The sequence below is a fragment of the Calonectris borealis genome, chromosome 3 (genome assembly GCF_964195595.1).
Source record: "Calonectris borealis chromosome 3, bCalBor7.hap1.2, whole genome shotgun sequence".
NCBI classification, from domain to species: Eukaryota; Metazoa; Chordata; class Aves; order Procellariiformes; family Procellariidae; genus Calonectris; species Calonectris borealis.
Window position 1 is genome coordinate 72,366,285 of NC_134314.1, and position 123,894 is coordinate 72,490,178.

Genomic DNA, 123,894 nt, shown 5'->3' on the forward strand with positions numbered 1-123,894 from the left:
TTTCATTTCAATATCTATAATTGCAACATTTTAATTTGTTGAGTTTTGCCATTTTTTAATACTGCCAGTTGGAAATAATGAAGTTGTCTTCATTGGAGTTTGTTCAGCTATTATTTGGAGAAAAAAAATCTAGCCCTGTAACTGTACCATTCTGTGATTTCACTCATATTACTTTTTTTTTTAATATGTATTCTGTTGATAAATTAAGAATCCTTTACCACAATAAAAGAGTAAGTATGAACCAATAGCAAACTCCTAATCCCACACCTTTTATTAATACAAACATACCTAGTACAAATAATCTACTAAAAGAGGGGTGTCTGCTGACACAGCCTTAACACACGCTTTCAGGTTTCTATCAGATCTGTCTTGTGCTGAATACATCTTGGTTTAAAAAAGAAGAAAACATTTGAAACAAATGTTGAAAACATTCACAAGCCTGTTTTAATATTTTTTTTTCCTAAAAGGAAGACTAAGTTCAATGCTGTATGAAACAAACCTTAAAAAAACATTTCAAATCAGTTTAAACTTTGTTCAGGGGTTAATTAAATTACATGGGTCAAAAATCACCTGAACTTTGTTCATCTCAAATTACTTCTTTACTTTTTTTTTTAGGTATTTGCTTTGGCTAAATGAACAAAGGTGTCAGTACTCTTCCAAAAGTAAAGCAAATACAGGGAACATTAATAGTCAGCTAAGAGGTCATACTCCTTGCTGAACATTAGCATAAATATTTCAAAAAATACAGATCCACTGTGGGGGGAAAAAAAAAGAAAGAAAGAGGCATTAGAAAACCCTTATTCTACTTTCTGTTGACTTAACACACAAGACAGTAATCAAGCTTTGCTATCAACGTCATGTGAAAACCTGCCTCCTCTGAAGTAATTCAGAGAACTTTGCTGCTGGCTTCAGTGGGGGTGGAACTTCACTGCTGGTGCCACGGCCGGTCACGGGGCCGCAGGATACAGGACTGCTGAGCATGGCAGGAGATTTTAAGATTCCTGGCAGACATTGGGAAATCATCTCACAACCATAAAATATGGCCAAATATGCATACTTACTTTATGACTGGCACTCTCTGAGACTATTTCTTAAAGTTATGAATATATTATCTGGGCTAATTTTGTAATGCAGTTTCTTTAACTTGCAAAATATGGTAAAATATGCTTTGTATAATATTTATTAATGTGGATGAAGAAAACAGGTTTTGTTGTTCAGTAATAACCCAAGCAGAAGAGAAGTGCCTACAGAACCAGCAAAACACAAGCTGAAACTACTTGTATTCTCTCACAAAAAATTAGGAAATTATTACATCCTTTTCCACCCTCTAAATTCCCAGCCAACATATCATGCCTAAAAATATTTACTTTTCAATCTTTTATTTTACTTTGAAATTGTGGTGCTTTCCTAAGTTTAAGTCTATATCATTTAATATTAACTTTTTCCTTTACTCCATTTATTAAACTTTACCTGAAAAACAATGTTACATTATAAAACAAGAAAGGAAATTGATTTTAATCCAGGTAGCCACAGGACCATAAGAATATATGATTTACCGTATCTCCTCAAATGACTGATTTCGCAAAAGCTTGGGTGTTTTTTGTTTTTTTTACTAACAAGTCACTGAGAAATTATTCTTGCAAGTCAAATAAAAGCAACCTATAATGCTTTAAGTCCCTAGCCAGATACTAAAATTACCACACTTCCTTGAAAAATTCTCATTTTTCTTAAAATAGTGTGCTCAGTTTTAGTGAGTGGGTTATCATTTGCTGAGATACTGTAAAAAGTCCACAACGGTCAGATATAAATAGGTAAGTCTTCTTTACTGTTCTACACATCCATATAAAACATATAATGGGAAGAGACAACTAAAAAACATAGAATCATGTTTAAGTGTGCTATTAAAACAGATTTATTGTCCAAATTTCCTTAAAAAAAATCATGAAGTTTAACAACACTCAGAAAGGGTGATAGACAAGCAGATTTTATGATTAAGAGGTGATTCTGGACACCTCGTCATTGCTTTTCTGAAAATAGACTTTAGTAATTCAACTATTTTCTGTACTGGATAAGGATTTAAAATAACTTTTTATTAACTCAGAAGAACTGCCACTTATTTGGCCTATGGATTAATTGCCCAAGGAATACAGCCCCTAGAAGAAAAATTTTCAAGGCACTGTGACCAAGGGCAACATGCAATTTTACCAAATATATCTACACCAGGCATATGACTGGACCCTGTGAAAAAGCCTTTGCCTAAAAAGTGTAACTTTTTGTTTGGGCACAAGAGCAGACTAAGGAAAACAACAGAAGAAAAAAATCCCTTGTTCCAAAATTGTGATAGTCCTCTAACTTCCAGCTAACGGTCTTGAAGCTAAAGTCCTTACGCATAAAAACGCAGAGAGAAGTCCCATTTTGCAAGAGGAACAGCAGTGGGACAACCTTCACTTTATTTCATCCCTGTCACCCAGAGGTAAAGCACAAAGAATGTCACTGAAGCTGACATTCATTAGCAAGTACTTCCCAAAACTGTGAACTGATCTTCAAGCATGCCTTCAGTGCTTCTGCAATGAAACTGGAGGGCTATACATTGTTCATATATTGCCTATCATTTTCATAACTGAAGTATTATGCTGCCCAGGGATTTTCTGTTTGCTATCTCTAGGCTGCTGGCTTTACTCTATCCATTCAGCTCCGTCTCCCTATCTCCCTACTGAAACACTAAAAATCAGCCCAAGTCGGTGTCTGTAGAGTAGGGAACAGAAATAAGTATCTGTTTTCTATGCATGTCTAGCAGGTAGGGAAGCACAAAAGAAAATTTTACTTTGCTCTGTCTCCTTACAAAACATGTGTTTCAGTGAAGAAGCTGTATGTTTCCTTGCGAGTGTTCCTCTGGTGCCCTTGCCACATCTTTGAGGCAGACACAGGGGAAGTAGTGGTGCTGATGAGAGTGAATTAACCCTTCAAGACGTGTAATGATTTCGTAGTCAGGAAGAGCCAGGCTGGCAATGTTGAGGCCCAGCATCCGTGAGACCACCTCTCGGAAGTCTGCCAGCTGCAAGAGCAAACAGAAAGGAATTACTAATAGATTAAATACCAAGCAAAGGAGATGCCTGGAAAAATGTATACATATATGCACACATACAAAAACAAGCATTTGTCTTAGCAGTGCAAAATATAGGAATTTCTGCTGTTGCTCAATACAGAGAGCTGAAGAGGATGGAAACAGCCTTTTGGGGCGTACCTCAAACAACAAAACAAGTAAACAGCTGAGATGCTAAGGATCTTGAACAACACAAAACACAGTTTCAAGTATTCTTTAGTATCCTTCACAGGCATATCTTCCCTGCTGACTCATCAATGAAAACTGAGGAAAAGACAGGAAGAAGAGTTGTACTTGACCTAGATGACTGCAAACTATGCAAACAACTGGAAACTCCGGTGGACGCATCCCACAGCATAGGCTAAGGTGCTCGTCCTGACCTCAGGCTCCTGACCACTGCTTGCCACCGCTCCCCTCCACCCTGCACTTTCTTGTGGAAACCACAGCAGAAAGGAGGAAGTTAGAAGAAAGGTGGAAGTTTGGCACATCCTTCAGTCTGACTTTGACTTGGAATCAGGATGCAGCCAAAATTCAAGATGCAGCCTGGGAAATGCTCATTTTCCTTCTGTGCATAGCTGCTGAAAATATATCATAGGAAGGGCATTTGGCAAAGTAATTAAAGAAACCAGCTTTCTCTCTGCAGTTCCAAATGGACAGACATCCACAAATAATTGTCATCACTAGTGACCCTGCCAACAACTAGATTAAACACTTAAGATCAGATGAACATGAATGCTGATTTACTCTTCTCAACTCACAATATGGATCATTATAAGCCAAACTTCAATGCCTCTTCAATGGACAATGCATTACACAGCCCAAATGACCAACGCCTTAATAGCCCTTATCATCAACGCACAGTTAAGAGAGGAAAATGTTCCTATTTGAGGAAATATGCTTGGCTTGCTATCTATTTGAACATCAAGATCTGCATTCCCAAGTGTGACGGAGACTCAAAATGTCAGAAACATCGAAACCATCAAGAAGCCAGTGTGGCAGCACCCTCACTTCACCAATCTTGCTGGCGGCTAATGGTAAGGAGGAGATAAACACTCTCCTAAAATGGAGATAAAAGCACTCCTGAAGTACGTGTCCATCCCCAAGAATACTGTGCAGAATTCTAAAGCAGTTATAACATCTCTGAGGTAAACTGCAAAAACCCTGAAAACAAAGTCTCACTTCCAAGACTTTGGCAAAGACAGTTTGTTTCATCCCAGTACAAACCCTAAGGAGCTGCCATGAGTTCAGAAAAAATAATATGGAAACCAAGACAGTATAGGGCAGAAGGATTTGAGAATTCAATTCCACCTACCTGTCTTACCAAGGCAGTGCAATGTCTTGGATGAAACGTTGGAACAATGTAACACCAAAAACCCCCAAGTTCCCATATATACTCTTCAACACCAAGTTGGGAGATCACTGATGTGGGGCTTTGGCAGCATGCTAGGCAGGAACAATTTAGCAGAAGCTAAAGATTTTTTTAAACATCTGGATCACAGACAGAACGAGCAGGCAGCGGAGCTGGAATTTGTTTCCATACAGACTTTATGTTAAAAGATCAAGGCAGCCCTCTGCAAAGATCCAGTTTTTGAATGAATTAAACCCCCACAAGACATCTGTACATCAAACCCAACTGATCCCCTGGGAGAACATTAGGGTCTGCGTGCGCTTTGCATCAAATTTCTTGCTCTCATATCTTTGCTGTTGCAAGCTGTTCAACTTAATTACGGCAACTGTGAGTAAATCAAATTGCACTACAACCATGTATCAAATGCAATCAAATTAAATTTGCTTCACTGACACAGATTATTGATCCAGCAGGATTTTGCCAGAGGGAATAGATACAAATTAAAAGGTATACTCAATCATCTCACTCTTTATTTCTGATGGGAAAAGCAGGTCATATCTATACAGAATGGACAATAAAGATGTTAAGAATTCAATAACTTTTGTCAGCAAATAACCTAAACTGGAAAGCACACAGAGCCCTTAAAGAAAGCCTTTAAGCCATTTACTTATGTGCATTTTAAATTGAGGATTTTTTTTCCACTTTAATGGAATAACACCCAAAAAACAACTTTTCTAACTACTATATTGTACACTGCAGTGTACACTAAAGTACACTGCAGACAAAGCTGTAGTTCAGTGAAAATGCAGAAAAAGGGTTGACTACAAAGCAAAATTCTCCACATACACTGACAAAGAGAACCATCATCACACTTGGATACAAAAATGCCCCACCAGGGAATATCAATCTGAATTTTAAAAACTCCAAACAAAAGCAACAGTCGATACACGCTGGACAAACTTTAGAATGCTATCTCATGTCTCACATGGAGCAAGATGCTGTTTACACTCTTAAGTGGATACAGTGCTGAACAACTGCTGATACAGTGCTGAACACATCGTGAACAGCTTTTTAAAATCTTGCACTAAAACATACAAGACCTAGAAAAAAAAATTACGAGAGATGTATTTCAGGTTTAAAACCAATGCAACAGAGGTATTAAGAACACAACAGTTCTGCTGAAATACTATGAGCTAATAGAAGTACCACCCAACTCTCTATTTAAGGCTTTCTTCAATAGCAGTTAATATTTCTAAGATAGTCACAATTTGAAGTAAAGGGAAGAAATAATAAAAGATAAACATCACTAAAGACTCAGAACCAAAGGTTTGCTACAGCAGTAAGCATTCATGATAAATTTTCTTTGCACCTTCCATCCAGAGAGTAAAATTATCTGAAGTAAAAGACAGGAAATGAATGCAATTTAGAGTATTAACCCAAGATATTAGGAGGAGGGAGCAGAAGTAAAAACCAGACACTAAATTTTGTTTTCACCCTGTACCTAGAGGAAGGTAGAAGGGGTCTTATTCCAACAGGAAAAAAAAAAAAAAAAGGAAACCAAGACTGGAAAAAATCCTTATAACAAAACCATCAAAAACTCAGCCAAAACACTGACATTTATATTCTTACTCCAAGTACTCCAAATAAGGACTTGAGTAAAATTGATATAAAAATAAAATATATTCAGATTTTAATCTGTAGTTGATTGCAGTGGTCACATACTGATGTTATCAGTCCCTGTGAACATCCTTTTGTCATCAGTCGTTATGCATACCCTTTATCTAGTCTTATTAAAACAAATGTCGGCTATACTGATATTTATTTATATCCAGAAATATGCAATAATGATATATGAAGTCAGAAAGCTTTTCTGTTCACCTCACAGGCAGAGCAAATCCAGTATGGATATCTGTAAACTTACACTTACTCTTGTAAAATTTAAATATATCCAACTAATTCCCCACTATATATCCATTCTAGTAATCTCTACTTTTCTGAGTAGAGTATAGCTTCACCTCTCTACTCTGCAGTATGATTTAATAATGCTTTGAACACCATTTTTTTTAATGGTTTTATATGTCTACCCAAGAATATGCATGCTTTGCTGTTATTCGCTACAGTCACCAGAGCTGACTGTTAATCCTAAAGCAGATTTGCAGTGTTATTACACCCTTCTTACAGGGCTTCACTTCTAACAATCTGGATGCTTTGATTCCGTGCATTCTCTAAAAAAAAAAAAAAAAAGAAAAAAGAAAAAAAAAGGAACAAAACACAGAAATGCAAAAGCTAATTTTTCCTCTTAAACCTGGTAGGAATTACTAGTCTAATGAGCAAAGAACAATCAGAAACACTATGTTAAATCCGAATTATGAGTTAATTTTAAATTATTTCAATCTGATCTTAATTTTTTATTTCACTTGGGTATGTTCTGCCTTTCTTTATGATCATAAGATAAATCAATGTCTTAACCAGTTGGCAGTAGTTCAATTCTGCATACTTTTAATTTTGACAGCATGGGAAATAGCCATGCGATATTACGATATTTTTTAACATTACACATAGTGATATCCATGGAAAGCAGAGTACACCTGAAAAAAACATGCAAATGCATGCCCAAGTGGTCAACCTGGCCACATCAACAACTCCATCAGGTAATGGCAATTTCAGTTTCTAGTAGTTTTCTTAACATGCATCCACACACAGATGACATGGCTGTGCTTATATTCAGATTAAATATATACACACGTGCTCAGAGAAGTATTTAACATCTACATTTGCTACCTTTTACAGAGAGTGGGAGAAGTCTGGTCTTGTTTAGTTTTCCCAAGAAGGAAGAATGAGTGAGTCCAAAGCAGGTGAAGAACTACACAGGGTTGGGGATAAGGAAGGAATTCTCCTCGGGTAATGGTTTGGGAGAAGTCAGAAAAAAATATCACGAGTTGATTAGTGAGAGAGAGAGTTTAGAACGAATTCTCTGATTTAGCAACAGTAGCTTTATTTTAAGGACAGATTTTAGCTAAGTAAACTGTTAACATACAGGACAGTATGCTATGAATATTACTGGCAATTCTCATATTCTTAAAATGCCATTACTGCTAATCAGCAGTGCACAAATACCAGGCATTGGTTTTGCAAACAGCTTTGCTCCCAGTTTAGCAGTATAGTTCCACCTGCAGGTATTTGAAATGTTCCTGTGATGCAGATGATTGTGAGTTATAAGTTGACGTTTTTCTTTCACTAACCTAGAAAGCTTGAAAACTAGTGTTATGCTGTGCTTGAGCATTCTGCACTTTGTAGCCCACTGACCTCACTTTTCCCATGTTCTTCAAATTTGGCCAAAGAACACTGCAACAGTATTCAAGTGGCTTGAAATGCCTTGGGTTCAGTCAGTAAAAATTCAACATTTGTGTGTTTTCAGCAAGTACTCAATGTATGACTCCATGGAATAATTTCCTGAATATAATTCATACCTCCTTCTGTGTGCAGGATGCTTTGTTTCCTCATGAGACATATGAAGAAATTAAATTTTCCTGCTGAATTTCTAACCTTCATTATAAAACAAAACAGCGCTAAAGCTGTCCAGGAAAAAAGATCCCCAGGTTATTGGGTTTTTTTCTCCATGTGAGCAAAACAATACTTTTCTAGACTCATTTTTTGAAATAGCGTTCTTAAATTTCATCCAGATTCATTGCTAAGGCCAACATATAGCATAAAAATTTAGCTGGAAAAACTAACAAAGTTCTAAGCAGTTGGAATAAGGAATTTAAAATTATACATTTTTTACTTTAAAGAAAGTATCCCATTGGCTTTCAACAATTATGCCGTCTATAATGTCGCTACAAAACACAATATGCAGGGCAATTACATACATACTTCACAATTTTTTGAAATTAGAATGGAACACATTTACTAACGTGTTTCCCACAAACTCCTTATACCCTCCCCAAAGTGAGTTACCACAAAAATTGTTCCTACCTAAACTTCAGCAAAGTTATATGTCACAAATCAATCCAAAATAGTTACATTCAATATTAAGTCTGGTTTGTTTCGTTGTTTTGTTTTTTTATTTTCTGATCTTTTCCAACATTCATTGAATTTATGGCCTATACATGGTAACATTCAAGTAAGTTTTATACCTAAGATACATGAAAAAAACATACCTTAAAAAGATACTAGGATTTTAAAGTATTTTTATACTTTTCCAAAAGGTAATATAATATTTTGCAGTGAACAAAGAAAACAATGCCTGTATTTATTATTCATTCTGTTGCATATATAACTTGAAGAATAGCTTTGCCTCTCAGAATCACAACTGCCACTCTGGCTTACAAGTGTGAGCTAAAATTTCTTTGTTTAATAATGTTCACAAAAGTTTTCAGCACAGCTAGGTAGCTGGTCCACCTATACCACATTCTTGTATTCTAAGTGACAGCTAGCACTTGTCAAATACCTATACACCTACCTGTCTCTCTCTGTTTGCTAATTCTGCAAGGGTTGTTTTAAGCACCTTCATCTCACTTGTAACTGCTTCTAACATACTTTTGTTTTTTTCTTTATCTTCAGTAGCTTTACGCTCCTTTAAAAGAAGTTCTGATTTGACAGAGGTAAGTTGTTTCTCAGCCTTTTCTTTCATTCTTTCCAATTTGCCTCGAGACTTATTGAGTTCTTCTATTGTTCTGTTCTGCTCCAAAGTTTTGATCTGCAATAACACAAACTAATGTTAAATTTGTCACACTTTTTCATCTAACATGAAAAAATAATAAAGATAATCAGGAGTAATCATGAGTAAGCTTTATGTGGTTTCTTATGGGTTCTTGAAATCACATGTACGTGTGAACTGAAAAGTTATTAAAGGAGACTGGCCAATTTCAACTCAATTAACAAAAAGATTTTTGTTTCAAAGACAGTTAATTCTGTACAGGTTTTGTGAAAAGAGATAACTGGACAGACAAAAACCCACAGTGAGAGTTCACTCTCTGCTAACCCCTGGAAAAATAGTATGAAATGCTTGTAAAAATCCTTCAGTTGGAATATGCACCTACTTATCTCTTTCACTCCATCAGCCACAAGACACAAACTCACATAAAATCAATCTTCCTTTCTTCCAGTGGTGGCAAGCTATCAATGATTGCAAACACTTGTTTTCACCTGAGTTAAAGCAGGTAACTTATTACTGCTGCAATGTAATAAAACACAGGAACAATGAAAATTTAGCATCTTGCCCGCTTTATGCAGAAAAAAAACCTTTTTCCCCCCCCATACCTATCAGAACAGATCTTCTGTGAGCAATGTATGGGAAAATATAAGATTACAGCCATATCGACAGGAAAGAAAGGGATGCACATATCGTATTTTTCTTACACTAGCCTGAAAATTTACATTGTGCTTTACAGATGCTACTTAGTATATCACGAGAAATTGCAAAAGACCCAAAACATTGTAATATTATATTTGCTTTCCCCACCTAGATGGATTTGAGCAGTTCTCCATGAACACATTTATTGTAAATGAACTCCAGCTATATCCAACTGGAACAGAAAAATGGATAGAGGCACAAATGTAACCTTTTAACTCACCTTAAGTTCATTGGCTTCAGACAGCTTGGCTTTGAGATCAGTATTCGTTTCTCTTGCCAGATCAAGCTGCTTCTGTAACCTCTCTATCATCTTATGTAACTTTCTGACAGCGAGATTGGCCTCATCCCTCTCCACAGCTAAGGCGGTCCTTACTTGCTTCTCTTCTTCCAGCTGGGTTATTTTCTTCCGCAGAAGGTTCATGTGCAGCTCTTTGCTTTCAAGTTGTTCTTTCTGAGACTTCAACTAGTTTTCCAAACACAAGGATATTTGAAAAAAATATGTGAAAGACAATGGTACTACACAGATTGTTTTGCAAATTTAATCCCCATGTTGCATATTTAACCTGAACTCCTACTCCTTTCTTGAAAACTCTGTAAAGCAGTATGAACATATATACACTAACTTGATACCTCTTATATTACCAATTCATTGTGCTTCCCCATCCCTGAATTTGTGCACTACCTTTTAGAATGATTTTACATACAGACTGCACCCTATTTGAACATAAACACTTGTGCATCATTCATAACATCTGAGATTGTCTGAAGTATAAGACACTAGTCAAATGCAAGAGGTAAGAGAAATTCATTAAAGAGACAGTGGTTTCAGTGGTGGTAGTTTAAGATATTTCCATCTTCAATCACTTAATTAAGGCTAGTGTGCAAGAAGGAGAATCAACATACAGAAATAAGAAAACTTTCATCCACTGCTCCAATACAAGGTCCAGCAGCTTAGTTTTATAATTTTGGTGCTCAGGGAGCTACCTGTTTTCAGTTTACCTCAGCTGAGCTGCCAGGCTTTACTCTGGAACATCTGAGGACTATTAACATACATACTATACTCCCTGCTAGAGAGATAGTTGCTTCCCGAAAAAATACAGTGTTGTTTTAAACCTTAAACAGACCTAATTCTAAGCTCTAAACCATTCTGATAAGCCTAAAACCAGAAGATTTCACCCTGTCATACCAGGATGACGGATGGGTGTCTGACCAAATTTGAACAGATTTGCTCCAAAAGGAGCACAGTTCTTGTTGGAAATGTTGAAATTCTTGGTGAAGTACACCAACATCCTACTAGTTTCTAGACAAGTTTGTATAAGATGCCCCCCTTCTCAGCAGATCCTTTTAGATTTAAATATTGACAGTAGTTGTTTACAGAAGTATATTATAAATGTGTATTAAAAAGTAGACATATATACACATAAACATGCATAACTTTATACATTTATTTAAGAAGTTGTGAAAAGCAGTGTCATGTATTTAACTGACTGGTGGGTTTAATTGTTTTAATATGCAGTCTGTTTGCACAGTTTGCAAATGTTTGCCACCTTCTTTTTATGTAATGGACATCTTTGAAATTCCTTGTACATATATGAAGGTCCAATCTGCTGCCAATAGAAAGCCACTATAGAAATATAGCCATAACAATGTTTATCTTTGAAACCAACAGTAACAGTATGTCTTTTTTGCCTACCTTCCTTCTTAGGCTATATGCCATAGTCTTGTTTTCAATCACTGCATCACCTTCCAGTTTCACTAACTGCTCTACCCGGGCTAGAATCGCATCCACATTCATATCAAATCCAACCTCTGCTGCTAGGCTATCCAGCTTCATCTTCTCATTAAGTTGCTCCAGAAATTTCAGATACTAATATAAGATGCGGAAAAGCAGGTAAAAGAATAATAAAACTTCGTTAAAAGTCCTGAAGTACCATTTAAAAGCAATTCCCGCTATACCGGCAACCAACTATATATAGCCAAGTCCAGTATCCACAAGAAAGAACATACTGAAAGGGTATGTTTATAGTACATACTCCTGACACAATTGCAAATTCTCCATTTGTCCTTTTTTAGTCAACATTTATTTTGTTCATAAATCTCTGGACCTAATGTATTTATCTTCTTAGCAAGACCAGATTGTTTTTTGCTCCTCTGCAGTAAGAGCACTAGGTGTGTGTGCCTGCTTCTGAGTCCAGTTCCTGTCTGTGACTTTGCTGCTTTACACAACCATGCATTGGCAGGGAGAAGTAAGTTAAAAAGCACCGCTACATCCCAACTAATTGCAAGTGCTGTGCTTGCCCACTGCTGTGATCTCTAGAACAGATATAACTGGTACCAGGTATGCCATGGGTGAGATCCAATGTGGTCTGAGGAGACCATGTTAACATAGTCAGTCTTTTGCCCTTCTTTGGAACAGCAGGTTTTAGAGATAACAGTTATTGGTTTACAAATTGCTTTAAAGATTATTTTAATTGCATCTCCATCTGGCTTACTGACGTAAACACATACAGATATTAAGTACGATTTAATCTGGTTTCTCCTTCTTTTGTCCTGTCCTGCAAGCTCTTTAAAAATTGCATTAGTTCCCTGGTCTCAATTAGCCTCTCTTGCAAAATCCAAAGCTCTCCTTCTCACTAAGAATTACGTCTGCCTTTGTTTTCTCTTATTTCTGTTGCAGGTCATAATCTTTGCAAAGAAACAACAAAGAAAAAAAACCAACAAACCAGTTCCATAACTGTTGCTTGAGCCCAAGACAATAAAACATAGCAAGAAAACAGCAGCAGCAGCAGAAAGCATTGAAGTTGTTCATTAACAGAAAAAAAATCACAACAAAAATCTCTTTATTGCAGCAAAAACTAGAGATAAATCAAGAAACTAGGGCCACATGTTCTTCACAGAGGTAGCAGAGGAGAAGGAACAGCTCCATTTTCTGGTTTGCTCCCAATGTGGTGGATGCTTCATTCATAAAAGTTATTGTATCATAGACTAATGCAAAACAGACAGCACCAAATTCTTGATTCTTTGCAAATTTAACTTTCTAAGCATTGATCTTGGCCTGGACACATGCTACAACTTTGTCTTTCTTAGCTGTATTGGATGGCTGGTTTAGCTTTCCAAGTACTATGTCATTTTTCAAACTCTCAGTATGCAGATGTGTTATAGGCTAACAGTGTGTTCATTCATACAATTAATAAAAAAATCCTGGTAGCCTTGATGGTCAAAAGATATAAAAGAATCAAGGACTGCAAGATCTTAAGAGACTGCAGACCAGATGATATATTAGAGAAAGACAGAGAGACGAGAGAATCCTTGAAGGACTTCTGATGTATTTAGAGAGACTTCTTTTGATCTGGTTTTCTTTCACATTAAATGGACTTTGAACTCAAAAGCTTAGCTACTTTTTCCAACTAAAATTGTTGGTCAAAGAAAAGATATTACTACTCCCTACATGATGCCTGACTTTGCTAATTCGCATTACTTGCAGTACTGTGAGTAATACTCCAGCTGATCAATGCAATACAACTAGATGTATCTGTCTTTAGTGACTTTTATGCAAAAGAAAATAATGCATGCAACTACTTTTTGTCTCTCAAGCTTCAAACCATCTTGCATCAGATCTACAGATAGTAATTCCTCTTCCAAGTGTTTCAGTTGATCCTGGAAAGTCTCAGAACATTTTTCAGCTTTCCTGCTCCTCTCCAGAGCTGCTTGGTACAATCTGATCTGATTTTCCAAAGCTTCAGTCAATTTAGCTATTTGGCTTTCAAGCTGAGATATCATCTAGGGAGCAAGCAAACCAACAAAACATATGGGGTTAGGTGGGTGTGGAAATGTTAGAAAGATATGCAAGATGCATTCTCAAATTATTAAAAAGAGGGTAAAATATCTATCTTTAAAATACATACATTTAAAAAAACTAAAAGAGAAAAATCTCCTGTAACCACCAGGAGAAAATGGCAGAAGTGGTGACATTTAGTGAGACACCCAAAAATCAACAGCAGAAACTGTATTTAAGATGAGTCAACCAACTAAGAGGGGTAATATCTATAAAAAATTAATATGAACTATTTTAGACACAAGCTTTCCAAAGATGTTAGCAAACCAGCAATACCTGGCAGTCAAATAACGTTCTTTAAGATAAGCCCATAAAATCACTAGTCTATCGAGGAGCCGAGAGTGATTTAGAAAATACATGCAGCATGTAGGTGAGAATGTAGATATGGATAGCTAAGTCTCAAAGGAGTGCTTCACAATTGTTAACTGTTAAAGTGTGTTTAACTAAAAGATTTTGCTGAAAAAAAAAAAGAAAAAAAATCTGTAATCTAGCCAAAGCCCAAGGCTAAAAGGATAAAATCTCATAACAAGAAACTAGTCTAACAGTTCTGAAAACACTTTGAGCTCTACACTGTTAACTTTGCAACACCTACTTATAATGTAATGGATTTTAAGTTGTAAACTATTTATAAATTAAATGCTTGAAAGCGTCTGATTACACTACTGCCAAATACTAAACGACAGTTCTATCCAAAAAGTTGCTTGCTTCCCTCTTGCCCTCTCTCCTCTTCTTACTGTCATATAATTATTTGGTTACGTAATTAATTACATTGCATTTGTAACTCAGTGTTCAGACACTCATCTCCAAGCAGTCTCTTCATTTTAAGCATCTGTTTGCCTCCTGTTAATAAAATGAACAATAAGCACACAAAATTCCCATTAATTTTAATGGCACAGACAGGTTTCCAACTTAGACTGCAATTAAATACAAACAATAGTTTGCACCCAAACAATATAAAAAACACTGAGAAATTACTGCTGCTCGTACAATGGTAGAAAACACTAAACAATAATAAAACCGCAAGAACTATCACACACATTTTATGCTTTTCTGCATCACATATCACTCCCCAAGAAAGTAAAAAAAGCTTTCAGTAACTCGTGCCCCCAGAGATGTGCTGCTTCTGGAGAACCCAGAGCCCTTTATCAGGATGCAGAGCGGCTCTGGGCGCAACCCAGCCATGTGGGGCTTTTACAGGCTTCGAAGGTCCATAAACATGAGAAGGTGAGGGATCATATCACAGAAGGGGAGACCACAAAACCACCAAGCTGTCGGCTTATCTTCCAGAGCATCCTGGAGTAACCTTCACCCTTGGCTTAGGGACAATCAACAACTTAGGGATTTCCTAAAACAGAGTTGCACCCTTATCACCCACCCATGCCTGTATCCAGCGACTTACAAAGGCTGCATTTTTGGTCCTGCAGTTCTGACCTCCACAATTTCCTGTGCCAATAACTTATGCAGCTTGATCAGCCAGCCTGCTTTTTGTTTTAATGTGGCTACCAGATAATTTCAAACGAAAACCTTTTATTTCTTGTGTTACAAGAAGTTGCAAATACTCAGTTCCAGAGGAAGCTCCTACCTTGAGGACAGCAGGGTTCATCCCTGCTGCAACTAAATAGCCCTCAGTAAAATCTTCCTGAACTTTATTTTTCTCTTGTGCTAAGCTTTCATTTTCTCTTGGGCTAAGAAGAGGCATGTGCAAGCACCAGGCCCAGCCCCACAGCACACCAGAACAGAAAGTTGGCTACAGCTATGCAGTCAGCCTCAAAAGCCCAGAAGTCACAGAGACAGGCACATGGTGGACTTAGGATGAATGCAAAAAAGCAGCATGTAGAATGAAGTTACAACGTCCTTCACATCACAGTGGCAATTTTTTTCCCTCTTTTCCGACATAACAACTAAATATTCTCATCTTCTTAGTATTATCTTGACAATCAATAAGCTATACTGTTCTGGTTTCCTAAGATGTTATCTTAAACTTCCACTGTTTCATATGTACCCATATATGCACACACATGTGTGCACCTAGTACAAATTTTTTTTTAAGATCCCTGCCAGCTGAAAAGCATTAGAGCTGCCACATCATGTAAGTATCGTGGTACTTACAACTTGTATTTTGCTTTACTGCATTGCACTCACCATCCCAAGCTGAAAACTTCTTGTCTGTTGAATCTTTCCTTGCATGAAAGCCTCTAGACACTTTCACGGCCTTTCGCAGTACTTTTTGAAGGCCCTTTTTTTGAATTAAATTATCATAACTGTGTGTGCTACTCAGAATGCAGCAGCCATGGATTTATATAGTGGCATAATTATGGTTTTCATTTTCTTCTTTTTTCCTAATAATTCCTCACATTCTAGTTGGTTGGGGTTTTCTTGGTCAGCCCTAAGTCAGTACATATATTACTCTGCTTTTATCAATGTTTAATTTTATTTCCCAAATTATTTTCCACTCAATTCTTTTGTTGGGAAGGGTAAAGTGGATAAATCTCTAAAACTAAATATGCATTTATTACATAAAAATCATTAAGAAATGAGAACAACAAGAGATTTTAATGGGAGCAATAGTAGAGCCTAATCAATTTTGGCATTTAAGAGTCTGTATATCAATATGCAATGACAAAAATTGATAAAATTAAGACAATCTACAATCAGATCAGCTGTTCCTATTTCAGATCAGATGGGAGAGAAACAGTTTTGGCTGTATGAATTTTTAATTTTTTAATTTGCTGCAACAGATCTGCAACAAAACTTGTCAAACAGAAAGGACCTGAACCCAGAGACCTCATACCAGGGCTGAGCTCAGTGCTTGCCTTGGACTCCAGGTGCCCATGAACCCTTCTGGTATGTTACAACTAATAAATGACAAAAACACCCAAGAGCTGTCCAAACATATTCAGATTATACACATCTTACTATAACTGCTGAAAAGATCATTAGCACACTGATTCAAAGCAGTTTCTTAATCCTGCAGCAGAATACCTATCACTGGACATTGTCAAAGTATATGCGGATTTTTTTCAAACGAAATTACAATTTTTGCTAAGGGCTAGTATACAGACTATGACTCAGATGCCCTTCAGATACCAAAACCACCATAATTAGGAGACGTAATCTTCAAGAGCATTTCAGATTTCACAGAAAATCTGACTATAGCAGTTTACAAATGGAACCTTAAAAAATGTTTTTTTAATTCTGATTTGCAGAAGGAAAACCAGTTCACTGTAAAACAACTTTTTGATAACAAAGTCTATGTTCTATTAGAAACAGATTCATAGGTGCATAATATTAGCATTTTAGCTTAGTTATTTCAAAGCCCCTAATTTTAATGTATAAACTCTTCCGAGAATAGATGCCAGCACTGCTATAGTAACACAGTGCACTTCGGGGCAATGCAAATAAATTTTTCCAAATCACACATAGCAATAAAACATTAAAGCTTCATCACTTAACATACTTGGCAAATACAATGATCCACAAAACTTCATCATTCAGCTACAATGACCAAATTCACCAAGCAATATTAAATTTAAAGCTAATATTTATGGTTCAGGAAACTGAGCCACAATTTTTTTTTTAGAAAGGACTAGCATTTTGAGGGAGTATTGCTAGAAGTATAGCAGGCTGTTTTTATATTTGCTAGCAGAGGCAGAATGCTACGCTAGACATACCTGACATAGCTGCTATACTATTTAAAAAAATAAACCAACAAAAGCTGGCAACTGTAAGACCAGCATCTTAGTTCCAAAGCACAGATTTAGGCAGCAGCAGTTTGGAGCTGATACCTGCTCTGTCTTAGCAACAAAGGCTTTCTTTTAGCACATATATTTAATTTTGATAGCAATAATACTGAAAAACAAATCCACCTCCATCATCAGACCCCCCCCAAAAAAAGGGAGTTATTTTCCATTGCAAAAGTCAACAGGTCGGGGCGGGGAGGGAGAGAGTGAGAGAGGGAGAGAAAGGTTAAAGCATAGCACTCAAATAAATGAATTTTAACACTGTTATGGAAAACTACCTGTTTTTCTGGACATCAGTTTCTTTACCTCTAAAATAAGAATAAGCACAGCTGTTTAGAAAAAGAATAGTTGATTATTGTATATTTTACTGTAGTTCTCTGTAACAGAACATGACTTCTCCAAGCAATGCTGTTACTTGGAGAACCAGTCACATTCCTTTCAAGCAGCTGGAAAAGCTCGTATCTGCAACAAAATAAAGACGGTATTTGAATCTTCCCCAATACTATCAGTCTGCAGGATGATCAAGTGGCCAACCCAGCATGTAAAGCTAATATTAAGGAATAAAATCAGGAACAATAAGAACTGAAATAAGTAGCACGCACTATGCATGTACTGTAGTATATCCACAAAGAGACTAACAGCTGCTCAATGTAGTACCCAAACGGACTTAGCCACAACTAAATCTTACAAAAGCAGCAGGTCACCTCAAACCATTCCCAGGAGCAAAACCTTTTTACTCAATAGCTACCAGTCAACTTAAATTTCCCCTTCTCAGCAGTTTTCAAAATAATCAACATCTCAACAGAGTGTACTGTATGCCAAAACACCAAATAGTACAAACACACATGCACATAAAATTCACATTAGATTTCAGTTTGAAAGCATTTTGCTTATGGACACAACACTCCATGACATATAGCAAAACTGTAAAGAGCCTCTATATTAAAAAGTTGCTGCTACACTTCCACTTCAGTGGATCAATTTCAAATGTTAATAATTTTCACAAAGCTTGTTTTCATTGAAATTTGGCATACTGACTCTCAAACTAAGGTATAGGGGAGCTGTTTTGTATTTTTTAACAAAATATTTAATCAAAATGCACAGGGATATTTTCAAGAGATATTTCCAATCTTGGACAGAACACAAAAACATTTGCTAACATAAAAAACTATCACATCAGCAGGAGATGCTAAAATATTAAAATCTGGCAAGGACACAGAAGTTGGTTTTCAGTGGCTCAGTGAAAACAGGTTTTGATTTAGTGTGTGACTTTAATTAAATAATAGTCCTCACTGACAAAATTAATATAGGCCCATGAAAGCAATTGAGAAACTTCAGTGCAGTGTCGGGATACTGACATTGGTCAGACTGTGTTCTCGCTCACCTTCCTGCTGAGCTGTCCCTCCTCTACCTGTACGTGCAAACACACCTTTGCAAACACTACCAGCCAAAACCCCTTGAGCCAGAGCATTAGAACACCCAGCTGCTTTCCTGTGGCCTTTCTCCTGGATGGTGAACTGTTACAGTTTCAGCAATGTTTAACTGTAAGTGTAAAAATACTTTTTTCTTTTTAGATGCGAGTTTTGAGGATTGGAGGGAAAGAAGTTGCCCGGGACAACTTATTAATTATGTCTGCTTTGAGAAACAGGTCGGTCCTTGAAGTCACTATTGTAGCAGCAAATCCACACTTGTTCACATGTTCCACTAAATCATAGTGACCACATAGCCACTTTTGGTGTCCGCTAAGTGGCCCTGAAATCAAATTTCAATGTCTTAAATGAAAGACCATTCCATGTCTTTTCTTGTTAACAGCATCTATTATTAATTTCATTTCTGACCTCTTCCTACTTAATAAAACATAGATGCTTTTCACCTATTACCTCTAATCAACAGACAACAAAATTAAAGGTTTCTGTAATTTCAAAACCTAAGCAGAAGGAAACAACACTCTAACAGATGAATAAAATGAAAAAGGATCCAAAGAGAATACACACATTGGGCAAGTGCAGTAGTTGCTGACTTACCATTTCTTTACTCTCCTCTTTGCAATTTACTTCTTGGATCCTCTCCAAAATGGCCTTCTCAGAAGGTTTAACTATTGCAGATCCACCGCTGAGTAGGGTAGCGATTTGCTCTTTAAAAGCCACTAAAGAGCTCTGAGCAGTCCTGGCCTCTTCTCTGCTGCTCTTCAAGCTCCCATCCAGCTCACTGGAAGATTTCTTCAGATGGTGCAGTTCCTGCTTTGATGCATCCAAAGCTTTCTGGTTAGCAGTCAGTTTATCTTGGAGGTTTCTGATCTCCATCTCCAAACTCTGTCTTCCTGTTATAGCACTGTCAAGATCCTAAAATACATGAAAGACTAAACCAGGCTTTTAAAATTTTTAAAACTCCTCCCCTTCACACACAAAGCAGGGAAAAACTCAGAAGCAGGTACTGCAGATAGAGAAATTAGGACCCATGTTGCTCATACGGGCTCAACATCGGGGCTTCATAGGAGAACTCCCACTGAAATTGATGAAAGCCCAAAGCCTGCTGTAATCACACTATAAACTAACCTCTTGCAGTGGACTGCAAGAAGTAATACATGAATAAAATATTCAGGTAAACAAAAAACAATTTTTTATTGTAAAACTATTGCTATCTTATTTTTTCATTCAGATAGTATGACTTAGAAAACAAATGGTGAACAAGGTGTAACACAAGTAAAGCCAAAGTACTACACCTCGGAGGGGAAAGCATGGAATAGAATAGAAAAGAATAGAAAAGAATAGAAAAGAATAGAAAAGAAAAGAATATTTCAGTTGGAAGGGACCTACAATGATCAACTAGTCCAACTGCCTGACCAATTCAGGGCTGACCAAAAGAGTACACACAAACTCTTCGAATATATTGTTAAGAGCAGAATTAGAGGTGATCTCTGAGATCAGCTTACCTGCATGTGACAAAAAATTCTGAGATTATTTATACACAGAGATGGGGAGTGAGGGTCAAACAAAATAAAAATGACATTAAGATAGCGTAAAAGAAGGTGCAAATGCTCAAATACCAATTTCACCTCAAAGAAGAAACCCTTAGCTTGTGAAACACTCAGAAAAATTTTCAGAAAGGGAATAAATCTGAGCTATGTCATTTTCTGAAGAAAGCAAAATCCCTATTATCATAAGGTCAAATTTGCCTGAGGAATAGAAGAAAGTTAATGAAGAGCTATGTGTCCTTCCACAGAGCCTACAACTGCCCCCATCTGCTGCTCAGTCAGTGTGCAGCAGCATGACTGGGAAAGGACTTATGGGATGTCAGTTCTATCTAGTATCCTTGTAACTTTTTTTTTTTTTAAGAAGTCAGTCCCTTGCATTTCAGAAGTAATACACTCAAAGACAATGTTGTCTTCAGTAGGGAGACAGGGCACTGTAAGATGAGGCTACCTGGTGAATAGCCCATAGGATTTACTGTTCAGGGACATCCTCAGATCTTTGGCATCTTACGATGGTTCTCATTCAGCCCCTGACACTCATGATCCTTTCCTTCTAAGCCCAGAGCTTTTAAAAGTTATTTTCCCTTTACCTTCCGAAGAATCAAGACTCAGTTTGAAAAGAAGAAAAAAAAAAGCCAGTACATATATATCTATATCAGTTGTATATAAAATATTGACCCAACAGGGCAGAGCAGACAGACAGAACTGCGTATCCTGACCCATGACACAACAGCAAATGATGATAGAAAAATGAAAGAAAAATAACCCATGTAAACATAAAGAAAAAAAATCACCTCTCTCATTTAGGCAGCTTGTGAATTTCTTTCCTTTCCCCACAATACCAATATTAAGAGTGCTTATACATTCATATACAAGAATAAAATTTGCAATGAAACCAACTAAAGTATAGCAAAGACTAAGTCTTCATTCCTCAGGGTATTATCTGATTGATAGGAACAAATGGGAAAGAATATTACTTCACACAAGACACAAAATTATGCCAGAGGATGGCATATTAATAGAGAGTGATTGAATTTCTCTGGAAGTTTCAGTTGTGTAGTAGAGGCTCAGTTTGATACGAACTAAGATTGTGTACATTGGAGTTAAAGAATTGTTCCTGGAGCAGCTGTGAATATGGCGAGCACTTAGGAGTCTCTCAGGGTCTACGTGTGCTTGCTGTGCAGCACAGTAAGTCATTTGTATTAATGGAATACATGCCAATCAAGTAGTAAATCTGGGAGTATTAATGTAGAGCAGCAGTGAGGATGGACAAAAAAGGAGTTTGGGAGGCACCCTTGGAAATAAAATACGATACTAAAAATACTAAAATTTTTAAATAGCTTCAAAAAGGCAAACATGCAAACACATAAATGAAAACAAACCAAAACAAACCCTGCCATTTAGGAAATTATTTGTTACTGCCCCTTGCTAAAGTAATTGTAGAACTCTCTTGGAAACAAATGCTGGCATCATTCCTTGCCATTTTCTCTTTTTTATTCTAAACAAGTCCTATTAATAGAAAATTCCCACCTGTGCTCAGAATTGCATTATGGTAATTACAGCAAAGAATAAAGAGTGGTTTATTTCAATTACAGTTTTCAGCACTGTGTATTTTTCCTTTCAGAAAGGCAGTGCAAAAGTAGTTTGCCAGTACCAGGGAGCTTACCTAATTACAATCTTGTTTCAAATTGTGAACATCTGCAAACAAACGCAGTTGAATCAAAAGATCAAGGTATAAAATAAGGAAGTGCAAGCCTGTTGATGCCTAAACATTAAAAAAAAACCCACAACCAAGCAATTTACAGAATGAAAAGCCGTAAAACTCAAAACATTAACATTCTGAACAATTCTCCTTGAAAACTCTCTTGAATGGAGAGCATTTACACTGGCTAGCTTCAGTAAGGTCAGCCTGAACGTTGAACAGTATCCAGAAATTTAGGGACTGTGACATGTAAAGGTGGTATCCCAACTAGAAGCAAACCCCTAAGAGCCTAAGTGATCAGTGCAGGCAGATAAAACAATTTCCACCCCAGAAGACTGAAAGGATGAAACCACAACCGCTTGTGATTTCTCTTTGGCTCCTCAACATTTTTGGCTAATGTCATGGCTCTGAATTATATGAAGGTTTCAGTATGCAGCTTGTAGGGTCAAAAAAGCTACCCAACACTGACACACAACAAATTTTGAAAACATGAATAATCATGGAAATTGATATTCAAAGAAAACAGAATTAGACATTAGGTGGATTTAGCCAGGGTAGACCGTGTCAATGACTGGTTGTTAGACACAAGAGATGTGGCAGATCCACCATGGACGTGCTCACCTGCAGAAGCAGAAAGGAGCACCAAAGGTTCTTCAACTATCCGAGACCGGAGCAAAAGGGCTTATACGGCACAGTGCTGTACTTAAGTTACCCACTCAGGCTGGGACACAGTTACCCACACTCACCCGCTGGCACGCTACCTGCACTAGACTAGAGAAGATGTTAGAGTACCCAGACCATTGCACAAGACACTGGCAAGGCCTCCCTCATGAGAAATCATGTGTTCAATATTAGGTCAGCTGCATTCACAGAAAATGCGTTCAAGATGTAACAGGTGGGGGAAATTACTTCTGCCTTTTAAGCAGAGAAAGACAGGGACTCTTTGATAAGGAACGGCTAAAAGAGCTCTATTTAACACTCCAAAACAAAATGAGGGCGATATGATCACATTAAAGAGGCAGAAAAATGAAAGAGAGGAAACAAGAAGGGATATGATCTTTTAAGTAATAATACATATTAATACATACCCTCACTCTGTTGATCTCAACATCTATGATGCATTTTTTTAAAGCTGTGATAACTCTTCCTTAATATTCTGTATTCTTTCATATTTCTCAAGATTTCAACTAGTTTGCCCTATACACATATAAGGTCTTTTGGACTGCCATTTCATCCAATAATCATTTTTTAAAAAGTGGATACTAGTCAACTTAGTCACTATTTCTGAGGCAGCTTTAAGTGTCAGATTACATACTATAACTAATAATTAATCTATTTCAACTGAATTTCTTTAGAACGTTTGAGTGAACACTACCTACTCCAAAGTGATTCAGGTGTTCAAACTCAATTTTCCAGAGCTTTGAATTACCTCCTCTAGTTCTCCCTTCCTAAAGAAAAAAAAAAAAAAACAAACAAAAAAAAACCAAAAAAACCCAAACAAAACCAAAAAAAACCAAACAAAAAACCCAACAGCACTACTGAAGCAGATTCAGAGAAAACACAACAGGTCCACATCTCAAAAGCGCTGTAGCATTTTATTATGGTTGTAAGCAAGCACAAATTTAATTGCTCATTTATCTAACCATACACTGCAAAAATGAAAATCTTTACTTTCATCTAATGCATTAGATTAAAACAGGCTGTGAAAATGTTTTTTCTCTAATTATTTTGTATGTATGACATTACAGAAGTATGCCACACCCTATTAAAAAGGCCACTATTGTGACTTTGCAGATGAGGTTATGATAATACTGATTTTTATCTCCAGCACCAGCTTTCATCTTAACTTCTAAAGAAAAAAAACATAGCAAAGAAGGTATAAAAACTCTCTTTTTGTATTGAAATTTTTGGCCCTAGGAATGGGTTTGTTCAATTTTAAACTGCTGAGCAAATTTATTTTTATTTACATGAATTTTTACAATCTGTGGGCTTCCAATACTAAAATGTATCCAACCACATTTTCTTATCCATTTACATGTTGGAATCAAGCTCAGGTGCTTGCAACTTTGGCAGTGTTTAGTTTCAGAAGTTCTGCACGAAGGTCTTCCCACAAAACACCTGCAGAAGAGAGCATGGCATGAAGGCTTCCCTTTCCACTGAGTCCTCTGAAGAGCTGTGAAGCTTTAATTAACAATTTTTCAGGAACCAACAGCATTGAAATTTCTCACTGGAAGGGAAACTGAATCATCATTTGCTATTCAGGTTAAAATGGAGAGGTTTCCCCACAGACTGCACATAGACCACGGCCACCTAATCACACAGTCTGTATTACCCAGCAGCCCTGTGGACAAACTACATGGACATACTCCTCCTGAACCCCATTAATTACCTCAGCCATGGCTAAAGCAACGGGCAGCTGCACCAAAGATGTTAGAGGATCTCATTCTCTCCTGATTCCATGTAAACTGTTGTAAAATTTTTCTTAGAAGAGGTTATCAACAAGGCAAGCCTCTATAGCTCTTCTTTAATTAGTTATCCATCAAAATTACAATGATATTTAAGTTCTGTTATTAAAATACATTGTATCAATTGTGTGCACTGCATGCAATTTTTTAAATGTCAGAGAAAATTATAATTTTCACAGAAAAAATTACTTTTCTGAAAGCTATTTTTGTACTTCATATCAGCTTTGCACCTAACACATTCTAGGGGAAATCCCAAGCCCACTTAAACTGGTGACAAAAGTTTCACTGACTTCTGCGGAGTCAAAATCCTACTGTTTGTTTATAGAACAAAAGAAAAGAAATTCAAAGGCACTTTCAGTAACAGTGCCATTGTTATGCTTAGTGTAAAGACACTGGCTCTTTTCTCAGATTTAAAAATAATTATAACTTTAAAATATAGTAAGTTCAATCCGGAATTTATGGAAACATGAAACAGAAGATTTGCTACAGGAAAAACAAAAAAATTAGCAGAGAAATGAAATGCAAGTTTTTCACTTCCAATGAGATAAAGAGAAATACAACACTGCAAGAAGGTGGATACAGACTTGAAAGCTCAGGAGACAGCTGAGGCTCTGCCCAGAGAGTTCAAACCTTTAACAGCGATAGACACACAGAGACAATATCCAAGAGCCTTTCCTGGACGTTGGCAATATAGCTGTCCCACGTACAGAACTGGAGGAATTACTGATTATTTTTGGTCAAAATTCACTAATAATGACAGGGCCATTTTCTAAAGGGCTTTCATGAGATTTTATGTGAAACATTCATACTGCATCATATAGTAGCAGCATCAGCTGTTAACATAGAGATGCAACCTTTGGATCAGGAAGTCCCAGACTGATGGCAGCTCAGAGGATATATGGCCAAAAGTATTTCTGTATGCTTGCCCGCACACAAGCTACTGGCCACTCTCACAGCTTAGACAACAGTTACTTGGCCTGATGTAGCAGATTCCTACATAATTGCTGTCCTTCTCCAGCATCTATCACTCTACAACCTCTGCCAGAACCACAAGTCAATCTCCTCCGTTTTATTTCTTGGAGCAGCCATTAACTGATACCCTTGTTACCCTTCAGAGGAAACATTGGGCTTTTGGGCTTTCATCTATTTTGAAGAGCAGAGTATTTACGTTAAATAATTTGAGAGGGGTTTTAGACTAGAGAAGGATATTTGAACTTATATCGTTATTATGAATACTGGCACCTCAATCAGCATCAGGGTTTCAACATACTAAGTCAATTACACATACACACACAAAAAAAAACCCCATATTACATAAACAGTAATAATAAGGTATAAAATAGAATGCAGGCATCTTCCAGATGAATTCTTGCACCAGCCGTGTCTCCAGTTACCACTGTTATACCACAAGGACTCTAAACTAGCTTGCTCTTATTTCCCATCTTCTCTGATGATTTAACCTGGAAATATTTGCTGAAACCTGTCCCTAATATGTATTTTCTTAATGAGATCTTATAAACAAAAAAATCCAGGTTCTAACTGAGAAACTCATTACTTTATTTATCTATTTGGACAAAAAAAAAAAATAATCATTTGGTTGTGCCTCTTACAATCAAAGTGTTTGGGTATGTTCAAAATGTGGGCATGTTTCTCAAGTTTACTCAATTTCCTTAAATAATAAGTTTATATTTTAATTAACTATGTTTTTGTAAAATCAATTGATTTGGATAAATTTATACTGATTAGATGCTGCTTAGATAAATTTTATTCATTAATAACATAATTTAATGCAAGTCAGTATTGAATACTGAAGAGCATTTTCATGGTTAATTTTGCATCACTAGTACATGCAGATATAGTTGTATTAATTAAAATTGCTTGATTATATTTCAAATATGTTCTTTAAAGACATTGTGTGGTGCACATCTTTGCAAAACAGATGTTTAAATTAACACTTCAGAGGGAAACACAAATATTTCCAGGTTGAATCATCAGCAAAGATGTGAAACTGAACAAGCCAGTTTACTAGTTCTTGTGATAAATCAATGGCAATGCTGTGTGAAAGGCGAATTCATCTGGAAGAATATATGCATCTTCTTCTATACCTTCAATAAATACCGTATGGGAATTTATTAAATACTAGAAAGAAACTTGGTTAGAGAAAATAAGACATTTTATAAAGACCTACAGACATTCTCAAAGAATGTCATAATTCTGTAATTATGATTACCATAATCAATAATCACTGTCTGGGCATATAGAAAGAAAGAACAGGTATTCTGATTCTCAGTCTAGAAATCTGGGCAGCATTTAAAAGTTATTATCCATCAAATGCAAATTTGATATCCAGCACTGCCAGCATAAAGGCATGCACAATATTTACAGAATTCCAGAAGTAAGCTCTTGCAATATTCAGTCAGAAATGTGAGAAGTTCAGAATTCTAAAAGAAGAGCAGCACATTACAAAAAAACAGCCTGATGGCTTGCTCTTCTTATTTAGATTCGTTTCAAGATTATATTAGTTTCTGTTGTTTGCTGTTTGATATTGTGATGCAGTGAGGCTAAGGAGGGGAATAGATAAAATCATCATTCACTTGCTAATGTTGCTCAAATGAAAACCAGCTAACTGCAACAAAGACTCGAGCATCAAATATACTAAAGAACATTCTGAATTACTCTCACATATTAACCTTATAACCTGCTAAAATATTGCTTGAATGTAACCAACTTGGCTTACATTTTCTTCATCAAGAATTTCAGAATCTACAATCTGTTTAATTGATCATTAGATAGCTGCCTCCTCCTGGGACATCAAGAAAGGCACCTGGTCAAGAGAGGGAGTTCAGAGAAATCCCGAGGAGCAGGACTGAAGAACTACCTAGCAAGAAAAACTGGCAATGATTCAAAGAGGTGGCAGGGAACAGTGCTGTGGCTGAGGCTTGCTGGAGAAGGCTGACAGAACAGTGTGATGGCCTCTATACACTTAGGAAGAATTTTGAGAGAAAACTGGGGGAAACGGGCCACCATCTCAACCTGTAATACAGAAGATGGCCAATATGTTTGGCCCTGGGAGCTTCAGGTGAACACAGGCAAGAGTCACTTGTACTCAGTCTGTGCCAGGTAAACTCTGCTACAGGCAATTCCATTAATTAAAACTCAGACAACAGTCCAGGAACACGCTGCCGTGTGTGTGTGTGTCTTCTGGCACAGGAACAGTATGGATTTCTGCTTTTCGCCTTCACAGGGAAACACATCACAGCATGTGCAACTCTGCTCATGTGCTTATTTAAACTGCACAGCAAAGTATATGACAAAGTCAAACCAACTTTATACCACTGATGCCCTTTCTGTAACCTAATAAGACACCCATCAGGGGAACAGGGGATGCCATACATCCTCTTTTAGATATGTGGATTTAAAGGATTTTTGGATTTTTACTTATTTTTTCAATACTGGATTTCTTAATACGCTTTTGTGAACACAAAACCTTCCCAACAGATTTACTCAGTATCTGCAAATTTAAGTAGCTAAACTGAAACAACACTGGAGGAACCTGCAGCCTCTAGATAAGCCCTGATAGCACATGTTTCATTTGAAAGGCAATGCTAATAATTTAGCAAGACATTTCTGTAAAATGGGTTAAATGAATTATGTATTTGGCATATGCACAATAATGATAGGAAAATATTTTTCATACAACTACTTCAACTTTGGAAATGTTTTGGCAGTCAGAGCAAACTTGCAAAACAAGTCACAAATGAAGCCCTCATCTTGGTTTAAAACATCTCCTGCTTACCTAGTGAGCAACCTACACTCTGCCCTTACTCACACTCCTGTGTTTGAAGTGAAGTACGAGAACAAAATGTTCTCAAAAAGGACCTGTTGAAGTTTTTGGTACAGGTTCTCTCTCAGTCCCATTTGAGTCTTCGAAAATTGTACACAGCTTGGTAAGAATTATTTTCAGCAGTAAGTAAAATTTATGACCCTTGTGGTGCTTAACATTTATCTTCCCTACAAATTCTTTCTTCTCCAGAGCACAGTGTCAGCTATTTCTCATCTCCTAAGTATTTTGCCTGCAACCAAATCAGAACATTTTATCCTTTAAAGTGTATGGTGGTGGTCTTCTGTTCAGGAAAAAAGTAATGCCAGAGGGGTGGGGAAAATGTTGTATTACATTTGAAAACTTACTTGCACAAGGTTGCCTTTATGTTAAAAATTTCTACAAATTCAGTCACACACAGATCAGTTACATATTTGGCAGTCTAAGTTTCTTCTTTTTTTTTCTTAAGTTCTGGCCATCAGCTTTAACCACACTGCTCTAGTACCTGCGGGAAATTTTTATTATGGTTTTAGTAAACTGCTCCCTTTCCACAGTTATCGCTCAAAGTACAAAGTAATAAGGAAAACTGCTACAGAAGCTCACTTTGTTCATCCATTCTTTGCAATGCACAAAAACTCTTAATGGTGAGTTCTCCTGCAGCAATTAAATCCTTAAATCACATCCTTTTCCTTTCCAAATCATACTAGGTGAATTTGGTGAATACTTGACTTACAACTTAACTTACCTTTCTCATTTCAGCATCATTCCTGCTGCACAGATCTCCTGAGTGGGTTCCCCACAGCAAAACAGTGCTTTCCTGCAAGAGCCATCCTACTGCCTACAACTTTTTGGGTATGAGTCGACTGAATATTTACAGTTATGAAATACAAGTTTATAACAGAGTGAAACAAGATAATCTGTGGTGTCTGGAAGCCAAGACACTTTACTTCCAGTTCCTTAAGAGAAAGAGAAAGAATAAAATAGTATCCTATCAATTCATTTCAATGTCTCATTAGAATTTTTAAAGAAACTGAGTAGAAGAATCCTCAGAAAACTTGCAATATCACAGAAATATTATTTAAAAGAGTATTTTTTCATTGTTCCATGCTGGTGCCTCAGATATACTCATTAACTCTATATGTTTACACTGCTTTAAAAAACATCTGTTTACTTACCTGTTTGGGCAAGCACAGCAAAGGCTACAACAGTATGAAGGAAGCAAAAATATTAATTTGCAAGCATCGTTGGAAGACATCAAATCTAAATTAGACCTATTTTACACAATATTATTGTTTAAACTCCATATATTTTCAAGCTTTCAAAAAGTTGAGAATAACCTTAGAAAAATGTCCTTTTTAGGAAAGACCCTAATCACCGGAAGTCTTTCAGAAGCAATTTTTCCTCATACAGCTCTTATTGAAAATTAATTTGAAATATCGAGAAAACATTTGAAAACTAGACAAACATATACATCATGCAATTATGTACCTTACTAAGTTTTTCTATGTCTTGATAGCATCCTGCTGCCTTTTTCTGTTCCTTGGTCACTTCTGAAACAAGCCTCATGATAGTTTCTCTACTAGCTTTGGACTCCATCTCATGGGCATTGATAGCTTCTTGAAGAGCAGCAACCTGGTCTTTTAGTGTCAGATTTTCTTTACATATTTCAGAGACCTAGAGAAATAATTCAAATATTAGTAGCTTTTAAAAAGCACTTAGCAATGACATATATTCATCCCAGTACACCTGCTCCTTATCATCCCAATAAAGACATGGTGTTTCTAGTGACCCCTAGGTCAGATTTATAATTGCACTCTACTATTCCTTTCTAAAAAGAGTAGAAAGACAATTAAAATGACAACCATATTCCCACGAGAAACCCACATCTTAGTGTAATGTGGTTCAGATTTACTCCCACACAATCTTCATAATCTATTAAACAGGTGGAGAGCTACTGTCGCTGCATATCTGCACTTGATATGAAGCAGGTCAGAAAATGAAAATAGATCATGTAACTAACTTCATGCAAAAAGCAGACCATTTCAGTTTGGCTTGTTAAGATTTATGTGTCACATTTGGAACAAGAAACTGAAAGCTGCATTTTATGCTTGAAACTTTTTAGGCACATGGGGAGATCTGAGTTAGTAACAGCTATTTCATAAACATATTCAAGGGCAGGGCCAAATACCTGGTGGGCTGCTGTTCTGAGCAGCCGACACCTTGGAAAAAGGAGTCATTTCCAGGAGGATTCTAGGGCTGTTTTGGTATGTTACGCTATTTCCAAGAAAGTGGAATAGATGAGTGTGGGCACTTCAAAGAGCGCATAAGGTAAAAAAAAACGTACCCTGACTCCTACTGCCAAGATGTTTATTAAGATTAAGCCAGATCAATTCTGTCTTAAATAAAGCCATAATGTGGAAAAGAAGCTAAATAGACATGCATGACCCCAAACAGAAAAACGAGTTGCTAAGTCTTCCTAATGCACACAGTTCTCAGCACAAATTAGATTTCCCAACTAGATTCATTACTACATTGTTAAAACGAGACATTAACATACACTTTTTTTTTTAAACTCCAGCTATTTCCTTAACTTAAAGCATGTAAGAGTTACAGCTTAATACAAACATCTTTGCCTCTAATGACAACTAGCCAAGTTTTGTTAGAGTATCTATTACAATTTCAATGTGCTTGCAATATTATGAGGTCAAGGACTGTTAGAAATCACTGTGATAGATGTCTAGATAATCTCAATTTATTAAGTATTCCTTATAGCCAGAACTCTTACAATAATATGAATATAATGAAACAAAATTTCCCAAAATACCTAGTATGCTCCCAAGTGAAGAAAAATAGGGATAGCAAAGACAAGACAGAATGTGAGAAAAATGCATAAAATTAGGATAAATTGCCCTTCAGCAGCATCAATACAGGTTAAAAAAGCCTACGAACAATTTTCTTTTCCTAAATGGAACCTTAGCTTTTGGAACTTCAGAAATATTCTGAAGAGAAATAATAAAGTTTTATGATAGGTTTCAAAAACACCACACAGTGATTTACAGCATTTTGTTACAGGGCATAATTAAGGTTGTTCTAGGGTATGCCATTTCAGATGTTTCTACTTAATGGTATGTCAGCCCAAGATACGTGTTAAGATCTAGTTTACATGTCACCTAGTGACTCCCAGTGTTAACGTTTTCAGGAAAGCTTTCAACCAAGTATCTAATCAGGGTTGTATTTAGGAACTACAGGTTGATAAAATATTTATGCAAGTAAGACCAGACTGAGTTCACTGAGGTCTATTAGTGTTCAGCACCTTTGAAAATCAAGCAAATATGAAAATAAATCTGTCTTAAATGAGAGCACTATCTGCAAATCATTACTTAACACAAAGATTCCTGTCTTCATCAGTTGCTTTATTTCTTTAACAACCAAATATTATTCTATTAAATCTCTATACAGAAACCCTTGGCTACACATAATCACCTTCAACATTAAATGTTCCTGTGGTTTCTCTTTTTCTCTGATGTCTGTGTCCAAGAATCCAGAAAGCTGTGTAAGGAGCTCTTCATATTTTCTGCTGATTTTAGAAGCTTGAGTCATGTTTTCTTCACACTCATTCACATATTTACTAATCAGACAGGAAAAAAAAATATTACACATATCAGGATGAATGTTCTCTGAAACAGAATTCTAGGCAAAAGACATTATCCCAAGATTATTGCTAGCTTCTGCATACCACAAAATGAATTTTTAAAGTTACATATAATTCTCTATACCTGTTATTTAATACATATAACTTTTGTTGTTGCCTTACGTGTAAACGTAAATCTTTGCTTTTGATTAGCACTTTAAAGAATCCTCTACGATCCCAACCTCATTCTCGGCACAAGATTTCAATCAAGAACCAGGTAACGTCAATAAACAGTGCCCTCAAGATACTAGAAATGGAGACTGCAAGCAAAAGCTTAGAAAAAGTAAGGGGGAAGAGAGTGATCAAATTATAGTAAAAATATGCTAAAAGCACTTCACATCCCCTCTCTCTCTAATGAAGCTGATGGTGCTGATCAACAAACTCCAGGGAAAGAGAAGCCCCTCCGGACTAATGGAAGTGTAGGACATCCAGAGTACCTGCAAAGGGCAGTTTACCAGCAGAAGCAAACGGAGATGGGAGACACTACTTTGCTGTACATACAGTCTTCTGCAGCATAACACAACCCATGAACACAGGACATGGAGGCAAAGAGGGGAAAAAAGGCACAGACTAGATTCATGCTAAAGGGATCCATTAAAAAAGAAAATATCAAGGAACTACCACAAAAGTATGAAGAAAAGGCAGCTTTTTGTCATCAATTTCATCACTCTCAAAAGGTGCCCATCATACAGATACATATCCCACATGAAACATCTGTTATCAGCCTTAACAGCAGGTATTGGTTTGTAAATGCTCTATAAGAACAAATAACCAAATAACACAGCAGTCAGTTTAACTCATTGGCATAAATGTGGTTACGTCCCACCCATTGCCAGGGACAAAGACAAATCCAGAAAACAAGCATTGCCACAGTCTGCATAGGTAGCAAACATATAGATCTAAATCTTGCTCACGATGCTACAACACTGAGCATCACTCCTGAAAAACTACAAAGAAACAGCTTAACAAAAATAGCCAATCACACAAAGCTCAAAATGACCATTAGTGTAATCCAAATATCAACTCCAATAGCTCTCGGATAACACCCATGAAAGAGGTACTCAGTGGTAAAAATACAGTGCAAGAGACAAAACAACTGAGCTTCCATTTGAGAAACAAGGTACTTTCTAAAGCAAGTTCTTCACAAAGATTTGAACACTAGAATAAAACAAGATGTAAGATGTCATCAAACAGCTGTCTAGAGCAAATATTTTATTGAAAGTCATTTGCTTATCAGAGCATAGGCCTATTCTCAGTTTTCAAGGTGGGCATGCTAGCTATTTCTGGACTTATTCTTCTCCATTTCTGATTTCTTCCTCGCATCACTCCATAATCAAAAAGCAGCATGAGACTCCTATAGGAAACACACAGTGAGTGCGAACACAGTACCTTAAATAGTTATAAATCACCAAGCAAAAGAGATGGTCCATGAAAAAATTTAAGATGTTGCCTTAGGAGAGAGATCAGCACGGTTGTTGCCAATACTGCAAAGTGAGTGGAAAAATAAGAGAGGAATGTAAAACATCAATTACTGTTCCGGACAGGACGAGGATAGTTCCATGCAGTACTGCACAGCACACACCGTGAGCCAAAAGAGCTCTGCCTTCTGCAGCAGGCACAGGCCCTCAGAAAACAAGTGCCTTGCAGCTTTCTGACCTCTGGGTGCTTTCCTCTCCTCTATAGCCCCAGCAAAACTAAGCTGTGAGATGGTCACTAAGCTGCTGTCCTGGGGCGGGGGGGCGGGGGGGTATGTCAGAAGTGAAAAGGTATGAGACTCCAGACATGCCATACATGCAGGTCTGTATGTTAGAATATTGTATGAGATTGACTGCTAACCCTGCAAACTGTTCTGTGGCTCTGAAAAATCGAGGCACATCACACACAGAACCATGCCTGCTTCTAAAAATAAATGATCTGAAGTACAAAGCACATACTTGACAACTCTACGAATAACCTAATTACATCCAGTAGGGCCAGAAAGGTGTGAGCACCTAGAAAATAGGCAATTGGGTACAAAAAAGTAGAATGCAGCTCTTTCACAGTTTTGCTAGCTCTTCAAAACTAATGAGCAAAGTGAAGGAGAAGAAAAAGGAAAAAAAAAAGGAAAAAGATTTTCACAGTTCACATTCTAAAAATACCTTGGCAATAGACCTATTGAGTAGAAAAGCACCATTTTCAATAGGAGAGGTCTACATCTTGGAAACCAATCACAGAATTCATTAAACATTTTTTACTATATCCCTAGGTATAGAATGTAAATGTGCATTTCATGCCTACTGGCTTGCTCTTCCCTTTTATTAGCAGTTTTCAGTGAAAATCTTTCTTGAATACCTATTGAGGACTAGTCACGTGCCATGCGCTACTAAGATGGCCAGACTAAGTGACCAAAGTTCAGTAAGTCAATACATTCGCTAGTATTGTAGCACATGTAACCATCAGCTGAGGATGAGAAAAAGCTTTGAAAGCATATGCTGTAGATTCATGACCAATCCAAAATCCTTCCAAAAAGAGCAGACTCACTCTCCATTTGTCCCTTCCCTTTTGCCAGCACTCCAGTGGTACACTACAGGTGCACAACAAACCAGACCTGAGATTGGTAGAGCTGGAAATTAAGCTTTTTATTTTGCTCACTTCTCTCTTGGAGCAGTTCCCTGGTCCCGATCACCATGCAGCAACACAAATGGAAGTGCTGACACAAGTGTCATGGGCAAAACAGAGCAACCAGGATGCACTGGGAGTGACAGTACGGATTTATGCCACATAAAATTGATCATATCACTGTAACTATAGGCTAGTATGATACACAGTATTTTGGCAGTTTTCTCCCAGTGAGTCAGGCAAACAAGATAGGAGGTTTTTCTTCCCTTTTTCTTCTTTTTTTTCCCCCAGAAATAGCATTTTAAAGAATCTTAAACAACCATTATTCTCAGAGACTGTGATGTTTTCTATGTTGCTAGGATGCATAACGCACTTCTTGGCTTAACTATCTCCTCACTTATATTGGGATCATATCTAAAAACTTTGGCAATCAACATCAGCACTCTCCAGGCAGGGCTTTTGGTACATCAGCTGGTAGTAGACAAGTGCACTGCAATGGATTTCTCTAGATTTTAAATAACTTAATTATCCACTTCTAACGCACAAAGCCTGGAAGAGCTGTGCAAAATACTCATTTGGGAAATACAGACATCTGGTGAACACTCACCTTGCTCTTAATTAGACAATATTGACAGAGACATGGATACTAGCCTTGTAATGATGGGAAAAAAATCCATTATAAAAGTCTATAAGGTGTCTATTAATATACTATGACTGACACTGATATTGGAATTTTAGAGTTCAGAATATTTTCACACCAATTTTATTTGTGATCAACATTGCTACCAGTCTCCATTCCACAGACCTGAAATATTAGCAGTTATGCAGAACTGACAGATCAGTGCTCTGACACACTATCCTAAGAACAGTAGTTAAGGATACTATCTTTTATTAAAAGTTTTATGCAAACAGTATGAACGTTAAGAAAAAAAAAACAACCCACACAGCAATGACCAGAAGAAAGCAGAAGAAAAGTCAGACAAAGCTAACATTACTGAAAGCTGAACAAACATTAACCAAACATTAACATGCTCCCTTCAGGATCCTACTAACTATGAACTATACCGTATTTTCTTTATTACACTGCTCCTAACAGACAGCTTTACACTAAGGAAGAAATTCACTTGACGCTGTTCCGGTTCCAGCTGTGACACAGAGGATGGTAAAAGAGACCGAAGTGGTGCAGCAGCACAGTCACTCACCACTGCACAGCCCATGCAGCACGTCAAGGGACATCTTGTCTGTTACAAATGTTCCGCAAAAGATGCCACGTGATAAGGACAGACCAGGGCACTAGGCCATAGTTGCGGGTACTGCCCATCACAAGCGTGCTATGAAAGGCACAATGTTTGCCTCAGTGCCATATGTGGAAATACCTGAATGAGGAAACCATATGTATTGTTTCTACCGCATTCAGAAAAACAGCCCTCTGTGCTCAGTTTTTGTAAACAATGAGGTTACACCAAGCTGACTGATAACATCATTTCTCCTCCAAAGGACAAAATTCTCAAAACCCAATTTATGGGCTGACAACTCAAACCAAAATTCAAATTTCAATACCTTCCAGACACTCAGGTACAATGGTTGTGCAAGGCATTGTACAGAATTCAGACCTGCAATAAAATTTGTTCACCAGCGTATTTTTCTGTGTTGAGGACTGCACTATTCTGTCATCCCAAACAAAAATTTTTTCTCATGTCACAGAAATCTTACTTAAGTTTGGCATTTTGCTCATGAAGCTCCTCCTTCAGCTCCCAGTTTTCCTTGAGTGCCGCCTGAGCTGTCAGCTCAGCCTGGTTTTTAGAAGTGGAGAGCGCACATGCCTCTTCCTCCATCTCCTGAATTCGGGTTTGCAAAGACAGGAAGCGAGACATCTGTCTAGCGTTGTTTTCCTTGTATCTTTCAGCTTCAGCTTTCAGCTCTTGAAATGAGGCTTCTTTAGAAGTCATTCTGGACCTGAGTTCAAGAAGCTATAGACAGAAAAGGAGAAAACTCATTTAAAAAGGAAGAATAATTTTGCCCAGGCTGAAACATGTGACTGCACTACAAGTTTAGTAATGTGATAAAAAACACATTTTGGAACAAAAGACTCAGAGCCTTCTATCACTACAAGACTGAGTGGAGGGGCACAACTTTATTTTCATATAAGTAGGAAAAAGCAATGGAAGAAAGGGGTTTGTAAAACCAAAAGCTGCTATTGTGTAATACAATACAACTTTTCAAGATAATCTCTTACAGGAAGATATATTTACAAACTCAAAATTTAGGAAAAGCCCACCTTAAGTTCTGCTGCACATCCTTAACTCGCCTCTCTTATGCATCTGCATTACAATACAGTCATTAACACCACTATTCCCTCTTTTTTGCCTGCCTTTTCCCTGCTCCCAATTCTGATGCGCAATTCCACAGATAATCTATAGCTGTGGGAAGTTGTAACAGCAAAGTATCCTCTTGTATGAGGGTGGAGCCTTTTGCTGATTTGCAGCATATTCAGAGGCAAAGAAATTTTGGGGGAGTTGTGGTGTAGGCAACTTCTCAGCTTATGCAAATAGTTATTTTATGGTCTGATAATCCAATCAAACGTAGCTGGATTTAAACAGAAATAGCAAGGGAGCCTTTTAAGGAAGGGTGGAAGGAGGGACATCACCACCAAAGTCAAGGACCTGTTCCAGAGATGATGCTAGAGCTTCCCAACTGTTCATGGAGTTTGGTTGTTTTTCTTTACTTTCCCCTCTCTCTTTTCATTAAAAATACCATTTTCCATTGTACTATTTCTGCTACAGCCTTCTCTAGAGGCTGAGCTTGAGGGAGGCGCATCAGGCACATAAATTTCAGTGTGTTTTATGCTGTTAAAAGGAACAAGTAATTTAAAGTGGACTTTTTGTCACAAGAAGTGTTAAGGCATGTTTCGGTTTTCCTGACAATTCCAATTATAAGCAGCAAGCTACAATCATAGAATCATAGAATCATTAAGGTTGGAAAAGACCTCTAAGATCATCGAGTCCAACCATCAACCCAACACCACCATGCCCACTAAACCATGTCCCTAAGCACCACATCTACACGTCTTTTAAATACTTCCAGGGATGGTGACTCCACCACTTCCCTGGGCAGCCTGTTCCAAGGCCTGACCACTCTTTCAGTAAAGAAATTTCTCCCAATGTCCAATCTAAACCTCTCTTGGCGCAACTTGAGGCCATTTCCTCTCGTCCTATCGCCAGTTATTTGGGAGAAGAGACCAACACCCACCTCGCTACAACCTCCTTTCAGGGAGTTGTAGAGCGTGATGAGGTCTCCCCTCAGCCTCCTCTTCTCCAGACTAAACAACCCCGGTTCCCTCAGCCGCTCCTCACAAGACTTGTGCTCCAGACCCTTCACCAGCTTCGTTGCCCTTCTCTGGACACGCTCCAGCACCTCCATGTCCTTCTTGTAGTGAGGGGCCCAAAACTGAACACAGGATTCGAGGTGCGGCCTCACCAGTGCTGAGTACAGGGGCACGATCACCTCCCTACTCCTGCTGGTCACGCTATTTCTAATACAGGCCAGGATGCCATTGGCCTTCTTGGCCACCTGGGCACACTGCCGGCTCATGTTCAGCCGGCTGTCAATCAGCACCCCCAGGTCCTTCTCCTCTGGGCAGCTTTCCAGCCACTCTCTGAAGCATTTATCTCCTAGTACGTAAAATTAACAGGCAAATAATTAAGCCACATTAACTGTTCTTTAGGACATGTGCTAGGGCTTTTAACTTGTGGCAAACATTTTAAGGCAATAAATATTTAAGATATTAAGCTGCAATTCAGGACATCAGGAAATTCACAGCTCTGCCAGAGGCTTCCAGTGTGACCAAACCCAGGACACTCAGAGAAATTCCAGAAGGCCAGTGAGCCAATTGAACAGCAACTGCCTTGAAAAAGAGAGGTCCTGCTTCTCCTGCTCCCAGCCACGCACGTCTGTCCTCTCCCTCGCACCAGCTCTGGTATGTGTCCAACTCCTCCACAAACAACTTAACTAACGCAGCTGACAGAAAATAATTCACTTTCTACAGAGGAGGAGAGGGAAGGGGAGTTGGCCACGTCACAGAGAAAAGGCTAACACTGAGGAGTCAGGTAGGAGGATCACTTGCAGCAGCAGCAGCATAGTCTCTGATGAGCTTATGCTTCACCTGCAAGCACTGGTTTATCAGACACTTTGCAGCTGACATAAAGCAGCACTGATTTTGAGAAAAGCAGCTCGGCCTTTTCCCAGGCTCACGGGCTTCATTTCCATACCTCGCCCTCTTCTTTGTGCTAGCAGAAGCACTTACATGGCTACGAGGTGAAATAAGATTGATTCCAACTGATCCAGCTAAAAAAACAACCCAGAAGGAGAGGCTTTGTTTTCCAATTGCATCAGTTCCCCAACAACACAGTGCACTGTAAAACTACATATACATCTGTGCCAACACAAGGGATGGGGCAGTGTGGGGAAGGAAATGAGCAGCTGAAGGAACAATTGGATTGCTTTGCTTGGCAGCTGGACCAAGCTATGGTAGCTTAAAGTGTTCACAACTTTAAAATTTCTCTGTGGTTCAACTCCCCATCTGCAAAATGCGATATTTTTTCCTCTGTCCATTGTCTTTGTGGTCAGTTCCAATAGCAGAAACAGCAAGAATAATCCCATATCATGAGTTTTACAGAGCACTCAGCAGAACAGGGCTCTGACCTCAGCTGGGTCATGAAGGTCTTTATTAACAAGAGCACGAACAGCTGCTTTCTTGACTATTCCTTTGCTTTTGCAAGCACAGTGCTGAAAGAATCTATAAATCAGTCAGTCATGCTGGCAATAAAGCCATTCAACATTTCCAGTAATAAATTCTTTCTATGAGAACATGAAATTCTGTATGGGTTTTTAGAATTGAAATTTAAGGTACTGATCTTGGATAGCCATTAAATGTAGGGGTCCTCTGCAGTAATACCAGGATCAACTGGTCAAATTCAAGCTTAGACGATGGACACTCACCCCTGTAGTTCTGACAGGGATACTGTATTAAGAATTCATTCTCACACAATATTACATGTTCTTGCTGTTTCCTATATTCAGCTATCCACAATTAAAGAAATTTTATTTCATTGATAGACCCTTTTTTAATGCTCATGTGCTATGCAAGTATATTGCAAAGTACAATGTGCAACAGAAATACACATTTGTAAAATGTACAGATGTTTAAAGTACTAGTTGGATGAATGTTCACAAGTTTCTGTCGACCTTTATGTACCTATGAATATTTATGAATGTATACACCTTAATCTGTGTATGTAAATAAATGTAAGCATTTCATGTCTCCTAAAGGCAAATTTGACTCCATTTTAAAACTGACCACTGCCCACATGGCTGAATTGGATCAAATCAATCTTATTGTTAAAAAAAAAATTAAGTGTGAAAATACAGAAACTCTAAAAATTATCCTCTAATAAATCCTCTCTCCTAAGAACCACCATTCCCACAGCAGGGACAGCAGAAAAGGATGCGTTTGTGTTCTTCAGCCTCTCTAGTTACAACGAACCTAATTAGCTCAATCACAACTTCACTGGTGATGAAAGCAAAGCAAATTTGGGGAGCTGTAACTTGAATAAAGTGGAGGAACAGGTGAGGATGGGCAGTTATATCTTAACTCGCCAGCAACAGGAGGACATCTATCAGAACTGTCATACAACCACAATTTAGAAATATTAACTTTCAGGTTTAATTACAAAATATTGCATTTAGATGATGATAAAAAGCTGCTTCAAATCTTTCAAATATAAGCTCATAATCAGTTCTTGAACACAGAAGCAAGCAGAGTAAAAATCGCATGGAAATTCTACATTACGAGAAACAAAAGTTCTGTATCAAAAGCAAGACGTCTTGGACTTTCTGCAAAAACTCTGCAGAAAGTGACTGTAGAGAATCCTCAGGCTTAGAGAAGGATTCAGAAGTATTTTTAAATGTACCTCTGACTGGGCACAATCATACTTCACCGAAAGTGCCGCAAGTTCACTTTGAGCAGTTTCAGCTGCAGCTCGATAGTGATTCATCTGCTCTCTAGTGACAGGAAAATCCAAAAGAATGTGATCATGAGATTCCTAGGAAGACAGCATGAAAATAAAACCATTAGACATCACGTTTTTTGAGCATTTTTGCTTCAGTGCTTTTTTGTTTGATTAAGCTGCTCAAGGGCATCTATTGCAAATATGCTATTCCCAGAGTAACTGACCCTTACTGGAAAATAGGATAAACAGTCACTTTTCTACCAGTCACCACTTTCATCTGCAAGTTCAGCCATCAACATCAGTGCTAAAGCATATTGGCCTGTAAGATATTCCCCCTCAAAAATCCCATGGCCTCCCACTATTTTCAGCTAAGGTGGTTTCCTGCAGTTTCAATGTATTTAGCAACATTCAAAAGGTCCGTCTTCTACAAACTTACCCAGTCACTCCTTCAACCCATGTAAGCTTTAACCCAAAGGAAATCCTCAGGTGTCTCTTACTCAAAGAGCTACTTTGGGTTTTAGAACTTCAGTTACGTTGCACGCCCCCTCATTTTTATGTTGGAAGAAATGGTGGAAAAAAGCGCAATGGCTATCAATCCTCTCCGTGCCACTCACGATTTTGCAGATTTCTATCATATCTCACCTCCACAGTCTCTGTACCAGGTTGAAGAGTCCATACCTACTCAGACACTCCTACTTGCTCCTCAAAGTCACTTTTTGGCTTGCCCATTTGTGCTTTTACTTCTAATCTGCCAAGGCCAAAAGTCCTTTTGAACTCCGTCACTTGGACATAACTTCAGTTTTCTGAATGATGCTTTCTCATCCCCAGCAATCACCATACTGACTTCCTTTCACCCTTTTTCAAGCCCTTCTGATAGATGGCAAGCACTGGCTCTGTGCTTCTAGCACAGTCTCCTTCATACCACTTGTATAACTCTTTTAGCTGTGCCTTTTAGACTCTTTATAGTAAGCATTCTCATTCTTGTGCGGTTCTGCTCTTCCACAGTAGAGCAGAAATGCATTGGATTTCTTGGCCTTTGTTATTTAAATCTTTCAATATGAAAATTCAGACCTGAGGTCTTGATAGGATTTTCATTAAACAGAACATTTTTTTTCAATTGACAGTGACTACAAAATTAAGACATTTAACATCTTCATTACAAGATTGTGTCTAGGTGATGCTGGGAGCACACACGGCAGAGGACAGAACACGAGACTTTTATTCCATCAGCTCCCACACAGGACAAACAAAACTGCAATCCTAGTGCATTTAGGCGTACGTTACAAAATGCAAATCTCCCCCAGTTAATCACTGCTGTTGAAACAAGGTATTCCAATGGAGACAGAGACAAGATGTCTTCACTTCATGCTCTTCTACATCAGCATTGGTTCCAGGTCAAGAGAACTTACGAGTTCAGCTCCTACCCATTCTAAATAGAAAAAAAATGAACAGCTTTCTAAATAGGTGAACATCTAGTAAAATAAACTCTACCAAGAAACGCACACAGAAATCCCTGGGGAATAAGGCAAAACTACTAGTTTGGACTGTAGCAGAAGATAAATTACCTCAGATTAGTTTCTCTAATATTGTTAACTGTTTTCTTTAATCTTTCTTCAATGCACTAGTACACACTGGATTAGATCCATCAAGTTTAATCACATTCATCTCCCTCAAAGACACTCAGCTGTGCTCTTTCACAAAGGAGTTGCCACTCTCATCAGGACAGACTGATACATGTAGTACAGCTCATGGCCATGTACAACATAGCACACAATCTCTGAGATAAAAGGGCTGCTAATTTTCTCAACATTTTATCACCAGTCTGAGGGAGCGAGCAAAGGCATGTGCTGTCTCTTTGCTACTTTGTCTTCCTTTTTGCTTCACTCCACTTGTTTCACACTGTACAACCACATGAAATTCTTTGATGTGGAGAGGGTTTTTTTTCATTCTGTAATACACCAGGGCTCCAAAACCAGGCTGGAGCTTGCAAACAGTAACACTGTGTATGTTATTTATATATGTTATTATATTTATATTACTTTATTAATGTATGTTTTCTTTTTCTTCCCTAAACAGACACAACCACTTACAGAAAGAAGGAATACATCTCAAAACTGATGAAATAAAAAAATTTCAGAGGATAGCTGAAGAAAGAAGTCCCGTGTTCAGCAGCAATAACCAACATAAGAAGACCCTTTACAGATGGACCTTCCAACACCTACATTTGTCATACAAACCTATTTTAAAATGATCAGCACTTTAAAGATGTAGATACACATCCAGAAGGATGAATTACCATTTCACTCATTTACAGTCTTAGTGAGATCTACAGAAGCAGATCTCTGCATCCTCCAATGCCTTAGTAAATCCGAAGCTAATCATATACATGGTGACACCACGCTAGGAAAGTTGGTATGATTACCATAGTTTTGGCAGGGAACGTGCATGCTTTAATATTTAAGTAAATAGTTTTCTATGTTTTGCCAGCAGCCATTCACAAGTCTGATCATTAATCATCCCTATAACAATGCAATTAATTTGGCATGACTCTACTATAGGGGTAAAATTTGTAATGCAGATGTGGCACTTTTGTATCTCTGGAAAAATTCAGATTTGTAATGTTTCATGAGTACTATGTAGTTTATACTGATTACTGTTAAGAAAATAGAATTAATAAAGTGTGAAAAGAATTAGAGGCAGTAGACAGGAGAAGCCTTAACGTATTATCATTCAATCAGCTCTAAATAATCTAGGTTTTGGGTGTTTCTCCCATTCATGTTATTAACTTTTTTGATCCCTTTCCACTTACCTGCAAGAAAATGAGGTTTTCATTTCACTTCAAATGCTAAACAGAAGTTAAACCTATGTTTACAATACTTAAGAGTAATATCTACTTGGACCTTTGGCTTTATTAGCAATAGGCGTTCTTTAGAAGATCAACAACATCAAGTCATTGTTGTTATTGCGGGTTTTTTTGTTTTCAGTTTTTACCAAATAACTGGAATCCGGCCTGTAGTTGGCAAACTTCACCTGATTCAAAAACAACAGAACTTCAACAACATTCAGTAGTTTTATACCTCACCATATACTTTGAAATCAGCCAACTGTTCAAGTCACTCACTCCATGCTGCTTTTGTCAGCTTTTCTTTTATTTCCTGCTACATTTCTTATTTCAACCCTGGCAAATGCTGCTACCACTGCCACTGCCCCCCTTTTCCCAAAATATATATTAAAAAAATCTCTGTTGAAACAGAAAGCCCTCAGTCAGCATTTAAGCACTGACCACCACCCTGAGTGACTTGCCAATGCATTGCCTCTTTCCCACAGCAGATGGACACTACTCAGGGCAGGGATTTCTTCTTCCTGTTTCCAAAGCACCTAAGCACATTGGGGTTGGCATACCAAAAATAATGACTCACGAACCTTTGTCAGCTCTGTCCTTCCTTTGCTTCTACAGAACAAATAGGGGGAGGGGGGGAAAAGGGGGCAAGAGAGGTTGAAAATTAAATAGATTGTCAATATGATGACATGTGACATTAATTTTTCACAGACCGCTTTACTAAACTATGTCGTAGGTTACGACCAGCAAAGTAGGGCATAAAAGCAGAACACCATAAGAAATCTTCCCTAGTATCCTACGAGCTTTGATGGACTCCACAATCTTCAAACCCACATCTAACTAAAACAGACATCTCAACTTTGACTTCTCTGGGTTACGTTCACTGGTTCGGCTGCAGTCAGGCTTTGTGCAGTTATTCGCTTCCTTTTGCCACTGCTTTTCATGTGCTCCAAGTTTTTATTTTACCCCTCCTTTTACCCTGCATCTCTTCTACACTGATAAATTTAAAAAAAAAAAAAAAATCTGAGCAATAAGCACATGGTCTATCTTAACGGAACTACATCTTTTTTTCTCCTCAGATGTTAAGGTAACTAGTGGGCCCTTTTTACCTACATATTTATACAGGACTTAGTACACTGGTTGGACTCAGTGGGCTATTCAATAATTTCTATAAATCCCAGTGTCATAACAGTTCATATTCTGAAAACAAACAAAATTAGATATCCTGAATCCGTAATATTTCTTCCTAAGACAAGTTAATATTCATGGGTGTATATCTGCATAAAAATTGTTCTAATTTCTGAAAATACGATGCAGCAGCACAGTTTATTATTATTATTTGCTGCAACCAGAATGAAGATGACATCCAACATGAAGTACTGGGAAGAATGTGCAGCTGAAAAATTTCCATGCAGAATTTATCTCCCTAAGAAATCACAAGGAAATGTTAGTCCCCAAATCTGCTATTAGATCCGTGGGAGGCTAAGGTGTGCTTCAAGACAACGGGGATGAAGAGGAATTCATTTTGTATGGGCTGAACTGCTGGAAAACGGATCTTAAACATTATGTTTTGATTGTAACTATTCTAATTACAGCTAGAAACTTAATATTAAAAGTTTGTTGCCATCCAGAAACTAACTAGCTTAATTTTCTGATTAAACAATCAAAACATGTTCTAAAAAGGCCATTTTCAAAACAGTCTTGTATAAATTGATCTAAAAAGAAAAGAAAATTCTACATCAGTGTGCAGGGAATATTCAATTGTTATTTTATTTTGCAAAATAATCTATCCTAGATTAAAGAAAGACAAGTTTTAGAATATCATTTTTTTTCTTAAGAACTGCAGGATGAAAAGCAATTCTTTATATAAATAAATACAAGTTACATGACAATCAGGCACCGGACAGTTTTTAGAGATTCATTTCTGAGTCAAATGGAGGGAAGGCAGGTAGCACTTGACTATTGCACATTTTGTTTGGTAGCAGCAGCTAGCCAGCCAGGCAGCACGCACATGGCTTCAGAATAGCCACAGCAGCTACACACAATACAGCTACAGCTACACAATGAGTGTGAGAAGGGGAAGCAACTGTTACATAGTAAGTCAGATTTTGTTAACTCATGTGAAAACAGACTAACATGAATTGGAGTAATTTAGGAAAAAAAAAAACAAACAACCAACAAAAACCCAACTGTTCACAAATTAACCATCTTGTATGTATATTTTGGGTAAGGTTGACTTCTTTCTGGAGAATACTTTGCCCAATTTGCCTATCAGAGATCTCAAAATGTTTGTACTGATAATGCTTTATTAACATCAATTTCAAAATTTGCAAGTAACATTTCAAAACCATTTCAGCTCTGTCAGTTTCTCTTTCACATTATAAAACGCCAGAAATATCCAATTACTTTTGAACACTTCCTACTTGGTGAAGCCCTCTTTCCCCTCTCTGATTTCTGCCTGTAACTAGGCCCGACTCATTGCTTGCAGTTTTCGTGTGTGCAATTCTGAAAAGTTCTTTTTTTGTTGTTATATGCCTGTGGAGTTTTTATGCATTAGTATACTGTTCCAGAAACACGTAAAACTAAGTAAAATATTCCCAACAGCTCAAATAAAAGAGATTTTCTAAATTCCTTTCAGAAGGGTACTGCTTAGCTCTACCGTCCTCCCTCTGCAGTAATCATTGTAAGGTATTACTGAAAGATAAAAATCACTCCCTGGTGTTGTTCATCTACTGAAGAGGCCAATTTCAAGCTTGATTAATGGGCCCAAATTAAAGTTTCATGACAATCAAAATTTTAGTCTTACCCTCTACTATTATAAGCAGCAGTTAAAACGTTTTCATCTTTCATTTTCCTCTCTGTTAGGATGAGGTGACTTTGCATCTAAATATAATAAATGCTTTTAATATGATGAAAGACAGCAGTTGTCTCAAGGCAATTACAGAGACGCATTACCTACTGCAAATATTACTTAACATGTTTTTTGGTTTACTTCATCCTTTGCCTGTATGACTAAATTAAGGAATTTGGATCTCCCCTGACACTTTTCCAAAATGTCTCACAGCTTTTCCAAAATGAATAACAAGAAGGAGCTGCTATGTTCAGTCTCAAAATAATAAAAAGGGTAATTGCTAAGACAAAATTCAGGAGAAAAATGTGACAAAATTAAGTGCTTATGCAGGGATTTTTGCAAACCACTTGTTGTTCTACTGTTTTTACTTTATCAGTGCTGAATAGAGTTAAATAACTTTTGTAAGAGAATAGCTTAAATGAAGAGATTTAAAAAACAGACCATCATGCAATGCCAACACTTTTGCAATTTTCCCTCAATGCCTACTATACTTTCCTACAGTCAATGAAAGGCAAATATTGTAGATACGTTTAAGTGTGTTGGTATATACACAACTAAGAATGATTAGTGCTGTAGTTTGATTTGCCTTTTGTAACCCACATTTCGTAAATACATAGTTTCTAATGTGTTGCTGAGTCATGAAAGTAACATTCACAAACTGTTTGACGTCAGGTCGATAGGATGTGGAGCAGGTTACTGTCAACTCTGTAACTAAGTAGTGCTAACAAAAACTTTGTAATCGGGTCAAAACAGTCATATTTAATATAATGGCAGTTGATTTTGTCATGATAAACTACCAAAATTCTGTATATTTTGTCTCAGAACAATATAGTATAATTACAAAATTTATTTTCAACTATTAAGGAGATACTGAGCGGTTCACATGCTAATAAATTGTTATTCCTTTGGAATATGAAACCGTTACAAGTTTTCTACTATATCTTTAGTACAGAAGAGTTTGATCCTTCTAAGCAATATCCTCAAGCGTCTCCTTTAAATTCACATCAAAGCCAGCAAACCAGTTTCAAAGGAAGAAGAAAAGCAAAGAAGAAATTCTTAGATAACTATAAATTCCTACTCCATGAAAGATACTCCCTTCTGCAACGCTTAATAAGAAAAAACTTTTGTCCTTGAATTTGTAAAGATAAGCTATAACGATCAGCTGAAGTTCATTGAGCTGCAGCTGAAGCACCCACCTCCCGTCGCGTAAAGCTCTGCAGCTGCAGAAACTGTTTTTTAAAAAAGGTGAAATTAAATTTAAAATTGAAAAGATGACTTGCAAAGGGGGGGTTACAGACAGCCTCAATATCAGTCGCCCTCCACAGAAAGAGCCGACAGAAAGCTACTGGAGACCGGCAGTGGCAGAGGGGGATTTTTCCAAAATCGGGGCTTTATTCTCTAATGGGGAACTGCAAAAAATTCCAAACAAACAAAACTCTCTACTCTTTCCGAGTTCCTCCCCGTCCCTCTGCTACCGCCCAGTGTTCCCAGGAAAGGTGAGATACTTTTTGGTTTGTGAGTGGGTACAGAAATGGTGCGAGATCGCAGGGGGCCCGCCAGCCTCGGGGGCTCTCACGGGAGCCCGCGGGCGCCTTGTAGTGGCCCCGGCCCGGCCCAGCCCTGCCGGCGGCGGCCCACCCCCCCGCTTTCCCCCGGGGACGCGGTGCCGGGGCGGGCCGCAGCCTCCCGCCCGCAGAAACCACCGCCGCCCCCGCAGGCGGGCCCCAGGGCCGGGCCGCTCCCCAGCGCCCAGGTACCTCCGCCGCCGCGCTGCTGCCCCTGTCAGCCAGCCGAGGGGCGGCGGAGGCCGCGCGGGGCCCGTCGCTGCCGGCCCTGGCGCTGCTCATGGCGGCCGCCGCGGTGCAGCCGTCCCCCTGGCAACGCGAAGCGGGCGGCGCGGCCTGCCCTCTCCTCTGGCCGGGCGGCGGGGCCGGGGCGGCCCGGGCGGGCGGGCCAAGGGGCTTCCAGCGTGGGGGTCGCAAAGGGGTCCCCTGGTTAGGGAAGCGGGGGACAGTGCTCGGTGCCTGGAGGTGAACAGTCCTTACAAAGGGATGCGCACAGAAACGTTTTTTCCACTTCAAATAGACATTACACAACCAGACTTCATAAATCTGAGAAAATTACCTCAAAATTTTCCTCAAAAAAGTCAAAACAGAGGCAAGCAGAGCAGGTGAAATTTGAACAGCTGTCTGCTCTTACTCAGGCAGGGTTTCCTTCTCCCAGAGCCCGCGGAGCGAGCACCGCCCGCAGAAAGCAGCCTGCCTTGGTTGCTGCTAGAATACCTCCCGCTGAAAGGGGACCTCCTCCTCGCCTCCCTTCCAAATACAGTAGGTAAACATGGGAAGAGAGGAACTGCAGCTAGCAGTAAAAGAAAATTGAACCTTCAGGTGTATCGGTTTGCTTTGAAGACCCTGTGAGCTGCTTCATCAGGCCTGCCCCTGTGCCTCTGGGGTCGGTGCAATCTTGCGCGATTTCTGTACTCACTCACAAACCAAAAAGCATCTCACCTTTCCCGGGAACACTGCCTTACTCATGTTTTCCAGAAAAGAAAATGGAAAAGCTAGGCATATTACTGATTTTCTTTTTTTTGTCCTCCTTTCTGTGTGCCTGATGCCATTTCATTGCTGCTGCCAAGGACAGAGGGGTGCCAGCATGGATCATCACCCTATTTAAAATGCTACATCATTTAAAGCACAGAGCTAGACAATGCCGTTCCTCAGCTGGAATCTGCTGCTAAACTCATAAAGACAAGGAGAAAAACCAATGTGAGGAAGCAGTGCTGGGAACAGATCCGGGGAAATGGAGACCCGCGCGGGGCTGAGGCCGCGCGGCTCAGGCGGCGGGAGTGGCAGGAGCCACCGGCCTCCATCTCGGGGGGCGTCTGGGGAAAGACACAACGGCCGTGGGCGCGGGAGGTGACGTCAGCTCCCTGGTGGCACGTTTCCAGTTCATCCTTATGGGCAAAGGGTGAGCTAACAGCAACACAGGATGGCATAGGGGGTATAAAAATGTGTTACAAAAACAGTTGCTCTTGAGGACTGTCTACACAAATGCTCTTACTGTTGCTGTAGTAGAGGGGTGAAACCAGTAAGGCGTTTCTGAATCAAAGTTATCCAGTGCTGACAGAGCAGATGGGGGTGCAGAGAAGACAGCTGCGAGCAGCATGTGCTGCAGGCATCTCTCTGAAGGGAGACACCCCCTGAACCCAGTGACTGCTGCCTGGGAGGAGGGACCCTAGTTTTGCAGTACTAAACTCTCAAAAGGAGCCAGGCGAGAAAGCTGCCAGAGGGGAACTGTACACCCAGGCAATCCCTAGTTCCCAGTTCAACTGCATTCAGTTCCCAAGCCAAAGTTTATCCCAAAGTGGTATAAATCTCTACTAACCCAAAGCCTTAATATTTTTATGACGATAATGTTCCTGACCTTTTTTTTCCCTCCTCTATGTCTGTAACTGTTCTATTATGAGGTACCTAAAATATTTTGCTGCTGGCTATGGAGCCCAACCAAAAGTTTTTATAATTTCAAACGTGGTGGATCAAAGCTGCTACCGCCACATGGTGCAAAATGCTGATCCAGCATAAACTCATTCTGCAATTCAAATCCCTTAAGTATTTTTGACAGGTTAAATTTGTACTGGCAGTCTTACATAAAACCGGCATAAATCTGGCGCAAGTTTTAATGTCCTCTGCAAATTTAGACAAAAATATTTACCCTGGATTTGTCCAGCATCTGACTACAGCTTAATCTGTCCCACTATCAGAGAAGCGTGCAGATGCAGGATTAAATGATTGTGAAACTTTGTCCCAACTCTCTTAAGCATGTGCTTGAGCGCACTTCCCCATCGCTAGTCCTGCAGTGCCACGGCTGGTTCAAGAGCTATACTTCACCCACTTCTACACCCTTGGTGATGGGGAGAGAATGATTATACAGCTGTATCTTACTGTGGATCTATAAAGTTATTTGGCTTTAAAAAAAACACTGAATCTGATGAACCGTAGCGAGAGTAACAACAAAAGAGACGAGAAAAAAAAGGATGAAGAAAAGCAGAAATTTCATATAACACTCTGAAAAAGAATGGGGCAGTTTGAGGGGGTGCAATACCCACTCTTCAAGACATTTGACTAAGAAAAATATCTTATTACAGGACGTTAACACTTTAAAATGCTTTAGGCTTGTTTGCTAAATACTACAGGTAGAGTTCTCAAAAGGACTCCATGTTTCTTTTTCCTTAACAGGGGCAGGAAATAACAACTTAGGAAGAGTTACTTCAGGATTTTTAATTAAAAATAATTTCAAGGAGACATTTTCATGAATAAGATTCTTCATGTTGTGCTACACAAAATACATGGATAGGATGTTCTCAGCCTTTCTGAGCAGAATCTCTTGAATGTATGTACCTAATAAGGTCACTCTAATTTTTAAAACAGAAAATAATAACAAAAAAATTACTACAATCTTTTACTTCTGTGAAAGAGCTCAGTGTTGAGGAAAGACGCTAAAACTGATCTGGGATACGAAACCCCAATTCCAGTAGCCAGTACACTCAAAAATCTAACAATTGAGATATTTAGGCACCTGCAGGACTATCTGCTCCTAATTGAATTTTCTGTAAGTAAATGAGAATAATTTGAAAGCTAAAAGTCACGTGACGATGTGGATAGCTTGCCCCTCACTCCATGAAAGATACATCCTTTGTATCTTGTGGGTTATAGATGGATGGAGAGCAATTGTTCCGAGTACCTCAACGGTTCCATGTTTCTGGACACTTGAACCAGAGATTCCCTAGCAAGTGACAAAAATTAGCTTAGATTGCCTTTCGAAGTGCTTAGTATGCCACAGCTAAAATGACATTTCTGTATCAATATCTGCATTTTGCTAGCGAATCAGTCTGCAGACTTCTGGGAACTTAATAAAAGGAAAACTGAAATAAGTAACATGAAATAAGAGCCCCACTTAAAAAAAAAAAAAAGAAAAGGGAAAAAAAAGCAGCTTACTGGGGCCTGCAGGAACACTGCAAGAGTAATATGTACAGATGCACAGACATTGTAATAGACAGACCTGATCTAGGAAAGAGGTCCCTAAAACACTGTTTCTTCAAGAAAGAATTCACAAAGTCCTCAGGGCCAAACCCATTCTTAAGAATGGAACTATTAACTCCTTAATGAAAGGTGAGATCTTACTTTTATTATTTGAATTGCTTTTAAATATTTTCATTAATTAAAAAAAAATCAAAAGCACTATGAAAAAAATGCATCTTTTAGCATTCTATTTTTAAACCGATTTCAAAAGAACCAAGTGCAATCATAGTATTTAAGCATGCAGACATATACTACTTCAACAATTTTTTTTCCCCAAGTCCTTAACAAATCTCAAGCAAATCTGACAGAGGCTAAGTCAGAATGATGCTTGATTTCTTGCAAATATTGTGAAACACAGAAGCACAGAATGAACACTGAGATGTCCCAACTGTATGGAAAGCCTACAGTACACTTCTGTGTATTATTACAACCTGTACTGAAGTTTTTTTGTTGGTTTGGGGTTGTTTTTTGGGGTTTTTTGGTTTGTTTTTTTGTTTGTTTTTTTTTTCCCCCCAAATGCCCATCAGGAAGTGAGGCAAATTACCAGGTCTTCAGGTACCCACGGGACAGAATCTAGGGGGAAAAGAAAGTTTTGCTTCATTAATTCTACTGTTCACAGATCTTGTAATTTAAATACATCATAACAATTGCTTAAAAGACTGAATCAAAACATTTAATATTAGTTTTGAAAACAAAATCTCTTTTTTTGCTAACACTATAAAAAAAGCTTTGTTATTAACCTCAAGCTATCGACTAACACCATATTGAGAAGGTGAAGTATTTGTGTTTTATCATGCACACGAATTCCAAATGATTTCCTGAATGCACACACACATTTCAGACACTCATAGGTAGGAAAGTATTGTACGCTAGCAACATTAAAAAAGAAGATTAAATGTATTTCTCCAAAAGAGATTCAGGGAAATTTAGTCCACAGGACTCCATTATCTACAAATTTAGCTAGAATAACTAAACCAGCCACATTTTTACAAATACTTGGCATGAAAGTCATGGGCATGACTTGCCAAGGTTCTCATTTGCTTGCCTTCCAAAAGGTATCAACTCCAAAAGCACAGTACATCCAACACCAAGCTGCGCTCCTCCTCCGCCCCCTCAAATCACTAGTATCACATCCTGTAGTAGAGAAAGTTTTCTTGAGGACTACCTTACCCTCAGCTTACCTACTTCAAAAAACAAGGAGGAAATCAAGACAGGACTTATTCCCATTCCTTTTTTGTCATCTGACACAGAAGTCTGGCTCATGACCAGTGGCAGACAATTTGATGTAGAGATCCTAAACATATGCTTGAAAATACAACTTCAGTCAACAAAGGAAGATACTGCCTCCCTGGAGGTAATTTCATAACAGACTTCAAGGTGGAAAAGGTATTAAGGCAATTATGTTATCAGGAAAAAATAGGCTCGTACAGGAAAGTGGAGAGACAATATCACTAACTAATATGATTAAGATGTAAGTTGTGTGTATGTAAATTGTGTCTGATATCAGTTACTACTGTAAATCTGATAGTGGACAAGCTTAAGAAGGATTAACTAGTCTAAGTCTAGCTGTTCCTCTGCCTAACCAAAACAGGAGTCTTTTTTTTTTTTTCCCAAAAAACATTGAGTTTAATGCTATCTTCACCCCATGTGAATTTGCACAGCTCAGCTAAACTGATGGAAACATCTTGTGGGGTTGGTAAATCTTCTGAAGGAAGTAAGCCAGCTGGTTTTACAACCCTGGACTCCCCACTGGGACAAAGCGAGGTGGTGAAAATGCAATATGCATATGGGGGAACTAATCAGACTTGGGAAAGAAGTGAGATTTTAACACAGATTCTGTTTAAGCATGATTCTCTCCTTTGCCCCATATTTCAGGTTTGAGCAAGCCATTTCCCAGAACCGTCAGAGAAAAAGAAATCACTTCTGGAGAGGTTTTCCTGAAGATCTCCTACGTGGCCATAAAACAATTTAACCTGCCCATGAGCAGATATTAAGTATCTTTGGGTGACAAAACAGTAACCAAATATTTTTGTGATAGCATTACTAGATGCCGCCTTATCTTGTAAGGGCAGAATAACCATGGACCGAAAACAAAAAGTTAATTCTGAAACACAAGGCCAACAGCAATAATGAAAATGCAAAGCTTCACGGTGTAACAACCTCTGTACTTACACTTCCCAAAGAATATATTCTGAAGTTTTGGAAATTTGAACTTTTTTACTTGTAAATTCAAGCATTATACCCAAAATACAAACTATGTTTTAGTGAGGGAGAAACAAGAGGAGTATTAAGATAATGTCCAGGTAAGCAAATGTTTGGTAAAAAATACTTTATGCACAGACTAACATATCTCTATCTATATATGCACGGAGATATAGGAGAGAGAGGACACAGAGTAAAACACTTTGCACAGCTGCTTTCCAGCTCAGGACTTCAGCAGTAAGTGCACAATGTTAAATGAAAGCAAAGGCAAAAAATTCCATTAAATGATACTTGCAGCTATCGTAACACAAGTATGGTAAAAGAAAAAAAAAAGTCAGGTCAATTTGTAAGAAATTATTTTCTTTGAAAATCTAAGAGTTTCTTCTTTGAAAGTTGCTGCTGACATACTAGGTCATTTTCAGTTTGGGGAACTTGAACCGATACAAAGTCTTTGAAAGTTTAAACTCAATTCATGCAGTTATTTTGGAAAGTCTCTGCATGTGGAACTTAGGTTTCCACATATGTATGGAAACTCCTTGATTTGCACTGGGCAACTAGCTCCTGCTAATGCTCCATCACGATCCAGAAAAGTAGCAGCAAAACGTCTAAGGGCCAAATCTAACGCCACTGATGCAGTCAAAGCTGCGTATCCAACACATCCCAAAGGCATTCAAGTGTAGCTCTAATTCGGGATTGCTTGAAATAAAGAACACAGCCAATTACAGAGAAATGGGGATATTTTTTGTTCACGTAAATATACTAGAGCCCTCGCAGCAAGTTGTAGGCCCTTCTCCGCCTGGAGGAATTTGAACATTTTCTGTCTCCTAATTCCCTAACCTTAGGCCGTGGGCACATAGGGTTGAAATAGGGCCGTTACACAGATAACACAGGAGTCACTGGACAGACAGAAGAGCAGGTGAAGGGATCCTTCAGCCAGCTTGAGGGAGCACTCCTGGACCTTAACCCTTTTTCCAGAATTGTTTTGTGTTTTACAGACACGGACCCTAGACCCAAGTAACAAGTATGTATGCGTATAAGCCATCTAGGACCAGAGCCCAGTACATTTCTGTATCTATGACAGCTAAGACATTTTCTTGGGAAGTGGGAGATAAGAGCTGAAACCTATTCCAGCCATGAATGGCTGTTACAAGCCAGTTCTCAGTTTTGCGAACAACCTTTCTATACACACCACCACTGAAGGAAAGCATGCATTTACCAGTTTGCAGATCCTTCTCTGCTGCGTTATTTTAATATACACAAGCATTTTAGAGATTGAGCCTTGCTCAACTATTTCAACCCTGTGTGATTAGCTCTGGCACAGTATTCTGTATGTTAACAGGTAAGGGGGCAGAAAGCCTTTCTCTGCAGGTGAGAGTCCGGAGATGTTCCTGCCTTGTACCAGCGTTAAGCAGCACTGCACTGAATACACAGAGTTTCCATACAGCCATTTCCATACACGGAAAAGGAGGCCTGGATGCCTTCTGCCTCTACCCCATCATCCATTTGCCTAGGTGTCAGGCATAGCGTCTCCACATTTGGTAACAACCAAGTCCTCCTTTAAAATTAATCCCTGAGCGAAATAACACAACTGCAGGCAAAACTCAGTGTGAACTGCACACTGAAAGATGCAACTATCTGTCTCATCAGGCCCTTTATCAATTATAGCCACTTAGAAAGCATCAGCCTTATCATGATAGTATGACAGTAATCAATTAGTTAACATTAAGAAAGCAAACAAAAAAGCCCATAATATATACCTTGACATATCTTACCTTTGTCTGCTCAGCTCTTCATCTTTTACTTCATTAAAGACTCAGAAGTAGTAAGTGGAATCCCAGGAAAGATAAAAGAAATTCCTACAAGCATGAAAATTTTTCTTCACAGGGAGTTTGAAAGACTATGATTATTTAGCTTACTGAAAAAAGCTTTACTTGATAAAACAAAAGCAGCGTACAAGTACTGAATATGTTTATTCATTGTATATGATCATAATATGACATTTTATATTTCTTTCCCAGTGGAAACAAAGCCAAATGAGCCAAACCTCAAAAAGAAGTGTAAATAAAAACCCTTCTTACAATGTATCTGCAGAATTCACAACGGTAAAGCTGAGACAGAATGTGGATTAATTCATCTATATAAATTTATTTAAGTGGCCTTTTTATTTCCAGGGCTGATAGAAATATATCTGTATCAGCTAGAATAAAAATTCACAGAAGTTTTGAAAACCTGTTGGGGGGGGGGGGGAGGTGGAACACCAAAACACCACCACCAAGAAAACCTAAACAGTCCACAGTACGGAAATTTTTTTCCCCACATGCTTTCTGCCACTGCCATATTAGAAAGAAATAAAAGGACCATTTTAACCGGCACATTTTCACAGTTTTATTTTAAAACCCTTAGGTGAGTCTTAGGTGATTTTGAACTTACATTTTTGTTTTAAATAAAAATCATCCCAAACTTTTGCTCTGTAATTTTGGGTAAACAGAAGGCTTGTAAGCAAACCATTTAATGAAAAAAACTTCACAGTTCTGTACAAAATTCCGTTCTGGAATTTATATTTTAGATATGATTTAGGTTTTTTTAGATTAAAAACATTTCATGTGGTAATTTTCATGCAATAGAGTGAACATTTTTCCTATGCTGTCTGACAGAGTACAGGAGATAAATATGCTTCACATGGAACAAGTAGTTAAGTAGTTCAACCATCAATGCAAATACACTATGAACTTTAAAGGAACTATTTCAACAGCAATAGTTAGGGTTTAGGGACATCAGTAAGGTGTGTAAAACAAAGCTATTTGGAAATATTTTAGTTACAGCAAGTGTAACACTAAAATATTTCCATTTTTGTTGAGAACACATGGTGCACCTATCAGTTTGGGAGGTGATCCTGATAATGACACCATGAACCTTAATAAGTAATTACCAGATATATGTTAAGAGATTCTCAATGCTTTTTAAGGTTTTGAAATCTGAACAAGAATATTGGTAGAGTAACAAGGTAGAAACTTCCCTAATACTGCCCTGTCTTGATAAAGAGGAACATTTTATGACACCCATCTCTTGCATCTGTATCTTTCAAAACCTCATTGGATAAATATGCTTTACAGGTTTTTGTACAAAATGTGTTTCAGAGAAAAAAGCTTCAGGAACAAAGACCTGAATTATTTTAAGTTGGCTTTCTCAGCCACTGAAATAGTATAATGATGTTTGACTTTTGCACAAAGTTATATAATTTATTTCAATATTCTTGCAACAGTTTCCAGTCATACAATCAACTCATTTTCCACATCCATGTATTTTAAGAAGCCTTATATACATACAGAATTATTGTATATATCTTATCTAATGAATTATCAAGTATTCAGACAGATGTGAGTACTGGCTTTCACAGTGCCTGTGACATTACTTTTCCTCCTGTTTCATCACAAATGAAAATCGTTGCTATCAAAACCTGATTTATAAATAAAGTTGCTCAAAAGGTAGAATAAAAAAAAAAGTCAAAAGACGTTGGTCTGTTGTGGTCCTCAGAATTAGTGAAAATGCCCTTGGTTTTGCTATAAATATTCAAATGGCACATGAAATGAAAATCTCAATAATTTGGGTATACAAATCAGTAACTCTCAAGTTATGCTGTACAAGCATTTTGGGCAATCAGTTGTAACACAGATGTAGAGAAGCAACTTTCTTGAATACTCAAGAAAAAAAATTACGCTGTATTATAGCATATGCTATTGTTATAACATATGCTTTATGTTGTGTAACAGTAAATTCCACCTAAGTGCAGTAGGCACATGCCGCCATTTTATGAAGCTATATTACACAATTAACACTGAGTATCGACAAAAGCATTTCCTATTTTCAACTACACTGTAGCTAACCCAACAGCAGAGCACAGTGCCTCATCAGAATTCTGTATCCACTACTTCTTTGTGGCATGGGAGAATATAACACTGGCATTACAGCACCAATTATTTTTTTTTCCATAGAATCAATCCAAATTTTACAAAAATAGAGCCAACTAACAAACAGAAAAGTATGCTGCATATTCAGTTCTGTCTATAGATAGCACTTTGCAGTTACAGCTATAGAAGTCAAGCAATTAAGTATTTGGAAGTTACGGCTGTGCATTCCTCACCTAACTATGTAGTCACACTGTGACTTCTCTTTGTGAGGGGCAAAAGATTAAAAGTGCTCACTTAATAAACTGGAGAATAGAACTAATTTAATTTTTTTTTTCCCAGCATGACATCATGTCTTAAATTAGCATTTGAATGCTAATGTAAGAATTACATGTTTTACGGTACTCATGAAATCACTACCCTACTTCCTCACAAACATCTCCAACGAGATGATTCAGTAATATTGAGCGAATACGGCTGCATCTCCTAAGTGTTTTAGCATTTTGTAGGATTCTATTTATCATAACTTCAGAATATTAATTTTCACTGATCTGCATTGTGAGTTCCCAGAAGTAACAGCTTGAAAGCAACCTGGGCACAGAGAGACAGATTAACAACCAGTGAAAAATGGAACCAAGTTTCTCAACGTGTGTAAGGATTGTGTAAGTGGCAAACTTATTCTTCAAGGGTGGCCTCAACAGTGAAACAATCCTCTCTTCTTGTCCATTACACACTTTTAAACCTCTCCAGCAAATTAAGTCAGCACCTTCCAAACAATCTGTCCACAGGCAAAGCAGATTTCTTCCCCTAATCATTTTGTCTCTCTGAACAAGGCAGGAAGTTTTCATTGCACATATTCCACAACTTCCATCCCTCTGTTCTTGGCCCAAAGTTGTTGCTTCAAAGTGCATTTGAAACAAGTTAACAGCATTTTCACAGATGAGAAACTGAGGCTCCAGTGCCCAGATTCATCATGTCATTTATGTATTTGATCAAAGCACCAAAGCTGGAGTCCCCCTGAGCTCTCTCCAGTCAAAGAGACCTTCGGCAGTCTGACCTTTAGTTCTCTTGTCTGGATTTCTAATTTATGCAGTTTAATCAGGTGCCTAAAGGATAAGCATGAATTCATCCTTTAGGAGTACTAAGCCAGAGATACAAAGGAGATGAGAACACTAAATCCAGGTCTCAAAAGTAGAACCCTACCTACAATATCACATTGCCTCCTGAAATTCCTAGCATCTTAGTTTTTGAATACTTGACCTTTCAACTTTAAAATATTAATATACTTTCAGATGTAAGAAGAACACAAACACAATCAATCAAAGTCATCAGCAGTTGGAGCGTATTTATCCACTGTATAGGTCTTTACTGTATGAACACAATAAGCAGCAGCTGATTCTCTCCACTTCAGAAGACATGCTTTGCCAGTGATTTCACTGACCAGAAGGGGAATCCAGCTTCATTTTCAAAGCCTGAAATAGGTACAAAATACTGCCCCATCTTCCCCCTCCCGCTTCTTTAGGCCTGCCAAAGCTTACCCGTGTCCTAGGTTAACCGTAAGCGCAAAAGTCTTTCTAAATCCACTTTCTACCACACAGTCATTCTAATTCCCTTGCTGTAGCACCACTTCCAGAATTTACGCAAAGAAGGCCACTTCTGTGCCCTCCTTTTCACTGTGTAAGATGTACGTAAAATGGAAAAGGAATTTCCTCTACTCTCTACTCTTGCTCACCATAACATAGCCACCTTGGCTACCAGGGCCAAGTTCACCTCATTTTAGCAGCTCTAGACAAGAGCATAACCCAGTCAGACTCTTATGGGTAATTCTGCCACCATTTTCTAACAAACCTGTGATTATCACTGGCATTACATCAGTCCCCTATCAAAGGCCCTATTTCAAACCATAGAAATACTTTAAGACTTGACAGAACTGTTTTTAATTTTTTCTTTATAAATGGATAATGCATTTCCACTTTCATTTCACTTAACTCTGAAAAACCACTAAAATATCCCTAAATTTTCTCCAAAATTCTGAGTAATTTGAGACCAAGGTAGAAGAGAAGAAATGGGCATCTAACAACTCCAATGAGCAGCAATCTGTATGGCATATGGCATATGCTTCTCGAGCATATACTTCTCAGTGCAACTGGGGTTGTATTTCCCCCATGAACATTATGGCATCCTTCGTAAAAAAACAAATACATTTGACAAAGAAAGAGAATTATCACAATGGAAAGAGGCAGCAGTGCTTGATCCACAAACACCGCTGACAGACCACCTTTAACTCAAATCTATATTAAATCTAAAATCCAATTAATGTAACTTGTTGGGTTGGTTGGTTGGTTTGGTTTGGGGGTTTTTTGTGTGCTTTTTTTCGGTAGCAGTTCTTAGATAAACAATATTTTCCATATTCTTAAAATGAGATTGTCCTTTCTCCCACTAATCTTCCTACCAGATGGGACAACTCCCCTCCTACAGGCAAACTGGCTAGCAACATCCACTTGTATTTTAAAATTTAATTTTAAAATTCTAAATTAATATTTACAAGGTATCACCCAAGAACTCTTCTCTTAATGTACAGCGAACTATACTCAAAACATCGAAAGTTACTTGTCCATGGACACAAGAAGCCCGTAAAAAACAATTTATGTAATAAAGTCTCGGTAGAAGTCAACTCACTTTTCAACAGCTTTAAAATATGATCCTGCAATGGATTGCAAAGAATCTATCTGGAATTAATTTGTCCATTCTCTAAAATATTAACTTGCATGCAATGCATGGCACGTGGAGCACAAATTATCCTGAAATAAGTACATACACACTTATGTGGGATTGACGAAATGGTTTCTGATGCAGATTTTTCACTTGTTAGCCATAAACTCTCATACCCACTGATGAAGGAAAAAAGCATTATGGACAACTAGATGTTCATCTTAAACATCTGCTGACATTGGACATGAGGAAAACAAAATATATTGAAATGCAGATTGATTTATGTGTACAAAGACAGTTTGTAAACTTTTGCACAACATTGAAGTCTTTTGTGGAACAAAAACAACAAACCACTTGGAAGGCAGAAGTGCAACAAAAAAGAATCTTTGCTGAAGCCAAGCATGGAGCAGAGAAAGTAGTTAAAACTCAGGCTGAATCTCTCTTTCAGAGTATTAGGAACCATTTAACTAGAGAGCAGTATCAAACTGAACCACCCCGTATTTTCCATTTACCATCCATTCAGGTTCAGAAGCCTGAATTTGTTCACCTTGTCCAGGTTTTAGGCCAACCTGAGTGTCAGATTTCAGTGTTCTCAAACTACAGAGGGGCGCAGGACGAAACTTGTTCAAGGCTTGATGAAATGGAACAGTATATTCCCATTTTCTATCTCCTGTTAATTTTCTATAGTTTAGATCACCTTTGAAAAGAAGCAAGTTTGACTTCTGTAGATCGGCATACAAGTCAGGAGCAACTTCAGCCATACTGGAAAAGTCATGTGGCAAAGTCCAAAACATGTGATCACGGTAAACCCAAACTCCCTTTTTCAAATTGCCCTCCCAGTTTATCCCACATCTAGACATCCACATATGATTAGCTGACTGCAGTTGTTTAATAGTCCAGTTAAAATCATGCTTTGTGGTATCTGACACATACCATGGAATACTTTTTCCATGAAAATGGACTTCATCAGCTAGCTTTGACGATACCAGGAAGTCAGCCAACACAAGATCACTTACAAGTTCAAATCCAGCATTATCCAGGATTATGTCAACCCTAACATTACTTTTTTCTGTATTTCTTTTTTTGGCATTTACAAGTAGTGACCAAAGTTTTTCCGTATCATTCACTAAGATGTAAGGTATCATGTTTTCCAGGGACTGTAAAGGACTAGATTTCTGAGAGCTGTCTTCACCAGCTGAAAAAGAAAGGTCACACTTATTGCCCCACAATGACACCTAGAAGGAGGAAAAAACAAAAACATTTGCTAAGTCTCACTGTACTTACATTCTGAACTTCACACACACTAAAGATTTTGTTTGTTTGTTTTTATTTTAGGGACATGAAGGCTCTACCTCCACATTTTCCTCCAAGCTTTAATAAAATCCAACTTCTTGTACAGAAATCTTTATATAAAGAAGAAACCAAACAATGCTCTGTATTTATGCAAGCATCAGAAGTGACAAAGATGGAAGATTTAGATAAATGTAAATACACTGATCACAAAGCTTAAACCACAAATATTCTCCATATTGTAGTTCCAGAAAATATCATTGGGAACACAGAAAAAGGAGTAATAAAAGCAGGTTTATTTTTTATTACATGCAGCCAAGTAAGAACTAATGAGATCTTTATAAAGATTCATCAAATACTTGGTGTGCACTGTTGCCAGCTAATGGACTTATTTGCAATCGTATGATATTTTGTATTCTACCCAAAGGCATTATTTTCCAAGAATAATGCAGTTATAAAGCTTTTAAACCACTTCTAACTTTTTTTCTAAAGAAGTCTAAAAATTTTTAGAGTGTCAATAAAATGAACTGTTTTAAAATTTTATAGTTAAATAACAAAAAGCCAAGTCTGGAACTTGACTTAAAATTAGAGATACTGGTTTTGAGGGAGAATAAGCTGGGTTTTCAAATACACAATGAAGACCAGCAGTATAATGAAAAATGTCACATTTAATACAAATAATAAAATTTAAATATTTCCCGAGTAGCAGCAATACAGTATGGCTGTCAGGATTTCATTGCATTTTTACAAACAGAAGAGCTATATTTTAATTTCCATATGAAGTTCAGATTCTTTATAACATCAAGTTTTTGTTTGTTACATAAGAGAGATATTTTAAATTCTTATGTTAAGCACTACTAGTTTACCTGCAATAGCTTAAAAAGTTCCTCCTGAAGTTGCTTTTCGTTTAGATCCTTGACGTTTTTTAGAAGTTCCTGAAAGTAAGTGCATAAGGCAATAACAGCCTCTTGGGATTCAAAGAAATTTTGTGCCTTTCCCTCCTTAAATACGTCAAAGTTGTCAATAGGTGGGCTAAAAGGAGAACAAATATATTTAACATACTTGCCACATTTTCCACGACAGCACATGAAACACATCTGAAAGTGCAAGCTCGAAGCTCAGCTTTTTTAGGCCATACTACTGGCCCTAGTTAGATTTTCCACTTCTAATTTGTCATACTAGATTTTCACACATCTCAATAACACCCTGATATCATATCTCACTGAAACAGACAGAATAGAAGACATCTTATATTTCTAGCAATATATTCTGAAAATGAACAAGCGTTCAGTCACAATTCTGGGAACTGCACATACAGTGACAATTTTGAACTCCAGCCTTCAGACACAGAGAATTAAAACTGTAACATACAAGGAACTAATGTAGTGAATTGCTGGCCCAATTTCAAGCATGATTGTGTGCACTGAAGTGCACTTCCCATACCGAAGTCTCTTACAGTGATATGAAGTTATTCCTATGAAAGTTTTTAACTAGGACATTAGAAAATCAATATGACAAAGATGACAGAACAATTAAGTTCTTGTATTATATAAGAAATATAGACTCATCTGTTATGAGACGTATTTGCACGTACACCTTTTGACAAATGATTGAACTTCCATCCAAGCATATGCTTAAGAGCAGCTAAATAATGGAGATCAAGAAACTTAAAGCTTACTAATGAAAAGTATCTGCTCAGGTTTTTTTAAGTGCAATCCAGCAGATCCAGCTCATATTTGAAGTTTTTGCAACGAGAGTTCAAATTACACAATATACCAGTAGAAACAGAGTCCCATTACTGTGGTTGCATCTCTGTAACACTAAGGGCAAATCCAGTATGCATGGAGCTTTCAATTTTCTTTGGCAGCAGCAGGAACTTAAACTGCTCATTCCTACCCCATTACATTGTGCTGGCACCTCTCCACAGTACCAGCACAACAAGTTTTTCCTGCCAAGTTATTTTTAACCAGGATCAGCTCCCAAAGTTCGGTGCAACACATGGTCTGCAAACACCACTGTAACTAAGACGACTGTGTAGAATGAACAACAGGGGCTGCTTAAGCTGGGTCTACTGCTATGAGAAACAGTTCTCAAATGGTAACTTCAGATTTCAAGCAGCAGAACAAGTCAGAATGCCCAACGGATTAGTGGCTCTTGCATTCTGTGTTTTAGGCTAACATATGTCTTAAGAGATAATTCTAGGCTAACAAACCTTTCAAAAATGCTAAATAACTTTCATATTTCAATGCACATTAGTCTGCAAGAAGGTCAAGCTATACAGTCAAGCTCAAGAGTTTTAGTGTAGACCAAGTCACAGAAACCGAAGCGTAAAAAAAAAAACTTAATAAGCTTCAAATTCTGCTGCATAGAAGAATAAAAAGTATTAATTTTAAATCTGAGGTGTGAGACAAGGGAAAAGGAATATGGTAAAAGCTTAAGATTTTCCTTTGTCTTACTCCCCAGCTTAAGATTTTCCTTTATCTTACTGCGTTATTCCTTTCTCCTAAAATAAAAATGGGAAAGAATAATGTTTTGCAGAGTAATATACCAACCTAGTAAATACTTACTTCTGTGCTAACGCTGCATGAATTCTTCGATACATATAACACTCTACATATAACCAAGGGGACTGAAACCAACTTGGTTCTCCACTTCCGTTTGTTAAATTTCGTTGGTAGTCTAGGTATTGGTTCCACAGTGCAGCATCAGGCAGCTCATCTTCTAAAGGGGTCACTGGTTTGTCTGTTTGCAGTTCATTCCGCAGTTTGGAGAGGAAAGAGATAGCTCTCTTCTCTGCTTCAACACCCTTCTGAAATAAGTGGAGAACAAAAGTTCCTATTCTGAACATTTATTCCTGTAGAGACACAGATCAATTTTTCATGAAAGATACAAGAGATAAGTTTTGCCAAATACGAGTCCCCAACAAATCAGAGATTGATTCAACCAAACACATTTTGGTGAATGAAGCTCATTTTACACCGAACATCCTAAAACGAATCGCGCGTGGGACTTTTTTTCAGATTGAACTTTTTGCATATTAAAGGGGAACGGAGTTTTAAAACATTGCCACGTTCAGAAGATGCTACAGTCCATTAAACGCTGCATCAACTCAAAAGCCTGAGAAAGTGAAGCAGCCGCAGGACAGAGAGATCAGAAAAAGGTTAGACAGAAAAGCGAGTTACAAAATTAATGAAAAATAGCTACAAGAAAGACATGATAAAGAAAAAAAACGACAAAAACATTAAGACAGACAAGTAATGACTGTAGTAAAAAACTAGAAAGAACAAGACAGAGAAGGGGTCTCAAGGGTTAGGGGGAAAAAAATCTCAGGCAAAAAGAGACCTTAGTCTTACCTCACCATGTTCTTCAAAAAATTCATTTTTATGTCGATGCAGAGTATCAATAACTCTTGTGAGGATCTGGGGCAGTCTGTCTTTAATTGTAAAATATGCAAAGGATCTAAAAAGGAGAGGATCAAAATTTTATTATTGAGAGGAAATGATGAAATATTTTCTATTTTTTAAAATAAATGCAAGGTGATAAAAGTAAGTTTATGGGCCTTTAAAGCAGTGGACACCAATAAAAAACAAACAAACAAATCTCAAATTGCTCAGGTTCTTAGGTCTACTTTTGAAGACAACCGTCAGTCTTTTCAGGGAAGAAAATGCTAAGTGACCGTCCCTGCCAAAAGAGCAAAAATTGCAGTTAATTCTAGGCTAAAATGCATTCTGTAATTGCTAGTTACCCAGATATAAGGTCAAGGAAATTTAAAATTAAAAGCATAGAGGTTTGTTTAAAGTTTGAGCGTATCTTGTATCAACAAGAAAATCCACACTATGTGCTCTCCACTATATACTTGATTTACATTTTCCCCAAATGCTGTTTCTATACAAGAAGGACAACGAGTAAAATGTGACCAGCACTGCAGAGACCCTGAACCCAGCTTGCAGAATAACTTTTACTTGAAGATTTCTACCCCGTGAGCTGGAGCCCTAGTCTCAGGGACTCAGCACTGAACAGTTACCCATTACTGAACAGTGAACCCAAAGAAACCTCGGAAAGATCGAAACACGTCCCAAGGCCTAGCCCGCTCAGCACCAGGCAGGCACAACCGCAGCGCTGCGCAGGGGCGAGGCGAGGAAACGCCGGCCCGAAGAGGCGCCCGCCCCTGCAGCTGCGGCAGGCGGGCGGCCGGCAGCACAGCGCCCACAGCGCCGCCTCCCGGCGACGCGGCCCCCGGCCGAGCGGGCCAGTCCACGGCGCGACGCTGGCGCTGCACGAGTAGGCCGAGAGCCGGCCCCCGGCCCGGCCCCGCCCGGCGCCCACCGCTAGGCCGGAGGCCCCGGCCGAGGGGCCCGGCGCCCGAAAGCAGCCGCTCCCCGGCAGGGGGGCACCCGCCGGTCCCTCAGCTCCCCCCTGTCCCCCCGCTGCAGTAGCCAGCGCGCCAGGCCGTGACGGACCCCTTAAACCTGCCCGAGAGGGAGACCGGTAGCGCCGTTGACGCCGCCATCTTGCCCCGCCCCCGCCAGCCGGCGGCCCGCCCCCCGGAAGTGGGGCGAGGCAGCCGGACGTTATTGGTGAGTCAGCCGCGCCCGCCGCGCGGCGCGGCACGGCGACGGGCGGGCGGGGCCTGGAGGCCCGCGCGCCCTGGCGGAGCTCGGCGGGCGGTGGGCGGGGCCGCGGCTCGCGCGGCGGAGAGCGGCTCGCCCCCTCCCCCAGGTCAGTGCTGGCGCGCGGCGGGAACCGCCTGGCCCCTCCCGCGGCGGCGGCGGGCGGGCGCCGCGGGGAGGGGGAGGGGAGGGAGGGAGGGAGGGCGGCGTGGCTGCCCTTGGCGGCTCCCCGCCGCCCCGCCGAGCTGCGGCGGGAGCTCGTCCTGGGGGAGGGGGGCTGTGTAGCCCCTGCTGGGACCCCCCGGAGCGGCGGGGGGGCGGCGGCGGCACCGGACGCCTGCGGGCTGGGCCTGCCGCAGCGCCCGCGGGAGGACGTGGGCGAGCTGGGTCGGCCTCGCCCGCCCTACCCGCCGGCTCTGTTCCTGCTGCGAGTGGGAGGGCCCCGGATCCCCCGCGGGCACGGCCGCGGGCCGAGCGAGGGGGGGCAGTTTCAGGGGTGAGAAAGAGCCCTGCCCGCGGGGGGGGGCGGGGGGCGATTTCCTGCCCCATCCCTCCCTCCGCCCCCGGACTGCCCCTGCCGGCGCCGCAGCGGGACGGCTGCCGGGCCGCTGCCCTGCCTCCCCCTCGTGCTCGGGTACAGCGGCGCCGCAGCCTGCCGGCCGCTCCGCCGAGCGCTCTTCGGCCGTGGCGCAGCCGCGGCGGAAGCCGAGCGCTGTGGAACGGGGGGGGCCGGGCCCCCCGCGCGGTGACGCTCGGCCTGGCGGCGGTGCCTCCCCGCGCCCGCCAGGGGCGCCCGTCAGCCGCGCGTCGCCGCGGGGCGGGGGCCCACGCGCCTCGGCTGCCGCCTCGGGCGGGGGCGGTGCTGGCCTCGCTCTTCCTGCGGAGGCGGTGCGCCTTCTCCTGCCGATTGGCTCCCTGGCCGCCTGCTTCCCCCCCGCCCCGGCAGGCAGCCAATGGGAGCGGGGCCGCTCCCCTCCCCCCGCGCATACCGGAGGGAGCGCTCCCGGGGGTGGGGGCGGGGCTGCTGCCGCCGTTGTTTCCCTCGGGGCGGGGGGAGGAGGGGGCCTGCTGCCGCCGGGCGGGGGCTGGGCAGGAGCAGAGTGTGCCGGCAGCGAGGCGCAGGAGAGCAGCGCCCTGCCGGCGGGGCCCCGGCGGCAGCTGGACCGGGCGGTTGAGGCCCGGGCGTCTCGCCGCTGTGGGGCCCGCAGCACCCGGGGGGACCGGGCCGGGGCAGGCCAGGGCCGAGCCGGTCTGTCCGCCCCAGCCGCCCGCCGGCGGAGTGGGCCCGGTTTATTGGTACATGTTGCTGGCCCTGCCGCAGTAAGCTTGGACTGCCGGCCGGAAAGGCAACGGGCGTGAATAAAGTGTGTCCTTGTGTTAAAGAGGCGTTGGAAAGTAAAGTGCGGATTTGTTTCTGGGAGATGGCACCTGCTGTCTTGTCGTGGTAGCTCTTTATCCCGCTTACTCCTTGGGTTGCTGCGTGTGTTCTGCACGTCCTGGCTAGGGGCCTCTGCTGCTACGAGTCTGGCGTTAAGGCTCCTCGATGGAATTTAGTCTGTATGGTCACTGCTCCCTAGCTGTAAGCCTGTGCGGTTGAAACATCACCCCTGGGATCACTGTGATTCGACACAAGGTTTTGTTGGCTAGGAAAGTACGGATTTACCTGGCATTTGTGAGTCTTTTTCCGCTAGCTACCCCGCGCTACCGGAGACTTCTCCCCTTGTCCTGGCTCTTGACCGCCTTGGGTTGCAGTCGCTGAGTTTCGTGGCTCTCTTGATTATCCGGAGGTAACAGGCCTTTAAAAAGGTAAATGTGCCTTGTCCTGGGCAGAGTCTTCTGGGTCGCTTTTTAAATACACGACAAGTTTAAAATGAAAATAATAATCAGTTTATTCTAGTAAGTATGGAAATAACAGGCTTACAAATTGGGCAAAAAGCTACAAGTGAAGACCGTGTAAAATTACACCCAATATCAATTACTTATTCTGTGGTAGCCTAAAGGTAGTTTATGTCCTTATTTTTTTGTAGAATTGTATGCCTCTTTCATCAGCATTAGTGTACTCCCCTTCCATTAAGTTATGTCAGGGTGAGGTTTGGTTTTGGTTTTTCTCAAGTAGTGTGTGTATTGTGCTAGCATCTAGGTATCCTTGTCAGGATGGAAGGCTTGTTTCAGTCAGCACACAATGATTTGTTCTCACAAGAAAATGCTTATTTGAACTATTATGTTAAATGTGTGAGTGGTATTGAAGATCCTTCTTTGCACAATTTTTGAAAAATATTTTGAAATTGGCAGTTTTTTCAAACTATACAACTTGATGACTTTTTTTTGAGTTAATAATTTGCTGAAGATGGATTTTGTGTCATGAGGGAAATGTTCTTGGGTAATAAAAGCAGATGGGGACAGGGACTTGACCTGCAATTTCTCAGCAAGTGAAACACACCCACTGAGGTATTCAGTCTACTGTCTGTGAATACTTGTAAAGTTTATTTGATTAACTCATACAGCATAGCGCTTGCTCTTAGTCTGGAATAACAGAATAAGGACACTGTCGTGTTTCCGTCCGCACAGGTAGGTCTGCCGGCAGGCCTTGCGGTCCCTGTTGCACCAGTATGTACCAACAGGATCAGACGGTAACCTGACTGACTTGGCTTCTCGCTCTAGTCGAGACAGACGAACAGAGCTGGATCCGTGCTTGGCGGTTTGCGATACAGCAGTTTGAGCTGATGCTGATCAGTGTGTGTATTCTGTAGGTGACATTCCCGTACAAGCACATAGTAATCTAATTGTTGTTTTTATTATGTATAAAATAATCATTCACAGAGTCTGATGTCCTCTTTAAGGTGTGTGCTTGCTCATGAGTAATTTCGTCAGTGGGGTTACTGAGAGTGCAGACTGCTACACAGAATGAGCAACAGAAGGAAAAGATGCCTGCTTACGTATTGACATAGCATCCAATTCTACTTTTTCGCCATGTGTTGCAAGCACATAGCTCTATAATGTGTTTTGATCTTAATTAGAGTATTCCCATAGCATTGAAAAAAACCTGTTTAATCCCACCAATGTTTACGTGCTTAGGAGTACTAACACATGCAAAAAGAGTATGGATCACCTTTTAGATAAGGGGAAAATAATATTTCACCTTTCCAAAGGATTGATGGATGATTTTGTTTGTTTTAAATGCAGTTCTGAGGGAAGCAATGAGACTGAAACTTCTGCGCCTTCAGACTAGTTCTTTCCACGCTTTAACAACAATATGCCAATGCCAAAGCTTTAATAAAACTGGACGCCCGCTATTAAAGCTGGATAATGAAGTTGACAGAACAGCTCACAGAACAGCAAAGTCTTGGAATTTGTATGCTCTGAAAACTGCTTTTCCTTCTTTGACAAGACGATGCGTGCAAGTCAAGAATTGGCAGTTGCTCCAAGGAAATGTATTGGCTTTGGGAAAAAATGTTTGTTATCAGAGTGGGGAGGTTTTTTCCCCACCCTGGAAATGTTTTGGTGTGGCAGTGATGGAAAACTACAAGCTCAATACAGAGCGTATTAAAAAGCTTAGGAACGTATCATCAAGATTTTACTCGGTTGTATCAGCTGGTAAAATTATTCCAAAACACAGTAACCAGCCAGTTAAGAGGCCACCAAAGGCACCAAGGACCAAGCAGCCATCCAGAACTAACCAACCACTACTGTCAGACATGGAGGTAAAGTATAAAATTTACAGTCTGTATAACATTAACGGAACTTCATCAGTTTAATTTAGATTCAGATTTGGGTTTAGATTAACATTTTAATGAAAATAACATGTTTATTTGGTGAGGAGGATTTCATTATTTACCCTAGTGTGGCCACAAAGAGGTTGGAACTCTGCAAACAGAAACAAGCTTGATAGAAACTAGTGTGTCTGGTATTTTGAAGATAAAATGGAGATTTACTAGCAACGTGTAAACAAAAGTGGAAGGAAGATAAGTGGTTATTAAAGTGCAAAGATGAAATCCATTAAAAATAATTTAACCAGTGCTCTCAAATCACATTTAATATTGAGAAACAAAGTCTAGCTTTCAGAATAATTTAACTTTCCCTAGGTATCCTTGCTTGTCCAATTCTACCCAGTTCTAAGGCTTCACTCAAACAGAAATCAAGATGAAAGTAAATGTATACTTTTATAGTAGATGAAAGTAAATAGTATAAGGTTTATATTCAGATTAAGTTTCAGATGGGAAACGGAGGTGCAGATGTAGCCCGTGTTATTTGAGGAAGATTATTCCATGTGTAGAAATGGCACCTTGATCTCCAGACTCCTAGGTCTACAGAGTAACTGCACCAACAAACTGTTTTGGATAAAATGAGATGTGATTAAGTGGAATAGTGCATATTTGTGGCTGTTTCTCCTTAAGATAGTTCTTTGAAAGCCTCCATACTAGCAAGGCAGACCTTAGGCATACTTGAATATAAGATCTCCAAGGAAGATCCTGGTGTCCCAAGCGTTACTGTTCTCAAGCTACAACAACAACTGAGTTCCAGGGTATTGTTAATAAAATAGTATTATAGATGAGACTGAAACAAGTATTGTGCTTTCAGAAATAGCTTCCACATTGCAAAATATGTCTGTTACATGATCTACTGAATGTGAGCACAGAAACTGAAGTTTTAATGCTTGCCTTCTCATCATCTAAGCTTCTGTTTAATATTTTGTATGATGAGCAGGAGTATGCCTTAATGTAACATAAAGACTCTGATATAGACAGTTTAGTTCCCACTTGTATTTTCCTGTTGCTTTGAAAAAGAAAGTGAAGAATATTAGACCTGAAACACCATGTAATGTTTCAAGCTTGTTATTCACGCTGTGACATTACATTCAGAGGTTTCTTCTTTTTATTGTTGCATGAATTGAAGTGGCAATTTTTTTAGATTCTTGAGGCTTTTAAATTGTGGCATAGAATGCAAACAGTTTCTTTCTTTGACATTTTCATATATATTATGCAAGTAATGTGCACTGCTATTTTTACTTTCTTCCATTGTGATGAAATCGAGAAAATCCTGCCTGATACACTGAAATAATAATATACTTTCTGAGGAAGCTTCCACATGGCAAAATGCTGTGCCAGAAATCACATAAACTCAGACCTAACAAAAACATTTGCTATTTTTGAATAAACCCTATGTGGTTTTGTCAGATATCTAGCCCCACCTACAGAGGTACAGACAGGCTGTCACCTTGACTGCAGGCTGACAGTGCTTTGGAATAAGCATTTTTTTTACCTGTTTGTGTATTCCCTTATAGATATGTAGTGTAGAGAAATAACTTAAAGATCTAGCCGATTTCTGCAAGTTGTAGAGCAAATGGAGAATCCTTGAGGCGCTTTTTCAGCGCGCCATCAGTTTTCTCTAAATCCTTGTGCCACGAAAAAGCTGATCTTGCCTTCCTGTGCGTGTATGGAGGCAACCCAGAGCCCTCCCGTCACGCAGGCCCCATTGCCAGGACAGTCACCTAGGGGCAGGCTGCTGCGTCTTCTCCTTCCAGGTCTGCCCCTTGAGACAGAAGCTCTGGGCCCACTCTTAAGGTTCTCAGCTCAATGAACCCCGAAGATGTCTGGTGTTTTCTGTCTGGGAGGGCCTGACAGTTGACACCTGTCTTTTGCAGAACAGACCATGAATGAGGTCCTTCCCACCCCTCCCCAGCACTGGTCTTCATGTGTTGTTTACAGGCAGAGTGCTGAGGACCAGCAATGATAAATGGTCGTAAGACCAGTTTTTCAGGATAGATGGAGGAGTTACTTGAAAGCAGTTAACTGGTTTAGTCAGTCTATCAGTGAGTAGTACCACTACTCAGTTTAGTTAATCTTATAAGGTCTGATGGTATGAAAAGCCTCTGAGCTAATTTTTAATACTATAACCATGTAGTCTAGAAAAAGCTTGAAAATCAAGTAAAGATGTAGTATTTACTATCCTTAAGATAAAGACTGATTCCTATGGTGATGTGAGGATTTAAGTTCATTCTACCGGTTTTCTTTCTTAAAAATGTTTGTATGCTTAAAGTGGAAGGGATGGGCTAAGGAGAATTATGGTTCCATGAGCTTGTGCAGTTGTTGGGGGTGTGGTGATATGGAAAATGAGTTGTTGAGGTACTTAGGATGGCTACTCGGATAGCTGTTGTGGGGCTCTGGATAGAATCTCAATGAAGCCCCAGGTGTAAGTAGAAAGGAGGAGGGTGGTGAGTAGCTGGAGTTTCTTTCTAGCACCAGTACAGATCTTGTATTCTGTTATTCTGAAGTTTGCAAGTGAAAAGTGACATAGCAGAAAGCACAGGATTAAGGTTGACCGGCCAGTTAACACGTCTATTTTAGGATTAGCTGAATCATTCATTAGAGTATAGTCTTTTTGGCTCTATCTCCACCAGCTATCATGGGAGCTTAGACGTTAAGAGTGCCTGTGGACTCGTATATTTTAGGTGCCTTAATCTCAAATTACATCCAATCCAAATGTTCCCCATAAACAAGGTTTTAGTAAAAATTTAAGTGAAACAGTGCATTGTAAAAAAAACAAACTAGTGCATATCCAAAATGCTATTTGAGGCATGTAGTCTTAGCAGTAAGCTTCTGGTTCTAACTAAATGTGAAATCTTTACATTGAAACTAAAATTGCAGCAGAAAGACAGAAAGTCTGTCCTGTAGTACATCTGCCTTGAAATGAACAATAGCATAAGTAATAAGCTATGGGAAGCGTAGGGCAGGATGGAGATTTTCAGATTATATACGAGCTAGAAGGTAAGTTTGCTCCCTTAGCTCTTGACAGAAGAGTTTCACAGCAGAGTATGTGTACTTCTAATAACCAAAGCTTTCTGGAAGAATCTGAAATATATATTTGCATTGGCAGTTTAGAGATTGAGAATGGATTTATACAGATGAAATTGTGATAATGCAACTTTTCAAAGGTACTGCAGCAAGGGAACTGAAAACACAATTCTGTTCCACTGTTAACTCGGCCTCGTAGCGCAGTCATGAAAATATGCCTACAAAATTGCTCGCTGAATATTGTAATTACTTTTAAAGTTTATTTTCTGTTAGTGATCACTGAATTAAGATGATGTGTAAGCAAAGCTTTGGAAATGATAACAGAATGTTAACATTAAAAAAGAAAAGAAGGTTTAAATGTGTGGCCGTGATTCTGATGACTGGTAATGGGCCCCCCAAGGAGTAGAACACCTTTTTAAGCCTTGCTGTTTGATAGTGTATGAGTGCTGCGAGAATATAATTTGGATCTTAAGTTGAAGTGTATTGTGGGTATAAATGCTTGCAGATGAGTACAGTTCTTTTGTTCATTTGTTGTTAGTTACATCCCCATTTGTATTAGTTACAAAAAGCTGGGAAGTGACTGATCCACAATGAGACACATTGCTTTCTGGATATCTTCCACTACATTGTACTGAAAAAAATTATCATGGGACGTGGTATCAGAACAAAGAAATCCACTTAAAATGAGTAGTAGAGTTTGTAAATCTGTTTATTGTGACTTGTTTGATTAATCAAGAAAATCTTTACACAGATGACTTTCTGATTTCTTTGCCATGCATGAGTCAGTCTCATTGCAAGTCAGTATCATTTTTCCTGTCATTTGTTTCAATATGGCATTTTAGTTATTTACGATTGTGGAATATTGAGACAGACTCTGGCTGTTGCATACTGTTCGGCTGTGGTGTTGGTTGAGACCATGTTGTTTAGTGGAAGGTTCAGCTCAGAGGGGACACTGTAGATGTGCAGCACCTACAACTGCCCTGGAAGATCGGTGACTTTCTGTGCTGCAGTGCTGCGATGGTTCGTACCCTGGGGGTTACCTGGCAGTGAGCTTTGTACTGGGAAGAACGTGATGTTTGTGGTTGGAGCTTCCGTTTGATAAGCAGGCTGGAGTAGCTGAATTCCTTTTATCTTTAAAATATAGATCTTAAAGCTGATATTGGAGGTGTCTGTCTTTTGATTTCGGTGGTCATCCAAGTATGTCATAAGCTATAGGATGGGAGAGCAGTAGCAAGCATAGCTCTACTGTTAAAGCATCTGATTGGCATTCAGGGAAGAAGGGTTCACTTTGTGGCTCCATCACAAAGTGTTTTGGTGCAACTTACTCATGTCACCTGGTTTGATCTCAATCTGTGATTTGCTTTCCCACTTAACAGGGAGCAAGTAATCTCATGAGTATTTGTATACCAGGTGGACAGCATGGCAATGATATCGTAGAAAGAATGAATAAATGAAAAGACGTCACTCTCATGATAAATTTGAGGCAAACAATTGTCTTATGAACATCTTGCTTTAGCCTTTCCCTAACTCAAATCTTTATTCCTTTGGCACAGAATCTGATGCAGTGCACAGCCTTTGCAACAGCAGATGAATATCATCTTGGTAATCTGTGTCATGACCTGACTTCACATGGATATGTTGAAATAAGAAGTTTGCCTAGAGGTAGATTTTTGAAACATATTAAAAGCAATGTTATACCTTGGGAAATGAAATAGGGGTGAGGTATGTAATTTTTATAACTCATGTATTCTTATTCTGGTAATAGCCTGGAATATATCATGCTGCCTATAAAAATATTGCTTTGCTTAAAAAAAACAATACTAAACCTTTCAGAATAGCAATATAACCAGCACTTGCTGTTACCTGATGATAATTTTTCCCAAAGTTACAATTACACTAAAAATATTGAAAAATTAGATGCATGCAGGAAAAATAAATTTGGAAATTTTCTGATACAAAGAATTTCTATAGAAATTTGCTAACTGAAAAAATTCTGAAAGTTTTCTTTATTTTAATTAATCTTTCAGTAATGTGATACCATAGTGCTTCAGCTGTCAAAACAATTTTGTAATTTGAAGTGTTGCATCTTCTTTCCATACCCACACTTCTATTAATGTAAATCACTGAGGGTTGGAGAGGAAGGCATGCAAGAGAGAATCTTGCTGACTAAGTGAGATGAAAAAGATATACCCATAAATGCTTAGTTCTGGTAAAGAGAATGCAGTTCATACTTTTTTTTATTGGGCCAGATATATCCTAGCAATTGAATGCTTCACTTAGTTAGGCTTCAGCAAAATAATTGGTTCTGGTTTCCATGCAAAGTATCTCTGAAGACTTGGGAAAGTATGGCTTGGAAATAGCTGAAGTATACTACAAGAGAAAAACAAATGGAGCTTTTTATAGCTGAAGGAACCTTATGCCCTAGAACAGCTGTGATTTTCATATGTTGGCAGTAGAATGCGCTTTTTTTTTTTTCTTTGAATGAACAGATTATATGAAGCTAAGGGAATGACAGATAGTGTTTATGGGCATTTCAGTAGAGGTTATCAAATATCTGACTGCCTCTCAAACACTTAACAATCCAAGTGCAATAATACTCCAGTGGGTCTCTCTTAAACACAAGATTTACTAATGATTGTCTTGCTCAGAAAGATGAACATGGAAAGACAAGGTGCTGTAGAGTATAGGCTTCATGTTCGTATGTAGTTTCTTTGTATTAAAATCAACACTGGTTTCACTGCTTCGGGATAGAAACTTTGTACAATCCCCAGCGTGACTGTGAATTATTGTAAGGCAAATGCTGCTGCTGCTGGTATTTTACCCTGGGAGTGTGGGTTTTGCCAGTTCTTTCATTTCTTCATAGTGTGTTTTTGACTCCTCACAATAGATACTCTGTTTATCAAAAGTTTGGAGGAAATAATGATGAAAGGATGTTGGATTGTGCCAGCGGATCTGATGTGTTGTGGTGGTTGCCTTGTGTGTCTAGCAGTGGTTGGTTACCAGCTCAAACATTCAATCTTGGAAAATTGAAAAATATTAGCACATAGAAATCTAAATCAGCAATTAGTGTGTGGATTTGTTGCTTTTTAGTGTTCTTCCTAAGCATTATTCTTGTTTTCGACCTCTTTAAAAACATTTTAGAGGCAGATCCTGTACCTCCACTTACAATGGACCAAATTCTCTTCAATTGTGTATGTTTTGGCTGGAGTGGATAAATAAAGATAAGGGTGATATTTGAAAAGGCAAACGAGAAAATGCAGATAAATGTTTCTTCCACGGTGAACTCAAACTTCACACCCAAAACTTGCTCTAGTGATTCATCAAATCATGTATTTCTGAACTGGAATAGCAAGTGAAAGCAAAGTCTTTAAAGAGTTCATAGTGACCAACTGTGTGGTCTCAATTCAGGTACTAGCAAAAGTGTATCTGATACTTAGTCATCTCTCTCTGCCGCCTTAGTCTACCTGGCCTCTATAGCTTGAGCAGTAAAGCAGAGAGTGGAATTCATACACAGGATGAATTTGATGCCTTGTCACTTGACTTGTGATCTTTCTGCAAAGGGGTTGAACTTTTTAAGGCTTAGGTGATAGGCCCTGCAAATTCCTCTTTGCGGACTCTCACTTTATAATAGAGGTAGGGGGTTTTGCTGGTCTAGCTTCCACTACTTCTGCAACATGCTGGAAAGTAACCTTTTTTTGTCAAAACCACATCAGGACTTCTAAAACTTTGTCTACGTTAGCAAGTAGTACAGTGGAGCAGACCTGTAGGGAAAAAAACAAAACCCTCTTTTGGGAACCCAGCATCCACATTTTGTAAGTTTTGGGGCATTCTACTTACATTAGCTCAAGTCTGGTCCTTTGTAACAAATGCCCATTTGCGGTTGGGGTACCACAGGTGCATTTTTGGAGCTCCTCTTTCAGTTTAATTTAATGCAAAAAAAAATCCAGTTTGTGTACTCTGACATTGTTCTGCAATACACATCAGAAGTGTGGTAAATGACAGTAGCTGGAAGATTGGTTTCAAAAGCACGCTTCTGACCTAAAGGAGGATGCAGATGTACCTTCTCCTGTCTTAGGAGGAGTTTCTGACTATCAAAGCAAAGTCAGCAAAATCTGAGTGCAGGTTAGTCCCTTGCTGTTTAAAAAAGAGAAAGATCTTCTGGACAAGCAGATTTAAATGGTAATTTCTCTGCAACTGTAGGCAAACTCCCATAGTTCACTCACAGAATACTCCTGTATTCTGTTCCTGGTTATTTACTGTGCCCTGCATCAGTTTTCCCTTAAGTCTTTTGTTCTTCAAAACTGTTACGTTTTATTAACTAAAGATTCCAGTGAAGTTCAACATAGTGGCTGAGTCTGTCTAGAGTGGACATTTCAGAGAAGCAGTGTAGTTTGATATTGTAGTTGTTTCCTGGCAAGCATTTCCAGGAAAAATAAAAAATGGGACTGACTGACATGTTAGCATGTAACTGTTAAACTGGAATTGTATGCTTATAGCTGTCATGTTTAGAAGTTTGAATAATTCTTCAATTTTTTCATTTATTTCAAACTAGATGCTGCAAACGTTTTGGTGATTGGTACTGAGAAATCTGCAAAAGAAGATGATCCTGGCATGATTTTTTTCTTCAGGTAAGTTATAAATCACGCCCAAAACATTATTTTATTAATAGCAACGGTGTGAAAGAAGTAGTGTGGCTTGCTAGATCATTGCATCATATTACCTCATGAAACTCAAGGAATAACTGTCCAATCAAAGTATGGTTGAAAAGCAACTATTATGTAGTTTTTCTGAATATAGTATTAAGTTTCTTGATTGACAATGACAAAAATTATCACTGTACAGTTTGAATGTTGCATTGAAATACATTTAAAACAGTATAATTACACCTCGGTTTTTCCTTGAATTCACAGGGAAGGAGCTGTTGTGTTTTGGAATGTGGAAGAGAAAAGTGTGAGTAAAGCAAAACTGTTTCTTAAAAGGTCATAAGTGGATGTTTTGTCAGTCCTACAAAGCCCAGCATGCTTGGGCTTTGTTTGGGAGCTTGGATCTTTCCATGAAGGAAAAGGACTGATTCTTCTCCTAACGAGTGCAGGTGCTTGCCTGCTGCTGCCCTCAAGTTTGTGGGTTGCTGATGTATCGCCTTTGAAACTTGACTTTCTGCACAAAATGAGCAAATATATGTGTAACATACAAAGTGGATAACATTTTCTACTTAAGGCCAAAAATCTTAAACCTTAATCTAGTGAGACTGACAAAAAGAAAGTTCTTGGAGCTCTACATCCTGAAGAAGTAAATCAGAAAAATCAACCTGTGAATGGTTGTTTGAAAGGCACTAGTGTAACAGAAAATGTGTTAGAAGAAAAGGATCATTCTAGAGCCGTTTAAGTCAAAACTATTCAAAACTTACTTTTGGATAACTTTGAAAGAGCCAAAATTTGTAAGCAACTTTTTAGTATTGTTTTGTGTTTCTACCAGTTAGCAATCTTCCTGAAGGAAGATTTTTTTTACTGGTTGGTATAATTGTTAAAATATATTGATATTGAAATGACATAGCCCTTATGATAATTTGGCGCTCTTTGCTGACCAAGAGGGGTATGCCACCAGCCATATCTATTTTTATGAATATATTTATATAATTTTTTTTAATATATTGATTTTTATTACTGTGGTTAAATAAAACTGGATTCTGGATACAAAGAGAAAAAGTATCGATCTTATCTGTAGGCAGAGTATGTGAAATTAAATGGTGTATTAAATAGATGATACCGAGATGCACAGAAGTTCACAGCAGGATTTTCATTAAGGTAAATGAAAATACAGAGCAGTTGTTTCCAGACGTGAACAATTTCTGGATTCAAGTTCACTTTTTCTGTTTCAGACCTGAAATGTTCCTGATTTCCTGTCTGTTTTGGGGGGTTTCAGTATATCAGCTGGCCTACAAAAAGATACTAGTTCTCCCTTCAAACCTTGCCTGTAGCACACTTAGGATGCTATGGCTGTAACTACGCTACTGATTCACAGGTATTACTGAAGACTAGCTGACTAACTCCTGTTGATTGTTATGAGTTGGGCACCTCTGCCCACTGGAGTACTCCGAAAACTCTCGTTTTGTTGTACGTGCTTAAGTACCTTTGAAAATTTGATACCATGTTTTTCTTGTCAGTACTAGTAACTTTAGTTGGTCCCTTGCTAGCTTTATTTATAAAAGAGGAGCAAAACTGCCTCTCGCTGCTTATTGAAATCATAGTCAAAGTTTTAACTTCCGAACAACTTACTCAAATAGAGGAGGTATTTTTATGCACATGTTTTAATGAACTGAAACCAAAGAAAAAAACCAAACTGGTCTATAGAACAGAAACTGAAAGTAATTCAATAAAACAGAATGTAGATAATCACTGTGAATGGACAAAATTGCTTTTTAAAAGTACTCCAGAATGACTATTAGGAGAAGAAAAACTATTTTAAACTAATGGACACTTAAGAGAAGAAGTAATAACTACAGACTGATCATGAATAGAAATTTAAAATGTAAAATACCCTTTTCAAATACCTGAGTAGGGAGGTTGCGCAACAGCTTCCCCACCAAAAATAGCAAGGGCAAAAAGCAAAACTAGTTTTGAGGTGGAGTTTCATCTGTTTTTTTAAAAAGAAATTGTGTGACGTGATTGCCTGTAATAGCAAGAGTTTGCATTTAGGAAATCCAGGACATCTCTTCTCATTAAATGTACTGTGTCACAGGTAGTCCCTTCTATAAGATTAGGCAGTGGAAGCCTTTGTATTACTCTGAGTAGAGAAAAGAAAGCTGCCATTGAAATACAATTTCTCATTATCCAGAGCAATGGAAGAACTTCGGAAGTATGCATATTACAAGGCATACAAATTTCACAAAATCGGTTACAGTCTGTAAAGCTTTGTTAAATCTTGCTCTGTACTGGCCCTGGGAAGCCTGAGCTGGTTGTAGTTCTGGAAGGGACTGTTAGTCTATTAACAGCATAATTATTACTGTATTAGTAATGGCTTCACGAAGCCAGCTAGAGCACCAAGCTGGTGCTCTGGATCTGCGTGAACACACTCTTGGAAGCGTGGCATGCTATGTTATGGATTGGCTATTAACTCTGGCATTGTTTTAGTGGGGTTTACATTGCGGAACTGTCCCTGGACACAGCACAGCTGACTGGCCTAACAGCAGATGCTTCCTTGCTTGAAAAATGAAAATAATCATTCACACCCTTTTTTACCACAAGACTTGGAATATATGGCAGGTACTAGTCATGGTAATATTAAATTCAGGATTATGACACAAGCAGTTGCAGCTATAGGGTTGGGGTTTTTTTAGTGAAAAATGTTATCGTGCCTTACATTGATAGTATCACCAAAATTCTTGAAAGCAACGAAGAAAGCTAGCACTGCAAAGAAAATCCCTCTTGCAGGTGATCCAACAGATTTTTCTAGAATACTTAACCTGGAGAATATGCTTTATGAACAATTTACTAGCATACAGTATTGCACTAAAAGATTAACTGTTAGGTATTATTTTGAAGAGAGTGTTTTAAGTATGACTTAGTAGAAGATTCACCTCTTTAAAGAATTTAGGCATCAGAAGTGTATTGTGGTGTTTGGTTTCGGTGTTTTGTTTTTTTTTTAATGGCTATTGTGTAGCTAAATGCCTTTTAAAAACCTGTAGGTGAGTGCTTTTTTTAGTTCAGGATTTGTTCTAATTGCAGAATGATTTTTCTGAGGGGAGCCTTGTAGCAGGTAGAAAGGAACAAGGATAAGGATCCTAAGTCAGATGTCAGAGGAGAAAGTTTTGTGAGAGAAAAGGGCTCTTTCTTCCTGCATCAGGTTTTACTGTGCTTGAGAATAAAATGACGACAAGATTACTTCTGCAAGTAAAATTGCACATTTAACTGTCTACAAGGTTGAATGTGGGTAACTGAAACCATTTTTACAGATTTCTGTAGTGGTAAAGGATTTCTGTAATATAACCCAATCTCTAGTAGCTGAAACAAAACTATTGATTTTAGCAGCAAACTAGTCATTTTGGCAGAAACAGCCACCTGATGTACTTATCCCAAAGATTCATTCCCACACATCAGCCAAAATCTTGTACAACTCATTGTTATAATACTGAATACGTCCGCATTGTCTTTACTGCTGCTGTGATTAATCCTTATCCTGTTTTATATGTGCAGACATTAAATGACTTTTAGTCTTCACAGATTCTTTGCAGTTGTTCATAGCCGCAAATTCTTCCACACAGCTACAGATAGCTTCAGAAGTAAATTGTGTTAATAATCACTTCATTACTTAGCACATCTATTCGTTGTTATTTAAATAACTTGAGCATGAAAGTTGCATTCATCAACCTATTATATGCTAGGTCTTTGTAGAGTGATAGTATACTGCATGGTAACTGTTCCTATATGTGCAACTGTCTTTTCCTTAGATGAAGAATATCATGCAAGTGCTAGAACAGCACGAAATTCAGCCATATGAAGTTGCACTAGTCCATTGGGAGAACGAAGAGATGAACTATAGGATAGGAGAGTAAGTATCTTCAGGCACTCTTGATATAAAAGCTAACAGACATCTAAAACAAATTCGAGCAAAAGCAGCTAGTAAAAATATACTTTTCCTTAGTCTTTTTCAAATGAATAAAATAAGGAAAGGAGAAAACAGTAAATCTAAATTGGCAAATTTTACTGAACTGCTAAACCTGCAAGTAATGGCCTTTGTGACTTGGTTATGCACTAGATTTTGTAAATGATAAAGCTCCATGCCCACACAACTGAACATGTTCTTCAGCAATCCCAGACAGAAACTATGTACCTCATAGAAAAAATAAATATGCAAATCTGATTTTAAAGAGGATTTTCTGCATAAGTTTTCCTTAGTGCCCTCTAGGTTCATATATAAAGATGTAATTCTGCTATACTTCACTTCCTAGGAAAGTTGTAACTTGAATACTGTGGAACGATAAACTTGGCAAGTTGTCTTGCCTTGTTAAATAATGTTTTTTCATCATGGGGAGCAAATAATCTCTACAGAAATATTTCTTAATGTAAATGATTATAAAAAATGATCTGTAATTCTCCAACAGCACCAAAAAACAACTCCTAGACAGGACACTATACCACTAGGAGCTGAGCTAATGTGGTTGAGCTTATTTAAGGTAACCTGATAAGAGGACAGGTTTTTGGTTTTTACCTGGCCATTTGAAAACTGCATGTACTATCCAGTTGTGTAATTTGTGATTCCCAACATACTCCCTTGTGTTTATGCAAGTTTCATAGTGAGATTGGCATGATAAATTGAACGACTCTCATGCCCCCTTTGCTGCTGGCCCTTGTGCAATAGTGGTTTCGGGGAAAATAACATCATAGCAGGGAGGGAGTGATGTTGATAAAAGTGACAGAAGAAAAGTAAAACAGAGACAGAAGGATAATACACGAGATAGCAGGAGAGAGGCCAGCATCCTGCTTACTCTGAATTATCCCTGTGTGTATATAGTAATGCTGTAGTTACTATCATAGCTTGCTGCAGTTTGATTTAAACCTAGAAAATTTGTGCATAATATTAGTCTTAGACTGAAGAACTAATTTTCAGTGATTTGTTTTGGTTATTGTCAGGTTGAACAGGAGTAAAATGCATGATACCCATGTAGATACGGCATGATTTATATAAATAAACAACCAACCTTTCTTGCATTGTTGATTGTTCTTTAAATGTGCCTTTGCTGGTGGCTTAATCAATGAAGATGCTTCAATCCTGTTTTAACAGAGGTCAGTCAAAGCTTCATAAAGGAGAAATATTGTTAAATTCTGAGCTGGATAGTGATGAAGTTGTTCTGCAGAAATTTGCCTTTTCAAATGCCCTTTGTCTTTCTGGTGAGTTACTATTGTTTGTAATATCAGCCTATGCTACGGATTTTGTGAAATTGTAAGTGGGACTTGTACAGTGACAGGTTGGAGAAGACTCGGTGTCTGGTTTAGGCAAACCGTGTAAAGATTGATTGTGCTTCAGTGGGAGGATTCATTTTCAAAGCTTTTACCTTGTTTTCTGTAAATTGGAATTGCCTCATTCAATGTAAATCGTCTTAAAGATGAGCAAAGTACATTAAGGAACATACTTAGCCAAAGATACACATTCTACTGAGCATCCCTCCCGTTCCCCACCCGTGAGAACTATTCTAGGATAGCAACGAGTGTAGAGTCCAGTATTAGAAACCTGTCAGTAATCTTCGGTAATTAATCCTGACATCATTTCCTCTAATAGAAAAAAGCTAGATGCCAGCTAAAGAAGTGATTCCCAGCTGGGGAGGTGTACCAGTATCAAAGATGCAGACCAGAGTCACAGACGATGTTTTGCAGGCTGATGAGCCATGGCTGTCTGCCAAAGGTGGTACTTCTGTCAGGAGGCAGCGGGAGGCACTGGGAAGAAGTCGGGCTCAGCAGTGGTGCTGCTGCCTCAGGAAATACACCTCTGCTGCCTCAGACCTCGGAGGAGGTAGGAAGTGGGAGCAGAAGCGAGCAGCAGTAAGGCTGTCCTCGAAAAGACCTTTAAAGGATATCTACTCCGTCTACTCCTACTGCTTGTAGGTCAGTTACAGGATTCCTCTAGTATTTGGGGAAGTGCACCTTTAACAGAAGGGACATCAGGAAGCAGAACGTATGTTCTTGAAGCGATACACCATTTGATCAAGGAGTACAGCATAACTAAATGGTTCTTGACTGTCAAAGGAAGAGCTATGGAGAAAAAAAGCCTTTAGGTCTCTATAGTTTTCCTATTCATAAAGCCACTGCATGGAAGACTGGTGACACATATAATGGAGAAAGCGATTTATTCCCAGGAAATAATTGGTACCAATTTACGTTAGTGTGAGACATGCACATCATAAAGGAAAACGGTTCAATAATGTTCAACAAAAATAAAGGATGCAAGATTAGTCCAAGTCAAATTTATGACACAACAGAAACCAGCCTCTGTCAAATAATCAGTGGTAGCTGAAATGCCTGTTGGCCTTTTTTCAAGGGCTAAGTTAAATGTCATTTAAGTCACTGACTTGGAGTAGGCCTCTGTATTTAAAAGATGAGTGCGAAAAATGGTCGCCATTGGGTTTACTGTCAGTGTCCTGACTAGATGATACTATTGATTACTACCACTAACGATTCATTTTGACAATTACATCTTCCCTGATTCATTTTTCTGAGTGAATAGGGTTAATTTTTGATCTGTTACTACTTCGTTCTTGACTGGGAATCTGCGGACTAAAGAACAAAGGCCTGAGTTACATCATCTTCCTGTAGAAACATCTTTCCAGGCTCAAGCTGAGGCATAGTGGAATTGGTGTTGCTATTGCCTGTGCCAAACAGCTTCCATAGAAGAGAAGTTGTATCTTCAGTGAACAGTATATTCACCTAAAAACAAAATGGGAGATTGCTTAAGTGTGAATTTAGCTTCAACAAGTGCAGGTGGTGTGTCTATACAAGCTAACTCTCCATGGTTTGAGCATGCTGCATCAAATACTGGACAAATGGAGAGTTCTGCAGGACACTAGAAATGCAGTGGAGACTCTTGAGTGGCACCACATGAAGTCAGCCTGACTCCAGCATGGCTCATTACCTCCAGCCTCCTTGGGATGTCGTTTGCAAAGGCTTCGTGCATACGGTAGAGCACTTAAACACAGAACTTTTGAGCTGAAGCAAGAACTTTCCAGGATCTGAACTGATCACTGGGAGAAGAGCGCTGCGCTGAAGGTGGTTCTGCATGCAGAACTGTGTCAGTGCCCAACCCAGATTTGTCCGTAGGTGCGTGAACATTGATTGTGTGATACTGACGGTAACTTGCCACCGATAATGTTTGTATGTATCAGCGTGTCTTGAGGCAGCATGTTGGCAAATTTAAAGTTATGATTACTGGAAAGCATATATACCTCTGACAGTGTTCTGCTTTGTCACCTCTGTGTTGCAGTAAAGCTGGCTATTTGGGAATCATTATTGGATAACTTTGTGGAATCTATCCAGTCAATTCCTGAGGTGAGGTCTCCCCTCCTTTTCTCCTGCACTTTGTAAAAGATCAGTCCGGATACAGCTGAGGATATGGACAAAGCAATTGAATGCTTAACACATTTGATGGTAAAGCCATCAACGTAGAGAAGCTCAGAACACCTGCAAAATGGCGGGACAAGAAATCATCAGTCATTAAAGGGTTGGGAGTGGGGTTCTGCATTGGAATAATGTTTCCCATGTTGTGCCACTGTTGAGTGTGTATGCCTAACAGGACAAGCAGCATTTAAAAACCTGGCCAAACACAGTGTGTGGCAGCCTGGGCCGAAAGTAGTGTGCTTTAACTTGAATATAATGAAGAGTTTGAGTGAATTGCTTAAATCACAGTTTTTCGTGAGACTTAATTAAAGTACAAAGTCCATATGATGTCACATATAAAAATGAAATCCGTAGGGTTCAAAAGAGAAATCATCATTTTTATTTTTTATTTGTTTTCATGAAGGAAATAAATGGTAATACATTGTCTGTTGTAAGGGAAAAGTCTATAAAAAGGCCACATAGTGGCAAGGTAAAAGAACACTGTCATAACTTAAAAATAACGATAGTAGGAAGAAAAAACAAATTCACAGAAAATGCTCCAGGATTTTGTATTGATACTGATGGCATACTCAGTGATTTATTGAAAAACCTGGATGAACAGTTGCACGGTGATACTCTTACAAAGCTAGATAAGCAAGGCACTAAGCAAACAAAACTCAAATGTTCATGAGTATGATATGCATTCAGACTTTAACTCATATACATACTTGAGGCTGTAGAACTCCAGACTTCTTAACTTCTAGTACATGCTACTTGATCAAGCAGTGAAAAACTTGCTACTTTGCAGATACTGAAGTCACGAAGGAAGGTGAAACTGTCTCATGCAGATGTAATGCAGAAAATTGGAGAACTCTTCGCATTAAGGTAACTTTTTTTGGCTACACCCGAGACATTGTATTACACAGAACTTAAAAATTAAGTTATGCACGATACAAAGACTGGAATACACACTAACACAGCGGGGTGGGGCAGGGGGGAATTCCTTCAGCCTTCTTTTGGCTGGAGAACTGTGTGTGCTGTTACATTAGTCAGAGGACCCACTGGCTCACCATCTCACCTCTGGCATCTCAACCACAGACAGGCATTGAGCAGCATACTGTAAATGGCCAAATTCCACAGCCTTTTCCCTCCCTGGATCCAGCAACGCATGTCTTGTAACCGGTAATTACAGTAGGTACTAGAGTATGCAAGGGATACCAGGAGGAAGCATAGGGGTAGGTAGAACTGTTAACTACGGCCTAGAGTTAGTAAAACTTTTCTGTGAGTCCTGTTCTTCCCTTGACTTACTCAGAAACCACTGCTACACTGTAAGAATTTAATGCGTTTTTTTTCCCTCTCAAGTGAAATTTGGCTCTGTATTGGGAATACAGAGCATTACACACACTTTACAAAAAAACCTCAAAATCAGTGAAGAAAGAGGTAAATTAAAAAAGCAAGTCCTATTTGAAAGACTGGATTTTATATCCCTACTTGAAGGACTGTTCAGTAATGAACAATGATGTTCTAAGTGTCCAAAAATTTATGTGAGCAGTAGGTTGAGGGTGGGAGATTTTAGCTCTAGGCCTTTATAATGTTGAGATAGTAGCCTGAAAGGTGCGCTATGCTCACGTGCAATACCAGTCACACTTAGAGAGTGCTGAGATATAAACAAGCTGTTAAGGAGCTCCCCAGTAACTTTAATTCATGTACTTCTTCAGCTTCAGCAAGCTACTAGCGTAGTCAAGGACTTCTCTGCAGATATCAAAAGTTAAGGAAGGTGACAAGTTCTGGAGGCAATGTTGACATAAGGCAAAAGTCATCTATGCTCAAAACTGTTACACAGTACAGTATTCTCAGAAAGCTTCCAGAGATGTGACCAATTTTAAACAATCACTACAATTGTATTTTTATAATGAAAGGAGATTCTTTTCATATTTTACTTAAAATTACAGGAAAATGTTCATGTTTCTTTTAACTGCTATGTAAATATTTGCTCCTATATTCACCAAAAGGAAGTGTAAACTACTGCAGTACCCATTCTTTTTAGACACCGTATAAATCTGAGTTCAGACCTGCTAATAACACCTGACTTCTACTGGGATAGAGAAAAACTGGAAGAGCTTTACGACAAGACTTGCCAGTTTCTCAACATTAATCGCAGAGTTAAGGTAGGTGTCTTACTGTTATGAGAATTTTCCACACTCAGATCAGCTGTCTTTGGCTCAGCAGGGTTACAGACTGCTCCATGAATGTCTGTTTTAATTGTAGAAACTGAATAAAGAATAACAGGATCCCATACACTATCCCCTTTTCCATGTGTTCGTAACCCACTCACATCTTTTACCTTTTAGGTTAACAACCCCGCCTCACATGAATGGATTGCGTATTTCCTGAGCCACTAAATTAGGCTTTGAATAGTTGCAAGAAGAGGAGATTTAATTCTTGTTCTGAAATGTGTGCAAGAAAACAAGTTAAAAAACTGAGATGTGAAGCAGTCATCTTACTGACATGATCATTCAGCTCAGTTCATTGAAGGGCGACATAATGCTTACTGCTGAACCAGAATAAGAGGCATGAAAACTACCTCTTCTGGTGGTACAGCAGCCTTAAATATTTAGTTACTTTCAAGGCATTCCGATAAGCTGCACCTTCTTTTGCTTGTGCCTGTTTTCATGAGTAGGTATCACCTAGAAGCAGTTTAGTACCTGCAGATGCATATCTAAATTTTTATTATTTTTGTGAACCTATTGAAATAACAGACTCATTTATATTGAAACTTCTGTTGCTTGTGCATGTTGCCTTACAGGACTTTCTGGTCTATTCTTTCACAGAGAAGTGTTAACACCTTTCTAGTTCTGTTCAGTGAGCCCTTCTGTGGATTGTGTTCCTTTATTTAGTGATCTCATTCCACGTATGGAATCCAGATTTGCCATGTATTTGGAATCTCTTGCAGGTAATGAATGAAAAGCTTCAGCACTGCATGGAGCTGACAGACCTAATGCGAAATCACCTGAATGAAAAGCACACTCTGCGCCTCGAGTGGATGATAGTAATACTCATCACCATAGAGGTTGGTGGTTTTTTCCCACTATCACACTGAAAATGTAATAACAAGTGCAATTTATATACTTCATAGATTATTTTATTAATGTAATGTACTGTACAAGGGGATTAGTCTTCAGTTCTTTGCAAGTAACTTTTGAATTGCAGCTATAGTTATTTTTCAGATTATCTCGTTTACAGTGTAAGCTGTTTTAAGGATTATTAAATCAATAAAAATTCTTATCAATGTGTTTGCTATTCCACAGGTTCTGTTTGAACTTGCAAGGGTAGTTTTCTGACAACAGAATAAACTCAGGAAGAAGAAAACTGACAAAACCATAAAGACCATGCGGCCCAGAAAATTCCTGTCTATCAACATGCTTCTGGAAAATACTGGAATTGTGTCTCTTGACAAATGTGTACATCTTCTACTCAAATAAAAAAAATAATAAATCAGTCTGTGAACATTATTCCCAACTGCTATACTAGTGATGTTAGAGAAGTCTTAATCTATGGATGTGCTAGTATAAAGCTGAGATACTAATGATGCATTTGTAGGGGAAGTTTTCTAGTGAGTAGGCCCGGATGCATGCAGGACTGATGCAAGGAGAGATGTAGCTTTGTCTCCTTAATAACCAAGGACAGAAGGATGGATCCCTTCTGTGCTGACTGTATTAATTTGGTGAAGGACTCCACTGCCTTGTCCCCTTGACAGTTAAAAAGATGCCGAGTACTTAGCTACTTCATGCATTTCTGACTGACGATGAAATTTCCCCTCATTTTCCCCAGCTCCTTCTTGGATAGCGGTGACACTGTCCCAAGGGTGACTAGTTTCAGGAAACAAGCTTGGAAACAGCACTACTATTTGTTCTGCTTAAGTTACCTGGCATGATTTTAATATACCTGGCAGCTATATTTAATGTTATGTTCTACCCCATCACAAAAAGGTATTTACATACTTGTATGGGAATACATTTATTTAGAAGGTATTTATATGAAAGGGGAACTAGCTGAACTTTATCTGAGGTCACAGGAAGCTGTAGCAGAATGAGAAACTAACGTAAGGTTCACAAGACTTCTCTATTACTAGACTGTCCACCTTACCCTATTACCCAACTCTTACCAGTACAAGTTGCAAGGAGTGAATTAGCATAGGGTAAGATGTCTTAATTATCCTCTAAGGTAAAAGTTTCTTTTTTTTTTTTTCCTGATCTATTCCTAGCCTACAGGTCTGTAGATTGCTATCTCCAGAATGTTACCACTTACTCATATGAAAGGATGAGGGGATTTTTTCCCCAGCAACTTTGCTTTCTAAACGTGTTTTCAGGAACTGCTATACAACTGCTATTTTATCACCTTTTTCAAGATTAGGTTAGTCTGGTGTATTGCCTCAGGAACATAACCCAAGAATTTTGTTAAAAGCTCCTGAAGCATCATTAACAAGCCACAATGACTAAATTCAGGCTAGAAGTGCGATTGCGTTTGCAGCTTACTGTTCTCTCTTCACCTGAAAACAGTATTTCTGAGTGTGATACTAGATTCCATCAAACACATACATGGGGAAGAGAATAGAGTCAGGCAGAGCTAGGAAAAACATCCGCCTACAAACCCCTCCTTTTGCCATAAATTATGTTACCAGTGCCACAGGAGCTTCTTGAGAAGCAGCAGCTCCTCTTAAGAGTTGGCTTTCTCCTCAGAACAGATACCTGGAGGTCTTGGCTCTGGAACAGCTCAACTACCGCTGCTTGAACTGCTGAGAAGGTCTGAACCGTCAGCTCCGCTCACGGAAGTGAATCGGTCAGTAGAACGGGTTGGTGACAAAGTCTTGTAGTACGGAACAGCTCCTCAGCACCGATGTCCTGACTTACACGGGGTTGTCATAGAAATAGTACATTAGATCCTTCATGCAGTAGAAAAACTTACCGAGCACCACTTAATTCCAGCATTAGCGAATTAGGTTACATTTTAATCGTAATTTTTCTAGCAAACATTTTTCACCCCTTTAGACAAATAGGCTTTTTTTTCCCCCATTTGAGTGTAATACTTACACTCAAGAACATAAGTTCCCATTCACTTCACATTTAATGTTTCAGTATTTCAGCTAAATTGCTAAAATGTACATTCGCAGGCCAACTGCCTCTGTCAGGAAAAGTGGCTTTAACAAAGTAATTTGAGGACTCCTAGATTAACTCTTTAAAAGCATGAAGTGTTTAGGCTTGTGTCTTGGGACTGTATTTAAGAGTTACCGAACACCTCAAAACAAGAGGACAATTACTTTTGAAACCTTAGATCAGTTTATATCAGCACATAAAATCACAGCCATAAAATCACACTTTTTTTCCCGCCAAGCCCCCAACCCCATTTGCTGCGCCGAGTGGCTCTTCACAGTTTTGCAGCTTCAGCGAAGCCGTAACTGTACGTTAAAACTTTGTATCCATCTTTTTCACAATGTACCCAGTGGCAGCCGCATCGAAGTAGGAGGGGCTTTTGTTCTAACAACTAAGCCTACAGCCCCTTACGAGGTGAGAGTATTCTCATTGTGTCACACGTAGAGAACCGAGACCAAGCTGGGAAGTCGAGCGCGTCAAGGACGTAACGAGCTTTCACAGCACGATGCAGGCAGTGCGCGGAGCCCTCCTCTGACCAGACAGCACTGAGGGAACGCTCCCCGCCTGCAATCTTTGTTTCTGCTTGAACCTGGAGATCTCATGGGGACCCTGTGCAAGTGTGGCCTGACCAGGAGGCATTTTTATGGCAGAGGCGAGGTAAGACTCCAGTTCCAAAAGCAACGCAAAACTGCCTGAGCTGTGAGAACACGCCCATCTTTCCTCTGCCTCGGCCACCGCCCTCGTAGTGTAACTGAAAGAACCATCTTCACTACAGTTTGCACAGTTCGAGTCTTCACCGAAATGGGTCCATTCTAACCAGTAAGGGTCACCTGGGGGGGGAGGGGAAAGATGCAATAGCAGTAAATACAGAATATACAAGGAAAACCAGAGAGGAATCCTGGTATATTCAGAACTCTAAAATTTTAACCTTTTTAACAAAATTAAGACTGAATGGCAAAATTCTGTTCATATGGAACTTTGTTAGACCATCCTTTATAAGGATCCCAACTGTGCAGACTGCTTCTGTCTGTGCTTTTTTCCATCAGATGAGGTAAAGGACAACTTACAGATGATTTTCTTTGGCAGATCTGCTAGAAAGTTGTGGTAAGACTAGCTATTTGTAAAACAGCAAAGAATGCTGAGAGTCGGGACTCCTGACTTCCAGTCCCATTTTTGGGGGGTAGTAGCTTGACTGGCTGCAGCGTCAGTCCCTGCTCTCAATGGTCATGTTCAGCTCATCAGCCCTGCTGGCTGGATCAGCAACTGCATGTACATGACACCTCCCTGCAAAATCTTGTATATTTTTCTCTCTGCAAAAATAAGGTATATTCAGTCCAGCCAGCACATACCAGCTTCTATGAGAAGGATGATCTTCTTGCCAACTTCAAGCACAAGAACACTAAAACATGTAAGAAAGTGTCTCTCCTTCCCCATCCTACCTTAGTCCTAGCAACTGAACAAACTTCAGCTCGAAGTTTCGTGAGGGGGGAAAAAGAAGCCAGATACTTTGTGCCCACCTAAATGAGTTTATTTACTGATAGTTAAGTAACAAAGTTGACTTGTAAAGGAATGTACCAGACATTAAGACAAGACATCAATGGATGTCCTTGGTAGTGATAATCGTTGTGGTGAACCTTTCCCAATTTATGGACCCTTTATGTGAAGACCAATTTAGAAATTGCAAAAGGCACTGGTATACTGAGTTTGCCAGTTTACTTTTCTCAGTCACTTTCCCTAGACCATCAAGATACTGTCCAAGGCTGGAAATGACTGATCTGTGACGTACCACCTTCCTTCACCGGATAGCACTTAACATCTGCCAAGAGTCTCATTATCCTTGTCTACAGACTATTATGATACTAGCGTGACAACTACCAAAAAGAAACGCAGAGTCTGAGGTACTCAGATACAGTAAGTGATATGCACAGGGTTTAAAACCAAAACCACTGCCCAAAACACTGGTCATCTTGAGGGAAAAAAGAAAGCTTAACTATCTGTCTTTACTATCTAAGAGGGGGAAAAAGTGTCTTGAAGTGTATATAGCCCCAGCTGAGAAAAGGATTTTTAAGAGACTGTAATCCTTTACAATCAGCAGGAAAGCAAAGATCTTTGTTAGCCTTAGAAAATGATTTTGCGGTAACTACACACTGTATGAGGAAGCCTGTTTCTCCTGATCCCCCAAGTCCCTGCCAGTGACAGGGACTTCTTGTTATCACCTGTGTACTCTGTACTACACATAAAACCCAGGTGACTGAACCTCAGAAAACTAAGCACTTCCAACAGTTTGGGGTCCTCCAACGTTTTTGACAGAGTAAGAGTTGGACAGATTAGTCACACTGGGGAAACAGAACAAAAAATCCCCTCTCCTTGCACACATAGCATGACAGCCACCCCCATTTCTGATCCTTTAAACAAACTTTATTAAACAAACTTAAAACAAGGACAAGCAGTTTTTTTCTTCACTCTGTTTTGAGCTGTTGAAGGCATCATAGCTATGGCAAATATCACCATTTCTCTCTGCTAGCGCTCAGTCTTTTGCCCGCTTACGTCCGTCTTCAAGCTCTAGCCATTCAAGAAATACATTTTCCAAACTGGTGAAATATGACTCCTAAACGATGGTAACCGCCAATTACTATTGCCCCCCAAATACTTTTTAAACACTTTCCTAACTGAGCTTGAGTCAATGGTGACAAACTATTTATTCAAAACTGTTTATTATCTCATGAGCTTAAAGTCACCACTTAGATGACATTACATAGTAATGTGAACATAGTATTGACGCTATTTCACTTACAGCATCTTTCTCTACAAAATACATCAGCTGCATGGGCTTTAAAAATGCACTCACTACAGTTGCAGTTTGAATCCTTTTTTCTAAGTAAAACAAAACATGCAAGTACATATATTACTGTAACTTTATAGTCATGCCCCACTAAAGATGTCACTCCAGCGAAGAATGCATAGTCACGTTCGAACTTTTCCAGTTAAAAGCAGGCAGGGCCCATGTAACAGGCTAATCAGGGACTAAGGCAAAGCCAGAAAATGGAAGGCCAATCTACATTGCAGAAGCTGCGTCAGTTCGGTTACACCAACAATTCCTGATGGAGATGAAACTCCTAACACGAAAAATTCTACACACACAGTTAAACCATTTCCTTAGATGACATACGTTGTACTAGCAAAAGGATTTTTTTTTTCCCCCCCTGTCTAAATTGCAGCTATTCACTAGTTGTTGATAAAGCTTTGTTCACTAGGTGTAGAAACAATTCCTAATTAACATATTGATATCAGAAAAACAGCTTAGCCTACAGAATGACAAAGATCCATTTCTTCATTCTTTCACCTTACACAGCGTACACAAGAAGTGGCTTACACACCATAGTTCTCCTTCACCTCTAGGACAGCCAGACCTACTCACAAAACAAAAATGTGAAAGCTCAAATCTGCTTGGGGGCTGAGCACTCGCCTATTGCGAATGTACCCCAACAGCCTCCCCGTCGCAAGGAAGCCAAGGTGAGAAAAACTGCTGCTGTACCCGTACGTCAGGGTTTTTCCTGGGGATCGCTTTTACGTGCTTCGTGCTTCCAATGCTGTGTGAGAGATGAGCGAGACTTGGACCGAATGTGTGAAAAATTCTAACAGGGAGGGAGGATATCCCCAGATGAAAAGGTTGGAGACGATCAGAGGTACAATATTTACTCATCTAGCAAGAAGCTACCGCAGCTGTCGCGCTTCCCACCAAGCCTTCTCACCAACATAAATCAGACGTGGAAGTGTTAGAAATGGCAGCTGTGCTAATAAAATGGATTTACAGTATTGATATAAACTCACATTTCATACATTAGTACCAGCACGGAAGCAGTGCCCCACGCCTTCCCCACCCAGAAGGGTTCCAGCCCATTGCCTGGGACACGTGCTCCCAGCTCCCCACGGCTTCGGCAGAGCCAGCAACGGTCCCGCGGGAGAGGGTCAGCAGTGCCGCAGAGAGCAAAGAACTCTTCAGAACAGGGACTCTGCTCTCTGGTTTTTCAAAAATGCTGAGAAATTTGAAAACGCACTGAAAATCTTAGCAGTTGGAGCCTGATTAATATCACTAGAGCTGTTAAGGTTTTGATTATGACGATAAAAATCTACTATTCCATTCCAGATTTCAACTAAACTCTACCAAAAAGACACACTTACAGGACTTGGGTCTGGATCAAGTTCCTCCCACTGCTCAAGTGAATTTTTACTCAGATTAGCAGACACCTTCGTCATCCTATTAACACTTAAATCATCAGCAGTATGCTCATTTACAATGCAAAATATGATCTTACCAGACAAAATTCTGCTTTTAATCTGGGTACGTGCAGACCAGAGCAAAACCAAAAACCTAGGGACTGATCCTATCATCAACAGCAACACAACTAAGAATGCTCTCAGGTGTGCAGCAATTTCTGAATCGGTCTAAACAGTCCTTTCAAAAAGTCATAAAACTAGGAAAGGAGTCCTAAACAAGTACCTCAAGAAACTGGGGGGGAAATCAGCATATAAAAACTAAAAGCACAATAATACCACTTAATGAGACAAGGATAAATTTTAATTACAATTTCAGCTGCATGGATTGTAACTATGTTAAAAAAAAATTACCTCAAAAGATAAGATGGAAGTAAAATTTTAGATTCACATCTTAAGTCAGGTGTCCAAAATGCAACAGATGAACTGCTTATCGCTCCCTGCGACACAGATGACATGTCTCAGGCGTAAGCATCGAAGGTGTGGAGTTTGGCAGCATTAAACTCAACACAGAAATCTTTCTACAGATTTCATGGAACTTAAATCAGATGGGATGCTTTTAAATTAAGAATTGCATTATTGCTGGATTAAAGTATCACGGTCCAAACAAAGGTGCTTTAAAGCTGAATTATGAGCTATTAATAAAAAAAACATAACTAAGTTAATTTTTCTCCAGTTTTAGAGACAGCACAGAGGAGAGTCCCACACGAATGCTGACACAGAATTACTCAAGTGCAACATAGAAGAGAAAAAACAGGCCACGAAGCCTGCCAGATATCTGCCAGAAACTCTGGTTTTCTGAAGTAGCCCACACAAGTTAATTAAAAATTGTATCTTTCACCATCTTCCATGAGAATGACACAAATCATCCACTACTAAGTGACTTAAGTTCAAATGTCCATCTACTCTCTTTACTTTGTATTTAGTTTGCAGAGCTGAAATGCAAGCAAAATGTACAGGGAAAAAATTTGCCAAGTAGACAGGTTAAATATACTCTATAAACTTTTGCCATGCACTCACACAGCAGAACTCAGAGAGCTGTTAAAAACGTGTCCCTTGTAGTTCAGCACATCACAGGTCCTCGAGGCGGGTCCTAAAGATGCAGTTCTGTTCATCTGCTTTATTCAAAATACTGCAACAGCAGCAAACAGACGATCAGCTTTCAGCTCCACTAAAATTAAAAATAAGTTGTTGGGTTTAGAGGTTGGGTTTTTTTAGAACTTAACTAGTTAGTTTTCAAGTGCAGCTTAACTTGGATAAATAAATTAATATTCAGGAGCTACACAACGCAAATGGACTCAAGCTGCGTCTATCGAGACTTCCATTAACTTCAGTGGGAGACGGCAGAGTCAGACTCATGTAAAACTGGTCTAGACCTGGTCTAGTCCTTGATCAATTCAGATCCAGTAAAAATAACAATAGCCTGGAGTGACTGCAATCATCTGTTGATCTACAAACCAGACAAGATATAAGACTTCTCCTCCCTCTCTCAGCACACTTGCTGTCACGACACTTAATTAAAAGAGTTTGGGCTTTTTTCCATAGCGCATCTTATTTAATGACTGTGGAAGCATCATCCTAGCTACAGCTAGCCCCCTACAAGCTTGCTTAGATAAGTTTTTACCTTAAAAAGGTAATAATAACCTGGATCTAATTCAAATCGTTGACATTGTAGTATATGCTGTTCCTAAGGAACAACAGAAAGCATACTTAATGATAGCAGAAGCAGCCCCCGGGGCAGGGGGTGCAAAGGAACCCTCTTTAACTATTGCTGGCCAAACGTCTTCCTGCAAGGTTTCCAACAACCACAAAGTTTCTCTCTGAAAACAGTTTTGTCCGCGCTACTGCTCCAGCTAGCGGATGTCACCTTACAACAAGGTGCAGATCCTGACCACGCCCAGGCCGATTCTCTGACTCGGAGAAATCACACTCAAGGCCAACCCAGGGCTCACTCTCCCATTTCTTCAGGGACTCCCCAGCCTCTTGCAGAAGACAGCCTCCCTGCTCCACACTAACAACTCTGAGTTAATAATTTTTGCAAGACCGACAATTTTTTCAGGTATCACAGTGTCCGTTGGTGCATTTATTTGTGCCGTTTTATAAGCACCCACGAATTCTATAGCACGCCTTAGATTGGATAAAACGAGGCCTGGCTACAGCTGCCTTCCCTCCGCACTCCACCGCAACCGAATTTGCCATTGCGCAAAGTTGCAGATCTGATTTTTATGGCAGACCACTATGTGCCCCCCTTAAAAAAAGCCAAGTTAAAAATATCCGGTTTAAATAACTTGTCCACCTAAACAGACAGAAAACAAACCGAGGCTTTCCGCGTTCGTACTCTGAATCACTCTTTTTGACAAGTGAACTTGTAACCTCCCATCTGACAGTTCGACCGCAGCGTGCCCAGGACCGTGTCACAAAGACCGGCCCTCCAAAGCACCGCGCCAGCAGGGTCGGACCCGCAGCCCCCCCTTGCCAGAGCACCGCACGGAGACCCGGCTCTAAAGGACACCTGGAGAGAAGCCGGGGGACGCGGACCAGGACACCCGCTCTCAAAGCTCGTGCCCCAGAGCCCCGAGGGACGCGGGACACCGCGTCCCATCCCCCAGCTCCCATAGCCGCCGGTTTGTCCCCGTCTCCCCCATCCCCGCTGGCTCGGCGGGAAGCGGCGGGACGCACCTGCGCCCGCCACTTCTCCCCGGGAGAGAGGGGGGGACCCGAGGGCACCCCCCGCCCGCCGCCCCGCGCCTCGCGTGGCCGCCAAGCACGGCCCGGCAGGAGCCACCCGGTGCCCCCCGGCGTCGAGCAGCCTCTGCCGCCGCGGCGAGGCCGGCAGGGCGCCGGGAAGACGGCGGCGACCGCAGCGCCGCCCCGGCCCGGCCCCGCACGCTGCCGCGGCCCCGAGCCGGGGCCGCCGAGGAGCCGGCAGCGGCCCGGCCCGGCCCGTTATCCCGCAGCCCGGGCGACGGAGGGGCGCTGGCAGTGGCGGGGCCGCCCCCGCCCGGCAGCGAGCGGTGCGGGGTGGGGGGGCAGCACCGGCCCCCACCCCCGGGAGTTTTAAAGGGGCAGCGCGCCCGCCGCAGGACCCGCGCTCCGCTCGGCCGGAGGCGGGCGCTTTCGGCCGGCGGGTTCCCGGGAGGAGGGCGGCGGCGGGGCCGGTCCCGCCGGTGCGGCCCGCGCTGCGCGCGGCGGGTGGGGGAGGGAGGGGCGGGCGGGGGCTGGGTGGCTCCTGCTGCTGCTGCTGCTGCTGCTGCTGCCGCCACAGCGCTCGCCGCCTCCCCTCCCCCCCGGCGGGGGCTCCTCGCTGCAGCCTCTGTGCTCCGCTCTCGGTCATGTGACCCTAACGTAACCGGACAGGAAAAGCCGCCGCCGCCGCCGCCGCGCTGACTCCGTTGTTGCTGCTGCTGCTGGGCGCGGAGACGGCGGCGGCCCGCGCGGCACCAGGCGCCTCGGCGGCCCGCGCCCCCCAGGTGAGCACCGGCCGCGCCGCGCCCCGCGGGGGATCCCGGCGCCGCCCGCACGTGCGCCCGGCCCCGCCGCACCGGCCGTGGCCCGGGCTGAGGCGGCGGCGGCGGGCGGGCGGGCGCGGGGGCGCGGCGGGGCCTGCTCGGCCCTACCTCCTCATTGTGTGCGAGGGGCGCCCGGCCGCGGGGTCCGGCCGCGCCGCGGCGGGCCGAGGGGGGCGCGGAGGAGGAGGAGGGCCGCGCCTGGCGCCGCTGGGGCTGCCTGGCCTCCTGACAAACCCCCGCCGGGCCGGGCCGGGCCGGGCGGCTCCATCCGGGACACAGCCCGGGGGGGATGGGCCCGCGCCGAGGGGAGGGGAGGGCCGGGCCGGGGGGGGGGTGGGCCGCGCCGGGGGAGGGAGGGAGAGAGAGAGGGAGAGAGGGAGGGAGGGGGCGGGGGGGGGCCGGTGTCGCCCGGCGCCGGCCTCGGCTCGGCCGGTTGGGGCCCGCGCGCCCGCCCTCCCGCCCGCCCGCAGCGGGGCGGCCCCCCCCTCCGGCGGCATCCGGCGCAGGGAAGGGCGGGGGAGGAGGGCGCCGCGCGGCGCGGCGCGGAGGGGGCGGCCCCGCCTGTCTCTCCTCGGCAGGCTGGGCGGCCCTGGCGGCGGCGGCAGCAGCGGCGGTTCCCGTCTCGCGCGCCCTGGCGGCTCCGCTCGCGCTGCGTCTCGCGCTGTCTCCGTCCGTCCGTGCGCGCGTGGCGTGCGCGGGGGGTGGGTGGGGGGAGGCGGGCGGAGAGAGGGGAGGAGGGGCGGGGCGCAGCCAGTGAGAGCGGCGCGCGGCCACCCGGCCTTCCGCCCCGGCGGCCAATGGGAGGGCGCCGTCACCTGTGCCACAGAGGCCGAGCGTGACTCCGGGGAGGAGGGGGGCGGGGGAGAGGGCGGGCGTCAGGCCACGCCCCCCCGCCGCGAGCGGCGCCCCGCCGCGCGCTACGGCGCCGGCAGGAGCGCCCGAGCGGCGCGCGCCCCTTCCCTTCCCCCCGCTGTCGGCGCGCGCGGGCCCGTTGTGGCGGGCGGGGCCGGTCGAGGCCCCAGCGCGGGTCTCCGGCAGCCGCCGGCCCGCCGCCGCTCGGGGGTGGGGGCGCGGGCAGCCCGCCGCCGTGCGGCCGCCGCTGCTCCGGAGGCGCGGGGACTGCCAGGCGGTGGGGCGCGTCTGTGAGCGGCCGGGGCCGGGCTGGTGCCCTCTGGCGCTGAGGCGGGCCGGGGATCGGTTTGGTGTCCGCGGAGGCGCGTGAGGGCCGAGCGGGAAGCGCCGGGCCGTGCTTGAGCCGGGCCAGCAGCTGTTTCCTGTCAACGCGGCCGGCTTCCCCCGCCCGGCCGACGCCCGGTCCGGGCTCTCTTCTCCTTCCTCGTGGCTCCCAGCGCTTCTCTCCTCGGCCTGTTTCTCCTCTTCCGTGGCGCGGTACCGGCTCCTGCTCGGTGTCCTCCTTGACTTGTGCCCACCGCTTTTCCCTTCGTGGTCTCCGAAATAAACATACGTCTTCCAAAAGGACTCAGCTTCGCGTGGTTTTTCGCCCACCGTTGAGCAGCTTAGGTAATTTCAAAAGTTGTGATTAAAGCTGAGCCAGGCCAGCCTGTCAACCGTGCGATTCATTTCGCAGGGTCCCTGCAGGGTTTCAGGGCACAAGAAATATTTTACGCAGTTGTTGAATTGGTCAACACTAAAATACAGCCTTGCTGGTGTTAACCATCATTTTATTTAGCTACGGGTAAAACTCGCGAACATACGCATACCTATAACGTGCCCTTCTCTATATAAAAGAGAGACAAAGTGCTTTCCTTACCCTGATGAAGGGTAACAGCTTCAGCTGCCACTGTGACTGCTGTTTGGATAAGGGTGAAACTACAAGCTAAACAAACTTAGGATGATAATAACTAGAAAGAATGCCTTTCTGGCTTGGAGTTCCCTCACATCGATGGTTTGCTCTGCCTGACAAGCTTCACTGTCTGAGTATAAACCAGGCTCAACACTGATGAATTAAAAATGTAGCGCACACAGAATAATTTAAATTAAAGCTACAAAAAAAAAAAAACTAGCGTGTTTTCTGTAACACCACGAAGTCTACCTGCCTGGAGCATCTTGCAGGATTAAATAACAATGAAAATTATTTTTGTTACTATTGACAGCAAGTATTCCCTCTTTTGGAGAGAGGGAGAGGATTTTGGCATATTGTTTGTCCAGACGTAACTATCCAAACAGTAATTTAGGGAGGAGAGGATGGACCAGAAGAGAGTTAGAACCTGTTTATTTTTTCTCTTATTAACTGTAAGAAAATAATCAGCTGTATCTTAAATTGTATTTCTTTCTTTGCCCTTACACCCCTGACTCAAACGAGTTCTGATCTCATGTGAATGCAAAGGAATGCATTTCGTCAGCCTGGCTATTGGTTTAAATACGAGGACATTCTTCACTCTCCAGCGAGTCGAAATACTTGTTTCTCCAATGACTAAACATATTGGCATATGTGGAATACACTTTTATTCTCTTTCCCAAAAAGCCACGCTCTTACTGTATAGAAGAAACAAGCCGTTTGTACCTTACCTAAAATTTTGATAACTTCCTATTAAATTTGGAGGGAAAAAACCCACGACTTTTTAGAAATCTACCGCTTTTGATCCACTTCTGGTTTCACCTTCTCTTTCTTTTCTGTTCATAGAGCATCTGCACTGTTCTGGGCATAACGTGCCCAGGTATTTTGTTGACTTCTCTTGCTGTTTTACGTGGCCTTGTACAGACCTGCATTTCTTCATACTTTCACTTTTTCTGCCCAAAGCTCTATTCGTTTTGGTTAAGTTTATATCCACTTGCTGATCTTACTAGCTGTATATTCATCCATCCAACCATGTGCAACTGCCCTAATGTGTTGCCCTGGCTATTTTTTTCCCAAAGTTATCAATTCTTGTTTCCAAGGCTGCCCCTGAATCCTTGAGAAAAAGGTTATAGTTCTCGAGGGCAGCCTCCAGCACAAGGAACAAGGAAGTGCAGGGAGGATGGGGGGCTGCAGAAGCCCTGGTTTAGGGCGGCTCAGGTTGGTGCCATGTTTCTCCGTTAGTTACCCTACCTTTCACCGACAGCCAGCGATGGACAGAACTGTACCTCTCGCCCCTCGGGTTTCTTGATTTGCTAGGCGAGTGCAGGACACTCGGGCACAAAGTGCTGCTGTAGCTGATCTCAATAAATAAACAAATAGTTGTTGAGTGAAAAGATTGGTTCCTCCTGTTCTGATAGTCCAGAGGGCTTGCCAACACCTAGAATGAATTAATTGTTTCATCCTGGGAAGACTCATGTATGTATCTGGTATTTCCCAGGAGAGGGGATAACCATCAGAAATGCTTAATTATTTAATGTTGGGTTTGGATTCAGCTGGATGGACACATACTTTTAACCTGAATTTTCAATATCTCTGTATATCTTCTACGTAAAAGTTATCTAACTTGTCTTTTATTGGGTTCTGCTCTTGTCTCTCCCACCCATTTAGGTGAGCGTAACTGATACCAGACGGGAGATTTATTTTTCCTGTTTGAACAGACAAGAGGTAGCCAAAATACTTCATTCTTCCCATTACAAATACGGGTTTTACTACTTATTAATATTTCTTCCTCTCCTTTAGCTGTTTATGTTTCTGTATCCAAGTCCCGTCCCCCCCGCCCATGCCTTTTCAGAACTCTTTAGTCCCGGCTCTGCTTTGCTCTTTAAGCCTCAGCAAATCACTTGCACCTTTGTGAATCGCATTGCCCATCATGAAACAGAGATCCTTGCCTACATGTAAGATATCATTTATACAGTAGCTTAGAAGGGGTTACTAAAGCGTGATATACAGATATTAGAGGAAAATATCTGTTAAGAGACATCTACTGTTGCATCTGTGCATCTACTGTTAAGTTTTACATGGAAGTTATTTGCTTTTCAGAGTGTAAAAAAATGGATTTGGCCAACCATGGACTTATTCTGCTGCAGCAACTAAATGCTCAGAGAGAGTTCGGTTTCCTGTGTGACTGCACAGTTGCCATTGGTGATGTCTACTTCAAGGCACACAAATCGGTCCTTGCTTCTTTCTCCAACTACTTCAAGATGTTGTTTGTTCATCAAACCAGGTAACTATAAAAAGGTTCACTGTTTAAATGTTTTTCAGTTAGCTACGGTAAGGAGGTCTAGCAACATTTTGAAACCTGGAAATGTTCTTTTTGCTTCTTGCTATGACATAAGGCATATGGAATCCAGTCTTATCTGCAAACTAGAATCTCAGTTTAAAACATGTTAAAGTTGAACTGTGATTCGTTAACACTAATGTTATAATTTAGCACAAGTTCTTTATCCTTTAAAAAGCATAGAATTCCTAGAATTGAATATTTAAAGGATCCCGTCTTCACTCTTGCACTTTCCTTCCCCCACTCACTATCCTCTACTCTGTCTTGGCGCTGTTCTTGACATTTCCTAACATTAGATACAACCCAGTAAGTACTTGCTAGGAGATTTTGAGAAATGGACTTATAAAAGAGGTTAATATGTTTCATTTTTTTTACAGTTTAGCAAAGTCAGTTAAATAGTAAAATACTACATAGTGTCGGAAAATAAGGGAGTTTGTGTTTCTTCCTTTTTTTTTTTTTTTTTTTTTTTTGCGGGCAGCCTTACATGGAGGGCATTGAAAAAATAACAAAAGTGTAAGACTGTTTTAAAGATTTTTTTGGTCTTTTCTTTTTCCCAGTTATTTGAACTGTCTCAAAAATTTTATGTTAAGTGAGTGAAAGTCTTAACTCTCTGGCTAAGAGTTCTTAGCCAAAAGTAAACATGCAGGACAGAAGTGCACTTGCACTTCTGAGACAGAACTGCAGGCAGATGTATCAGTCTTGATGCTCCATCAAGAGCACACAGTCATGTCTGGAAGACAGCATTGCAAACTTTACTTTTGAGGAATATATCTGAATTCAAAAGCAGTCAGAGAGAGAGCTCAGGAAGGGTGCACCTCAAGAAACGTAAGAATTGGCTATCATTTCCGCCTCAGCTTGGTAGCCTACTGTGGTTAGAGCATTCAGACCGCAGTGCACAGTCATGTCCATTTCTGTCTTTTATTTAATGTTTGTTTAACGTAAGAGCTACAAATAACTCTGAAAAACAATTAGAATCCCAGATCCTCTCCTGTTAGCTAACTGGCCTAACCAAGATGTTCCTGATTTTCTTTCTTCTTCTGTGAACCTTGCCTCTCTTTCTGCACAGAGATCCAGCTTCAGCCGGAGGAGTGGTGGGTGTTTCAGTCCAGAGTATCCTAAGGGGTGATGCACAGGGCGTGCTCTCAGCTGGAGGATGGTGTTGGTTTCAGTCCTGTTAGGCTGAAGAGGGCGTCACAGCCAACGCGTCTCCCTTTGTTGAGCGCTCTAACCGAGGGACTGTTAGGCTGACCAGGCGTACCGCTGGTGCTACTGTTTCTTCCTCCCTGTTCAAGGAACGACGCTACCGTTCTGCTTTGTAATCCACGGGTTAGATGTGCCCAGGCTACACCTGTTGCATCAGATCACACCCTGTCCCGCATGGTTTCTGGATCGTAACGCAGTTGAGACAAGGTGATACCACACACTTGCAGAACTGTAGCTGTAAACACTAGCAGAACATAGAAGCCAAACAGGCAAGTGCCAGATGAATTTTAGGTGTTTTCAGGGCTAAGCACTGAGAAAAATTTAATGGACTGTGGATTTAGGGTCCAGTGCTAGCAGATTTTAATTTAGCTACAGACATGTTTGAATCCAACCAAAAAAAGAGGACAAATATCTTTGCAATTTACAAAATATATTAATATGTGACAACAAATCTATAACATAACAGCAATTTAGAAGGGTGTAGATTGCAATGGGACAGCTTTGTCTTTCAAGCCAGTTACTTTCCTGAGGAAAAAAATGTCATCTTTCAAGTGGCCAATAAGATTAGCTCTTTTACGTTAAAGCATTTCTCTATGTTTATTGCAGATTGTGTCTCTTGAATTTAAGTAGATGCCTCTGATTTTTATCAATGCTTGAATAACCTAGATCTGCTAAAAAATATTTCCTTATCTCTTATTGATCATTTTGTTTCACCTTTCAGTGAATGTGTCCGTTTGAAAGCGACTGACATACAGCCAGATATCTTCAGTTATCTCTTGCATTTGATGTACACTGGGAAGATGGCACCGCAACTCATTGACCCAGTTCGACTAGAGCAGGGAATAAAGTTTCTGCATGCATATCCACTAATTCAAGAGGCCAGCCTTGCAAGTCAGGGAACTTTTTCTCACCCGGATCAAGTTTTTCCATTAGCATCTTCATTATATGGCATTCAGATTGCAGATCACCAGATAAGACATCCCAGTAAGGTTACATCAGCAACGGACAAACTCGGGCGAGAACCAAGGCCACAGACATCACGGATGAACCAAGAGCAGGTTTCTGAAGGCTCACAGCTCTCGCAGTTAGCTACAACTCTGCCACAAGTGACCCGGACAAATATGTCCTCTTCTGACCCACTGCCATCTTCTTTATCTCCAGAATTGGTATCTGCTGCTGGTAATAATTCACCTGCAGGAGAGGAGGCCAACATGGAAGCATCTTCTTCAGATGAACAGCCTGCCTCACTCACAATAGCACACGTCAAGCCAAGCATTATGAAAAGGAACGGAAGTTTCCCAAAATACTATGCCTGCCACCTCTGCGGTCGCCGGTTCAATTTGCGAAGTAGTTTGCGTGAGCACCTGCAGATCCACACGGGAGTTCCCTTCACGTCTAGCCAGCAGGGAGAGAGTAATATCTCTTTGTCTCTCTGTAACAACACAGCTGATAAAGATGCCGTGGAAGTGCCTGAAGCAGGGATGATTAGTGACAGCGAGCTGCAGCAGATCTCAGACTCCCCAATAATTGATGGGCAGCAGCAGTCAGAGACGCCGCCCCCCTCCGATATTGCAGACATAGACAACTTGGAGCAGGCAGACCAAGAGAGGGAAGTAAAAAGACGGAAATACGAATGTTCCATCTGTGGTCGCAAATTTATTCAGAAAAGCCACTGGAGGGAGCACATGTACATACACACTGGCAAGCCCTTCAAGTGCAGCACTTGTGACAAAAGCTTTTGTAGGGCTAACCAGGCTGCCAGACACGTGTGCCTAAACCAGAGCATGGACACGTACACGATGGTGGACAAACAGACTCTGGAACTCTGTACTTTTGAGGAAGGCAGTCAAATGGACAACATGCTAGTACAGACCAACAAGCCCTACAAATGTAACTTGTGTGACAAAACGTTTTCGACTCCCAATGAAGTAGTCAAACATTCGTGCCAAAATCAAAACTCTGTCTTTACACTAGAAGAAGATCGCTCCATTCTGCTAGGTGGTGGGGACACAGAAGCCACAGAGACTGATAATGCAGTGTTAGCCTCCATCAAAAAGGAGCAGGAAGCAGTGTTGTTAGACTGAATGTGAAATCTATATCAATTTTTTAAAGTTTCTTTACTCATTTTTTATTAAATCAATTTTTTCCTCCCCCCACCTCTTACCTCACTTACCCCTGCCATCTTTTCCACCAGCCTCCTTCCCACCCTTTGTCTTCAGCCACCAGAACTGTACTGGCACGTTAGGAAATTGGACTTTGCCTCTCCCACCAAAACAAACAAAAAGGTCTTGCATCAAACCACAACGTAATTGATTTTAATACAAAGGAACGTGTGAAAAAATAATCCAGCTAACTATGTTGATAGTATTAGTTAATCCAAATTTAATAGATTTTAAACAAAATTTAGATTGCTTAAAAGTGTATTTAGATACAATGATGAGTGTAATGAGAAACAGAGTATCAGTTTGGTAAGCAAAGAATATATATATATATTAGTTCCCTGGTAAAAGGCATTTCGAGAAGATCTGGCAAATTAAACACCATGCTTTTTAGGAGTCCACATGCAAGTTGATTAAGGTTGTAACTTAAAATCCTCAGAACTTTTCTCAATGAATGCAAAAATCTCTGTTCATTGAGTTAAAAAGAGCTGAGGGTGTTGGGTTGCTTTTAGCCTTATGTTTTCCTTCAAGTATGCCTTTGGGTATCTGTTTCAGATAGCATCGTTGAGTCAAGCAAAGTAGTTACTTAGTCAAATTTTGACTTAAGTAGCTGTAATAATAATGTGATGGCAATCTTTATATATATATAAAAAATACTGTATATGTATAAAGATTTTTATATATATATATATATATATATAGAAAGTGTTTGTGTGTATATTTGGTACAGGTAAATAAATGCACACATCCTTTTTAAGTAACTGGCCGTCTACTCTCAGATTCAGCCCAGAAAGTCTTTTAGTTGTTTGACAAAACTGGTCATTGCACAGGTTATTTTTAATCAAATTTAAAACGTCCTGAGCTGTGTGCATTTTTATTGGCCTGTTGAAGAGAAGCTGATAGGTAAGTGTTGTCACCCAAGCTACAAAGGAAACGAGAGAAGTGACATACTGGTGAGCACTGTACCATCATCGGTGCAGCACGTGCATGTGTTGTTAGCTATAGGCTTGAGTCATGCTGGACAAAAGGAGAGGGAAAAGCTTTATTGCCTTACTCAGGCAAGGAATGTCCATGATTTCATTTGGTCTAATGGCATGAGTTAAGAGGAAGAAAAACGGGTGCAGAGACGTTCTAGCAACAGTGGATCATGGTTGTTTTAAAGTGAGTCTGTAGTGCTGGCTGGCAAATTCTGCTCTGTGAGAGTCCCGTTATTTTCAAAGCCGAGACAGTGTCTGCAAAAACTGAAAGGGTGAATTCTGTAGTTTTAGTTACTGCTGATGGTAGCACTGCATCTTTGTGTTAAAAATCAAGTTGCTGATTCTTACTATTTTATATAGATGCCCAGATTTTTTGCTGGTAGCCTAAAAACCTAAACTGACAGCAGCAATGAAGCCCACCGAGCAATGACTGGGTCAACAGAAGGCGTAAGCGGACAAAATAAGTGCCCCATCGTAAATGGAGACGGTGTGTGTTTTGGGGGGAGGGGCGGGAGAGGGCAAGTCACAAACCACAGCTCTTCTCTGTGTATACGTTTAAACTGAGTATCATCTTTTTGTGTATAGTTAAGTTCTCAGATTTGTAAGTTTTTATACATCATTTCATTGAATAAAAACTGAATTAAATGGGATACAATTTATTGAGTTGAAGGTGAAAGGTTGTTGGTTTTCAATCTTCCTGAAAGAGCTCTTACTGAATCCGTTTAAAAGCCAAGCAATGTATTCTGTGTATCAGACTAAAACCATCATACAGATGAACAAATAGCTTACTAAAGCTTAAAACAGTGGATTTAGCACAAAGGGTCACTACGTATTCGTTTTTTCCAGTTTATTATAACATGACAATTATTGTAAAGTTTATTGTAAATGGTGTTGAGTTTATTATCTCTCTTGTATTAGAGTAATAGATCTAAAATCAATTGATTTTACTTCAAAGTATAAAAGTGTTTTGAGGTAAAGAAGTAACACCTTACAGAATTATTTTAGTGTTGCCCATTTTAAAACTTTTTTAGGATCTCCATTTACCAATGTAATTTCTTTAAATGTGTTTTTTATTTCATCTCACTTAGTCTGAAATGCTCTCAGAGCAAGGAAAAAAAAATCTTTCCTAATTCAGGGTAATGTCGGCTTTTGAGGTAGCTGTGGTTTAGGGGATAGTCACAAGTTCATTTCCAAAATGACTACAGCTGCTAAAGGTGCTGCCATCTCAGCTATTAGTCACTGCTTAGTCAGATGCCCTTTTTTTTATAGAGCTCCAGCCCTACTCCAGTGCAGAGTACAACAGTTTAGCTCAACTCTTTAAGTGGCTGGTTGTATCAGAAGGGTACACATGGCCACACCATTTTTTGTGAGATGTTCAGCAGCTCCAGGTCCATCTCTCACCTCTCCTCCTCCACTGCTTGGAGAACATGATGTTTGCTCAGTTACATGTTGAATGGGCTCAAGTGAACTGATTCCACTGAAAAACAAACAGTCTTAAAACATGCTGTTTTTCTGTCAAATCTATTTTAGCTCTGCAGAGCGCTTCAGACAACTCACAGATTGTGCAAGGGCAGAAATGAGCAGGGAGGAGGCTTACTGAAGCCAGTGCTGCTGCTGGGAACATCCAGGGTGAAGAGGATGGGAAGCGGTGGCTCCCACTTGGGCAGGTCCCTCATCTGGTGGGCAGCGTGGTCTCACAAGCCAGTGTACTGCCCAGAAGGAAGGGGCGGTGTAGAGACAGGGAAAAAGCAGCTGGGGAAGAAGTTGGTTATGACAGCACTGCTGCTGCAAGAAAGGTGAAATTGCAGGCTCAGCAGAGATACTTTCACCTGTTAATATTTATTCTTAAGAAATAACACTGTCAGGTAAAGAAAAAAAAATCACAATAAAGAGATTATTTTTATATGTGTTCAGCTATCATAATGGTTTATTTTAAATACCCCTTATTGTCTGATGCTCCATAGTGATGTTTAAGTCATTGCCTCTCACTGCTTGAGGAGTTCTGTTCCTCTACAACAAATTAGAAACAGTATATTCTGGTTTTTAACAGCTGCATCAAGAATTTGGGTGATGACAGCACAACTATAGTTTTGTTCAAGCTTCTTTGTTAAATCCCATCTGAATTATTATTACAGTTAAAGATAACTTCAGGCTTTATCTTTAAACTTTTGACTTAAATTTGTGACCGAGTTGCTCATTACTTATTCAGTCTGCTCACCTGCTGAAGTTGTGGATTTTCTATCAAATGAAAGAAGACATCTTTGCAGGAACTACTGAATAATCACTGAAAATCTGCCATCATTCAAGCCTGGGGCGGGACCTTCAGCCCCTGTATATTTATTTCCAAAGGAGTAACTTCAAAGTCAATTTCCCGGGCATGTCACTTGACAAGACACCTCTGCCTTGACTTCAGAAGTACCAAACACCTACAAATCTATCTGCTCAATAGAAAGAACAGATGATTATCACTCCTGAAAGTGAGGATTGCAGTCCTCTGCAATCTGTATTTTTTGTCAACTTTGTATCAAGTATCTGCTTGGTCACTGATCTGATAATCATTCTGCTTCTGCTGGGGGAAAATTTATTCGAAGACACTAGTGTTACAAACATTGAACAGTTTAAACTGTGCTCCCGTTTACACTGCAGGGCCTTAAGTTGCTATCTTGATATTTAGAAAATCTGCTTTCTGGCTCTTCAGCTCCAAATCCCATAAAATAATAGCTTCAGTCACAAAAGGTAGTCAGTCACAAGAAAAAAAAAAGTAGATTTCTTTCTGTTTGCTTTAAATAACTTGTTTGACATTACAAAAAACTTTTTACATTAATTAAAGTAAACCTGGTTAGACAAGAGCAGGTTCTATGGTGCCCAGTGGCATCACAATCCCTTGCAGTGGTTTTTCACTATCTGCTTAACAGCAGGATTACCTTTTTTAAGTACTTTGCCTTTTTGGAGAGTAATATAGTTCTTTAGTTATCTTCAGCCCAAGCAATTGAAGACCAAATTGATTCATTCTTAACCAAGTTAAAGTATTTTCCTTGATTGTATTTCCACACCTTTTAATCTTAAAAAGGGAGAGTTCATTTTGGAGGTCTGTCATTGACTATTTATTGCTTCCTAAAAGTTAACAAATGTTTCCATGTGGCAAGATATTTCATAGCTATGAATGATTACGAGTATTTAGACTACTTAAAGAAAACAAATTCCATTTAACATTCCTACTTCAACACTGTAAATATTACAGTCAGTTACACCAGCATACCTTCGTAATGAAATCTAGGTGATATACTACCAGTGGTGATAAAAGGCGCTCTGTTTAAAAAGCCCAGCTGTTATCCTACTTGAGGCAGTATGTTCCCATTTCTACAGCTCTTGTTTTGTTCATTTGTTTTTGTTTGTAAAAATGCCTGTTGTTATCACTGGATAATGAAATCCCACTCATACCAAAACCAGAACAAAACTCAGAAAGAAGCAAGAAGTCTTTTGCAGCACGCCTCCTTAATGTCTGTTTGCCAGATAATCCATGATCATCTCTAGAACTTAAGAGAAACTAACTGTCCTTAAATATGGGCTTCTATCAAGCCTGCCATTAAAAAGGACATATTTTAATGAAATTTAGCCAAAACCATGAAACACACTTCCTCTGCAGTACAGCCTTCCTGCCATGCTGTCTATGCATCCATGCTTTTGAACAGATCAATATGCCCAGATACAGAGCCCAGCACGGTCTTTCCCCAGCTGTCAATAACTGTTGCCACTCCTTGCAGTGCCCCTATTTTAGCCCTTGTGCCAAAGGAGCTGCCCGCAGACAGCCTTCCTCATATTCCGTCCGTGTCTGTTGCCTTGGCCAAAAGTGAAGCTTTCCTGGAACCTTAGGAAATCTACTCAGAGAAGAGAGAAGCAGAGCCACAAAATGCAAGTTAACACAAATGTACACTTACTGTGGAGGGGGTACCCCGCTGCTGCAGCATGTCTCAGCCTGTCTCCAGCCCGCTGACTCCGTCAGGCCTGGTTCTGAAGCAGCCCCTACGCTTTCTAAGGGAGCTTCCTGATAAATCCAAGTTTCTTCAGTCCTGTTCCTTAATCTCTCAACTACATGGTTAAAGCATTTTCCATTTTGTTACTACTGTATTGCATAAGTCCAGCTTCAGCTGTGAATTATTTGGTGGATTGTCACAGTTCATTTGGGTCTCTCAAATTCACAGGGCAATGTACTCTGTGAATCAAGCTTTATTTCATGAGCTCATTAAGTAAAAATCAAACAAGGGCTCAATTCCCCTTTGACAAACTAGTCTAGATTGTCAATTCTCTAATTTATTGCTTCAACAATTCATTGGCTCATTAACTCACAAAGTCACTAACCCACACGCTTATGAGCAAAAGAGTTGCCTGGCCAAGGATGAGGGTGCTCATCCTTCCTTCTCCGTCACGCTGCAGGTGTCCCCTCTATCACCCCAGGACGCAGGAGAGCCTCAGCAGCCCGGCTGCTGGTGGATCCACTGCCAAAGGCTTTTTGGGCTAAGCTGGCGTATTCCTGCCTTCCAGCTTGGCAGTCTGGTCTACGGCTTTCCTGTGGCCTGTTGCGTTAGTTCTGAAGACTTTCAGGCTTATCGGAAACTACCAAACAGTTACTTTTGCAAGGCTGCAGAGACAGCAGACCTTATCTCTTTCTGGCCTGGGTATCCAGCGTACGTGCAGCTCTTTCTGCAGCCGAATGGCGCTGCTCCCCGCACACATCAGGCCTTTGCAGGAGCCCTGCCTTAGGGCAGCACCTGAGCAGGAGCCGAGTGAGCGGCCGCTGCGGGTCTGGGCCTTATTTCTGCTGTTGCCTTATCGCTTCCTGACTTGATTCAGACTGGCCCTGAACACAGCTGGCAATCTAGAACTGAATCTGCATTTTCCCTTCAGAGCCCACTGAAGCTGCTTAGTATTTCGCATGTGCATTTTGTGTACCTGCATCACTGATGCAAGCTTGTGCTGGTTTTTCTCTTTAATGGCTCTCCAGGCTGGATGGCAGCTCACCTACTAGGGAAGACAGCGGCTAGAAGAAGCTGCTGCCTTTGCCACATCAATTTCTCCAGCTTTTGGGGTGTTTATGAAACAGCAAGTATGGTTCTACGCGCACGGGGGGGGCAATCCGTGTCGACTTGTGAGAAACCAGTTGAGCCTTCTTTTGGCTGAAAGGCAAGCGGTGCGTTGCAGAAGACAGCACTAGATGGTGCAGTCACACCAGTGCAACCACCCAGGCGTCCTGGCTCGCTGTCCAGCAGCCCTACACAGGGGCAGGCACGGCGTACCCCAAAGAGCGTTTCTGTAACAGCATTCCTATACCGAGAGGCTGTGCTGGAAAGCCAAAGGGGGCTGAAAGGACTCTGCTGGCCCTGCCTTGCAGCAGAGAGAGTAGAGCCCTTTGCACAGGGGGCTGCAGAGCACTCAAAAGCACGAAGCCCTGAGGCTTGCAGTGGCAGGTACACAAGAGAGGACCTTTTCGCATCTTCACTGACAAGAAAATGTGTCATTTTAAATGTTATTAAGTTTTTTTTTATATATATATATTATACCATCACATCTACCATTCAGGACTGATCAAGACCATTTCACCTCAAGAGGAGTCGACTCCAAATTGATCGATATCGTGGTGGCATGGTTAGTCAGCCCCTGCAAGTGCAGCCCTGGATGAGAACAAAGCTTTTGCCCAATGCTTTTGGGCAGCCCTGAACATTGACACTAGTCACTGCCTCTGTGCTGGTGCTAAATCAGCAGCGTGAGCTTCCCATCCCAGCAGCAGCAGGTCTTTCCTGACTGCTCTGCAAAAGGGTAAAGCCTGGAAAATGGGGAGGCCTACACACACACTGGGTCAGGTCCTTCCACCCCAACAGCAGTACATGGAGGATGTGAAGGGAAATAGACACTCAAAGCATGTGATTTGCATGTGCTGATGGTGATGTCTCCTCCCCAAACCACCACCACTCCAGCTGCTGGCACACAGGCCTCCACACACAGACACATACACAGAATACTGAGTCGTAATTGTCAATAGTAAACTTATTCCTTGATATGACTGCATTCTTATGCAGAATTTTTTTTTAAAATCTCATTTTGAGGCATACATGAGACATCTTCGGCAATACTGATAAAGGAAAGAGACCCAGGACAAGTCCTGATTTGCGTACAAGAACTGAAAAAGAACTCCACCCTTGTTCGCTGAGTTTATTGAAGTTCAAAGTTTTCCTGCCCTACTTAGTATTTTTCAATAAGCTGTAATACAATCTGCATTTAAAAAAAAACATATGACAGGTATGAGTTGAAGGGTATAAGTGTCAGTGTGCACCACTCTCCTGTCACATATGAGGTTTGTGTAACGAACACATTCCTTCTCCCTACAAGGTCAAGCATCGATAGTTGCGGTGACAGAGCAGCAACCTACACGCTGAATTTCAGCTCCGAGAGGCCAGAGCGCGCAGGTTCACCCGAAGTAACGGCAAGGTAAGACGGCCCGGCCCACCTGCCGGCAGGGCGGCGGGGACTCCCCTCCCCCGGGAAGGGCGGCGAGGACCGCCGCAGAGGAGCTGGGGGCTAGGCGTGGCGGGCAGCGGCGGGCCCAGGCGTGCCGGGCGCGCAGGCCGCGGGACGGGAAGGCGCGGCCCGGCGGAGGCTGGCACTCACGGCTCGGCGGAGTCGGGCGGCGCTGGGTACTTCGGGCGGGCGGGCAGACGGGGCGCGGGGCCGCTGCAGTGGCCTTAGGGACCGATGGAGGCCGCCGCCGCCGGGTCGCGGGCGGGTCTGGCCCGCAGCAGCCGGCCGGCTGCCTGAGGGAGCTGTAACGGCCGCCAGCGCCCGCGGCAACGGTCTCCGGGGCAGCGCGCGAGCGGGGCGGGGGCACGTTTGACGGGGAGCGCCGCGCATGCGCGGGGCGGCAGGGCGGCGGTGGCCGCGGGGGCGTTGCCGCTGGTGCCGGGGCTGTTACCCCCGTCGCGCCTCACGCGGGTTTCCCACTTCTGCCACTGTCACGGGTTGTGTGAGTGCAGGGACATGTGCCCCCCGGTGCTGGGTGTCTGAGGAGCCTTGTGGGCTTGCCCCACCCGAAACCCGCTACTGGCGTGGGTAGCAGAAATTGAGTCATAGAATCATAGAATGGTCTGGGTTGGAAGGGACCTTGAAGATCATCCAGTTCCAACCTCCCTGCCATGGGCAGGGACACCTTCCACTAGGCCAGCTTGCTCAAAGCCCCATCCAGCCTGGCCCTGAACACTGCCAGGGATGGGGCATCCACAGCTTCTCTGGGCAACCTGTTCCAGTGCCTGATCTCCCTCATAATGAAGAATTTCTTCCTTATATCTAATCTAAATCTACCCTCTTTCAGTTTAAAGCCATTACCCCTTGTCCTATCACTACATGCCCTTGTAAAAGGCCCTCTCCAGCTTTCTTGTAGGCCCCCTTCAGGTACTGGAAGGCTGCTATAAGGTCTCCCTGGAGCCTTCTCTTCTCCAACCACCCCAACCCTCTCAGCCTGTCTTCATAGGAGAGGTGCTCCAGCCCTCTGATCATCTTCGTGGCCCTCCTCTGGACTCGCTCCAACAGGTCCATGTCCTTCTTATGTTGGGGGCCCCAGAGCTGAACACAGTACTCCAGGTGGGCTCTCACCAGAGCAGAGTAGAGGGGGAGAATCGCCTCCCTCGACCTGCTGGTCACGCTTCTTTTGATGCAGCCCGGGATACAGTTGGCTTTCTGGGCTGCAAGCCCACATTGCCGGGTCATGTTGAGCTTCTCATCAGCCAACACCCCCAAGTCCTTCTCCTCAGGGCTGCTCTCAATCCATTCTCCACCCAGCCTGTATTTGTGCTTGGGATTGCCCTGACCCATGTGCAGGACCTTGCACTTGGCCTTGTTGAACTTCATGAGGTTCTCATGGGCCCACCTCTCAAGCCTGTCAAGGTCCCTCTGGATGGCATCCCTTCCCTCCAGTGTGTCAACTGCACCACACAGCTTGGTGTCGTCAGCAAACTTGCTGAGAGTGCACTCAATCCCACTGTCCATGTCACTGACAAATACGTTAAACAGCGCCACTCCCAGTACTGACCCCTGAGGAACACCACTCGTCACTGGCCTCCACCTGGACATTGAGCCATTGACTGCAACTCTTTGAATGCGACCATCCAGCCAATTCCTTATCCAGCAAGTGGTCCATCCATCAAATCCACGTCTCTCCAATTTAGAGACAAGGATTTTGTGTGGGACAGCGTCAAATGCTTTGCACAAGTCCAGGTAGATGACATAAGTTGCTCTTCCCTTACCCACCAATGCTGTTGTAGAAGGCCACCAAATTTGTCAGGCACGATTTTCCCTTAGTGAAGCCATGTTAGCTGTCACCAGTCACCTCCTTATTTTCCATGTGCCTTAGCATAGTTTCCAGGAGGACCTACTCCATGGTCTTGCCAGAGGCACAGAGGTGAGACTGGCTGGCCTGCAGTTCCCCGGGTCTTACTTTTTTCCCTTTTTAATAATGGGGGTTATGTTTCCCCTTTTCCAGTCAGTGGGAACTTCACTGGACCGCCACGACTTCTCAAATATGATGGATGGTGGCTTAGCAACTTCATTCGCCAGTTCCCTCAGGACCCACTGTCCTGGTTTCGGCTGGGATAGAGTTAATTTTCTTCCTGTAGCTGGTATAGTGTTGTGTTTCGGATTTAGCATGAGAATAATGTGATAACACACTGATGTTTTAGTTGTTGCTAAGCAGTGCCTATACAAGTCAAGGACTTTTCAGCTTCCCATGCTCTGCCAGCAAGGAGGTACACAAGAAGCTGGGAGGGAGCATAGCCAGGACAGCTGACCCAAACTGGCCAAAGGGGTATTCCATACCGTATGATGTCGTGCTCAGTGTATAAACTGGGGGGAATTGGCTGGGGGGCAGTGACCACTGCTCAGGGACTGACTGGGCATCAGTCGGTGGGTGATGAGCAATTGCATCACTTGTTTTTCCTGGGTTTTGTTCTTCTCTCTCTCTTTCATTGTTTTCCTTTTCGTTACAATTCATTATTATTATTATTATTATTATTGTTTTGTTTTGTTTTGTTTTGTTTCAATTATTAAACTGTTTTTATCTCAACCCACAGGTTTTCTTACTTTTGCTCTTCCGATTCTCTTCCCTATCCCACCGGAGGGGGGAGAGGGTGAGCGAGCAGCTGTGTGGTGCTTGGTTGCCGACTGGCGTTAAGCCATGACACCCACAGATGGATGTCATCAGGTCCCCTGGACTTGTGCATCTTCAGGTTCCTTAGATGGTCTCGAACCTGATCTTCTCCTACAGTGGGAGGTTCTTCATTCTCCCAGTCCCTGCCTTTGCCTTCTGCAGCTTGGGCGGTGAGGCTTGAGCACTTGCCGGTGAAGACTGAGGCAAAAAAGTCGTTGAGTACCTCAGCCTTCCCCATATCCTGGGTAACCAGATCTCCCGAGTCCTTCCAGTTGGTTTAGTAACACCACAATTTTACTTAAAACCGGACTGACTGGGGCAATGTATCATCTTTCCCATAGGCCAGAATGATTTTGAGGCCAGAGTATAGCTGTCCTGCGGAGTGCCCATGGGTAAAGGTGTGTCTCAGAGCAAAGGGCCACGATGTCACCGGTCTTTCCTGAGCTCCATCTGCTGCAAGCGAAACAAAAGCAAAAATCAGCCGAAGGAATTGGTTGAAATCTGGAATCAGCTTTCATCTGCGTGCAGAGCTGTGCCATGCAGAGTGGACAGCTGATGTGTGGTGAAACAACAGCTCAAACTAAACAGGGAGAGAATGAAAGACAACTAAGCAGCTACTCAGGAAGCAGCCACCTAAACTGTGACCATGCCTCTAAGGACACCACCTTTCCTGTTTTGGGGTGGGGTTTGGTTTTTTGTTTTGGTTTGGGTTTTTTTGCATTCTATTAACTGTTTCCTGTTAAGAGAGTGAGAACATACAACGCATAGAAGTAACACTGAGGTATTTTACATTTATAGAGGATTTTGACATTGCAGAGGTTTCTGCAGAGGTTTCTGCGATAACTTTGCAAGGCAGATATGTCACTTGGGCAGCTTGCAATGACAACAATTTTCACTATGCAGTTGGACCATGCCCCCATCTTAGAGCAAGAGTGGAAGCAGCGGCTTCTGCCTTTGAATGTCTTTCAGACGGAATTGAGAACACGTGGCTTCTGCTCTGCCAACCCAGGGGTAGCAGTGCTCCGTTGACAGTGCTCCTCTTAGGGCTGGTGTCTTCCCCTTGCCCCTGCCAGCCGGGCAAGAAAAGGTGCTACCAAATGCAGTATACTTGCCCCAGAGAATGGGAGCACCGCCTTCAATTCTCCTTAGCTCAAGGGTCAGAAATCTCTTAGCATGGGATTTGTATCTGTGTCTTAAAGGGAAGAGCATACTAGGAATTTGGAGATGATGGTTGTATTGTTGCTTTTTTCCCCTTCAGAAACTGAGAGATGGATCCTCTTGCTCCTAACGGAGTTGCTTTCTGCTCCAAAAAGAAGTTGTCCTACAGAAATTAGAAGTTTTCAAGACCTGTATTCGTGTCTCAGCACAAGTCCTTGGTAGACCCATGAGGAAGTCACCTAGTGTTGCAATGATGTCATGTAAAACATTTTCCTGCTTCTGATACTCCTGCAAGGGAGGGTGAGGTGATGGCTTACTCTGCGTCTGGCCACACCCTGCTGATGGTCTCCTCCAGAGTGCTTACAGGAGCCGAGGTTTTGCATGGTGAGAGGAAACAAGTGCAGCTGCTGCTGCTAAGAGGATTTATTTGCTCTGGCATGTGGCTGCTGGTACATGAGCGGTACTCATGTGCAGTGCCACACCTCAGTGGTGACTCTTACGTGAGAAATGAGCACATTGATTTCCTATTGCTGTCCAAGAACGCGTTTAAACATGGCTCTGAGGACCAAGAAATAGGTCTACGATACCACTAGCACTTAGCACTGATGCCTCTGCCACTGAGCATGAGGGAGAGAGGTCATTTGTAACACCCCAGGCTTTATGCTGTCTCCTGAATAGCGTTGAATTGCTCTGACTGAAGCAGGCGGTTTTGCAGAAGCACCAGCTTGCAAGCACTATAGAAGAGGGCAGTTTCTCAGTTTGTCTTTAAAACCTACCAGATGAGTGGCAAAATCCTTCTTCAATGTCTGATAGGTCCAAGACAGTGCATTTCTTGGTATCATCCTGCAGTAAGAAATATATTAAGATTACACAGGCGAGTTGCTCCGGCTACTCAGAAACCCAAGAGAGGCTCCAGGGAATAACCTGAGCAAGTCAAACAACTGAAGAGTTAGGTCCAGGAAGGACACTGCCTCTCCAGCTGACAGGGGTGTTTGTGGCAACGGCTTACACTGCAGCCAGCCACCCTGGACCTGTCAAGAAGGCCACAACCCCAGCGCTCTCTTAGACTGCAGTTTTGATGCAGAAAAGCCACAACCCAGAACAAGTCATCTAAATGTGACTGAGGGGCCACAGTCTGCCTTCCCAAAGAGTTTCTCACCTTGCACCAGGGCTGGGGGTTTGGACAAGGCTCAACTCACAACCAGGTTGTACGTTTAGGATTAGGGTTAGGATTGGGAGAGAAACAGAGCGTGAGCCTCTCACTGGGGTGGAGCTGGAAAGGAGCTGCGGAAGGAAGGGGGAGGCTGCAAAAAGTCTGTGTAACAGCTGATGGAGAGTGTGGGCACAGGGCACTGCCCGTTCAGCTGGAATGACACCAAATGAGTATTTCAAGGGTTGCAGCACTAAACAGAATGCGTTTTTCTCCCCTTCTTTCTCTGTCTTTTCTTCTCTAATTTCAGCTTCAGTTTTCCCTTTAACCTCAGAGCATGTGCAAGAGATTCCCCTGTTTCTGTCCCTGTCTCCTCATAGGAAAGGGGAGAAGGAGGCGGGGGAGTCCTTGCTGCCCTCTGTGAGGGGAGTGGGTTGAGATATCTGTCAGGATCTTGGGGCAGTTGTGCAGACCTTTGCATGGAGAACACGTGTAGCTATACTGAGCATTAAAGGTGTTGCTTTTTAATGACCATGACAAAAAGGTGAAGTCTTCAAAAGAGCAACTGTTAGCATCCCTGAATTAATGCTCGTAGATAAAGCTCCTGCCTCTGCCACAGCCTTGGCAGTTGTTCTCTAAGACTGCCATCTCTCCGAATGGCACATGAATGCTTAGCGCATCTGATAGAAAGAAGACAATTTAATACGCTTTATTAATGACAACTTACTCTCTCAAGACCATCTTATTTTCCAAAGCAGTTCTCGGAGATAACGAAGGTCTCAGTTAAGCAAGTGCAGTAAATAGTCTAGGGAGGGACTATACCTATCATCTTTTCTGATTCAGATTTCATTGAAGTGCAAAAAGCCTTGGGAGTGAAGCACTCCATGCTTACCACGGAAAGAAACACTCATGCTCTTTTGGATTTTCAAACAGCTTTAGTAGGGGGGAAGTATATTTGCCCTCATGATGACCCCACTGCCCAGTTTCATGCTCTTCCTGCAAGGACATAATCGCTGCTTTCCTATTCAAAATTAGGTTTTCTTTTCATAATTGTTTAATAGTAGTCTTATTGTTATATATGACTGCATTCTTACACGAAATTCTGCTGTGATTAGGAGCCCAAAGTGATGGGGTGTTGCATGGATCCAGGCAGCCCCTATTGCTCTACTCCCCACTAATATCTCTTCTCTTCTACCTGGACATGTAGTGAGAGGGGCCATGCAGGGTGGATGACTCCCAGTGACTGATACACATTTATGGTTTTCTTTAACAGCTCTGTGGGCCTCATTATGTTGTGGAGTCCCAGATTGCATTTTTCTTTAGTAAGTCATGGATTGGTCAGGCTATTTTACTAAAACCTGGAATATGTGCCCTCCGAGGTCCTGTTTTTCTCCCACCTATCCATCTGACTCCCCAAAAGATGAATTCGTGACTGGGCCCTTGTTTCTGTTCTTCTGGTATCTCTACCCTAGTTGACTGTGTGTGTATTGCAGCAAGTGTCCGTGGCCTGTTTACAGGTTTCACGAAGTGGCCGCCTCGTAAGACATCACCGATGCGCTGACCCACAGTGACCTCTTGTGGAAATTTTAACATTTCCAGCTCTCTAGCCAATGTAGCATGAGCTACACGTATGGTGGGACTTGCGATAGGCGAGTAAATGTATACTGGAGTCCCTGCAAGATGAAAGCAAACCTCATCCTATCTGCTTCTGGTGCTGCGATCATAAAAAACATATCTTTCACATCGGTAGTTGCCATCAATAATTAAGAGGATTGACTATATCAGCTATACTGGGAATAGCCGCAGTGAGCATTGTGGCAGCAATGATTAGGCCTCCATAACCTGCTGTTAGTCGCCACTTGCCATTAGGCTTCTTTCGAGGCCATACAGGAGACTTGTAGGGGGAGGAGACTTGCCAAGGATTCCCTGATTGCCTGTTTTGTCAATTCAGTAAGAGGATGGATGGCATCAGGAGGGAACTTGCAATGTGGAGTGCTAACTAGCTTACTATGGGCTAAGGTAGCATCTGTTTGCAACAGGCTAACAGGCGTGCATCGGTATGAGGCAAAGTGTGTGGTAAAGGGGGGGTTGTCCTTGTTTACTATTTTCCCAATGGGTACACCCACGACTGACCCTTCAGTAAATCCATACCTAAAAGGCACCTATCATGAGGACCTAAGAGTGAAGTCAGGTGTACTGCTGGTCCATTAAACAGAATTAATTTAGCCCTGGCCAGTGGGTGGGTAGTGACTTGCCCGTGGACGCCTACAACTGAAACTAATTGTTTGCTAAGTGGAGGCTGTCCTTAGTAAGCGCCCTTATCTACCATCTACATTTGGGCTCCTGTGTAGATGGGGAATGTCTTAAAGCAGGGGTCATTATCTGCCGCCATCACCTCAGTACTTGAATCTTCAGCAGGGCAAGCAGCAGCTGCTCTGACTGCCACAGGATCAAGCCCCGACCTTGGTTTCCTGCATATTCATGGCCTAGGGTCCGTGCTGATAGAGCTGATAGAGGTGTGTATCCCAGAGCTCACATCCCTAAAATCCTCTGCCTTAGTCATTACTTTCTTAAGTCATACCGTGTCGCCACCATCCCTGGGTATGGATCCCAGAGGACTACCATGAAGAGTTGATATAATGCAAACTCAGACAATTGCTGTAAAACAGCTGTTGTCAGCCCATTTAACTGAGAGAGCTCTTTATCTAAACATGTTTTCCATAACCACTTACGCGCAGTAGTGACTGCGGGTGCTCCTCTATTTCCTTGTTTTTCTTTCTCCTTTTTGCACAGAGACAGGCTGGCTCCCATTGCATTTACTTTAGCTGAGGTTCTCCTCTGTTTTTTATCATTTGTGGTATATACTGGTATATCTGCTAACATACACTGGAAGACCTCTTGGAAGGTATTACCACTTAACCCTGGATAAGGCTAATGATTACAATGCTCCCTCTGCTCCCTTTCCTATGGGGCAGAAATGTCCCTGCTCATACATAACTGCCCAGTGATTTGGCTCTGCGGGAGGGGGTTGTCTGGCACCTGAGACTACAGGACCTGCTTCTTCCAACTCAGCTGAACCAGGGATTTCCAGCAAGGCAGTCTGCACGCTGGCTGCAATGGCAGGCAATAAGGCTGATATCTAGTAGTTATTACAGGGGGAGATGGGTTTTCTTGCCACTCACTATTTAATTTTTCATTCCTCATCATGACGCACACACACATAGACTCTCTAGACTCACACATAACCAATTGCGATTGGAATGCTGAAGCAGCTTGTGTCTGCCAACACAACGTGGCAGAGAGAGCTCCAACTTCGGACACCAATAAAATGTCACAGTTTGTTTGGGTCTCTCAAATTCACAGGGGAACATATACTGTGAATCAAGCTTTTTTGGATCCTATGGATCCCTTCCAACTTGAGATATTATATGATTCTATGATTATTTTGTGAGCTCATTAGGTAAAAATCAAACAAGGGCTCAATTCCCCTTTGACAAACTAGTCTAGATTGTCAATTCTCTAATTTATTGCTTCAACAATTCATTGGCTCATTAACTCACAAAGTCACTAACCCACACGCTTATGAGCAAAAGAGTTGCCTGGCCAAGGATGAGGGTGCTCATCCTTCCTTCTCCGTCACGCTGCAGGTGTCCCCTCTATCACCCCAGGACGCAGGAGAGCCTCAGCAGCCCGGCTGCTGGTGGATCCACTGCCAAAGGCTTTTTGGGCTAAGCTGGCGTATTCCTGCCTTCCAGCTTGGCAGTCTGGTCTACGGCTTTCCTGTGGCCTGTTGCGTTAGTTCTGAAGACTTTCAGGCTTATCGGAAACTACCAAACAGTTACTTTTGCAAGGCTGCAGAGACAGCAGACCTTATCTCTTTCTGGCCTGGGTATCCAGCGTACGTGCAGCTCTTTCTGCAGCCGAATGGCGCTGCTCCCCGCACACATCAGGCCTTCGCAGGAGCCCTGCCTTAGGGCAGCACCTGAGCAGGAGCCGAGTGAGCGGCCGCTGCGGGTCTGGGCCTTATTTCTGCTGTTGCCTTATCACTTCCTGACTTGATTCAGACTGGCCCTGAACACAGCTGGCAATCTAGAACTGAATCTGCATTTTCCCTTCAGCCCACTGAAGCCGCTTAGTATTTCGCATGTGCATTTTGTGTACCTGCATCACTGATGCAAGCTTGTGCTGGTTTTCCTCTTTAATGGCTCTCCAGGCTGGATGGCAGCTCACCTACTAGGGAAGACAGCGGCTAGAAGAAGCTGCTGCCTTTGCCACATCAATTTCTCCAGCTTTTGGGGTGTTTATGAAACAGCAAGTATGGTTCTACGCGCACGGGGGGGGCAATCCGTGTCGACTTGTGAGAAACCAGTTGAGCCTTCTTTTGGCTGAAAGGCAAGCGGTGCGTTGCAGAAGACAGCACTAGATGGTGCAGTCACACCAGTGCAACCACCCAGGCGTCCTGGCTCGCTGTCCAGCAGCCCTACACAGGGGCAGGCACGGCGTACCCCAAAGAGCGTTTCTGTAACAGCATTCCTATACCGAGAGGCTGTGCTGGAAAGCCAAAGGGGGCTGAAAGGACTCTGCTGGCCCTGCCTTGCAGCAGAGAGAGTAGAGCCCTTTGCACAGGGGGCTGCAGAGCACTCAAAAGCACGAAGCCCTGAGGCTTGGGGCAGGTACACAAGGGAGGACCTTTTCGCATCTTCAATGATGAGAAAAAAATTTTCTTTTACAGTCACACCTGCCATGTAGGGCTGGTCGGGACCAGGGTGGTGTCTTGGTGTCACTCAACCATTCAGAAGGCAGGAGATGACACTTCCATTGCCGTTGACCTGCCCTTGTCATCTTGGCAAGGGCACTCTGTGCTATGGGAAGACCTGTGGGAGGGCCATGGATGAGTATATGCCTTTCCCACTGTAAGCACTTTGAGGTAATGATATATATAGAGAGAGATAGGAATGTATATAGGAATAGGTGTTCAGAAGGGTGAGAGACAGAGCCAGACAGTTTCCGAAACTCCAAGATGCATCACTGTTCTTGAAATTTTTGGCACTGTGGAGAAAGGGAAGCTCTGGGTCTGAGCATCCAGTTTGCGCAGGAAGAGATGCTGGAGGCAGAAGAAGGTGTTGGAGAGCAGCAAAGAACAGTGTCCTCAGTGAGCAGCCCTTAGGATGCTCAGGCGTGACAGGTCCCCCTGGCCCTGAGTGAGGAGAACGGGATGGGAAGGGGAAACGAGCCTCAAGGGGGTGTTTTGTGTCCCCCCACTCTGTTGGCAGTGCTGCCAGGAGAGAGCCATGAGCTGACGAGCAGGTGGCAGAGAAACTTCAGCGGGGTGGAAACACCGGCACTTCCCTGCGCGCTCTGCTCCAGCTGCCCCAAGGAAGTGCAAGGCCAAGGGCAAGTAACTGCTTGGTCTTCAGCACCACCCGTCCCAGCAACGGGAGCACGGCTGCCGCAGTTCCCTGTCCCCAGGTCCGGAGAGGAGACAGAGCCTGAGCATGTCCTGCCAGTGGGAGTGCACGGGTTTGCACGCACGCCCGCACACACACGCACACGGAGTAAACAAACGTCCAGCTCTCCTCCAGCCCCGAGCGCCGCTCACTTGATGCATGTTTGTCTTTCCTCCCGCAGTCCTCCAGCTGTGCTCTTCTGCTTCCCTGCATGTTGTCAGTAGGCCTACACCTCACTGCCACTTTCCTGCTAGTTGTATCTTGCCACTCAATGGGGACAATTAATCAATACCTTACATAGTCTACAACTCAAAATTAAAGAGGCGTTACATTATTTTTCAGTGACGTGCCAAGGTTCCTTGTTTCTGCAGTATGTGATAGAAGTATAACAGGTTGGTTTGCCATAGCACATCATCACTGTCTACATTAGTCACGACCAAAAATAGGAGTTTTTGAAGTTTTAAGCAAATTCATCTCTACTGCTTAGATTGTAAGGTTTGATGCTCCCCAGTGACCCAAGCTTTTAATAGGAAAGCAAAAAC

At 41.4% G+C, this 123,894-nt stretch overlaps 4 protein-coding genes across 19 annotated transcripts; 2 read left to right on the plus strand and 2 right to left on the minus strand.

Annotated features, from left to right (window-relative positions):
• Positions 1-253: 253 nt before the first annotated feature.
• Positions 254-48,174, minus strand: CCDC170 (coiled-coil domain containing 170). Its single transcript, XM_075146140.1, has 11 exons — positions 48,085-48,174; positions 40,599-40,730; positions 36,343-36,599; positions 31,824-31,968; positions 29,829-30,014; positions 19,407-19,724; positions 13,387-13,587; positions 11,501-11,674; positions 10,028-10,270; positions 8,914-9,150; positions 254-3,055 (listed from the first exon to the last, which is right to left on the minus strand). Exons 1-11 carry the CDS (start codon positions 48,172-48,174, stop codon positions 2,855-2,857), a joined length of 2,184 nt encoding a protein of 727 aa, XP_075002241.1. The 3' UTR covers positions 254-2,854.
• Positions 48,175-55,845: 7,671 nt separating this feature from the next.
• Positions 55,846-66,049, minus strand: DCPH1 (damage control phosphatase 1). 2 transcript variants are annotated; one of them, XM_075146153.1, is made up of 5 exons: positions 65,975-66,049; positions 64,868-64,973; positions 64,082-64,323; positions 62,381-62,546; positions 55,846-61,459 (listed from the first exon to the last, which is right to left on the minus strand). In XM_075146153.1, exons 1-5 carry the CDS (start codon positions 66,022-66,024, stop codon positions 60,692-60,694), a joined length of 1,332 nt encoding a protein of 443 aa, XP_075002254.1. In that variant the 5' UTR covers positions 66,025-66,049; the 3' UTR covers positions 55,846-60,691. The 2 variants fall into 2 exon arrangements, with proteins under 2 accessions (XP_075002254.1, XP_075002255.1); XM_075146154.1 differs by having other exon boundaries at positions 64,082-64,368; positions 65,975-66,041.
• Positions 66,050-66,142: 93 nt separating this feature from the next.
• On the plus strand, positions 66,143-88,496 carry RMND1 (required for meiotic nuclear division 1 homolog). 12 transcript variants are annotated; one of them, XM_075146144.1, is made up of 13 exons: positions 66,143-66,233; positions 68,693-68,870; positions 69,308-69,825; positions 74,469-74,577; positions 77,468-77,543; positions 77,826-77,865; positions 81,362-81,462; positions 82,696-82,802; positions 84,886-84,950; positions 85,807-85,883; positions 87,046-87,166; positions 87,952-88,102; positions 88,307-88,496. In XM_075146144.1, the coding sequence occupies exons 3-12, from the start codon at positions 69,322-69,324 to the stop codon at positions 88,096-88,098; spliced, it is 1,347 nt and encodes a 448-aa protein (XP_075002245.1). In that variant the 5' UTR covers positions 66,143-66,233; positions 68,693-68,870; positions 69,308-69,321; the 3' UTR covers positions 88,099-88,102; positions 88,307-88,496. The 12 variants fall into 12 exon arrangements, 11 of the variants coding, with proteins under 11 accessions (XP_075002245.1, XP_075002242.1, XP_075002244.1 ...); XM_075146141.1 differs by having other exon boundaries at positions 87,952-88,068; XM_075146143.1 differs by having other exon boundaries at positions 68,693-68,859; positions 87,952-88,068.
• A 9,210-nt stretch (positions 88,497-97,706) lies between these two features.
• On the plus strand, positions 97,707-109,256 carry ZBTB2 (zinc finger and BTB domain containing 2). 4 transcript variants are annotated; one of them, XM_075146157.1, is made up of 3 exons: positions 97,707-97,893; positions 101,831-102,014; positions 103,993-109,253. In XM_075146157.1, exons 2-3 carry the CDS (start codon positions 101,842-101,844, stop codon positions 105,353-105,355), a joined length of 1,536 nt encoding a protein of 511 aa, XP_075002258.1. In that variant the 5' UTR covers positions 97,707-97,893; positions 101,831-101,841; the 3' UTR covers positions 105,356-109,253. The 4 variants fall into 4 exon arrangements, with proteins under 4 accessions (XP_075002258.1, XP_075002259.1, XP_075002260.1 ...); XM_075146158.1 differs by lacking the exon at positions 97,707-97,893 and adding an exon at positions 99,393-99,453 and having other exon boundaries at positions 103,993-109,254; XM_075146159.1 differs by lacking the exon at positions 97,707-97,893 and adding an exon at positions 103,135-103,540 and having other exon boundaries at positions 101,908-102,014; positions 103,993-109,254.
• The last annotated feature ends 14,638 nt before the right edge of the window (positions 109,257-123,894 follow it).

What these genes read in the sequence shown, in the direction of transcription:
- RMND1 (XM_075146141.1), top strand. Translation starts at nt 69,322, where the DNA reads ATGAGACTGAAACTTCTGCGCCTTCAGACTAGTTCTTTCCACGCTTTA. An exon ending in GGAATGTGGAAGAGAAAAGT is followed by an intron (nt 77,866 to 81,361) that starts GTGAGTAAAGCA and finishes TCTTTTCCTTAG; the next exon opens with ATGAAGAATATCATGCAAGT. An exon ending in ATGAACTATAGGATAGGAGA is followed by an intron (nt 81,463 to 82,695) that starts GTAAGTATCTTC and finishes CTGTTTTAACAG; the next exon opens with AGGTCAGTCAAAGCTTCATA.
- ZBTB2 (XM_075146155.1), top strand. Translation starts at nt 101,936, where the DNA reads ATGTCTACTTCAAGGCACACAAATCGGTCCTTGCTTCTTTCTCCAACT. An exon ending in TTGTTTGTTCATCAAACCAG is followed by an intron (nt 102,015 to 103,360) that starts GTAACTATAAAA and finishes TCCCTGTTCAAG; the next exon opens with GAACGACGCTACCGTTCTGC. An exon ending in CGTAACGCAGTTGAGACAAG is followed by an intron (nt 103,479 to 103,992) that starts GTGATACCACAC and finishes TTCACCTTTCAG; the next exon opens with TGAATGTGTCCGTTTGAAAG.
- CCDC170 (XM_075146140.1), bottom strand. Translation starts at nt 48,174, where the DNA reads ATGAGCAGCGCCAGGGCCGGCAGCGACGGGCCCCGCGCGGCCTCCGCC. An exon ending in GAGCAAAATGCCAAACTTAA is followed by an intron (nt 31,969 to 36,342) that starts GTAAGATTTCTG and finishes CTGTCTGATTAG; the next exon opens with TAAATATGTGAATGAGTGTG. An exon ending in AGGAACATTTAATGTTGAAG is followed by an intron (nt 30,015 to 31,823) that starts GTGATTATGTGT and finishes TTATTTCTCTAG; the next exon opens with GTCTCTGAAATATGTAAAGA.
- DCPH1 (XM_075146153.1), bottom strand. Translation starts at nt 66,024, where the DNA reads ATGGCGGCGTCAACGGCGCTACCGGTCTCCCTCTCGGGCAGGTTTAAG. An exon ending in CTCTCGGGCAGGTTTAAGGG is followed by an intron (nt 64,974 to 65,974) that starts GTCCGTCACGGC and finishes TCTCCTTTTTAG; the next exon opens with ATCCTTTGCATATTTTACAA. An exon ending in TTTTTGAAGAACATGGTGAG is followed by an intron (nt 64,324 to 64,867) that starts GTAAGACTAAGG and finishes CACTTATTTCAG; the next exon opens with AAGGGTGTTGAAGCAGAGAA.